Source organism: Cyclopterus lumpus, chromosome 21 (assembly GCF_009769545.1).
Source record: "Cyclopterus lumpus isolate fCycLum1 chromosome 21, fCycLum1.pri, whole genome shotgun sequence".
NCBI classification, from domain to species: Eukaryota; Metazoa; Chordata; class Actinopteri; order Perciformes; family Cyclopteridae; genus Cyclopterus; species Cyclopterus lumpus.
In genome coordinates this window covers 9,484,055-9,593,109 of record NC_046986.1, presented here as the reverse complement: position 1 = coordinate 9,593,109, position 109,055 = coordinate 9,484,055, and the positions used below count along the sequence as shown (strand labels likewise).

The 109,055-nt window shown below is 40.5% G+C and overlaps 6 protein-coding genes and 1 pseudogene across 8 annotated transcripts; 3 read left to right on the top strand and 4 right to left on the bottom strand.

Moving 5' to 3' along the window:
- Window positions 1-8,299: 8,299 nt before the first annotated feature.
- si:ch211-199f5.1 (protocadherin-8) lies at window positions 8,300-12,155 on the top strand. The gene is made up of 3 exons (XM_034562280.1): window positions 8,300-10,921; window positions 11,026-11,224; window positions 11,478-12,155. Exons 1-3 carry the CDS (start codon window positions 8,456-8,458, stop codon window positions 11,789-11,791), a joined length of 2,979 nt encoding a protein of 992 aa, XP_034418171.1. The 5' UTR covers window positions 8,300-8,455; the 3' UTR covers window positions 11,792-12,155.
- Window positions 12,156-13,191: 1,036 nt separating this feature from the next.
- cnmd (chondromodulin) lies at window positions 13,192-16,155 on the top strand. The gene is made up of 7 exons (XM_034562188.1): window positions 13,192-13,263; window positions 13,432-13,569; window positions 14,017-14,157; window positions 14,276-14,389; window positions 14,614-14,767; window positions 15,213-15,400; window positions 15,928-16,155. The coding sequence occupies exons 1-7, from the start codon at window positions 13,192-13,194 to the stop codon at window positions 16,153-16,155; spliced, it is 1,035 nt and encodes a 344-aa protein (XP_034418079.1).
- Window positions 16,156-22,946: 6,791 nt separating this feature from the next.
- Window positions 22,947-25,844, bottom strand: ednrbb (endothelin receptor type Bb). Its single transcript, XM_034561833.1, has 7 exons — window positions 25,431-25,844; window positions 25,143-25,255; window positions 24,751-24,955; window positions 24,337-24,477; window positions 24,098-24,231; window positions 23,886-23,994; window positions 22,947-23,087 (listed from the first exon to the last, which is right to left on the bottom strand). The coding sequence occupies exons 1-7, from the start codon at window positions 25,842-25,844 to the stop codon at window positions 22,947-22,949; spliced, it is 1,257 nt and encodes a 418-aa protein (XP_034417724.1).
- Window positions 25,845-26,699: 855 nt separating this feature from the next.
- Window positions 26,700-38,012, top strand: LOC117750567 (annotated as a pseudogene).
- Window positions 38,013-38,111: 99 nt separating this feature from the next.
- cog3 (component of oligomeric golgi complex 3) lies at window positions 38,112-48,590 on the bottom strand. Its single transcript, XM_034561978.1, has 23 exons — window positions 48,401-48,590; window positions 48,042-48,188; window positions 47,902-47,963; window positions 47,132-47,297; window positions 46,596-46,670; window positions 46,076-46,168; window positions 45,737-45,862; window positions 45,531-45,611; window positions 45,393-45,436; window positions 45,166-45,292; window positions 44,422-44,513; window positions 43,931-44,070; window positions 43,375-43,535; window positions 42,580-42,688; window positions 42,335-42,453; window positions 42,118-42,207; window positions 41,372-41,492; window positions 40,996-41,084; window positions 40,730-40,864; window positions 40,174-40,249; window positions 39,927-40,054; window positions 39,220-39,318; window positions 38,112-39,076 (listed from the first exon to the last, which is right to left on the bottom strand). The coding sequence occupies exons 1-23, from the start codon at window positions 48,566-48,568 to the stop codon at window positions 39,047-39,049; spliced, it is 2,478 nt and encodes an 825-aa protein (XP_034417869.1). The 5' UTR covers window positions 48,569-48,590; the 3' UTR covers window positions 38,112-39,046.
- A 1,985-nt stretch (window positions 48,591-50,575) lies between these two features.
- On the bottom strand, window positions 50,576-74,704 carry mid1 (midline 1). Of its 3 annotated transcripts, none has more exons than XM_034562534.1 (11): window positions 74,656-74,704; window positions 60,611-61,332; window positions 58,938-59,000; window positions 55,951-56,046; window positions 55,304-55,411; window positions 53,951-54,099; window positions 53,748-53,875; window positions 53,121-53,264; window positions 52,387-52,548; window positions 52,096-52,303; window positions 50,594-51,645 (listed from the first exon to the last, which is right to left on the bottom strand). In XM_034562534.1, the coding sequence occupies exons 2-11, from the start codon at window positions 61,274-61,276 to the stop codon at window positions 51,297-51,299; spliced, it is 2,073 nt and encodes a 690-aa protein (XP_034418425.1). In that variant the 5' UTR covers window positions 61,277-61,332; window positions 74,656-74,704; the 3' UTR covers window positions 50,594-51,296. The 3 variants fall into 3 exon arrangements, with proteins under 3 accessions (XP_034418426.1, XP_034418425.1, XP_034418424.1); XM_034562533.1 differs by lacking the exon at window positions 74,656-74,704 and adding an exon at window positions 66,758-66,910; XM_034562535.1 differs by lacking the exons at window positions 58,938-59,000; window positions 74,656-74,704 and adding an exon at window positions 66,758-66,987 and having other exon boundaries at window positions 50,576-51,645.
- Window positions 74,705-80,373: 5,669 nt separating this feature from the next.
- LOC117750011 (rho GTPase-activating protein 6-like) lies at window positions 80,374-99,221 on the bottom strand. Its single transcript, XM_034560841.1, has 13 exons — window positions 98,973-99,221; window positions 87,864-88,023; window positions 87,238-87,309; window positions 86,192-86,445; window positions 85,850-86,045; window positions 85,624-85,679; window positions 85,355-85,505; window positions 85,060-85,208; window positions 83,935-84,114; window positions 83,086-83,183; window positions 82,675-82,937; window positions 82,205-82,279; window positions 80,374-82,120 (listed from the first exon to the last, which is right to left on the bottom strand). Exons 1-13 carry the CDS (start codon window positions 99,117-99,119, stop codon window positions 81,582-81,584), a joined length of 2,340 nt encoding a protein of 779 aa, XP_034416732.1. The 5' UTR covers window positions 99,120-99,221; the 3' UTR covers window positions 80,374-81,581.
- Between the last annotated feature and the right edge of the window lie 9,834 nt (window positions 99,222-109,055).

Sequence of the window (109,055 nt, the reverse complement as noted above, 5' to 3'; positions counted from 1 at the left end):
CTCACTCATGGGTCACAGAATTAAACAGGATGTTCTGAGGCTGTCTAACAGGAAGTCAAGATGACCATTTCCACCTGAGTCAGTATATCCATGTCAAGATAGCCTCCTTTGACTTGCTTCTGTGGAATATGAATAGAAGACGTGAGTTTATATTCAACCTTCACATAGTAAAATGAGAGAAGAGAACAGAAATGACCTTAATATCTTATCTAAAATAAAGTAATTTAAGAGTTTATGAATTCACTTTGTTAGAGCTGCTATTGAATTAAGTTTTGGCATCCAAATTGTTTGTATTCCAGCTCAGACTAACGTCAGCCAGTGTGAAAAAAAATGTAGCTCACTCCAGCTGAGAAAAAAGAAAAAAACTCGACATTTCGGTCTCCTTTAAAAACCCTGCAGTTAATTTTTCATGGCCGTACCTTTTAAGAGACTTGTCAGTTTGATTTAATGTTGGGCTGACAGTTATTGGTTTTTGGTGTTTACCTCTTATCACTTCAGAAAACTGGGGAGGCCAATTTATACTCTGGATGCGCATAAAGCAGCATCAAAAATTAAGATCTTGACGCCCTGGAAACATCATAAAAGCTTTATATAATGCTGCTCTGTGTGTAATTGTGCTATCCTTTGTGTGTGAGTCTCTCTCTCTGTGTGTCTGTGTGTTAAGAGGATGGCAGATGTTTGAAATTGTATCAGTATTTTCTCTCCCCTGTGTTTAGACTGACATACTGTAGAAGCATCTCCAACGCTCCTCTTCTTCTTCCTTCCATTTGCAGCTTCACTCACTCACACACTGGGCCGAATACAAGAGCAGACTGGAAATGTTTTGTTTTTTTCACTCCCATTACCAAAGTCAGATTTTTACAAAATATAACAACTAATCTGCAATAAGTGTCCATTGTATCATCTGCAGGCACATTTGATCGAGAACATCTTTAAAAGGGAGAAGAAATGGTCTCAAGTGGTTCAAAGGATTTGAAGTGGAAGAAGAGCGGATTGATGTTTGCGCTGCAAGCCCCTGAGTAGAACTGGCCCACGGTCTAATCAGAGACCAACAAGGCGCCCCTCCCCTGGCCCCCCTCCCTCCACACAGCCATAGGATTTTCTCTCACTATTCAGGGTCTGATAGATGAGCCTCCCTTTGTATTTCTGCCATGCACTTTCTTAAATCTGAAAAGCCAATTCATCTTTGGCAAACGCAATAGAAGGAGGGAGTAAACGAGAAACTTCAAAAGTCATTTTTTTTTCACTCCTTGCCAGCACTCGAGTGTCATTCACGAGCTCTCTAAGCACTTTGACTCTCCTTCATTAATTGTCCCCCGCGCTTCACCCACGTCACGTGCCTTGACTACGACCAAGACTGAGGAGATGGTTACTCGGCCTCTATCTCTGTTCTCCGTGTTGACAAGTTCACTGTAAATAAGGAACAGTGTGCACAGACTGTTTCATTGAGGGAAAGACATCGCAGAAAAAAGGGGGGGACATGTGTTTATGTGTCCTGATGGACTGGATTAATCTTTGCTTTTCAGGTACAGTGCTTTTCAGACTTTCAGGCAAAATAGTTTATCTACTACGCTTGCTGTCAAATTGAATTCTAGCATTTAGTCGGCCAGTCAAATAACCAGTGTAATAAATCACCCTATTGTGTAGTAGGGCATCGGAGAGGCTGCTGTGCAGACAGGCTGTTTGAAGTTTAGGCAATTTCATTACACACATGTCAACAACATGAGCAAAGTTTAATGGTACCGTAGTGAACTTTGAGGCAATTTTTTGTATACATCCAGTGGCAAAATGAAAGCCTATTTTTCAGAAAGAAGATTATTTTTCAGCCAATGAACACAATATACACCACAGTATTTGTTTTTAATCCCGCAGTGTTTTACTGAGCCCATGTGCAGAGAGAGAAACGGTGTCATGTTTAATTAGCAAATTCTCACAGTGAATGTGGACACCTTGTTGACACATCCATTCCACATGAGCTATTGCTGATTCCTTTGAATGCAATTTACATAATTATACCTCTTCCAGTCCTGTAGAGCACATGCCTCAAACACCATGTTGCTCGCAGCAAAACAGCATGAGGAGAAACAGCCATATTAACGCTTGTGGGAAGAAAACACTAAATGTTGAAGCCGCCTCCTCCATCTGCATTGTATGAGACATGATGGCCTAGCTGCATTACAGATATGACCCCCTACCCCCCATATGTGTGCACACACACACATAACACCGCCTCCTCTTAAAACATACACACAAAGAGAGAAAATCTCACTGCCTGAGAAAGATGACCTACATTTCTTCAATGCGTTGCACTTACTGTACATATTTAAGTTGATCTGCTTCCAATATGCAAAACCCATAGTGTACTGCCTCATTTTCCAAAACATCAATTCTAATTTACGTGCACAATGTTGCAAAAACGAGACTCACCACCGATGAGTCTATGAGCTCTATGGTAACATTCAAAGTCAAACAACACCCATCTTCCCCAAAGAACCATAAAGCATGACAGTCGGAATTGCCAACGCATACTGTCAGAGGGCCCCTCCAAAGCTCCCAGCATTGAATTTTCCTCTGAATCTCATCTTGCTCATCTAATAACTTTGTTTATGTCTGCTATGGTACATGTCTGGAGAGACACCTTGAACACTGGGATACAGCTCTCAGTCCAAACATAAAGAGAGAAATGAAATATTCACCCGCCTGATTGTCTCCAAACTCCAGGATAAGAATCAATAAAACATAGCATTGGCTTCTCTCTGAGTTTAAGACTTCCGATGGGGTTTGAAACCCCCATGTGACGTCGGAGGCTTTACTCTGGTATGTGAAAACACCAGAGTTTTATTTTGATGTTTGAATTAATCATCGGAGAGCATCTTCTGAACAAAAACATCTGATGTTGCCTGTGGGATCTGTGGCTATCTGAGATTTCAGCCTGTATTTAAAAGCATGTTTTGAAGAATGCATTTTAACAGCCCCATAATGAGCTAAGACGATCCATATGGCCTCTCGCCTACAAAACTCAGCCAATCTTTTTTTTCCCCACGTAGGATTTCGACAGATTTCGAATGTCCTGATCTATTGCCTTGGTGAGTAAAACTGACTTCAAAGACGTGTTGAAATGAGTGTTGACTCACTGCATTGAATGCTTAAAGACAACTTTAATGTGAAGGTTAAACCCTTGTGAAATGTGTCACTTGTGGCAATACAATGGGGCAATTATGCAGACACGGTCAACATATGTATTAATGTAACACAAAGGACACGGCTAAATAGGAGGAGACTGTGACTCCATTATCTCATTATCCTTTGAGCCCCAACTCTAAAAATATCAGTTAAACAAAGACAAAAGATAACAATAGTGGTATTGAAATACTGTCTCCTACGAAATTACTGTATTCTCATTTTTGATTTTTTTTGTGTTTAATAATGTGAATCAAAAAATACTTGTTATGTGTTTAAGTTATTGGAGCATCATATTTTATCTTAAAATACGTATGTTTGTTTTGGTTTTTAAGTCACGGAGGTTAATTAAAATATATCAGCATTTACTTTTTGTTTGCACTTGGGACAAAAAACAGAAGTCTCCTGGATAATAGCACATTGTTTGTCAGAAATCGTTTGTAATACGTCATCAACCAATTTAATCTCGGGGAAAGTATGCTTCTTGTAATTGACGATGCAGTTTTGTCCTGTGGGAACATGATTTTTTATTGTGTTAGATGAAAAGATCAATACCCCTCTCATACCTGCATTGTTAATATGAAGCTACAGTCCTCAGCCAGTTAGCTTAGCGTAGCATCAAGGCTGGACCAAAGGGGGAAACAGCTAGCCTGCCTCTGTCCAGCCCCACTACTGATCACTAATTCTTTAATCTGTACACAAATTAAAGCCAAGCTAGCAGTTCCCTGTTTCTTTGTGCTACGCTTAGCTAACCAGCTGCTGGTGCTAACTTCATATTTAGCTTTAGTATAAAAGAGTCTAACAATCATTACATTACATTACAATCCTCTCATAACTTGACAAGAAAGATGAACACATTTCCCAAAATGTCCAACTATTCCTTTAATATTACTTTTTAAGCAGGTAGTACACGTGACATCACAATTAAGTAGCCTGAACGTTTTGCTTCTAAATATATATGGTAATTTTGCTGATGTGTCAGAGGCGCACTTAAACTAAAATGTAACTTAAATGTCAAGTTGAACAAGAAACACAAAGAGCTTGATGGAGAGAGAGAGACAGCCATGTCGTGAGTTCTTTAAGGCAATCGCTCTCCCACTAGAGCAATATTCAGTTGAGCAGAACTCCACCAAAGTATAATTTGCCTCTGATTTCTAATCTTTGTAAAAGAATGTGGGGCTAAGTGCCTTCTACAAATGCAGACTATCATGGCATTTCTTCAGGCACATTATGGACCAGAGTGATTAGAGAACTTAAAATGCAAAGGCATCCGTTGAAACTGAATGCATTTACAATCCCATTAAATATGGAATTGTGTCTTTGGGCCAACAGTAAATTTGAAATATCTTTGCCTGCAACAGTTTTTGATTTTTTTTCTCATACACTTTCCGTCTGCCACTTGCTTCCTTTGCTCTTTTGGTGAATATGTTTGAGGCTGTGAATAAGCTGCACTTGACACAATTATATTGCATTTATCATAAATATTTTATCATGATTTTCTATCAGCATCATGGATATATTTTTTTATTGACTCGTGATTTTTATAGTTGGTTGCTTTAACCCTGAGTAAAAAACAGTTGAAATTATTTTAACAATGAACAAATATTAATAAAAAATGTAGGTTGAATTAAGAGCATGCAATGACGTATTATATCATCCTATGGAAGTGACCTTGAGCTCATATATTAGAATAAAGTATTTTTTTTAAGTATCAAATTGTGCTCTCTGTGTTATTGTCATTTTCAACCCTAGATCACTGCTTGTATGAAAGTCAGACATCCATGCAGTTTGAATCTCTGAAAGGTCACAGAAAATCTATCGCTGCAAACAATATTTAATGTATTTAATTGTTTGATTACCTGACAACAACACAATGAAAACAACCATCTGCTAAATAACCTTCGCAACTATAAACAAACATCATACATTCACATAAACTCCTTGGCATCCCAGTTTAAACTAATGCTGTATAGGAGTATAATAATCCATCTATTACCACAGCCATTTGACCTGGTTTAATGTAATCCAAAGGAAACCGCCCACACGGAATCTATGATCACCTCCGTTCTCATTAGAGTAAAAATCAGCCAACGTAACATGTGCCTCTAAATTGAGATGAAAGAAAAAACACATGTTTATCAAACTGTTAATTAATGAACAGCTCCAGCATTGAATCTGACACCATCAGTTGTACGAATAGTATCACAGGCATGCAGATATTTCTTCTTTATTCATTATGTTGATGAGTATGATATTAAACTAGCTTTTGAATGCAATATAAACTCCACCAGTCAATAGGAGAGTTGAGTTTGTATTTCATTTATTTTGATATGTTGGGCTATGCTTTGGTAACAAGTTGTCTAATTATACATCCAGCAGACATAGAACATTAGCCTTTACTTGGAGTCATGTTTTTCTCCACTTTATGAACATAAGTTTAATATTCACTCTGCTCTGAGCGCTGTCTGGTTTTCACCAACTCTCTATAAAAAACACCTGTCTCTTTTGCTGCTAAATACTCCACTATGTTCACCAGTTACGGTGACTGTCTGCTCTTGTTGTTGTTGTTGTTGTTTGCTTACTCTAAATAGCTTCCTGCAACTGCTGATATGACACTGATGCTAAATGCTAAAATACACAACAGGGTGAGTTGAAAATTATCTGTCTGCTATCTCACTGCTTGCAACATTGCACATATTCATTTTTAACCATTGTTGCAATGAAAATATGCTTAGTTTAGCTTTTATTGTGACCAGTATATTCACAAAATCGCCCTCAGTGTGCTGTTAACTCCACCATTTGTATCAATGTCACCCTCAGTCAAGCACCTCCAAGTTTAACCTCTTAATAACAGCACATAGAAAATGCTCCCCACTTGATCGTGTTTTCTGATATGTTTTCAATACATTTTAAAATCAGAAAACGTGTTTAGGTCCATTTGTATATTTCCCTTGAGTGGTTTCAACAAACAACACGTTAACATTGTGCTTCATGAAATGTTGGCAGACTGGGATTCCACAGATGAGTAGAAATATCAATTATTGTTTGTAGTTAGAGCAATTGTATTACTGGATATTTACCTTATTGTTAAACATAATGTGTTCTTCAAATGTGATAGCCTTTGATCAAAGAAACAAACACAATCTGTCACAGTTGTTTTTTTTCCATTAGCTGGAAGGCTTATTTATACTGTGAAATTGCCCACCTACCTTTGTTGTTAACTTTTCCCTTTCAATGTCTCTTGGGCTTTTCACAATGTTTCAGATCATTATTGCTATAGTGTTAGCGTTGTGTTTCAGATTATTGTTAATGCTTCAACCGTAGCAGACGGTGCACTATATGGCTGAGTAACAAAGTGTTCTGTGAAAAATACACACAAACTGTAAACAACTATCCTTTAAGATATTGGGTAGATGGAGAAGTTGGAAGTAAATAGTCAGAGACAAACTGTGAGCAGAGGCCCCGAACATGTGACTTGCATCCAGATGCTGGGTAGGAGAACAAGTATTCTCTGGTTTTTCATCCTATGTGATTTCCACAGCAGAGGAAAAGTGCAAAAAAACACATAATTATGCTGGAGAAAGAAAACACTCTATCAAATCTAATAAGCTTCGCTAGAGGTTGGACAGAGCAGCTAAACAGAAGAGATGGGCATGAACACAAGTCTGGTGAAAAATAAAACACATCCTTACTGAAGATTTACAGGTTTGTTTTCGATGTGATCACATTTCAAACAATTGGGAAATTAGCTTAACTAGGGTTTACATAAACTGTGCCAAATATAACAAAAATGTGTTGCAATCTAATACAGTAGTCTAATATGCAAGCAAAGATTACGTGGTTGGATTTTGAGGCTATATACAGGATGGTATATGTGTATATGTGTGTTCCACCTTAGCATTTGAGAAGATGTATAGAACAAAGAAATATGATAAAGCATGTTGATATATTGAATTTCTATCAAATCTGGGAATTTTTGCATCTTTTCAGCCATTACATGTCATACAAGAACTTTAGTGAGTTTGGTGTTGAGCGATAAGACCCGCAGACGTCGCCCAATTACACCTGCAAACCCATCAAGTTATTCTCCTTAAACCATTTTTGTACAGACGTGTTGAAACAGGAAACAGGAAACAGGAAACAGGAAATCCCTGCCAGAAAGTTGAAGCACACTTTTGTCCCAAACATCATTGTGCACAGTGCTGTCCACATACTTTTTGGCAATATAATGTAGTTGAATGAACAATGTAAAGGTGCAATAGTAAATGGTTCATCCCTATCATGGTGTTCCAAATGTGAATCTAATGTTATGATGCAGAACAGATATTATGTTTTCAGAGTTGTAGTCAGGAGATAAACATGTGTTTGTAGCTTACAAATATCCCCATTAACCAGGTGAGATGCAGGATTTAAGGTCTAATGTATGATCGGAAAGATAAACAACCTCTTGATCGCATATGAGAACATTTTCTCTTTGAGACTCTTGCAAGTGTTCCTTTATTCATTTGATGTTTTATATGGTTACGTGAGATGATGATCATCATTAAATAAAAGGTAAAAGAAAGAAAAAAACGTGTAAAGGTATTGCAATACTAAGTGATCGATCAATCATCACTCCTCCCTCAAAGGTTCCGTGGATGCTTTTAATAATGTTTTTTTTTTCTTCTTCTTTTTTTCTTCTAATCAGTTTGCTCAGCGCTCGTCTTGCGCGCGCATATTCGTGCACATCAGCGCACACACATGCACACATCTGCTCGCGCTCAGGCACGCTCAATAGACAATAAACTAAACATTAAAAGAAGGAGAAATAGGCTCTCTTTTTTTCTCTAAATAAAAGCATCACTCGGTGTTGGCTGTAAAACGACGATAACCAGTGCAGCGACTATCTTCAAGCAATGGCATATCTTTGTGCCCTTTTTTTTCTTCTATTCAACTTCCTCCAGCGTACATTCTCAAAAAAAAACCACAAAAAAAACAGGCTTAGAGCTTCTTCTTTCTTTTTTTTTTCTCTTTCTTTTTTCACGCGGGGGTATTTTTTTAATTCTGGAGCGAGGGATTGGTCACACTTGGTCTCATTAGCATGAGGAGCTCTATAAACCCCGCCACTGCAGAGTTGTGTGAGCTGTGTTGAAGGCGAGGCAACAAGCGCATCTCACTGGCTGCGCGCGGAGGAGCGAGCAACTTTCACTTCCAGCACTGTTCAGTTCATAAAAGTGTGAGCCTGCATGGAGAGCTCACTCCGGACGTGAACCGGGTCTCATCTGTTCAGTACACAATGAGGCTGCTTACCGAGGGGAGGATTACGACGAAGATGATAAAGGGCAAATGTATAACTTATTGGCACCGGTGGATTTTTATTTTCTCAATCCATCAATTCTTATTTGCCTCCCTGGCTCAGTCCGAGGGAAATACTATTCGATACCAGACCAACGAGGAGGACGCGTCAGGTACAGTCATCGGAAACCTTGCCAAGGACATGTCCTTGACTCTGTCTCATTCCTCCAAGACCAATTTCAGGATGATGAAACAATTCAACGATTCGTTCATCCGGGTGAGAGAAAGCAACGGGGAACTCACTGTCGGGGAACGAATAGACAGAGAAAGAATCTGCAGACACACTCCACAGTGTCTGATCACTTTTGACGTGGTGAATTTCTCCAAAGAGCGCTACAGATTGATTCACGTCGAGGTGGAGATAAAGGACATCAATGACAACTCTCCGGAGTTTCCAAACAAAGAATCTATTGTGGAGATCTCCGAGAACGCAGCCGTGGGGTCTCGCATCCCTTTAGACCCGGCTGCGGACGCAGATGTCGGGTCCAACTACATCCAAAGCTATCAAATTTCTGTCAACAGTCATTTCACCATTGATGTGCTCCTGAGAGCGGATGGGGTTAAATATGCGGAATTGGTGCTAATGAAAGAGCTAGACAGGGAGACTCAGTCATCATGCACCGTGGACCTGGTCGCCACAGACGGAGGAAACCCGTACAGATCGGGGTCAACAAAGATAACTATCAAAGTGACTGACTTTAATGACAATAGTCCCGTTTTTGACCAGAACAGTTTCTCAGTCAGTCTGCCGGAGGACGCACCGGCGGGCGCAGTTATACTGGACTTAAACGCAGTTGATGCTGATGAGGGCTTGAACGGAGAGGTCGTCTACGGGTTCGGAAAACAGGTTTCTCACGAGATCCGAGAACTTTTCCAAGTGGATAATAAATCAGGTCGACTGACTCTCAGGAGCACTGTGGATTTTGAGGACAAAAACACCTATGAGCTAGACGTCCAGGCGACCGATCTGGGACCCAACCCGACCCCTTCCGTGTGCAAAATCATAATTCACGTCACAGACGTGAACGACAATGTCCCAGAAATCAGCATCACCCCGATGACCTCCACCACGACAGGCATCGCATACATCAGCGAGGGGGCAGACAAGGACAGCCTGGTGGCGCTGATCAGCACCTTGGACAGAGACTCGGGTGTGAACAGCCAGGTCCACTGCACCGTGTACGGCCACGACCATTTCAAACTCCGGCAGGCTTACGAGGACAGCTACATGATAGTCACAGCGGCGGTGCTAGACAGGGAGAGGATTAGTGAATACAACTTGACTGTCATGGCTGAGGATTTTGGGTCACCTCCGCTGAGAAAGATCACTCAGTACACCATCAGACTTAGCGACGAGAACGACAACGCCCCTCACTTCACCAAAGCTGTGTATGAAGTTTCAGTGGCGGAAAACAACGCCCCCGGAGCTTATATCACTACTGTGGAGGCCAGTGACGCGGATCTGGGCAATAACGGCAAACTTGCATACAGACTGGTGGACAGTGTCATCATGGGCTCCCCAGTAAACACCTTTGTGTCTCTTAATTCGGTGTCTGGCTCTATATATGCACTGAGAAGTTTTAATTACGAAGTGATGAAACTGCTAGACATACACATCCAAGCAAGTGATGGGGGGTCACCGAGGTTGCAGGGCACAGCTGTCATCAGACTAAAAATAGTGGATCAGAATGACAACCAACCATCTATTATAGAGCCACCCCTGTACAAAGGATCTGCTGAGGTTTTCCTGCCCAAAGATACACCTGCAGGTTATGTGGTAACCCAGATAAAGGCCACAGATGCTGATGAAGGCATAAATGCACAGCTGTCCTATAAAATCACCGAGGGGGGACACCTGGGTTTCTCTATCAACAAAGACACCGGGAAGGTGCATGTGAGCCGACAGCTGACATATGATCTCGCAGACAATGTCAAAGTCACAGTCTCGGTCAGTGACAATGGATCCCCGGCACTTACCTCCACAGCTATTATACACTTCAGCTTCATAGAAGGAACTCTACCCAGTCTGCCTTCCTTGGCTCAAAATGGCAGCGAGGAGCTCTTTGAATGGGACATATCCATAGCCATAATCATTGTCCTGGCAGGGAGCTGCTCTCTTCTCCTGCTGGCTATTATTCTCATCACAACCATTTGCAGCCGCCGGAAAAAAGAGACAGTGGAGGGGGTCTACGATGATAAAGAAGAAACACAGAATGTGGAGAAAGTGGAAAGTGGCCATGTTGATTCATTGATTGCGAACCACAAAGGCAAAGTGTTTGATGCCCATCCATTCCCAGAGAACCCTCCATTGGCCAGCAGCAACACAACAGAGATGGGCTGTGAGGATGGCAGGCAGACGGCAGGCGTCTTTGACTCAAACAGCAGGGTGATGGATGTCAAATTAAAGGTAAGACATTATTTTTCTGAGATATTTTGTATTTATTTCGCGCCGATTGTCATTTTCTGAATCGTGACTCAAAATCTGTGCCGAATGTGTTCGTCTCTTCGCAGGGTTACTCAACGCTACCGGGATATGGGAAAGAAACAGTCAGACCAATAACAATATGGAAGGGTAATTCATTCACAACAATCTCAGCAAGAGATCCACACATCAGTGGCAAGGACAGTGGAAAAGGGGACAGTGACTTCAATGATAGTGATTCTGACATAAGTGGAGATGTGCACAAAAAAGAGTCGCCGCCAACAAACAGTGAGTGTCAAAAAAAACATTATGAGAAATAATAATTAAATGGAAATTCAGAGAAATAAGCGGTTGAGTTGTTTTGTATTCATCATACAGATTGTAGCCCTGTTACAATAATGTGTTTTCTAAAAACTGGACACATTATGATTGATCTTACACCTGGGCTCACTGGGGGGGTTTTCACCACCAAAACAACTTCAACCAGGTGTTTCAGCAAATGTATTGGTCTCCATCCTGACAGCCCTCCTGTTTCCCACAGGTCTCTGGGCATGTACTAGCGAGTGCAAAGTGTTGGGACACTCGGACCGATGCTGGAGCCCTTCGGCTACAAGGCCCAACACCGGCATGGCCTGCGGACCACATCTGTCAACCTTCAACAAGACTGCCTCACTTCCCCGGAACACCGGAAGGGAAAACTACTATCCGGCTCTCATACCCAAAACCAACGGTCTGCAAAGTGTGTACGAAAAAGTTCAACACCAGGAATTTGATTATATTCTCGTCGGTCCACCGACGCCGGCTAGAATACAGGAAGCGGATGAGATGTCTATTCCAGAGTACACAAACTCTTAAAGATCAAACTTCGATCAGAAGGGATCCGGTCTTTATACTGTACAGTACCTTTGTCCTAATTTAATCTATGTTGGATTGTTGAAGTGTTTTGTAGTTTGTCATGTGTCTTTTGGCTCATATATGACTGTTTATTGTATCAAGTGTAATATGCAAGATTTTGTACATTAATAATATATTTTTCATAATGATTCAATGTATAGAATAATTTTATTATGAACTTTTGAGAGCATGTTTTACTATTTAAGGGGCATGCCCTATGTACATTTAGGCTGAACAGGGGCCTCTCTGCTGTGGAAAACAATCAATATGAAAGTTTACCATGTTTGTGGTAGATTTTGTCACATTGTTGCACAAATAAACAGTTAAAAAACAATTTAAAGCGTGAGCTATCTGGGCTTACAGCTCTTAAATGTAATCTCATAGTTAAGAACAACCTATTTTCCTGAGGAAATATTCACAACAGCACACAGACTAACCTCAATTATCCAACTGAATGCATTTTTATTTGCCTTCAGAGCTTATAAGTCACAATAAATAAAATGTGGTACTCCAACAATCACAGTTTAATTGACAGAAAGCATACGCCAATATCATATTCTTTTTACAACAATGTAGTTACGAGACTGCCTTACTCTGCATACAAATACAACATTTCAAATCAAATGCTCTTACAATTATATATATTTTTTGAAGGTCAAAGAATCCTCTCACCTTTTCTGATTGCCTCCCAGCTAACCAATTATCCAAATACGTGGTTCAATCTGTTTCCAAGCAACAGCAGCCCTGCACATTTGGATCTCTTTTCTTACTATGTTTCTTCTTTCTAAGTTATGATAAGGACAGAGTCACCTTGGCCACCTTACTCCCATTGTCAAATTAGAAAGTTAACAATTAACAAAGGTTATTTCTGTGTGTGCAGCATTGTAAGTCAGTGTTGTTTTTCAGCATTTGATAGGAATATAAAGACCAAAGAGGACTCGCTTCTGCATACCGGTTTGACTACATGGAGTGCAATCTGCTCATTCCACAACTGTAACCAGAGAAAAATGGGGAAAAAAATCGGCAATATTTACATAAATGAATATAATAATTGACAACTATAAGAGGTGGGTGAATAAATGAAAGGCATAACTTACAAAAAATATTTTCCACCTGACACTGACTGAAAGATCAGTTGACAACCTTTTTTTACCAACCATTACATCACTGCCTGTTTGGAAGCACAGGATGGCCACCTTGCTTTAGGACCTACAGGTAACATTCACATGAAGAATTTAGCTCAAAGAATTTATATCAACCGTGCGTCATTCACACTCAAATGTCAAAAAAAGCTTCCCGGTGGATAACCTGAATCTCAAAAGAGCAGCCACAGCATTAGTGGAAGAATTATAGAGGACATCATGAGAGAGACTATGGACAAAATCCCAAATACCACTCATGGATCTGGCTGTTTTGAACACTGCACGCCTCTGGTAAGATACAGGCTTAAAAAGTATTTGATGAGTAATACAATTGACGTCCGTGACTCAAAAATAAACCTGCATATTTTTTGCAAAGTCTTAAGGATTTCAAGAATCGCATCAGTTGTTCTTGGCGAGTGTTTATAATGTCTTACTCCATATCTTCTGGACATTGTGAAGGAACAAAGCAGCACTTCGACCTCTGCTGCGGTCAGTCGCCTCGTGAGATTTGGAGCCGTAGCCCTCATTGTCGGTGCAGTGTTGATGTTGTGTGCGTCGATGGCTGCTCTCTACTTGTGGAAAGTCAGCAATGAAAATGTAAGTGTCCACTGAGGATTATGCCAAAGGTATTACACATGCCCCTAATAGATTTATGTAAGGTACATGAAAAGGGTGCTTTGGGATGCTCTATTAATAATCATATTCATCACAATTCAGACTGTGAAATTGCATCTTTAATTCTTTTATGGCATAAATTGTTCCGGTTACTCTGCTCCATCCTATATAAGATAGCGTAATGTGTTTGTGTCCTGTTGAGCTCACCTGTAGGGCAACCATTCCCCCCAAGGTCCTGTGGTGCTTTGCTCAATTCTTAGTGTGATTAAAAAAATTCACAGGATTTCTGTGAGCAACACCAATAATCACTGTGCAGAGGGATTGCATGAGCAGTATGGAAGCTTGTTTTTCTGGATCACATTTCTATTGTGTTGCATAACTTGACTAATCCGTCATTTTTTTTTAACATTCCACCTTGAATGCTGCCAGGTTTATAATGTCCGTTACAGTATGAACATCAATGGGGAGGTGAGGCAGGGCTCCGTGGAAATTGATTCAGACAACAACCTGGAGAGATTTAAAACTGGGAGTGGAGCTGAGGAAGCTGTGGAGATTCATGACTTTCAAATTGTGAGTGAGTTTGTCCTTGTTTTCCCTTCCTGAGGTAGTTCAGCTGGGACTTTGTGTGTGCTTAGCGAAGTGAGCAAAGCTGTAACTGTAAACATGGCATCTCTGTGATTTGGTGCAGGGAATCACCGGAATCCGCTTCTTTGGAGGAGAAAAGTGCTATATAAAATCCCAAATCAAAGCCGATCTTCCACACATGGGAGCTCACAACAAAGAGTCGCTGATGTTTGACCTGGTATTTGCACACTACAGACACTACTTTGAAAAGTGGGAGAAAAAAAGAAATGGCAGGGTTGATAGCAAGCACATCTTCATTTCTTTATCTCTCTTTCTTTAGGACATTAATATAATTGTGTACTTTTTTTAAATGTTGATGCTATGGCACACGTTATTTTGTGAAACTTGAATGCAAGTAGAACCACATTGAATTGAATTGAATCTTTTTTTCCTTCTTTCCAGACTGATGAAGTCATTCCAGTGAGTTTTGATGAGGAGTTCCTCATGTGGGTTTCTGCAGAACAGCCACTGAAGGACACCAGCTTTCTGAGCAACACAATTCTGGGTCTTTGCGGGGACCTTCCCATTTACTGGCTCCGACCTATTTATTCTAAAGGTTGCCATGGTCTCTTCGTTCTTGATATAATGTATTGCTTCATCCCACAGGGTCTATAAAACTGGCCTGCTTCACAGAGCACGGTCCATTAATTTTCAACTATTATTGTACATTCTTTCATAGTTTATTTAAAGCGTGCTTGTGATTGCCCTGCTTATCTGCTGACACACTTGTAAAAAAATGTGCAGCCTTGTCTGAGAAGTTGGTGAAACACTTGAACATCTTGAACATACTCTACATTTAGAGTACACCAAAAAAGGCTCTAGTACTGGATTAAAAAAGAATGATCTTGAAATATGCACGACTGCTTGAAATCACTGCTGCTAATTCAATTATTCAGGACGTCTGAGACAGCCCCGGCTGTGTAGGATTGAGCTCTGAGGACATGTACAGCGTCTTGTGGATGTTGACCCAAAACTCTTCCCTCTCGTGGCTGCCGTAACAGATGGGGAGAGAAGAAAGAGAGACACACAGCGAGCCAAACGGCAGTTTAACACAGAGGAGATGGAGACATCTGCCGAGGAGAGGAGCCCGGTGAGTCACACGGAAGATGACACCTCCAAAGTCGTGGAAGAAGAGGAGGGGGCACACTCTGCTGCGGGGTCAGCGTACAATCCCGAAAACCCTTATCATGTGAGTTCTAACTTCATCAACAACACTGTTTATGATAAACAACGCTCCAGAGCGGGTGCATTTTTGATTAACTATCAAGAGGCAGATACTGTGCCCTGAAGCAACCCTTAAAGTAACATTAGGAACTGAAGTTTCTCTGTTTTGTCAACACTTTCTCAGATGACTTCACAACAACTTGCGTAAAATGCCCGCATTGGTAAAAAATATATTTTTACAGAAATAGAAGTAAGAAATGTACTAACCTCTGCCAGCTGTTGAGTAGGTGTCATATCATTCATTGGCTATGATTGGAGGTCATTGGGGGAACAGCTGCAATTGTTGATGCAGTTGAAGTTTTGAACTGAAGTGAAAATTCCCATTGGTCATAAAAAATGAATGTGCCTAAAAGAACTGTAGTCACCCGTCTCGGAGGATAAGAAGTTTTTGAAAAGATTTGAATTGCAAATGAGTACAGATACCAAAAAAAAGAAAAAGAAAAAAGAAAAAAGATTGCTCTTCAAAGTTAACATTGCTTTTCCAAACTGCAGCGCAGCGGAGGGTCCGGAGAGGAAGATGCCATGACCTTTGACACCATGTTAGACCACCAGGGGATCTGCTGCGCAGAGTGCCAACGCAGCTACACTCACTGTCAGAGGATATGCGAGCCTCTGCGTGGACACTGGCCCTGGCCTTACCACTACAGAGGATGCCGGGTAGCTTGCCGAGTCATTATGCCCTGTCGCTGGTGGGTGGCACGCATTTTAGGTCTTGTGTAAGAAAACACGCCACCACACTTGTGAGGGAACATATCTTTTCTTTTCTTTTTTTTTTTTTTACTGAAGACCCTCAAGGTCTCTAAACTTTCAGCTTCTAGGCATGCATGAAGTTATTTATGTTCTGTGTTTTACTCTAAATATATCGCCATAAAGCTATGCTTGTTAGCATGACATACAGATCATGATTGATAAGTATGATTATCTAGTTATAATGCCTATGCAATGTCACAGACAAAATGTTTTTCATACAAACAGGTGCTTTTTATTTGTCGGCTGCTTCTTGCCATACAGTAAAACTGGAACACACAAATGCCGTATTCCTGTTAGCGGCAACAAATTCACGAATGAGCGCATCCATTTTTGCATCATGTAATTCCAAAGCTTAATGCGCTGTACTATGTTTAATGGAAGGTATGGGACTGCATCCAAAGGCTCAGCAGATCATGTACCTTTTCTGACTGAGTAGGCTTCAATAAATTCTAATTACAGTATATGCTGGCTTTGATGTAGACGTTTTGTATGCCACATCTTGTTTCCATGGTTCCACTGGCTGCTTTTCTGATAAAACTGAAGTGACAGCAACGGTTGCCATAACTTCAATTCACAGCTCAGAAATCAGTTTGAGGGCAATGCAATTTGTGCACACTGACATCTGCATTGATGTGAACTAATGTGAAATGAGTGTCACGGCAATGATGGGAAAATATTTTCAGAAAAGTGACATTTTTATTAAATAAATAAATCCAGCATTTTATTTATTTATTTTCTATGAAAAGAGGAGTGTGTGGATCCTAAGCTACCAAATAACGTGATCACAGAGTCAGGCCTTTTTGGGTGCTCGTGGTATAAGCTATTCTGAATACCTCAAAATCAAAAGAAATCTGATTACGATCTTTCAAGCCATATGCCAACTTTCTAAATAATTGAAAGGAGCCATGTTGCGATCAAGACGATTTCACAGAGGGTGATCCAGGCACATCAAATTACAACAGATGTGAAATTGCATCATATCTGCCACTAAAGCCCCATTGAAACTCTGAAGCTGTGTCAGGAAACAACACAAAGAGATGCTTGTCTCTTTGCTTGGAGATCGCTCCTGGTTTTATGGGGGTAGAGGTGCTTATCACATCTGCAGTGCTGATAAGATGGCCTCTGTGCTTCCGTAGGCTATATAATATTAATCCCTCTCCCACGTCTGCAGATGCACTTAAAGGAAGGTGACAAGCATGACATATCCAGGACCTCCTGATGGCTCGTGCTCTGGAGTGCAGCCGCTAAAAGAGCCCCAAGTACCCTCAAGTGATGTAAATTTGCAGGGGGAGTCCAATTTCCATCACAGCACTGTCACTGCCATGGTCATTAAACTAAATCATCCCGCTGTGTGTCACACAGCTCTCATTTTAAAGTCCCCTCAATAATGGAGTTATACTTGGACTGAAGATTGCAGCACAACAGTGAATGTCTGACCTGACAGCAGCTGGAAGAGTCCCCTGCACATTATTTCATCTTTAGAAATCAAAGGCAGACAATGTGTATGGACGTAGGAGATACCTTGAGATACCTCATTTTAATTGAGAGACATTTTTATATCTTACCTAAACCAGCTGTGGTTCAACAGGACTATATATAATGTCCATAGTTAGTGAGTGCAGCTGAAATTCAAATATGATGTGTTATATGTGCCTGTTGCTGTCGGCGGTTTCCTTGGGTTTCACTCATAATATGTTGATACAGCAGCACAAGACAAAGAGCTCTGAGTCTAAGCTAGACAAAAGGAGATGAAAAACACAAAGCAAAAAGAAGAAAAAACGTATCACCACAAGCAACAACTCAAAATGGCATTTAAACTAAGAAAAAAAAAAGATAGCTCAGAACAACAGCAGTTTTGCTATCCCGAGGCCCTGTTTCTAAAAAAAAAAAAAAAAAAAGCGTGTTTCCTTTTGCCATTGCTCTCCAAAGAAGAGCAATGTGCCCCATTGAGTAGAAAAGACGAATGTGTTGGAGAGCAGCTTCAGTGTTTGAGACAGTGGTGCCTTTTTGTTTGTCTCCCCTCTGGAGCCAAGATTACCCTGGGAGCCCTGCAGCCAGGGAACAAACAGAGCTTTGTGAGCACTGACCCACTGTGCCTAGCAGCCAGACTGCAAGCTTCCACTCCTGTGCTAATAAGAAACCACAGAAGAGGAGTATGCAGCAGCAGAGGGAGGGGAGATTTCTCACATCCACCTGTGCTTTCATCATTGCCCATCAAAAAAAGCCACAGTCAGGCAGGGGTCTGTGGTCCTCTGGTGGCCACTGAATCAAACGTGTTTTCACCAACATCCTCTTGGCACTAACACTCAGCACAATACATTTGGGATACCTTAGCTGGTGATTTATTTTGTGGCATAGATTTGTGCTAATCAAGTCCATGCACTCACGAGAGCTGCCTATAAATATGTCAATAGCCTGTCAAAAATGTGCCTGTGGTTGCCCGAGAGGCATTAGAAGTGTGAATAGAAGTGTGAAGTGAACCACTCTAGTAAACGTGTCCTACATTTGATTGCATGTTTTCCATTACATCCGAACATGAATGAAATAAACAGTAGTGACAGTCCATTTTGCACCTAAACCAGAACACAGAAACCCTTTTAGACTCGGCTCATTATGGTTTTTCTGCAAGAAAGCCCTGCGATACACTTATAGATGCTGGCGTCGTGAAGAACCTGTAACCCACGGTTTTGCACCAGCAATAACAACCCAGGCACTGAACATTAGTTTTTTTTTTTTTTCTCTCCTGGATGACCAGAAATAAAATGGCTGGATGAAAGAACGAGATGGGGGGGGGGTGCTGGTACAAGGCTTAAATGCTTTTTAATCCCATGGTTGAGTGACCACCTGCCGCTCTGCCCAGTAGTCTGACTCTGCCTGCAGGTTTCTCTGAAGTTGCATTGCCATTGGCTGGAGTGTTTCTCTCTCTCTCTCTCTCTCTCTCACTCGCTCTCTCTCTCACTTTCCCTTACCCTGCTATTTTGTACGCACGCCCCTAATTAAATGCCTGCTGCTATATTGTAAGGAAGTTAAAACTCTAAATACTGTCTAAAGCTACCTGCATTCAGTAAACAATACGTTCGATGTCATCAAACATTAACAGCAATTCTCCCAGGGGACTCATTTGCTCTGCACACACTGTAGGGATTGTTTTGGTGTATTGCACTCGGTTGCATGGTGTCCTTGTTACACTCAAACAGAAAACCTGTAGTGTGGTGTGAGTCTAAATTGGACACAGTGCTAAATTTGCACCATTGTTTTCCAAGGAACACGCTGTATATGAGACAGCTAGTGTGGTGGAGGCATCCAACCTGCAGCGGGTGTAAAGAGTTCCTCACATGAGCTGGACAGTCCTCTTCACAACACAGCAGGCATAGGAATGTTTTATAACCAACAATGTAAATTATACTTCCTCACCCGTATCATTTTCTTTTACCCTGATAGTAAAATCGTATTTGAAAAACCATGCCACGCCTGATGGGATCGTTATTAAAAATGTTCTCTATCAAAATATGGCATTCGTCAAAGTCACCGTAGGATGTACCCAGGAACGTACACGTCCTCTGGTGGGGTGCTTAAAAAGAGCTATACATAGCTCAAAGCAGAATCAAATCAAGACTTCAGATCTACAAACTGTGAAGAAGAAGAAGAAGAAAAAAAAGAAGCAGCTCCTGCACAAAGCAATGTCAAGAGGCTTGCCACATGAAAGCAGAAGTTGTCCAAAGAGTTGTGGGAAGTACTGACAAAGTTTATGAGAATAAAGTAAATGTGTTTTTAATCTTCAGCAGCACATGCAACAATGAGGGAGCCTGAGCCCCACGATGTGCCACCCCGGGGGCAGGCTCTATACTTAAGGCTTACAACAGCCTCATTATCTCCCTCAACTCACATCAGATCCTAGCAGCAGTTTGTCACAGGCAGGCTCCTCTCTGCCAGTAGGCATCAGACCAATCCTCCTGCAACACTACTGTACATAATTGCCATATGGACAGCATTTTGAGCCAGACTGAAGACTAAAAAGCCCTCCAGGCAGATTCCCCAGATAACTAAATGAATATTTTATCTCATTTCCATCTAATTTGCACCACATTATTATACAGAACTGAATTTTTTTTTAATTAATTGATAGAACAGATCAAACACAGGTTTACACTTTGATTTTCGGGAGCTGTTATTTTGATAATTTGCATGACTTTTTTTTCCCATGCCAAGCTTTTTAATCTCCGAGAATTTCCGCATTCTCTATATAGAAACAATATAATAAAACATAGAGTGAATTAATAACTGTCAGGGCACATGAAATGCTTGTCTTGGTTGTGTGAGCAGTTCCAGTGAGAAGTCCTTTTACCTGCCACCCCACTGATTAATTAATTTCACACTGTTTAATTAAATCCACAGTCTGGGGAGTCTGGGCAGCACCGTGGGGAGCCCTATCGGAGCCTCGTGTGTACAGAGATTACTAAAGAAGGTCTCAGACACCCGCTCTCTCGCTGATGTTGACACTGACGTCACCCTTCTCTGGATACCGGAGCTTGATGTCAGTGTCATCTTGGCATTTGTGATCTTTTACTGCTGGGGACATGGTAACACTGCACCATTTGTTAATTATCTGCTGGCATTTACATTAACTGAGGAGCATTGAGCATTTGACAGCATTTGACACAAATTAGTATCTGACGGAAGCTTCGGATGAAGTGTGCTGCTTGAACATAAACCTTGGATTTCCATCAAGTGAGTTAGTTAGTGGTACAAATAAAAAAAAAGCAAAGCCATCTGAAACGCCATGCAAATTGAATATGAAAAAAGAAAGAAAGAAATGAGGCTAATAAACACAGAAAAAAGGAAATAGGAAAACCAAACAGGACAAATTCCAAAAATGTGTATGTACATATATGTACATAAATACATAAAATACACGGACTAGGTTGTTATAGATCAAAAGCAGTGCAAATTGGCTTCCGTACAAATGAGCATATTGAACGCTCATATCCTGTCCAACACACTGTTGTATCCAACAGTCAAAGCCTAAGAGACACAGAGACACTCTCTTATGACAGAACAGAGAGTGTAGCGCAGCAGGTAATATGTCTGTGTGGGCTGGAACGCATGCATGTCACTCTCTCTGTTCTCTTGAAACATATTTTTGGCATCTCTAACCACAAACACATTTTGAGTCAGATGGCTCAAATGTGTCTTTACAACTTGAAAATACTCAGATTGACGGCTAAATATACAATGGTGAGGACTGTGGTATATACAGTATGTAAATTTGAAAGGATTACATTGATTCTTGCTAATCTCTCATAATAACAAATATAAACCTGATTGTCACTGCCGTATGCTGAATCTTGTGTTTGTATGTGGGGGGGGGGAGCAAAGATAATCGATTGAGTACATAAAGATGGCCGCCTGCTGGTTTGAAGTGATGCGATGTGGAACCAGTTCCTCGTGCTCCATATTTAATGTGCCAAAAGAGCAACAAACACAATGTACAAAGTCACAAAATAGAACAAAGTTGCCATTTTTATATACATGGTTTCATTTCATATCTACTTTAATAATAAAGTATACGTTTTATTACCGCGCGATCATGCTGCATGTGCTTAAAAACAATGAAAAGTACCATGGGCTGAAAGTTTAATTTGGGCCACATACAGTACTTTACTGGAAAGTATGCTTTAGAAAATATCACAAGGCTTTGTCCTTATTACGCATCTCTTCTACATGAACATCACAAACATCACACGTATTCAAACACTTTTATTCCAACAAACAACTGAAACAGTTGAGTGTTGCGCTCTTTACTTAGACGAGATAAACTTTTAATAGGCATTGCTGCGCACGGCATCAAGACAGTTTTGCCGACTGATACGGCATTAGTTGAAGAACAGCGCTCTATTTGTGCTTGCCTTGTCCTGTGACAGGAAGACCTATCAGGTGCTCATCTCTACCCCTCACCCCTCCCATCCCTCTCTCCTCCTGACCTCATTCTGTCATCTTCGTTTTCCTTCTTCCCCTCTCTCAGGTCTTTTATAAAGTGTCTCCATGCATTACACATTTAACAATGCATTAAAAATAGGCCACCATCAATCAGTCATTCAGTGGCGGAGACAGAATCTACTTGTGGCACCAATTTGAAATGTTTTTTTACGGGGTTCAAGAACAAAAAAAGGAACGCTATAAACTCTTTGTGTACGCGGGGGAAACTTAACAGAGATGAAGACGCACATTTATGTGCTATAATAATACCACAGCGCCCCATGAAACCCACCGTAATAATTTTGGATTCTCATTTGCTTGATTTCGTACGGTACAATGTCTTTAAGAGAATCCAGAAACAGAATGAAGAAAAAAATATATACATATGCAGGCGGTAAGCCGTGACAGGATTTGTGTTGATGGGTGCCAGGTTAGCGTCATGCCCAAAATAGTGATTTAAGAACCGTGATGCATGATACAGGATAGGTAGTAGGTAAAATCTGATGTAATGGTTGGGCGTGAGTTAAGCCCCAGGGGCAAATAGTCTGACTCCATGTTGCTCATACCAAAGCAGATGTTCAACTGACGACGGCAGAACAAAAGACAGTGCTGCATGTTATTCATAAGGTATGTTACATTATCTGGATGGCATGTCATGGTTTCTGAGCTACAGATAGAGCTGTTTTGGTAGGCATATATATATATATATATATATATATATATATATATATATATATATATATATATATATAAATACTGTGTCTTGTTAACACAGTAAGGTGTTCTCAGGTAGAGGGTGTGGAAGTCGGCTCGTGAGCTTTGATGTTGCAGCTCTGCTCTGAGGCTTGATCCTGCATTCTGGACTTCAAAACAGACTCCTCATGGGAAACCGCTTGGAGAGGTACACACCAACTGCACAGACACGCCTGAAGGACCACACACACACAAACATTTGGTCAGCGAACAACACATATTTACCAGCAGCGTTACGTGGAGATAATGGCACAGTACAAAGTGCATCTGTGTGTGTGTGTGTGTGTCTGTGTGTGTAGTATTCACGGGATAATCTGAGTAGAATGCAGTTGTGCCTATTTGTATGTTTTTTAATGACAGAGAAAGAAGCCTTTGTTACTTTGGTACAGAGAAGGCATGATAGAAAGCAGGGGGGTTGTTTTTGCATGTAAAAGCAATCTCAAGTTGAATTTTCTTTTAATGAAAGAAAATGGGATGTATTAAAAGGACAAGCCAGAAATAAAAAATAGTGATATAAAAACTATTATTGCAGAGGAAGAGTAGCTTTTGCGCCACAGTGTGCACAAACCCAAAGACAAAAACAAATCAAAGTATGTTGTAGGCATGTGCTTCTAAGCTAGAAATACAATACCTTTTAAAAAGTCTTTTAAAGAAGTGTTTTTTTGAAGATTGCCTTGAAGCCATGTTTTCCTCTTCCTCATAACACATCACTCTGATTCAGTGACAAACTGTCTGGTAGATTGCCACGTGTCTGTTTTTCTTCTGACAAGGTTTTTCCAGAGCATTTTCACTTATTACACCCTTGGGTGATTGCTTGCTCCAGTCTGGGCCTTTTGTAGACATGACTCCATATGTCCCTGATGACACATCTGATAGCACATCCAATGTGGATCACAATGCTTTCATCCCCACCAGACAAGTGAATAGTACCCTACATAGGAACCAAATGGCCATGACAGCATATATCTTACCTTGAAACATCTTTTAAATCTCTTGCTGACTGTGTACAATGCAATAGGGTTGATGCACGAGTTGAGTGACGCCATATTAATGCCAAAATAGTCCATCACAAGAAAGACACTGAAAAAAGGAGGGTGAACAATAGGTACTAATCAGACAAAAGAGCATGTACCAGGTAAAGAAGAATGGAAAAAGGTACCGAATTCAGGTACATAATGCTCACCTTAGTAGCTGACACCGTTTAGGATCTTTCTCATCATACATGGTTGATTTCAAGATTCTGCTGAGGTATAGAGGTAACCAACAAAGTGCAAAGACAAGCACCAGGCAGAAGACGGTTTTTGCGACTTCTCGTCTCTTAAAAAGGAAAGAATATTATCAATATCAAGGTGGATGTTATGCAAAAATATGAGCAATTTGCAATAGGAAAAAAAGTGGCAAAATGTGCTCAAAAGTAATAACCTGCTTGGTGTGGTCGCTCAATGTGTTATCAGTGTTCCTCAGCATTTTCCTGGTCATGAGTGTGTAGAAGACGGCAGTCCAAGCCAGTGGCATGCAAAAATAGAAGCCAAACAGCCACCAGTCCTTTACTGATTTATAAAACTGTTGATTAAACATGACAGAAGCCCACAGTCAGTCAGTGTTACAGATGACATGATGCTCCGCTGTTGCTATGTCACAGTATGTATAAAACAATGTCAGACAGGTTTACAGGGATATCTACAAGAAGATGTGGGCATATATTGGATAAAGTTACGAGAAGTCATATTAGAGCCATTGTTCGTGTTGCTGTATGCTGAAAAGGAAAACACAAATCAAACACATGTTGATTTGTTTATTTTGTCCTGTTGCTTTGGCTGGAGATTATTACATTACCTGCATGAACGGAGTGGTTTGTATGGGATGAAGCAGACATATCCTCAGATGCTTGTCTTTATAGTCCATTGTTATCATGTCAAAGCCGACAACTTCAGGCAGAGCCAGCAGGATAGAAATAACCCATATCAGAGATATTTCTATTGCTGTCCACACTGGAACCCTGATGCCTTTGATTCGATTCCAGGATACTACAGCTCGGTATCTGCGAAATCAATGGGAAAATGTTATGACTTGGGGGATTTTTTTGTCTGGAACAATAATAGATTTTTCAGTTAAAGTAGATTTCAAAGACTAATGCTAAACAAATCTGTCTGCTTGATGAAATACAGATAATAGCCAGCCAACACTACTTTATTGTAGGGCACAGGACAGTGCAGCTTACTCCGTACCTGTCAACACTCAAAGCACATAAGCTCAACACAGTAATTCCAACAGAGGTTTTCTGTATGAAAGGGACAAGTTTGCACAGCAACAAACCAAATGGCCAATCTTCTGCCATGAGCTGTAGAAAAAAAGAGAAACAAGACCATTTTCAGTGGAAAAAAAAACAGCCTCACAATCAATTCGAGGTGAGATTGAAGTTTTGAAATAGATAAAGAGAGCAGAGGACAGGATAAGGTGCAACATTGTGTTCTCGTTGTAATTGTGACACAGCGCAAGGTTAACAGTTAACTCACCCTGTATGCGTTGATTGGAATGTCGATCACAATGTGGATCAGATCCCCCAAAGCAAGACTCGCAATGAGAATGTTTGGTCCACTTCTCATGCATTTGTTCACATATATGATCTTCAGTAAGGCTGCGTTTCCCATTATTCCGACAACAAAAACGACAACAGAGACCACAGTATGGACATATTTGAAGACGTCTCTGATTCCAGCGGACTCCAAGCACATGGGATGGTTAGGTGTTTGTTGCCCTACTTGAGGTGGATGAATTGAGCTGTTGGGTTTCTGTTTTTCCGGTATTAAGAGACCCGGGGAGGCAGTTTCAGTGAGTTCAAATACAGAGAAAGGTTCTGAATGCTGATCACTGGCCTCTCCTCCTATGGGAATATTTGCCAAACAAAAAATGAGAGCAACGGTCCACATTGTTGATGATTTCCTCAAAAGGCCCTGGAGTGAAAATGAGAGTGAAAATAATTAGCACAGCATCTCAGCCTTGATATTTGCATCAAAGTATTCAGGTGAGGTAAAGGACTAATTTAATTTATCGATCAAAAAACTGTAAATAGACAGCACAGACATAATAAGGTACATTGAATTATGCCAGCTTACCTTTAGATGCAAACATACAAACTCTGTATGAAATTAGTCTCTGTAATACCCAGAAAGTAGGCTGTACGTCCAACACAAAGGACTGATATACTGCTACTTTGTTGTAAATGTTAACACCGAGCAGAGGGAAATCAGGGTTTTATAGACTACGGTATTGTTGTCAGCATTAGTCATCAATCTGTCAGCGGTGACTGTAATTATATACTTTGCAGCATCATCCTGAATGAAAGGATGGCTGTGATGTATTGTCTGTAATCACAGAGTGAGATCATGTTATAGGATTTCGTAGGTACATTATGTTACAGTTGTTCCCACTCTTATCAATAACAAGTTAGCTGCAGCTAGTTTAACGAAAAACCTCCAAATCTAATTCTAAATCTAAATGTAGCTCAAACCAAATTTATATTTTAGTGAAGAGATGATTTTTTTATTTTGCTTGAAGCCACACAGTCTCTATCACTAATCTTAGAAGTCATCATTAGTGAATGCAATGGGAACATGAAAAAAGTATTCTGCAACTATATGACGTTTTGGATGTACATGAGTTTGATGCAAAACTACTTCCAGTCAACTGCACTTGAACAATAACAAAAATGATACAAATGGAGCTGCGCAATATTCAGAGGGTGTCCTCTAGAGATTCAGATGACATATCACGTTTTTTAAAACATGAGTCAGTCTCCATCCTTCCAGAGAGATACTGCCTCTGCATCTCCTGAGAGTCCTAAAGAAGGTGACTTCTCCCCTTGACAGCTTTATGACAACCTGAGGAGCCTGGAGGAGCAGGAGACATGTGACGACCAGAAAGGTCTCCTTGTTAACATCATAACCGACAACTACTCCAGCTCTCTTTTGAACATTCAAATCTGCATGCCGCTAGCGGCAAATGACCTTGGAAAACTTTGTGCTGTCATGCTTCCACAAGAACAACTTGAGTTGGTTGACTAGGATGTTAAATGGTATGACAACTGTTCACAGCCCGGCTGTCTATTTACTCTACATTATTACACCTTGTATGCCCATAGAGGCCATTGGAGCGAACCAAGATTGCAATTCATAATTGCATGATTGAACATTTGTTTAACATAACAATAATAACATCTCACTGTCTTCTTCAGTGACCATATCATTGATGTGAAATATTACACTTTAATCTTCTATTATATTTTGTTTTGATCTGCAGTAACATTGATCAGAAACCAATCTGCGATGCTTTAACCTTGGTCTACGGTGTTCTTTGATGGTCATATAATCATATTTTGCCGGTCCGGTTGGTCAAACTGGTAAAAAAAAAAAAGCTTTTCAATCTGCAGGAGAGAAAAAAAGAAGAACAGATATATATGCTGCCAGTGTGCGATCGGATTCATGGGTAGTGCTCCCTAAAGCCACCATTACTGCAGGGCCATCGTTGAAGCGAATGCAGTTTCTCTTGAATATGGATGGTTGAGTCTCCCTCTGATGGATAACGGTGGTCTAAAACGTGAATATCACAGAGTCTTGAAATGCATGACATCAGCTTAAGTGGAACAAAAATAATTTTTCTCCATAATTTTAGCTCAGCAGGCAACTGTTTTCTACAAAAACCCTGTAGCTCTACCTAGCTAACACCAAAACAGCAGACTTTAAGTTAGTGACGGACTACTGTACCTGGAAAAGAAAGTAAACTGATAATACAAGAAGACATGTCCTTAAGAGTTGAACATGAACAATTTTAGAGCTGAAAGGAGAGTTTGTATTGGACTTACATTCCTCATGTGACCAGACACATCACCTCGCATGACTCGAGTTGTCGCTAATGTTGCTCCATGTCTGCTGAATTCTTAAAGAAGGGACTGCCAAGACCACTTCACGAGATGGCAGCTGTGTCTCTGCAGCTTGTTTAGGGGTTGATTTGCCCCCACGACGAGGACACAACTCCATTACTGTAGCTTAAAGATGAGTGTAGAGTATTCCTAGTAAAGCATCGCTCTTGTCTCTGTTCTTTTGTGTAGACCCGTCTCACCAAAGTTCATGGAGGTACTTGCACTGGATGGTAGGTTCATTACTTTGGTTAGCGCTCAGACCCAGACAGATTGGGAGCGGGTGGAGCAGAGAATCTCTTTCAGCTGTCGAGGTAAGCCATGCCATCAGTTTGGGTGCGAAGGGGGTCACCTGTTCGTGCCCCCTCTTGCCTCTCATGACTGAGACATATGTCAAGTTCCCAATTATTTCTCTCTTGTGCAGTTCAAAAGGAAATTGAAGAGCCCCAGTTGTTGTAGGCAGAGGTGGTGAGAATAGCCACTATGATTCTTCTGAGGAAACCTACTCATGCATATGTCAAATGATGGTAATTTTGTTAATACAAATGTGGAGGTAGAAAGTAATTTACTGTACTGGTAAACTACTCTACTTTTTTAGATTCTTGTACTTTATGTGAGTACTAATTCAATATTCTGTTACTTTATACTACGATACATTTTACGGACAAATATTGAACGCTTTACTCGACTACATTTATCTCATAATTTTAGTACCATCATGGCATTATTTGTCACAAACACCACACTGAAGATAGAAGTCACTGCCGGAGGATCCACCACAAACATTACAGCATTTAGCATGTTAGCTAGACGCAGAATGCTAGTGAAGCAACATCCTATGTTTATTTGATATGGGTCACTTAGTGTGGTGGACGTGTGGTGCATACAATCTGAGATTAATTATGATAAATGCACGTTTTTATTAAAATATGTCAAGGTACAAAACTGCCATACTATAATCCATAATGACAATACTTTTACAGATGTTTAAACATTGGCCTCCACGGAAAAACAACTTTGTTTGAGTAACAATAGTAAATATAATGTGTTACTTCCACCCCTTCTTTTAAAATCAGATTACCTCTGTCACCACCGCCAAATCTTAAAATTTGTCTCGACAAAGGCATTATTACAATATGAGCAACGTATAGATTTTAAAGCCCTCTAAAAAAAATTAGCAAGGATCCTTTTATGCATACAGGTTATATATAGCAAATCTTGGTTTCCTGTATTCACATCAGGATCCAGAAGATGAAATGATGCCAAAGGTGGGGCATTAATACCTTGTCCACCTCGTCTTATTGCATACAAGCCAGAACCAAAACAAACGCCTCATGTTGCAAAGGTACTGTCGACTTAGTCCTGTATTGATATTGCCCAAAGTGCTTGGGAATGACAGTGATAGCTGTTTTCATTGTTATAGCGAGTGGAGGCTATAAAATCAGCAGTGATTGTGTGTATTTTCTTTTTTGCAGCCCTGTAGGTTCCAGAAGTTGAATTGAAACAGGATGTGCTCCGAGGTCACTTTGACTATTGCTAGCAGCCCCTTCATCCAAGATAAACTGTTGGGAAATGAAACAGACTTTGAGGGGGTGAACGTAGATTGTTTACCTCCAAAAAAGAAATTGAAAACAAAATCATTAGAAATAATTACTGTTTAGCTAACATTGACAACATTATTTCCATTTGTGGTGGGAAAAGGTTCATAGGGGAGGAGCAGTGCAAGTGAAATAAACGTTTATTTTTGTAAATGTTCTTTTATTCAGCTCTTTTGTTGTGTGCAAGCTCAACAAATGATGGAGCTTATAATGAGAGAGAGAGAGAAAGAAATTGGCACAGAAGGAGTCAGAGAGGAAGATTGATGTGATCCCGCAGGCCCCGTCATGAGTGAGGAGGAAAGGGAAGCTTCTAATGCGCAGGCAAAGGTGAAGTGAGCAACATGCATACCTGGATCCCTTCCGCACTAATTTTATGAGTTTGTAAGATTGAGTGGAAGACTGCCAAGGACATACAATTGTACTGTATGTTTGTATTGATTGTACTAGATTGTATGTCATTAAAGAGCGGCATCTCTTTGTGTTCCAGTAGCATGCAATATGAGGTGGTATCTGAATTTTGATTGTTATGCCCTTCAGGGTTTGGCATTGTATTGTACATTGCTCCTACTTCTGCAGAACAACATTTAAATGTAGGTTGAGACTTTTGTAACTCAAGAGGCTTTGAGTAAGCAACCTGGGGCCCTTGTCAAATGAAGAAATAAAATCTGCAGTATTTCATGCTTGTCACTGATAAAATATGTATTCTCCTTTTATTGCTAAGGTCATAATGACCTCAGACATAAAATGATCTACAACCTGTCAAAAGAGATTCCCAGTATTAATGATGGTATAAAAAAATATCACTGACTTGTTTACACAGATGGTGAGGTAATGGGTAACGTTTTGTATCCTTTTAAGAAGTGCACAAAGTGGAAGATCAAGGACTTGGTCAACGTATTTAAAGAGAGGGTACACATTTGTTCCTTTTGATAAAAGATTTGCACAGAGTTAATGAGCCTTAATAGACAAAGTCATCCTTCTGGGAAAGCAGCCATTATAATATCCTCTGCCGAAGCTTCTAACTTCACTTACATCATCTTGGAGGACAAGGACATTGCTCCCAGCAACAAAGGCATTTTCACAAATAAAGGCCACGCCACATGCTATCATCCCAGTGGAACGATGTGGTAATTAGTACTCCATAATAACTGCTATTATGATAATTTAAACAAAGTTCATACTGAAATAAGGCATTAAATGAATGGCTCCACATTTTGGGAAATGTGCGTAATTGCTTTTAGGCATGGAGTTTGATGAGAAGAGTTATACAACTCTCTTTCCTGCATAGTAGCTACAGCCAGCAGATGTTTAGCTTAGCTTAGCATACAGACTAGACTCTAGTCTGTATGCTAAGCTAAGCTAAGACACAAGGGTCCGCTACTAGCCAAGCTGTGTCTGAACGTAGCAAAAGTTGCCGACTTCAATAGTTATATCTTGTTTGTGTGGTCAATACAATACACTAAGTGTAGAAATGCCACTTTGCAAAGGCTTTTGTGTCAGACTATTTCTTGCAGCAGTTGTCATGTTAGCTTACAAGTAGATACTCCTAGAAGTTAATGGTCTCAAATTGCCATTTTACGGGTTTTTTGTTGTGTGGATTTATCAAATAAGGTATTGTTATAAATAGGTGCTTTAGAGCTAGTTTCCCCTGTTTTCAGTATTTACGTTAGCTTGCTGGCTGCATAGTTTAACAGACAAAATGAAGGCTGGTCTGTGTTATAAACAAATTGCTCGCACATTGCAGGGATCCATTGTCCACTTATTTATTACAACTTTGGAGTACAGCTGGTCTTAATAAGGCTAAGTGTGTGTGCTAATTATTTGTTTATTAAATGATCTGCTCACGTTCGGCTGGCTCAGCACACTCTAGATGTACGTGCTTCCTAACGGTGGTGTCAATGTTCTCATCCAACTCTCCACCAGAAAGTGAATATGCATATTTCCCAAAATGACAAACTAGTCCTTTAATTCAATCAGTTAATTATGAATCAAATGTAAGTGTCAACACCAAGTCTAAACTGTATCGTTTGTATCTTAGAAACCAAATATCTAAGACCTTTTAGTTTTCTTAAATTACTTTTTGACCAAAGATATTAACAAGAGGGAATAACCTAACCTCATGCTACAGTTATGTTGCTACTCTCAGTGTGTCTGAAGGTTGAATCTGACCCCTGTTGGAGGTCTCCGCTTCAGTGAGACAGGAACTGTGTGCATCGATACAACGGAATTGGTTGTATCGATGTGACCCGCATGTGCGTAACCTTCCCTTCAAGGCTCTAACCTTTGCCCTGGGCCCAAACATGAGCATGTGCGCATACTCTCACTTACGGTAGGCATTGATAAATGCACTTTAAATGCCTTTGCAGTGATTTAATGTACGTGTTTTTCTTTTTCTTACACATGAACAATAGGAGCCTTCATGCCAAACCCTATGCAGCAATGAACAGCAGTCATTAATGACTGCAATAAGTGTAGAGATGTATTTATTTTTTGACAGGGGGACCTCTTGTGATTTTTCTTTTAATTCAGCTCATTTATCCAGAGAGGCATGACAAGCCGGAGCAAGATGTTCTGAAGAGATATATCCAAATACAGAGCTCAGAGGTTCCCTCTCTGCTTGGCCAGATGCAGACCTGCATGTCCCACCTCTTCAAGCCTGAGTAACATTAAGCCACATTACTGTTTCATTGCCCAGACAAATGGAAAAGGAGAAGTCATCCGAAAAGATAAAGGCCCATGTAAATTAAGAGAGAAATACAGAATTGGCAAAAGCTGATATCATTTTTGGCTTTATTACATTTTATAGCTTTATATTATTTAAAACCTATTGAGTATCTGGTGGTGCTTCAAATCATTCATGGTTAAATTCAGACTGTAAAGCTCGAGTTTTATAGAAAAATGATGTATGGAAGATTTGGTCAATTGGTTTGGAGAAATCTCCCAGGGAAGAAGCCCAGGTTGTATACCGTAAACATTATATCTAAAAGATCACCCGTAAAAAATTAATTTATCCAGATATAATGACCTAGATCTGCTGAGATGGATTCAATGCTAAATGGATGATTTTTAATGAAACATAAACGCTACACTGTTATTGCAGACAGTTTTTGTCCTTGCTTTTAGAAAGACTCAAGTTGAACACGTGTTTTTACTTTTGAGGAGCACAAAAACATCAAGCAGCACCAGACACTTAACCATAAACACACATATTTTAACGTTTATCCCCTGATCCCTCTCTCCATCAATAACTAATACCACATCTTCCAAAATCATCAACATGCTCATTTTCCCAGTTGACACACCATGTTGCCCATTAAAGCTAACTAGCGGTTTCTTGGCATTTATATGAAATCCAGCTACTGACAAACACCAAACAGTAGTATAAATAACTGATCATCTGCCCATGCATGTTATGTGAATGTATTGTAACATAAATAACCCTTCAGTCAGACATGTCTCCAATACCAAACCTAATGTGATCCTGGTATTGCATTACTAAGGCTTTTTCTAACGAAAGCCTTCTGTTGGGTCATATGAATAAAATGTATTAACAAGTAAAAAGATAGTGTCTTGATTACATTCTGTATTTAATAATGTATTTGCAAATGCATTAGAGAACAATGCGTTGTTGTGTAAAGTTTACCATATTATCAGGGGGTATTATTCCCATCTATTGCAACTTCTTATCATGTTGCAGGAGTAAGTTTTATTCAATGTCATACTGTTTCATTTAATTCCCTACAAAGGTTTGTGGGTTTTATGTCGTTATTTATATTTCAAGGATATAAGCAAAGGCTGTGAGCGACTACGAGGGACAACTCAAGGATTCTCGTGATAAATAAACATTAATGGCAGCCCTCATTAAAACAGAATACATCGTGTATACTTCACAAAGCTTTTCAATCAGTGTCTAAAGGCACCAACAGTGTGTGTACATTGAGAATAAATACATCTCCGTTTCAATGCATTTTTACTTTACTTATAGCTCATGGTAACTTTATTTTACTAGTCTATTAATTGCAGACTACTGTAATGATGTATATCCATTATCTAGTTACTATATATGGCCCACTGGAGGGCTGTTCATTTGCGTTATTCCCAGACTTCTAAATTATTGAGCTCATACAGCGATTTGATGTGGGTGTACGGCTGATTAACACTTACACTTAAGATTTTTACAGCAATTGCAGATGGTGATAACACCGTACAGAGATATTTATAATGTTCTCTGTCCCTCCTTTTCTCTCAAAGTCAACATTTACATTTGCTTTATTGGCATGAGCATAATTATGTACAGTACGCTTTGCGGTAATTCAGATTTAAAAATAAAAATAGAAACATTACTACGAAAGAAGAAAACGTAAGTATTGATAACATAATAACCTAATTATTTGCAATTTGTCAAATTGCAAATAATCATATTTTTATTTAAAATACTTCTAATTATTTATTTTTTACTTTTCAATATTAAACTTGCATTTATTTATCTCCCTGTGTTGCTGCAACACCTGGATTTCCCCTCTGAGGGCCAATAAAAGGCTTGTCTTGGACAACTGAATGCAATGGCAGTGCAGAGAGCTATAAAAGAAAATAAATCAAATGAAGAGGCGTATTTTGGACAGTTTCTGCCATAGACACAGTTGCTTATTGTGCAATTTTTGTTGTGGTACACTCAGAGCAAGACATTCTTTATCTCATTACAACACATTTTAATTCATTAATCTGTGGTTTCTCTGCTAACCCTCCGTTCCGCAAAGAGTAAAAGATGCCAAGGAGATGAAGATGTAAACACTTGACTCAACTGAGATGGATTCCACAACAAATCCTGGACTTGGAAACAAATGCCACACATTGAATATGGTGACAGCACCACAAACAATAGAAACTAAACGATGCAACCAATGAAGCAATGACAGTGAACCGATGACACAAAACACAAATCGTTGTTCATCAATCTTTTAAAAGGTTGAATATGTATCCATTATAGGCCTTCTTTAAACATGAAGTTGAATCAGTGTCTGATACAATGAAAAGTGATACATGCCAATACATGCTTCCAATTCAGTAGGCAGTACTTATTAAAGGGTATATAGTTGTATTGGGTTGTATATATACAATATATATATTGTGCAGGTAGTTTCTTCACATTTATGCTAATTATTTATCTTTGTTAGTACATGGGAATGTCTTGGATAATAATAATTATATATATACACATATATATATATGTGTATATATACAAGTTCTTAACACCCCCCCTCCCCGCACACACACACACACACACACACACACACACACACATACACACACATCTGTCAACTGTAGTGATGATGTCCTTGACAAAGTAAAAGTGTTGCGAGGACACTCAAGAGTAGGAGAGGCTTCTCTGAACTTGACTGAGTATCTTTATGTCGTTAAACTAACATCTGAAACGCACTTTGTAGAGAGACCTTAGACACATTGTGAATAGATGCAATTAGCCTATATGAGGCCTTTTTGTGTGTTTTAGAGATCGTTTTACTATTGCAAAAGAAATACTGAAGTTTTTCTTTCCTTGCCTCTGATATTAGACAATATGTAGATGATATGACATGGTATCCAGAGACATGGTTTGATTTATTCATGAAGCACAAGTTAAAGACCTCAAAGAAGTTAATAAATTATGAAGCGTCTTTGTTTTTTCTCCTCAGAGCGTTCCTAAAAACATGAAGTCTGAGTTGGAGATATCCCCAGATAATTAAGTGTTGGATTCGCTCAGCAAGGAAACTCCCAAAACTCCTGCAGCCTGCCAAGGAGAAACTGAGAAGTTTTTAATCTGGACAAGGTATGGAGGAATATGCCCCTTTTTAAACTGCTTCTTTTTCCTCTCCTCAATAAATGTGAATTTACAGTTATGGAACATGCAATTAGTCTGCGTTTGTCTTGTATCAAAACTTGCCTGTCACTGCGGCTTATTTCAAACCATGCCAGACTGTAAAATGCTTTTTGAATACCTCATTAACGGGAATATTCTGATACTGTGTATTTGTGACGGTGTCTTTTTGAGATTTTCTTATTTAACAGAATAAGTGTCTACTCCAACAACATTTTCAGATCCATCTCAAGTGGATGAGTCATCAGACTGTATGGAAGGTTTGCATCAAGCAGCTGAAGAAACCACCAGTGACCAACAACAGTGTTGACCTTAAAAAGGAGAGAGAGAGAGAGAGAGAGAGAGAGAGAGACTACTGTTGACATGGTGACATGTTCATGTTTTTTTTAAAAACCTGACGGACTGAAGAAGAGTGTGGCTGAGCTGAATTAAGGTGCATTCGGTGTCAATGTGTGCAGCTGGGACTTGAGATAATTATGTAAATAATAGCCACGCTCATTTCAATCTCATAATCAACCTGTGACATTTATCCACTTCTGAATTATGAGCCTGGAAATTTGTATTCAATAACATTAGAGCATTAAATTTAACAACAAAGTCCATCTGAGATTCGGTGGTTAGTAATTTTCCAGTATACCCTAGTAGCATATGTAGCTACGCTGGCCGGACAACCAGATTGAAATGACTCAAAAACTACTGGACGGCTGCTGGCCAATGAGGTGCAGACGTGTGTGGACCCGAGTATGAAGGATCCTCGGACTTTCTTCTTAGTGTCATCATAAGGTTGACATTTGAGTATCTGGACGACTATTGGATGGACAGTTGTTAAATGTACCCATGGTGCAAATGATCTCCTGAATGTCCCCACATCATAGTTTACATTTGTCTAAATATTATGGTTTATGACATTCACATCGGCCTCAGCTACATGGAACTGTTATATTTCAAGCATCTGAGCTGCCTCAAATACAAGAGGAAAAACGAGCCAGGGTGGCCCAGTTATTATCTTGTATTTTTGTTGTCTGAACTTCACTAATCCAATTTGGGCAGCCTGATTATTTGATTAGATCAGAATTTGACTCATTGAGCAAATTGAATATTTATTTTTGGACTGAATTTGTGAACTATTCGTTCAGTCAAGTTTACTTTTCCAAGAATCAATTGAAATGACCTACTTTATGTTAAGAATTTAGTATGGTTGGATTTTACAATACGCCTAGTATGTTCATCCATAAGAGAAGAGTAATAATAATAAATATGTTTTTAGAATATTGCAGCATTTCGACATTTCTTTTTTCCTCTTTCTCTCTCTTCCTCTCGTTGTCAGTTATTCTGCTGTGAGAAGACTCGGAGGTTATCAGAGAATCCGCTGCAGGGTGCAGCGGTTATTTCTAAGGAAACTGTGACTGACAGGGACTCAGCGATGCAGAAAGATCAAAGGTGAGGATTGCTCTGTTCCATTATTGGCTTTCACCATTAAATGGTTTTTAAATTAAATGTCTGTGCCATTGAATTTCTGATGCTACATTTTACATGATACACCGCAGGTTGAAAGGTTTGGAATTTAAAAGCAGCTCAGATCGTCAGTCCCCTAAAGCAGGTTACACACACCATCTATCACAGACAGATTGCTCACGCAGATTCATGTGACTTATCTTTCCCTCTTGTTCATGCATGCTGTTACACATTTAACTACATTTCAAGACACAGACAACAAGAATCTGCCACCCTACACAATTGATTATCAGATGCTTGAACTGCCGTAGAAATCATGGATTCTGAGAACACTTTCTCTTTCAATGGTACTTACAAATGTAGAAATCAGTGTAGCACGGCCGACTACAGCCGAGAGTAACGATGCCTACATTAATTCATATTTATATTTGGTTCAACAGAGGATAACACCACTTGTCAAACATTTATTGCGATTTTTCCAGCTAGAACTGGGCAAGTGTGCTATCCTTTAAAAGGTGAATCTGACATATCATTAATACTTAGCGTTAAATTAATTTGGCCTAATCATATTTAAAAGCTATCCATCAGAATAGGCTTGCCATTCTTCTCTCTGCTGCACGAGTGGTGCCGTGTGGCGGCCCTGAAGGGCAATCTGTCTGAGAAAGAATTAAACCCCTGAAGGTCTTATTGCTCACAAGCGGCTTCTCTTTATTAGGGTGAACCAGACTCCATGGGGAGGAACCTACTGAAGTGACACAGGAGATGTGAAGACACAGCGGGGCTGGCTGGACCAGCAGCATCACGTTCATGCCCCACCCTACCGTCCCCTCCGCCTGACACTGAGCCCTAACCTCAACATCGGCATCGTTTCCACCTCTGGTGAATGCAGTGTACGGCTTAATGAAGGGGCAACATTTTAAGTAATATATTGTGGCCTGTGGTATCAACATTCATTCTAGCAGAAATACAAAAGATGACATAAGGAGAGCCAATTTTAAGCCAAATCGTTTATTCTGCTTTTCTTTATATGTCCTTAATGTCGCAGTCGAATGAAGGCATTAGGTCTGACACGCTTCAGAAGTATCTGCAGCAGAAGAGTGCAGAGATCAATGTCCTGCTCCAGAACATCCAGTCCCTCATCACCTATCAAAAGACTGTCAGTCCACAGAAGGTCAAACCCCAGCAAAGCCCCATCTCACAGATGGAAAGATGGCAGCTGCCAATGAAACGGCAACAGACTGCCAAGAAGACCCCCTAAAACCGAGGATGTCCTTGAATGGCAGTTCCTCATTGTTGTGACGTGACTCTTACTTTATTGTTGAGAGAATTTGAATTCAATGACAAAGTGCTTTCTAGCAATAAATTCAAAGAAGATCCTTAACCTTTTGGTTTTTTTTTTTTTTAATCAGTGTGTTCATAAATAGTACACCTGTACACATAATTGGACATGGGGCAAACAAAAGCAAATGTCACATTGCCAGTGTCCTGGTTGTTTGATTTTTTTTTTTTTTTTACTCTGAGAAAAACCATGAGGAAACATAGCCATAAATCACACAGTGCAAAACTGCCAATGGAGTAAAAGCATATTAGTTGCAATCAACCTATATATATATAAAAGGATAAAGTATAAATCGCGTCATCGTATTTTGTACATATTTGCAACAGAATAACAAAAACATTCAAAAGAAGAATCTTTAAGAACACATAGGACAAGTAAAGAACAACTGAGTGGATGTTGCTATGATCAGAAGGGAACACCTGTCAGACCTGAGAGTCCTGCAGCACAGCAGGCCACCATAGTGCTACTGAATGGAACAAATTGCTCTTACATTTTTTTTAATGGAGGAATTAACTATTTTGCAGCATATTTTTTCTTATCCTTCCAAACAATAGGCCAATAGCCACCGGGCTGATAAAAGACCCTTCAGTGCCTCTATTTGCACACCCAGAGGGTCCTTGTCTTCGCACTATTAATCCTTCCCCCGATCCCCGCCCATAGTGTGCAACTGTGATCAGAAATCCACCACAACAAACCCACCTTCAGTCTAACAAAGTCATCATCGTTATGGACTTCCAGATGAATACCTGAACCCTCAACACACTTGCAGCTACTTGAGCCTCTGAGAATCTTTGGTCTTGCGCCGTTAATTCAGCACTCCCGGTCAGCTCAGGTGGAGCTTCTCTGGCCATCTTGCATACTCAGCCTCACAGCTCCTGGTCACGGTCGGCGTTGCAATATCCCATTGCTATCCAAAGGGTGTTTCACCAGCATTGCCACACCAAACTTGGACATTACTTATTCACAGACAGCAGTAGGTTAATCTGAAAGAGAGCCGTAAAAAAAATGATGAGTGGCTTAGCTGGCATACGTTATCAAACGGTTCTCCACTTAAAATGCTCTCAGCAGTTTGGGATGTTATCATTACAACTATGTCAGGTGCCCTTGGGCTGTGACAGTACTGTACCTGCTCCATCGATGGACATGCAATGATTTGAAGGTCTTCTCCGCTGTATTCCTCCTGAAGCGAGGAATGCAGTCTTTGGAATACCTGCTGGATGTTATTCTGTGGGGGAAGACATCCTATTACTGCGTGCTGGAGAGAAATTAATACTACATTTTCATCTGGCCTATGTCCCCTCACTATCTTGTTTCCATGTCAACTGCAGAATTTTGTTTCCCCTCTCATTCGGCTTCACCTGGCACCGTGATGAACAGTACACAGGCGGCACAAGGATTTCTCTATTAGCGCTCAATCACATAGATCATTTAGAGCTAAAGGAACACAAAAGGGTCCGCCCATGACTGTATGTCTTTCCAAATTGATTGACAGGTCTTTAACTGCGGTGACCAAGCCTCGCTAATGATGAATACGAGTTATGGAAGACTTCGGATGCTGCGAGAGGTTTGTTTACACGGTTACGTCTGCATACACTGCTGCTCAAAAGACCTACACTTTTAAATATCTACGAGGGAAGAAAAAGACAATTGCACTTCTCAGTGATACATGTGAATAACCTCTAATTTACATTTCAGAAAATCACAGATTTGACCGTTGAGTGCAAACAAATTGGATTGCTGCTTTTTAAATACTGTATGATACAATTAATTGAGCTTTAACAAGGACGTGCAAAGAAACTGAACAAGCTACAACCGAGCGTTTCCACCACTCACCCGGACAGGCTTGAAAAGGATGAACTCTGTGTCTCTATTGGCCAGGTACAAGGACATGCTCTGCAAAGTGCCTGGCAGCTTGCTCTTCATCACACGGTAGGTAGTCATCACTATATCGTTGATCTTTGCTGAAAAGAGAAAAAAAGACAAGCTGAAAAAACCCATTGACATGCCCTCTAGCATGCACTATACAGCTTTTGATGAATTACCGTATGATTCCGGTGGTGTTTGCTGAGACGAATCTTACCTGGCTGTGCCCAAGGTTGCTGAGACAGACTGTACGTGGGACCCCCTTGGATAGCCATCGTTTTAAGAGCTGCGACCTGAGCGCAGACAGACAAAACAAAACATTACAATCTGAAAAGACTTAATTGGTGCTGGTGTTACTATTAGCCATGCAAAAAAAAAAAAAAAATGTGACTGTGATGCCAATTTGTTCAATTTAACGCAGCCTTGAACCCGACAAAGAGTAATATTTACTTATTGAATAAATAACTGAGTGAGGTGGGCCGGCAAAAAATTAGTGCAGCAGAATTGCTGCATTGCAAGATTTCAGAACAATGAAAAATATCAAAATGCACAAACACACACACACACACACACAAACAAACAAGCAATATAATTAGATAAGTTAAATGAAAAACAGCCATTTTATCTTCAGCTGTCATTAACGTACCAAAACCTTCAGTTATCAGTGAATGAGCAAATCAATTTTCATCAAGTTATTAAAAAAGTAAAGGCTGAAAAATAAAATGGAGGTCAGCAAGCCATCAATGCCTGAGGCAAAGTCTGCCTTCAGTCACCTTGGTGAGAAACTCCTCAAGGTTCCCCACAAAGATCCGAGTCTGTTGCTGAATGAACTGCTCACAACTGAACTTCAGGTGCCGGTCCACGTCTTTCTTAGAGTCAATGTAGTGCTCCTTTATCTCCGGTGTTCCCTGGGGGCCACATAGATGAAAGCTTTAGTCCTATCAAGTGCTGTTTGTCTGAGACAGGGTGCTATCAAAGCACATAAAGCGTATGGTAGGTTTCATGAAATAGGCACAAAAAACAAAAAAAAACACACTACCTCCAACAGGAATTCAAGGATGGCGTTGTGACTGTTAAGACGGAAGAATTTGGGAACAGCCTTAGGGTTGAGGATTTTGAAGGCAGCATCTTCACACAAAGCAGAGATTACATCTTGGCTGGTGTAGAATTAGAGTGCCCTCTAGTGCTACAAATTTAATATGACCTTGACTGCGATGAGGGTGATAGGAGGAGCCAATCTGCCCTGTGAGCCACCGGTTAATGTACATTATGGTGTTAGATTACACTGTAATTTCCACATTAATTGTTGCCACTGGTGCATGTGATAGGCAGAAGTTGTTTAATGAGCATGAGAATGTAATGACTGGCTTTATGGAGCCGAACACCAATGTTCCCTCCACCTTTAATTATCTCACCTCGCATTTTCTTCAGATCCAGTGAGATTTCCTTGATGGCAAAATCGGTGTGAAATGGGGCAATCTGTTCCCGCACTATCAGCAGGTGCTTGATCAGGAAAAGTTGCCCATCTATTTGCGTCTACAGAAAGTGATAGCACACTGTTAAATCCACACTGCAGGCTGCCAACACAAATAGGCATCTGCTGACTATCCAAGCTACAGAGAACATAAAAAGCATAAGCTTAGAGACGGAATATGCCTAATTGATAACCGCTGATTAGCCATAGCTGGAAAAGGGATATGACTGTGACCAAAAAAAAGCCAGTTGAAACTATGTATTGCTCAGCTAGCGACTAAAACATTGGAAAAAGACATCATCAACATGGGGTGGGAACATGTCCTCTGAGATTGATGTTGCTGCTTTAATTTGAAGTGTTAGGTTGAAACGGGCCAGTTAGCACAGACAGACAGCAACTTTGAAGGTGAGAGAAGCCCATAAATAAAGGATGGTCTGCTGAACACTCTGTAGAGCATAATAAAGCATCCATTAAAATAAACTTTAAATGACATCCCTGCTGCTTTAGTTAGGGATCCGGTAGCAGAAAGAAATTTGAATAACAGAGCCCATTTTATTGAAGAGGGAACTGATCTTATTACGTTTCAAAAGAAAAAGGCTCATTTCCAGCTATTCTGAAAATTATACAATTCTGAGACGGTCAGTAAAAATATAAAACCATACTCTAGTCTTAACCATGTGTGCCAACCTTGTTTTTAAGGATGATATCTGAAGCTTTAAGCAAGGACTGGATGCAGGCAGATAAGGCTTCTTGAGATAAACCCTGGAAGACTGCTCTCTGGAAAAAGACCAAGTCACAGTCAGAAACACAGGAATAAGAAATGCAATGAGGAAAAAACTATGTCACACATCTTACCATATTTAAAGATGAGAGACTGTAAACTAAATAAAAATGGGGCACTCACATCTATACATCTGTAGAGCTTGGACAGACAAACCAGCGTTCGTCTGACAGTCGGGTACCACATGCCGTGCAGATCAGCAGGAGAGATAGATGGCTGAAGGCGGGATGCTTCTACACTGCCTGTATTTATTGTAATAAAAAAAAAAGAGGAAGAGAGCCATCGGGCAACAATTACACCAAAGGTTGTGTGTGTGTGAGCGTGTATATATATAAATAAATGAAAGCGTCACAACTGGAAAAACAGACCAGCAACACTGTTTCTTCTCCCATCAGGATCCTCAAGCTGAACATCAGAAAACATGGACTCTTGGGACATCTGCTTCATCTGCTCCTCCTTCAAGCTCTGAGCAATTCTCTATTTGCAAGAGGTAGAAGATAGAACGTGTTAGCTTGTTCTTCTTCTATTTGCTTCAGCAAAAGAGTGAATAAATAACATTTGAAAATACAACTCAAAAAGGTATTTAATAACAGATGTTCACAAGCTCGAAGACCAAGGCTAACAATTTGCATAATGAATTATGTTTTTCAAGGACCTGTATTTAGAAAGTGTTAGATGTCGGAAAGTCACTTGTTGTTACTTTGCTTCATTAGGACATCGACAGGGTTTTTAAAAAAGCTTTTCAGAAAATTAAATTTAACTTGCCATAACCAACAAAAACATTGATATTTAACATTGAGACCATAGGGTACATGAAACACATTTAAGAGCTTTGAAATGTTGGCCAAGACGCAAAGTTATATTTATCTAAGTGTTCAGACATTCAATAGTAAGACCTCAGAAGGCTTAAATTGACTGGAATTCAACTCAAAACATTCAAATAAATGTGCTTGGTAAGTCAGACATAACAAGCATTTTAACCATGAGCCGAAACAAAGCCAAAACAATTAATCTAAAAATTATACATGAACAGGTAATGTGAATTAGTTGCAGCAGTAGTTACATTTTATAGTAGAAACTAAACAGATTACAATTTGTGCAGGTTCTTTTTCTGAAAATGTTACAAAGAGAAAACGACATCCCGTTCAGCTCACAAGACTCACCTCCATCATCTCTAGTTTCTCAGGGTAGGCCAGATCCCCTGGAGCTGGGTTGTAGCCTGTGATATCAGTCTGTATGTAAATGTGAGTCCTGTAGACCAGCCTCTCCTGGACATCCTCGAGCATCTGCTTCACTACGGCATCAAAGGCCCCCAACTGAGTAGCTAAATAAAAGAGGAAGGAACAACATCAGTCTACCGGCATCTCTAAAGCTCACTAATTAAAATGTTGTTCCTTGTTTAATGTTTAACATCTACATTCCTGTTTTCCTGGAGGTTATGCATCAGACTATTTCTTGGGGAGTAGTAACCTCCAGGACTCTCTACTAGCTGCAACCAAGACATAGTCTGGTACATAACCCTTGTAAAATAGCAATTTGGAGTTAGTACACTTTGGTTTTTGGACATTTTTTAAAAGAGTTAAAAAGTTGAGGGGTCTGCAAACTCTGTGGTACTATATCGCTCCTCAAACTCCAGCACAGCTGTATCTTAGGAACTCAACAGTTGAAACTCCATGTGACGAGTGAGACAATTTGAGGGGAACAAAAGCGCTAACCTACCATTGTTATGAACATGGTCTTCCAGCATCTCATTCTTGAGGATACTGCAGAGCTCAGACAGGGTTTCCAGGTGGACGATGTGGATGATTAGAGGCCGGAGGACATCATAGAGGGACAAACATAACTTCTCTAGCAGCTCACTGTCAAAGATTAAACACCATTTAATTGCTTTGTACATCTGAGAGCAGTCTAAAATTATACTTTCCGCTCAATTAAAACTTTGACTTTCCTTCAAGTTAAGGAATAAAGTAATGACTAAAAATAATTGTGCAAACTGTTAAATATAGTTTTGCTTATAAAATGGCAATACGAATTGTCTGCACATGCTGTGTAAATTGGTATTTCAAGCACTTAACATATCAAGCCAAACTTGACGCGGCTGTCATGCATTTTGATGCGTCACGCCTTAAATAAACACATCCGGCCTGCATGAGACCATGACGCTCAGTGTGTTTAGTGATCATGATTGTACGGAGGCGGGTGCTACTCACTCTAGTTTAGGTGTGGGCTTTGAGAAGAACTCATAGTACAGTTGGTGTTCATCCTGGCAGACGTGAACCATGAAAGCACAGCCACTGCGAACCTGTACAAATACACATAATGATCACCTGCATTGCCTACTAATACTTTACTTTGGCTCCACTTCAAACAAGCAAATGCATCCTCCCACGTAAATGATGCAGGCTCCCATTATAGCAATCATTAACAAGATGCATAACCTTTCAAGTTTCATTAAAAGCAACATCTCGGACAGGTGGTGCCGCTGTTATGACGTTTGTTGTATGAAAGTCTGACCTTTAACTGTAGCATCCCCATCAAGCCAATTAGTGAAGTGTTTTTAAATGCCACAACAGCATCAAAATACATACTCTGTCTGGGTGCCATAATTATTTCTGAAGTATCAAATTGGAATAAAGATATTTTACCACGAATTATTGGGCCAACCTTCAGGTCAGCTACATATTCAAACAGTAGAGGAATACAGCACAATAGTCACTGCTTCATAGATGAGCTTTGACGGAGTATACAAACAACACTGCACAGTAATTCACTTGTGAACTAAACAAGAGTAAGCTGTGGATGCATGCTGTGCACAATCTCATTTATCATGTGCACAGCTTTGAGTCTGCACCAACACTCCAGAAAATAACCCAGAGGGACCATACTGTGCACTCTCTGTGAGCTCAAATGTCAACTTATTTCTAAAGGGCAGCTTTAAACAAGGCGTGCCTTACCAGAGCACAGTGGTCTTTGATGTTCTGGTTGGTCAGGTCAGTAATGGTGGATGTAATGCTGGGACTGAGGAGCAGCTCTCTCTGGTCAAGGTAGCACTGATGGACTTCATCTAGCAGCTGATGGTATCTGCTCACATTAATATGAGGAGGAATGAGTTAATTTAGTACCAGGAAGAAATATAACAGGAATGCTGGGACTTTACTCTGGAGAATTAATTAACACTCACTCAGGAATCTTCTCTGCTCGCTGTTCTATCTGTTCAATCAGTGACTGAAAGAAGAGGAGAAATGTCGATGAAAATGTCTTATTACACAAAATGTTCCATGTATAATTTTTGTGGGGGAATAAAAAACAGTTTACTCACTCTGACTTTCGGTGCAGCTGCTCTATACTTCACATAGTACAGTGTAAAGGCATTGTCTGCATTAGTCAAGCCCATTGGATCCTGGAGGAGACAAAACAATTAAATCAATTATTGATTTTGAAGCAGGCACAAATACTGTTCAATATGCTTGCCTCCTTCCTTCATTGTTCCACTTCATAAGAGGAGGAAATGTGGCGTTTCCTTACCCTTTTTGTTAACTGGCTGGTGAGATGCTGCAATGTGTTCACAATGTGGATCTTCATGAAGTGCCTGGCTTTAGAAAGACATTGTTTGAACTTGGCCAAATAAACTGGATAGTCCTTGAAATTGGGCTGCAATTAATAGAGATTAGGAAGTGTTAGGACAGCTTTAATAGTGATCACATATTGCAATGCATAAATCATACAGCTTTATCAATTTAACATTATACTGGCATGGTCTTCCCACTGGCATTAATAACACAGAAGGCATTTAATCATCTAGTGTTTAATTATTCTATCGCTGGTAATAAAATGACATTTTAATTGAGAGTGCGAGCTACTTACATGTGAAGAAACATATTCAATGCAGTCATCCAATTTGGACAGCATTGGAATAAAGCTGTCACTATTTACAGACAGGGTTGGCGAGTTCAGTTTCTGCAAAGACAAATAAAAAGTTAGGTTCGAAGTAATTCCAAACAAACAATTATAGTGTTTCAGATTTATAATTTAAAACATTGTTATTTTCATTTCGGAGTTGCAACTGCCAGTAATGTCTTATTTCTATTTGAAACAAAGCCTTATAAAATCTATTAAAAAAACAGTCATATAGATTTTACTTTGATGTTTGAAAGGTTTAGTAGATTAAAAAAAATGTGATGAGTGCATTTGATCAAACTTTTTTTGAAATAATTATATAAGAAATGTAGCTCCAAATTCTTCAAAATAATGTTTTTAAGCTGAGAGATAACTGATGATCTTAAGATGTATAGGTTCAGGTTAAAATATAATTAACAATAAACATGCGCATCACATACAAAGCATAGATTTAGAAAGATGTAGAGAACCGAGAAATAAAACCTACCGTGTTTATGTTTTCTAACTCATTAAAATATGACAGTTTCTGCTGTATGCTCTCTGCCAGGTCAACAAGCTCCGACTGCAGAGAGAGAGAGAGAGAAAACAAAACAGAGCCGACGTAATACAACATGACACTTTTATTTCATTTTTAGTTCAATTCAGCTCAAGTTCCTCAAATTATCCAATATATTATGAACATAAGCAGCAGCTTTCTGCATGAAAAAAAATGAATAAAACTACAGTGCCAATAAGATATGAAATATGTCACAGCAAGAATGAGCAGCACATATTTTATTTGTTTGCCTTTTTATGTCACAGTGTTCTGAACTAGATTCAGACAATACAGGCAGCTAATTCTGTAGTTTGTGGGTTTTGTAGTGATGTTCATGTTTGCCAATATTCATTACTTAGCCTGTCCTGGACTATAAGAAAATATATCCAGTAAGATTTCAATTTAAACATATTCTATTGACCAAGTCGCATCGATTTGATTCTGATGTGGCTTGGGTTATTAGCTGGACAGAACAGAGTGCAGCTTACCTGCTCTTTTAGGAGCTGCTCGCAGGCCTCGTGTAAGGTGCCAGTCTTATTGGAGACAAACAGATACTGTTTCTGGAGGGAGTCCAAGTGCTCCAGAGCGGCGCAAACATCTTTCAAGATAGCGTCACATTGTTCCTGGTAGCAGTTTAGATCATCTCTGGTTTTTCTGATGGGGAAAGCAGAAATATCATCCGTGTGCTTTCCAAGATGATGCAGTGAAGCGACCTCCAGGTTTGCAGAGCAATTTGACAATGTTTTAACACTGATCAGAAAGCTTGACACACTGTTCTTCTTGTACTTATTGGGGAGTGACCAGAAGTACAGCAGAGACGTTTATCTCAGCTAGAGCAGCATAGCAGCAGATTTCTGGCTTTAGATTTAGTCATACACTGTAAAATACAGAGCCTGAGGATTAATCTTCTTCGTTGACCTTTGATTAGTTACGTGGTTTATGTTTGTGCACGTTTGTGTCCCAGGTTAAGGACTTGCCAGCCCGGGAAATCTGACTGAATTCTGAGTTATTTCCTTCTATTCAACCTCGGAAACAAATCTGAGATGTGGGCAGCGATTCAGGGGTCTGAAAACAAGCTAGTTTACGATGGCTTTAGGGTGTGTGATGACAAACAAGCCTTTTAATGTAAAGCACGTTAGGTCTACTTGTCGTGATATATTAATATCACTGTAATAACACCGATTTACCTTGTCAAAGTAGGTTGTTTCTCATGAACTCCTTCAAAAAGATTACTCCAAGCACTAAAACATGCACACACCTGTATTTTGAGTTATCGTCCTGGTCCATGTTTGCCTGCAACTTGGCAAACCAGGCGAAAAACTGCAACACAAGTGGGCACAGTATTAACACGACGTACCCTTATTGTGATAAGAGTGCGTGCAAACTGTTTCCTGTCACCTGTTGTGCAGTTTCTATCCGGTCATTCCCCATATCGAGCATCTGGAAACCCTTGAGCAGGACGTCCTCTGTTGACGCGGGCACAGTCGCCAAGAAGGGAGACTGCAAGGTCCGCGACGAAAGGCTGCACAGGTCCTCAATGGGCAACTGCAAAAACAAAGCGCAGCTCTTTATTCCTGATCATACTTGACGTCGCAGTGCAAGCTCGCTGGTTAAGCCTCCAAGCTGACATCCCGCGATATGTAGCGTTACACTTCAATTCTCGGTTTAAAGAGGCACGTTCAGGTTAGCTAGCGACACAAGTAATGTAGCAACCCCTGTTAGCACGCTAGCTGGCTCCGGGGGTAGTCACAGCTCACCTCTGACGGGACCGAGAGCGTCTCCGCTGCGGCTCGGATCTCCAGGACAGCGTCCATTTGTTTCTCGGTGAGGGGAGCCATGGCGTCGGTGCGGCGGTCCCAAAATGACAGTTTCTCCCGGGTTTCTTTATCTGTCAGGTCCAGGAGGGACTGGTCTGTTGACGCCATCGTCACTTCGTACAGCGCCAACGTCAGCAGCGAAAAACGCGCAGGTACTTCCTGTTCCGGGAGTGTGGGCGGGGCTTGGAGAAGTGGCCGTCTGATGCGGTTAGTGAAGTTACAAATTTAATTAAGAGTATATTTTATTTTAGTACTTTTATACTGATCTTGGCCTGCTCCGGATCATGCGAACAATATAAACTATATGTGTATGTTAAGTGTTTATCATAATAATAATAATAATAATAATAATAATAATAATAATAATAATAATAATAATAATAATAATAATTTGACATAACATGGTTGGTATTCATGCTATTTATGCTTTTTTGTTTTTATTGATTGGATTTATATGTTTGGTTGTGTCTGTTCTTTTTGTTTCTTTTCTGCAATTAGTATTACTCATACTAATACGTTTTTCCATTTAAATTATAGTAATAGATGCATAAATAAACAAGTACATTATTAAATAAAGCAGCTTTTTGGAAAAATGTGTTCTAATGTTTTGTATCATAAGATATAAGTATCTTCATAAGTTATTCACTTTACATTAGTCTAACTTTGATTGTTCCTGAGTTTTATTTATTTATTATTTATGTATTTACATTGAGTCAAATTTGCATCAGTTCTCACCTGGATGACACTGATTGTTGCATCATTCCTTGCTTTGGTTTTGCACCAAGGACCAGGAAAACACAATCATGTTCCTCTATGAGCTGCAATGATGGATAATAATACAGTCTCGGTTATTGCTTATCTTCTCTTCTCTTTTATTCTCTTAACTTCTCTTATCTTATCTGATCCTATCTTATCAATCTGAGGCCCACTATGTCAATATTACAAACTACATTACTAACACCACATGACAAATAAACCAACATGATAGATGCAATTTCTTGGTGTGACAGATATGGCATCTAGCAGCACAATTGTTTATCACAGAAAATACAAATCCAGCAGGTGGAGCCTTGAGGCACATTTTTTATATTTCAAAATGAGATTTCCAATCTTGTTCATCATGTCTGAAAATTGCTTTTTTTTCTCTAAATGCACATTCAGAGCAAAGCACCCAATGACCCTTTGCCTATTGCGAGTGTTGTAGTCGCACAAAAACAATTTATCTTATCTAAAACAAACTGTAATGCCTAAAAACGCCTGTTTTTAAATAGTTGTTGATATGTTCTAGGTATTTTTTATACTTAATAATGTAATGCAGACACCCTCAAATAACAGCCATTTGCCTTGAGACATTTTTAAAAAATATATAATAAAAAGTGATGTTGTGATCTTATGGCTTTTTTAATAAACACAATTATTTATCAACGTTGTATTACTTGATGATGAAATGTTTTAGTTGTAATCTTTTTTACAAAATCTTTTCTTTATGTCTCTGTCAAACTGTATGCTTGTTGTTTAAATTATTTAATTAAAATAAATTCACTTAAAGCTTATCTTAGAACTAAAATTGTAGTCAAAACCAGACCTGTGAATAGTGATCTATTATTATTGATTACATAAACAACTTCCAGTATTTCCTTCACAAACAGAAGTACAAACAAACATGTATCTCAGAATCCTGGTGGCGTGTCATGGAGGAGGTAGCGCTCACGTATCACAGCTCTGTCTGCGGGGTGTCTCAGAAGGAGGTCACACAGAGTTCAGAATTTTTCTTTTTTGCTCCTGTCTACTTTAGTTGAAAGGAGATGCGGCAGAATTCAAGCCATGCTACTCCAGAACAAAAAGAGATGTCAGAGCACATCTTGTCAAAAGTTATATTTTGGCTCAGTGTGGGTCGGAAGGAGCCCCCGTAAAGTAAGACTGACACATTTCTCAATGGTGGTGCTGTTATTTTCTCTTCATTGTGTGGTGTTGTGAGAGCCTGTTCAAGCTGTAATGAGAGATCAAGTATAAATGAGTGTAAACAACAAATGGACAGCATATTAAATTATGATCTTACTGAGACATGTTTTGCCTGCAATACATCTTAAAACCAGGAAAAACCACACAGCTAATCAAATTAAGTCACTTTTATTACCGCTTGTCAGAGAGAAACTTAAATGTGAAAGTTGTGATGAATGATTTCATAATGCTGAACTGCACACATTTACAGATAATAAATATTTGAAAATGACTTAATTGATTTCACATTAGTCTAAAACTGTTTTTTAAAATAGTTGTTAACTGATCTATTTAGTGCTTTTTCCTTACAAGACAATGACAAGGAAACAGTTGCATTTCGGTACAAGTGGCTAAGAAATACATTTTATAGTGACAACTTCTCAAAGTGCTATGATGTAAAGAATCTTTCAAAAAACGTGACATTTAAAATAGCCAATAATACAAACCCCCCAGAAACATTAACACCAGAGTCTGTTTCTCACTTGCACCTATAGGTTTATAATTATAATCAAACAGCATGAAATAAACTTAAGAAATAAAAAATAATCTGGAGCCTATTTGAAAATGAATTTCAAACTGTAAGCAAACCCTTAATTCCATCCAGCAGTGTAATGTACATACATGTGCAAAGCAAAGAAATACATCTACAGATGCTTGTAAATCATTTCCTTTCAATTTCAACATTGGCTTGATTCGGACCGTACACCTAGGCTATTGATTGCATCTCATTCAGTTACTGTTGTTTTTTTGTTCGTCAAAATGTATGTGGGCATAACAGTCAATGAGGTCTGGTTTCTTTTTGGGTACACAAAGAAAATCCAGCACGACAGGTCAGTCAGTTGTTGTAGTCTATCCCCTCCAAGTGATCTGGGATGGGCAGTCCGGTGAGGACTGTTAAACACCTGTTCCACACATTGAACACTGGGCAGACTGGTTGAACGAAGGCGATATCGAATGTATGCAAGTGCTGAGCGCCGACAGCGTCATAGAAAGACAGCAATCCAGCGTCATAGTCCAACAGCACTCCGAGACGACGCAGGTGGGGTGAGGGCTCGATGGGCATCTCCTTACTGTTGTGACGCACCACCCACGAGTTGTTGCATCGAGACAGTACCCAGGAAGCAGAGTTTTTGCCGACCCACTCATGTTTTGGTGCTGACTTGTATGCAATACCCACTGCAAACCTGCATGCCCAATAGAAAAAAACAGTCATAAATATCCTGTACATGTCTGGCATTGTAAGGTACGCACAGCAGTGCTTTGAGCTAAATGCATGTTAACAGGCTCACAATGCCAATATTAGCATACTGCTATGTAGCAGGTATAATACGTACCATCTTCACCATCTTAGTTTAGCGTGTTAGCATGGTAACATTTGCTAATTAGCAATAAACACAAAGAAAATCTGAGGTATTTGGTCATAAATCAAAAACCCATTCGACACATTTCAGATTTTGACCTGAAATTAAGGGATGACCTAAGTTATTACAATTCCTTCTGTAGGGAACTTGAATGTCTGAACCAAATGGAAGCACATTAGATAGACTACGAGACATTAGGATGTCATTAGGATTCATCTTCTGGGCGCCATGAATGTTTGTACAAAGTGGCTGTGAACGGATGAATGATTTTACCATGAGCTTCCTCCAATCAGAGCTTCCCAGTAATGGCGGCCGCTGTCGATGTAGACATTCCCTGTGATACCGTAGCTGCTTTGGCTGGAGAAGCGGTCCTGACTGTGGCTCTTCTTGGACGACGTCTCGTCCCTCTCCACCGTCAGGTTGTCATGGGACACCCTCAGCTTCCGGTGAGCTGACTTTGGGTCTAACTTGAATGGTTGACCTTGAAGAAAGGAGGAACAATGCTAGTTTGTATGCATTACAATTCTCATGGGAAATTAATCATGGAATACCCTCTTGACATACTGTTGGTCTTGAGTTTCCCATGTTCACTGCTGCGGTTTCCAGCCTGGTTTATGGCCTTCACTATGAAAATATACTTGGTGCCACACTGGAGCCCGTGGACGGTGTAGTGATTTTGCTTGATGTTTGGTACAATCATCCAACTGTCAGCAGAGTTGCACAAACCTGCAGCACAAACAGACAGAGAGTGACTGACAAAGAACAATACAATGTGAAAGTCTCCGAACCGTTGAGTTGGAGCCTCATTTAATGAGTGTAATTGTAGGAAGTCTTGTAATCCATAGCTGCTGTTTTTGACTGATCACATATCGTCGCATTACAACTCATCCAAGTGTGCTTGAGCACTGAGGCAGATTAGAATAGATTGCGTGATCGAGCATGTGTGACCTTGTTAGAGCAATCGTTTCAAACAGTCTGCTGCTCATTCCAACCCCTCGGTAATATTGAGCTTTGGATGGGCATCTTGATGTAAATCCAGTCTGACTTATTTTTCCCCATATGCCGTTCTAGACACTGCAAGAATTGCAGTGTATTTGGATAACAGCTCATTACCATTAGAGCCAGGACAGAGCTCTCCTCTCCTACTGCTACAGTACAATAGTATGTTTGGATATTGTAATATATAGCCCCCAATTAATTCAAGGTCCTCGAATGAAATCCCTTTCAAATCCGTGTTCATTGTTTCCCACCACAAACGATACACTGCACCCCCACCAGAGAGCTGCATGCAGACTTACTGACAACATTGGATTGGCTGGTGTAGATGGCGTACTGAAGTTCATATGATACAACAGAGAATTCATCATCTGTTGTCCAGTGAACTGTGATCGTGTCGTATGAAGCTGTACTTAATTCCTCACGGATTGTTGGCGGATTTGGAGCTGCAATCAGAAAACAAAAGACAAATGGTTTTTTTTCTGAGAACGGAATAAATGCTGAGGGGATTCTGTTCTGTAAACAACAACATATGTAATTGTTGTGTGTAATTAAGCTAGGTGGCTATTACAGCTAACAGCCCCCGTGAAGAGGTAAATTCACGCTGCATAATTAATCAAACCCATTTCACTCAGGAGAAAATAGTAGGCTTACATTTATGAGCTTTTTTAGTTTTTTTTTTGCTAAGAGTCACATAGTTGTAATGTAAAGTCTTATATCCCTGCCGAAGGCTTTTAATTGTATAAGGCCGAGAAGCAAAAAGCTGAAAAAGTCGGATCGGTGCATCCTTAATTGAAGGATGAAATTAGGATAATTTGAATTGCATTATTTGGATAAAACATAGCCAACAAATCATCTAGTTTCAAGAATTACAAAGTGAAAAGCTGAACAGAGACTAAACTCATCTGGCCGTAACAGACCACACTCACCTGTGAGGTAATCCAAGCTTTCGAGCATTTTTTTCTCCCGTGTGAAGTCCAAAGCAAAAGTATCAAAGGTGTCACTCAGGTTCATTTCTGGTAACAGGATTTGAGAGGAGGCCGTTGCCATGGAAACTCTGTAATTAAGAAGTATATTAATAGATGGAGATGGTTTTATACACCATAGCTATTGGCTATCTTTGTTACCTCACCTGTCACAGGTGCTTTTAGCCGTTTGGAGGAAGCGAGCCTGGTCCGTCTCCTTGAGAGTGTGGTCGGCCTGAGTGATGAGGGAGGAAGACCTCTCAATGCACTGCTTGCAGCTGGCTATCTGCTGGGCTAGTTTCCTCAGCCGCATAGACTAGACAGGAAGAAAAACAAGGAAATGTTGATGATGAAAAGCTTAGTAAATAACCAACCGATGTCCTATTTACTGCACGCGGCCCCAACCTGCCAGATGCTAGATTGGATTTTACCTAATTAGAACATCCTACTGGGGAAAAATCTGATTTACACCTTTGATTTTTCAGTTGTGTAATACCCACAAGACGGTGAGCTTCAACCTGTTCTACAAGCTACACTGGCACAAGAGGTGGATTTATAAAAACTGCCATAGTAACCAGACCCTCCTATCTTGCATCTGTGCCATATTGGCTTAGTGGTTGAAAGCATAAGCAGGACCTGACACGAGGCACGGGGTGAGGAAGGAAAGAGTCCCCCTTTAGAGGGCGATCACAGGAAGCAGGGCTGATGGTACTTTGAGACTGAGCATGGCACAGCATGCAACTGCCTCTCTAATGGCATCTAACATGGGAAAGGAAGGGAAATCATTCATGAAATAAACGTGGCACTCAGGGCTGTATATTTCAGTGTACGTAGCTTGAGACAAGTGTACACAACCACATACAGGTCTGTGGACATGTTGCCATCTGCCCGCTGTCTGAGCTTTAGGTTAGAAAATTATTGCATTTTATGTTTTTCTTACCACCAACAAAAAAGCAGAAATACATGTAAATGTAAATTAATCTGGGACATAGTGTGGCACAAATCAAGAAAAAGATATAAAGTTAGCAAAATGACTTCATTACAAACGAAAGTGCCTGCATAAGCTTCTGTTCATGTGAGACCAAGGGAGCTGTAGCAGCAAAAACCTTTAACATACTCAATTGAGTAAATAGCATTGCATTATTTATGGCATTAACATTAACAACATATACATTTTGGGTCATTGATTCTTAAAAACCTTAAAAAGTAAAATTTTCTGATGATTTTCTGCTGCTATATTCCAATAAAGAACAACACAAACATAACATCACATGTGCTGCATCTGATGAAAGCAGATAGTTTTTTTTGTTTTTTTTAATATTTTGCAAACATTTACACAGCTCACAGACATTTTAGCATTACAAAAATAAGAGTCTGCTTAGACAGAGAACAGGAAGCAGACTCTCTTCCCTTATGAACTTTCTCTGGTGGTATGCTGGGTTGTCATGTGGGAAGGCAAGGTTATCAACAGGCATAGGGTGATAAACAAACAAACAAACAAAAAGTGTTGTAAACAGTACCTTCCCCTCCTTTATCTTGGTTGCTATGATTAGTCTTCGTTGCTGTATGATAGTAATTAGCAGGTCAGACTCCTCCAGCAGCTTGTTTTCTTGTCGCGATGCATTTACCTAAACAGGAAAGAAGCATATAGATAAGAGACAGTTGTGGAAGCATTTTTGTAATTTCTTTTGCTTTGACAAAATGTTTCGCTGCACTACTGCAGGTTCATTTGATTTCTTTTTTTTTTTTAAATATACGTTCTACAGGACAATTAATTTTATGCAGATTCCATGTGATAGGAAAACCACATTAGAGAATAAGTATGGCTTTTATTGTTGTGCAAGCAGAGCAACAATCAGTCCACCTTGTGCACAGTTCATATTGTTATCCCAATCACAGCCATTGCAATGAACATACACAATATGCTCTTTGAGGATTCACATAATAACTACTTTAAATGTTTTCAAGTTCAACATTGCATGCAGTTAGCAGAGAATTGTCTGCATGTTACAGAAATGATTGATCTCTAGACTAAAGAGCACTTAATCTTGTTGACGTGGTGAAAAGCCACTCTCAGATACAGTAATTATTCACCGTGTTAATAATTCAATGAATTGTTGCCCATGAAGTGCCACAGAAGCAAAGCGAACCGATAAACAACCCTCACCTCCACATGTTGGCAGGTTTGGATGAGTTTCCCCATAAGACTTTCCAACTCACTGGTCCTCTTGATTAGACTGCTGAGGTTGCAATCCAAAGCTTGCTGCAAAACAAAAATTGAAAATGAGCATTTCATTACACACATTACACACACATCATCAAACCGTAAATAGCTGAATGCAACTTGGAGGAGAGTTCGGTGAATGGGAACACGGGGAGTGTATCCGGCTGGAGTAATGGGCACAGGAGAGGACACACGAGGCTGCCACTGGATACGACTGGCCACATTTGGGCTCCGATCGCGTGGAGGCCCCAGTCCTCCCCGTGTGCCAAAGATCCCATCGTACTGCCCGCTGAGGCCACGGAGCTTAGCCGAGCATCTGCCAGTGATTTGGACAACTAAACCCGGCTGTGTTAATCACTGACTCAGATCAAAGGCTTATGTTTCACACTTAATCTCTTACTGTAATTGGGTATCATGATGACTGCGTACTGTGGTAGATGAAGACCCATTCTTCTTCTAAAATAGAAGATCAATGTATAATTGCATTGTGCCATCAATGAATACAATAAAACAAGAGTGTAGTCCCACCAAAAGCAGCAGAGGTGTGGAACATTCTGTCGCTCAAGGTGTTTTTTTTAATAAACTCTAAATTATTATTCACAGTAAGAAGCCCACACTTTCAATTGATAAAGTTAGAAGCAGAAAATACTTGTCTTAATGTAATCTTGAGAAAACAGCAAAAGTAAGATTGATTTCAAAAGATGTCGAACCGAAAAAACCCAGCCCGGCTTTTCCAATGAGACGAGTGAGCATCAAGAAACATTTCACAAAGGACAAAAATATAATTGTGCGCATCGGGCCTGATTTCCCTTGATTAAAAACGAAAATACTGAAAATAGTCAAAAGAAGAGAACAAAGTTTGTGGAACGTGGGTAGAACTCTTTCAGCATCGACGTCTCACATTGTGATTTCACAAGGTCGCTGCGTCACTGTGTACTAAAATAGCAGATGCTTTATTTTATCGCTCTCACAAATATGATTTATTTATATGGAAGAGAAGGTGATGAAAGCCTTTACAGACACTGACGGTACAGGTGAGGGGAGTTCAAAACTTTTAAAATGGTAGCATGAAACATAACATATTAATCAACCCCGATGTTGAATATATAGCCGGATGTACACGGTTAAAACTCTCCCCCCAACAATGGTGTTGTTTGAATATGACAAGTATCACATGAAGCCAAAGAGAGGCAGAGCGAATGGAAGAGGCAGAAAGCGCGAGAGACATTTTGGTGTGCTGTATTTCTCACTGCGCCTAAAATACGCTTCTCTTGCAACATTAATGCCCATATTCGTGTGTTTAGACAGCTCTAATGGAGGTCTCCTTCCTAGAGCCATTTAGAGCTGATGAGAGGAAAGAATAGCAGCTTCCTTTCATATGTGAATGCTTCTGGTCCCACACCTTTTGCTTTGGCCAGTCTCTCTTCCTTCCTCTCATAGTGCTGTCAGGTCACTGACAGGACTATGAGTTTTATCCTGTGTCAACATTAGAAATTCTATCCATTGTCAGAGTTTGTCACTTCATCCTGTGAACACCACGAGCCCCGTTACACATCTATGGTTTTTACTTTGTTGGAAGGCTCAATCAGAAACGCATATGATGGTGTAATATGATAGTGTGTAAATACACACCACTATCAAGTATACGTTAACTCAACACCAAATGCACTTCAATAAAAGGCCCAGTTTGTATTTTGTCATGCAGGTTGTATATCATTTGTAATAAGGTTATGTTTTAGAAACATTACTAATCCAAACAAACCAAAATATATTTGTTTATATTCTCGAGGACATTTTGACTATTGTAAATAATAAAATGAACGATGGCTAAATTCCATGTCAGGCTCCTATTGTATCAAATGTCATGCCTTACTGGGGAACTTAAATAGAGAGGAGCCATCTTTAATATTATTAGTAACACCTCTCTTTGCTGGGAAAAAGGCCTGTTATTAAAGGACTTGTCAAACCTTTTTAGATGGTGGTTCCCCCCCCTTTTGAAAAGTTCAGCATGTTAAAATAGTGTGTGATTCTTTTTCAGTACCTCTTCATAAAGTGGGATATACATTACGCTGTAACATTTATATTTTTATTTATTTTACAAAGTCAGCCTTTTAACAGAAAACAACATTTCTTTAAGGTTTCTCTTTTTTTTTCATAAACGGAAAAAAAGTTATTCTCCACTTCCCACCATTGCATGCTGAGATATACCCGAGCCCCTCATCTGACCCTCAATATGAATATACACATTGAACGTTGACAATGTATGATTGATGCATACATAATAACAGATAATAGTGTAAAACTAGGATCATGTCACATGGTGCCAAAAGCATTATTGATGCTTGCACACACGAAACACGCTCGCCAATATCACAACATCCCATTGTGTGTGATTTCTGAAAAGTCTGCGTCGCTGTGGCTGTAAACATGTGTTAGAAGAATCAGCAACTATAAACAAGCTCAGCTGCGCTCCACCTGGATCCTGTCCTGCGTGACACCAGAGAAAAATAATTTCTCTCTTTGATGGGAATTGCTATTTCCTCTTCTATTACTGTAACAATGCAGCTTGTAATACGAGGTCAACAAGATGAAAAGGCGAGCAAAAAGAATAGAATTGGTAGAATATGTCTTATTGCTAAAATGACATCAAGCAACTGAGGGTATTATAGAAGATCAGAACGTAGGTCTTTAAGAAGATAAAAGATGAAGGACTCTTCCCTCCAACATCGAATAATAAAAACACAAAAGCAGTATACTACAATTGTCACATTATTAACCGCCAAGGCTACTGTGGCTGACCAGTTGCAATTCTGTTGGTTTTCAAAGAATTAAGCCCTTGAAAAGCAACATTGTTTTTGTTTTTGTTTGTTTTTCTCTCCGTGAAATAAATCTGTCCCTGAATGTAGAATTAAAGAAATGATGCTGGTCACCTGGTCGGCCTCCTGGTGTGAATGACCACGCCCCACCACACAGAGAAAACGGCCGGACGGTTTCTGCACAACGACAGCACGATCAAACAAAGGAGACAGGTTAAGACTGGTCCTCTGACCTATCTGTCTATGACTGTTGATTATTAGATTAAAAAGATGTGCTTGCATCTCAGTTACACTGTGGCTAAGCATTGTGAAAGAGAGGAACAACAGGCACACTGAAGGGTTTCAAGTGTTACCTGTTTTACACTAACCCCCCCCCCCCCCCCCCCTCTTCCCCCCTCCCCCCTCCCATTGTGTCATGCATGGACACTGGGAAAACAAAGCAGACCCTTATTTATATTTCATGCAGTAGATGCCATGCAATGTTCAGGATGCACTTATGGTTGAACTTTGACAGAACTGGAAAGCTCAAGACCATTGAGCAAAAGACATTTTTGATGATATATATTTTGATGATTTGAGATTTTACCTTGCTTAAATTAATCCGGTCGGTCAAAGTTGTTATAGTTGTAAAGTCAAATGCTTCACGATAAAGCTCTGCTGCGTGTTTGCCTGGTTGCGGACTATAAAATGACCCCCTGAGGTTACCGGAGACATGATAGAGGCCAACATTGTGTCGACAAAGCACTGACCCGCGAAGCCGAATTCTTCTCGGTCTTATGATAAAAGCTGATTCACGTATAATGGAAGGAATGCAGAGCCACCTTTTCATATGCTCCAGCTAACAGCATCCTCTCATGCCTTATTGATATGGGCCCATCTGCTGAAAGTGGGCACTTCCACTTAACCTAAAAACTGTGAAAGCATTCTCTTGCAGCCATTATATTCAAGAGTGGTCGAGGGAGAGACCACCTCGAACTCACTACATTACTACTTTTTCTTTAGGGCTTAAAAAAGAAGACTGGCAATATAAAGGACAAGGCTGGGAATATTCTATATTTTTATACCGTAAACAAATCCTGTGAACAGACTAAAATCAAGCCCCAAGCCCATATTAAATATGTAAACCTTTAAAAACAAGATCCTCTCCTTAACTAACCGTAGATGTTAAAGGAAGGTTTCTCAAACAGATTAAATAATGACAAAGGACGATTTGTGTGGGATTAATAAATTAAAAAAACTCAGGGTCCTGTTCATTGTTTTGAGTGAACATGGCACCCATAACAATGATGTGGCTCACGTATGTGTTTTTGGACAACAATGGAGGTCGAAGGATCCGAATAATAAGTTATATCAGGCACAGGCTTGTTAGAAGAACCAATTAATTCCCCATTATGTTGTTGACAATAAGAACAATATTGAATATCACCAGACGCACACATTATTGTAATATACGTATGATTAAATGAGGTCATGTTGTAGCATTAGTTATTTCATATAGTTTATCATATGAAGCTAACAGTATATGACATTCATATTTGCTAAAAATACAAAGATCCAACATGGAACGAGCAGTTGAAACTGTACAATTAAAAAAATAATGGTTCAGCTCAGCTGCAGAGAAAACAACTAATGACCAATGTTACAATGTCAGACTTTACTTTACTTACTTTACGAGATAAAACTCAAATCAGCTTTTATTTCTGTGGGACTACAATGAGTAGAACATGAGTTTTCTTCGGTGCATCATCATTCTGCAAGCATTCCTCAAACTACAGATCATTTCTCACCTTGAGTTTGTCAAATCGGTCCCCGAGGGCTGCAACGTGGTGGTCCCGGTGTCGGCCCACCAGCTTACACAATGCACAGATCAACTGTTCATCTGTCACACAGTACATGTTGACCTTCTCATCCTCATGCTCAAGACACATAAGCCCTCGCGGATGGGAGTCGAGCAAGGGCTCGATGAGCCGGTGGCCCGTGAACGGCTTCTTGTTGGGGTGGGTGGCCTTGAGGCACTCGTCACAGTATGACACCTCACAGGTGACGCAGGTCTTCACAGCGTCCTGAGGAGGGTCCTGCTCACAGAACTGACACTGCACCCGGTCACCGGGACAAGTCATGGCTTTGCTGTCGGGGACGGCTCGCTCGCGCCGAGTCTCGTTCGGGGAATTAGGTCCGCTGAGAGAAGCTTTCTGGTAGCGATCGATGATGTTCTGTAATGTAACGTTGCGTTTGAGTCCCTCTAGGCCCCTCTGGTTGAGGGTGATGACATAGCGACAGGTCGGGCACTGAAAGGCGCTGATGGATTGTATTGGCTCGCTGGGCGTGCAGTGTGAGACCAGAATACGATGGGCACAGTTGAAACAAAGGCTGTGAGCACAGGGCAAGAGCAGCGGGTCCTCGAAGAGCTCCAGACAGATTGGGCAGGTCAGTTCCGACTCCAGCGTTTCCATCTTCAGGCAAAACAAAATGAAGTCGTCAGCGAAATCCAGGGAAGCTGATCAGCTGTCTGTAAAGATGACACAGAAATGTATTAGACAATGGGGAATAGTGATGATAAGAGACACTCCTTGAATAGGAGTTAAATGACCACAGTTTTATTCCAAGCTAAAATATCAAACATTCCTTAGTTAATAATGGGGATTTCCAGCTTTAGTTTAGCTTATGTGATAGTAAATTCAAAATCTTAGGATTTTAGACTGCTGGTCAGACACAACAAGGTATCTTAAGACACCACTTTTGGCTTTCGGAAATTGTAACCAGCCTTTTTCGCTATTTTCTAAGAATATATGCACCGATTAAACAGGAAAATAATCCTTGCCTAGGTTGAGAGAGCAGTTTAAGAAAAAAATTAATACAAAAAAGGATCCAGAAAGACCCTGCATATTCTGTCACTATTTATTATCACAAGTACTTATGATAATATAACCAAAATCATTCATCCCTAGCTTGAGTTTAATTTGATTTCCATTGCAAACATGAATATAAATATGACTTTATGTAAATATTTGAAAGAGATATCTGACTATGTAAATGAAGCCAATTTGGGAAAAATAAAACAAGCAAACAGGAGGAATCTCAGACCAAAAAAAAACATTTGCCTGCATTTTCTACATGTATCAAACTTGTGTAATGTCTATCTGGCTGAGCTTAGGACTTTCCGAATGCATTCCAGGCTCATTTCAATTTGGCACAGGAAGAGTTTAGCCGATCCCCAGGTGTCCCTCTCTGAACTGCAGTCTGTAGGCCAGCAGGCCAGTGAGGACTGACAGCTCAGCCAAGCAGAAGTGTATTGGCCTGCTTGCTGATGGCTGAGCCTCCACACTATCACAGACACTAAGCCTTTGTTCCGGCCAGTCAGACACCCCAGCTGCGAGTGGACACACTGTGCTCACAGCGTCGAGCTACCTTCACTCATTATGTGTGAAGAAGGCAAAAAAAACTCATTATCAGAACAGCCGGGCACAAGTAGCCTTTTGAAGTTGTGAGGATACTCCAAGCTACAGACCTGGGTTTGTTCTTTCCATTCTATTCAAATGTTCACAGACACGCAGCCATCCCGCTGCACTGTACAATACGAGTCTTGTCTCACTTGTCTCTAGTGACTGTGATGCATCTGCGGGGCTTTTGTTCCTTTTGCTTTTTTTTCGTTCTTTAAAGACAAAGTGGCGAACGTATGTATCGAGAAGTTATTACAGAGGATCAAACACAACCTCCTCACGATATGCAAAACCCTTCAGTCTTTCACAACACATGCTAAATATCAAGCATTTTGGCACTGCCATTGTTTAAAAGTTGCTATTTTATTATTCGTTAACATGATTCTCTTTGAAATGTAAAATGTTTAAGTAGCCTCAAACCAAACCAGTCCCTACAGAGTAACCACACTGTGGTAAATGAAACTACTAAACTACATATTCAACTTTTTAGCCATTTGTTTGACATGTTTTTACTTTAACACACAAGACAACATTATATTGTCAACTACAAAATAGCAGTTATTGGACTCGCCAAACCGGTTTAGTTGTTCCCTCAACCAGGCTGTCCTGAATACAAAATGTATTACAAACACAATGCAAAGATGCTAATTCTCTGATGTCATCGCCTGTGGTATTAAATACCGTAAGTTACAAAGAGCTTGTAAAACAACACTATGGCAAAGTGCCACTTCAAACTGCATAACAGAGCCAAGTACAGTACGCCCTCCTGAAAGCTCTCCCATTCATACACAGTTTTTCTTTACCCACCGGTGGATTTCGCCCCGCTTTGCAATGCCGAGACATTTCTGCTGAAGGAAAACTTCTGTCCTAAATCATGAAAACATATTTATGACAACACGTGGACCAGCCATAAACCTCCAGCATGCTGTGTTCGGACGGGCATCCAGAAGTCTCCACTGCCCCAGTAATCCTGCAGCAGAGCTGTCATAAAGCCAGAGCTTGAGCAAGAGGTAGAAAACACAACAGGAAAAGTTGCCCGACAATTCCAGGAAAGCCAGCTCCACCTACAGCTGGAACACTGGCCAGTACTGGAAGGAGAGAGAAGGAGAGAGAGAGAGAGAGAAAGCAATGAGAGAGAGTGTGAGAGAGAGCAGACAACAGTGAGAGTGAGTGAGTGAGTAAGAGTGAGAGAGAGAGAGAGAGAGGCAACATCAGCCAAGAGGCATTGTGCAGAGCCCCAGCCGATGCCCTCACAGGCAGCTTAGTGTCCTCTCCGCCCTCGCTGCCCATTCAGAAATTCAAAGCGTCGGGATCAGTTTCAGGTTTCCTCGTGTGACCGTCCCTCTACCTTCCAGCAGCACAATGCTGTAGATTGGAACTTTTCGCAAAGCTGAAGACACAAACACAGGTGAGAGGAGGCCTTGGACTCATCTGGAGACGTGGAACAGAGGTCCGTGACTCCGTCTGTGTCTTCAGAGGCTTGTGTGTGTAATACACACGAGTGCCACAATTAAGAAAACAAAACACACACACATCGCTCAAAATAACTGTAATTACGTCTGTTTTATAAAACCTCCATTCGACTTCCGGACAGCAACAGTTGAATGTTACTACGCCCCCATAGCTGACAGCTGCAAATGAAGACAAACACCACGGAACATCATCTGCTACGAACAACTCGGTCCCAGTTGGCCCTCATGTGGGAATCACCGGTGTACCATCTGCTTACCATGCGCCTCTATTTCCAGGCACATCCCCGCTGTGCGTCATTTGAATTCTCTTGTCATTCAGAAAGGATTCCCCTGAGTGGCTCTCCTCTCTGAGAGACAGACACACACTGTAAATACTATAGACACCCGAAGACAAAGCAATGGGGGGTGGGGGCACATTGCTTGGGAGATGCACATGGGAATGTGACAGACATTCCCAGAGAATCATAAAGACATATCATGGTAAATACCCAGAATCACGTATTGAATAGTCTCAAAAGAAATGATCACCTAAACCAACATTATATCTTCATATACTTTAACAGCTTGCTGTGGGCAAATAGTTGGAGCTATAATCTGTGTAAATGTCCTCCTTTCGGAGAACAAATTGCTTCTTCATTTAATGGTATGGACTTTCTCTTTTTTCACAGCAGAATGATGCTTCAAGATGCTAAATACTCCGTACTCCGATATGACAGGTGTGAGACGTATGCTCTTAACTGCCGTGGCTCTTTGTAAAGATGATGAAATAGACCACCGACTTAACATTCGGAGTTGTATTTGATTAGGAAGTAATGGCTCATTTAGAGATGAAACAATGACATCGTCTCAGATAGGAAGACAATTTCCTGCTCAAGCACTTTCTAATCCTTTTGGTTATGGTCTTTTATCACCTTTAATGATGGCTCTGAACCATGTACTCAGCGACTGAGAGAGTGTGATTGCTCTTTGTCTTCTTTCCTGGGGCAGACACCTAACATATTTATCTGTAATCCTGCCTTCACAGCGTGGCCGTGACCAATGTGTGGCCTGTTGCTGCTCCCTAAAGCAGCCAGCTCAGCGTACGGCCCACTCGGGCCTAATTTGATTTTCAGCTGTGGCAGCACAAGCCAGCTGATTAGGCTAACACATCTACCTGATCTGCGGCTGCACACATTACTGACATTATGGAGCCCGGCCCTGGCCGACATCCATTTATTACTGGTATTTAAAGGATCGTGGAAGCCAAGCTAATTAACGTCATCCGTCAAACAGGATTAGGAGAAGTGTGGCTGTCATATGTGCACTCATCTGAAGTTAGCAGAAATGACTAAGTTGTTTTTGCAAAAAAAGAAAAGAAAAGATGACTCAAATCAACTTTCCATTAAGAGGCTCCAATTTCCTGCAGGGAGTGAACAGGATGTTTTATAATGAAGCTCCAGATGAGGAAATGGCACACAGAACTCTAATTGAATAGAGGTCTAAAGGTCGTCTGAACAGGTTATTTTGTTCCCTTTCTTTCATTTATCTGTGCCCTATGCTGTCTGGGCTGAAGAGGTCATCCTGGTGAGCGTCGCAGGTTGCATCAAGCTCTCATTTCCTCTGCGCGGCTTGGCGGGAACACGCCGCATCCTTTCCGCGACCACAGGAACTTCACACAATGTGACTTTCCAGGCATGCATGCAGCTGCAGCCTGCTGCTCGTTAGTGCGCGGAGAAGAAGGAATGCGTTCCCGGGCCCGAAAAGTATCCCGAGGTAGAAGTTCGTGAGCTATTCAGTGGCACAAATCAGGTGTTAGCACGTGCATCCGTCTCACCTTCGCGGTTTGTAAGCGGCACACAGCAGTAATGGGTGTTTTAATGCCGGGTTAGACATTCAAAGAGTGACACCTTGTGGGGGATTTATATAATACAGCAGACACATTTATCTATCTTATCTTTTTTTTTTTACATAAAACTATTAAATTATACAGTGACATTATTCACAATAATAATGAACAAAACAAATCTAAATTCAGTTCTCTCCATTTATAGCTTCGTGTTTTTATTTTTTTTTAGGTTAATCCAAATTCTACAAGCAAACTAATTGGAACAACAACACACATTTTAACAATTAATATTCACAGAGCCACCCTCCGATCATTATCACTGCAAAACCAACGCAACTGTTATTAATAAGGACCACCACACGTGTTGCCATGGTGACAGCTTGATATATATTTGTCACACACAGCGATCAAAGGCAGCCCACTCTGGTGGGAAGATGTCTAACATTCCTCCTCACAGGAACGAGATAAGTTACTAATTAATAAGGGAAACAGCAGCAACCCAGTCGTACTCTTCATTAGCTTTGTGTAAAATGACTCCAATGCAAGTCGGCCTGTCGGAAAACTGTGTGCAGATGTATTGCCAGAGTATATGTGGATGTAACAGAGGAGAAAAGACAGTATATTCTATCTTATAAATGGGGTAAATGGTATTCTGTAGGTCATGATGAGGCTACCAGATTATGGATGACTGACAGGGTTTATCTCCCTCAGTGCTGCAGAGGATCTCTCTGTTAGTAAAGGTAATAATAAAAAAAAACTTTTATGACGACTCAGAAAAGGAAAAGCCAGAAACAAAATTGGAAGCTACACTCGAGTGATTGCTCTTACAAATGGTATCATATCCTTTTAGATAAAGATAGATAAAGCCTGTGCAATTGCATATATTTTAAGAAATTCTACAAAGCTTCCACCGAATAGCTGCTTTGACACTGGAAACCTAATTCAGCTCTACACCCACTCTCGTTGACGCGTTTTAATCACAAAATTCCCCTCGGCCTTCTCACTTAGTCATCTTATCCCACAAGTATTATTCACAGTTCAAACATGAAGGAATCTGTGAACACAACAAGGCCAAACAGCCTCAGCAGAGCTGTGCCCCCGAGGCTTGGGAACATATGATGACTCAATGTGTTGGTAGCAAAACATAGAGGAGCAGTAACATATAATACAGACTTTGAGAAAGGCCCTCTGACTTACCCGCCACATGATTACATCCAGGGGAGAAAAGAGCCCTTTTAAAGTCAGTCTGTGTTGATATTTGGGCTCTGCCAAAGCGGATCCGGTGCAGTGCTCTGAACTTTGAGTGTGACTCGTATCTCCTGCTATCTGTGAGTTTCTGACCCTCTAGCCCTTTTCTCTAAGCTCACAGTAAACCAGCAGGAGGATCAAAACTTTCCACCCTCTTCTCTCTTCTCACTGAGTTCTGTACCTATCCCATCTCCACGCAGTGGGATGCAAAGTGTTGCATTGGCCAATCACATGAAAGGGGCAGGACTTCTACTGGTTTGGTCTATCACTGGAGGCGATCAGAGCATGGATTGTTGCCATAACTCTCCACAAAGCCTTTTTTTTTTATCAGCCTCAACTAAACAACATCTACATAGCTGAAGCCGCACGCCACAAAACCAACAGCATTCAATGCATTGATAACACATTCTCTCTCGATTTATGCTTCAGGCGAGATTCCATGAAGCCAAAGGAAGTAGTGCATAAGTAAACACAGGAATCAATGATGACTACACTCTCCACAAAGGACAGTGGCACTTTGTGTCCGAGTCGATGTCCCAGTGCACACGCTAACATGGATGAACAAAGACATATTCACTTTGCCACACAGCAACCGTGCTCTGCTGGCATGCAGTTGGCATGCTCATTAGCACAGATGGTGGTCATGCATAGCACATTTAGTTGGGAATCTGCATCCAGCAACCGTGTTTCTCAGAGCGATTACACCCCTTTTGTTTTTCCCTGTGAATACAGTCACTGGAAGGGAAACAGGAATGTTTTGCGGTTGACTTAGATAGTGTTGAAAGTTGTCTCAGATTTGTGGCATCTGTTCACCACTCTTTTGGCTGTGTGGAAAATGTTCCCAACACAAACGCGCGCTGGCTGACACGACTGGAATTCAAGCAGCATTGCTGATCACATAAAGTTTGATCAGATTCTCAGCTCTGGATTTGATCCCACGTTTACTGTTTATAGATGAGGTTTGAGGTATTTAGTTTGAGGCCTGTTACCTCAAACGACCTTGTCAGCGTCATCGAGGCTGTTTTTCATGCAATATCTTTGTGTAAAGCTATTTTATTTTCTATTGTTGTAACACCACAGCACTTAAGGCATGTACAGGTTTGGATCAGATGTAACCCAAAAGCCTCTGTCGGGACGCCTTGTGTTTCAGGTTCGCCTGCAGGGTTCAATATATGAAAAGAAATGTGAGAGCAATGAAAACAACTTAGATTTGAAGGTATGTTTAGTCAGATAAAAACTTTATTATCTTGGTAATTGCATGAAACCCACTGCAAACGCAAAGGTCACGCCAGTGTGTACATAATGTGAAATGAAGCCTTGAATATAATTTAATTCAGTTGAGGAGGATATTAATTAGAAAAAGGAGCATAGCTGCAACGTCACCAGTGATATATTGTTTTCACATTTTAATTAGCAAAAATGTCAAACATATAGAACAAATGCATGCATAATACTGAGAAGCATAATTACTTTTGGCACACCGAAACTTTCTCAAAGCCTAACTTTAAAGTCTTAAAGAGACCAAGAGGGGACTTGTAAAGTCACCCATTGGAAATCCAAATGGTCTCTTACCTCACAGTCCGTTAGTCAGTCAACCAGAGAGTCCATAGTCTGGGTGACAGATGAATGCAGAAATAAAGCCTTGGAGGAGATTTTTCTAAAAACACCGTCTTACCTCAGAAGCCTCCCTTTAGCTCCTACTTTCTGTTTGGGCTCTGCTGCTTCGTCTGTCTCACCGCTATCTCTGAAATTCTCCACACACAACCTCTTCTTCTCTAATCCTCTCTAAAAGAAGCCGAAGCTGCTCCAAACGGTTCAACCAGGCACCGACTTCTCAAGCTTTTTCCCTCTTTGTATTATTTTGTTGGCTGGGATCATTAACTTAGTCCCATGAGAACACAAGGAGGTAAATAACCACCCCCCTCTGTCCTGTGGGAGGCTGTCAATCACAACTGGTGATGAGATGGTGAAGGGGGGGGGGCATTTAGCAGCCAAGGAGGCACTCCTGATTGGTCACCGGGGAACAGAGGTGCCCTGCATGACAAGTGAGAGCACTGGGATTGATAGGCCTTGTAGAGATGCTGAGCTGAGGTTACGTGCCCATTTATAATAGACTTTCATGCTCTCTCATTTACATGTCATTCAAAAGAGAAAAAAAAATGTAAATGAGTGAGTAATCAAAGCTGACATAGCAAAACGTCTATTTAAAACAGCTCAATTGTGTCCACAGCTAAATGCTAGGGTCGAGATGAGGAATCCCAAGATCTTTAAATGACTCTCTGGTACAATCTGGATACTCGGTGGGGGCGCTGGGAGGAAAGCATACAGCTCCAGTTGCTATGGCGGTGCGACAAGAGCAACGATGCATCTTGGCGCTCGAGCCAAATGCCACTCTAATCTTTTCACTGGCAAACCTTTCTCAGTCAAGCCTACTGCTGTCTGTCATTCTCCAGTTCCCTCCAGCATCCCATGCCAGTCTGAAGTCCGCTGCATTTAGTGAGGAAAAGAAATGTGTAAAGACGCTGTTAGCGGGGGAACAATACCTGAGACGGGCCACTCTGCTCCCAATGACCACAACTAAACTCTTGAGGCCGACAAGTAAGGAGAGACTATAGACGAATTAAGTACGACTTCCACTCATTCTACACACATTACCCACACACTAATGGATTTGTAAACAGCACAGCACACATCCATTTCCTAAGTGAACACACACTATTCTCACATCAGTCCTCAGTTGAATGCCACCTCTCCAGTAATTTACAACAACAAGAAAATCTACAAGAGAGCGTTATTGCTACTGCCCAAGGCTACACATTAAATTGACTTTGTAATAATGACTTTCCCTTTTCCCTCTCTCGCATTAAGATTAATTCCGGTGCAATAAAATGCAATAAAAACCCGTGAAATTTACATGGACTGCGGAGTCCCGACATTCGGTGCGTTTTAAAGGTGGAAACTGTTTTACCTTTTCCAGGGTCAATTCAAAGTCATGCCCCCTTTTCTGAACTAGAAGAAACATAAAGTGGAAAAATGTCTGTTTCTGTTTTACCCATTCCAAAGAAGAAAACTTGTCTGGTCGGCGGTTTAACTGTTGCCACTTCAACCGCTGGAAACCCAATCTGATCCTTGATCAAGGCTAACACACACAGTTTATGTGGCTTCCAGTCCGGAAAATGGGAGAAAAACATTTATTTTTGCTTATTCGTGTCCCTCATTGGCAGTTTCAACAAATCAAAACAAATCTGATATTGCTTAACTCTAAATATGTGACATATACTATGTCATAGCATATCAACTTTGCCAAAAGAGAAACTGTCTGTTTCTTTTCTGAACTATTTTTCCTCATAGCCATAGTATCAATTATCATTAAAAGCCACAATTCAAATCCAGTCCAGAGGTTATGAAACTGACAATAACAATTGTTTACGTATTTGTATACGTAACAAGCAGAATGTTGAAGTTCCTGGTGTAATCCTAGTAAAATTACTTCCAGAAAATATGCTGAATTATACTGTACATAATATTATCTCATCAATAACCAACAGCATTGTTAAAAATAATGATTCAAAATAAATGAATATTCATCCCCACTAAATAAGGCCATTTGCTGCCTGAGGCAGTTCTCTTGATGGCGGTTGGCACACCAAGATGTATTAATTGGACAAAGACCTGAAAAGGGCCAGAAAACCCTTAAGGAGCAGATAAGAAGTAAAAAAAAAACGATACATAAACGATGGGTAAAAAAGGAAAAGGATCTCTCTCAGGGAGGAGTCGAGCAAACCTTTGTAAACTATTATTTATACATATATACACAGCATGATGTGAAAAGGTTGGGCTTCACCTTGGTGCTCAGCCACTAGCAAGTGCAAACTCATTTTGCATTAAACAAAGGAATCCTGAATTATGTATGTGATCTTAAAATGTCCAAATCTGCCTTAAACAGATAAACAAAAACGCGAGTAAACAGTTTTATACTGGATGAGAGTCATATGTCATCAGCTGGAGGATGTGGTCAAAACAACATCACCAGAATTGCTCAGTAAAGCAAATCATCACAACTTTTCCATCCAATTCAGCAGCCACACGAGAAGGCGGTTAGCCCTACTTACGCGCTGGAGTCGAGTGTGGTCCTCTAAAACACAGCAAGAAGATGCAGCTCCCAGTGACAGCTCAGCACTCTAGTTCAGTAGCACATGGGTGGAAGACTAAACCAAACATACAGTAGCATCCTGGCTAGTCTCTTTCCACACGCCCTCCCTCATTGCTTGAGATCCCCACCCAGCCCCAGCCCCAGCCGTGTGCTCATGCGAGCGTAACACTTGCCCAGGATGCGTCACTTCCACTGGGTCATTTCATGGATATCGTCTCCATTAATGCATGGGGTCCATCAAGCCCCACCCCTGTCCTCTCCAGGGTTGAGCTCTCACCCCCTGGCTCCCCCCTCTCAGCAAAAAGACAAAGATGGAGCAAATGGAGAGACAAAGGGTGGGGGGTGTGGGGGGGGGTGTGGGGGGGGGTGTGGGGGGAGGGGGGGGGGGGGTGCGTGAACCTTTGGGGAGACCATTTTGATGAGTTTCTGACTGCACAACCAGGCCCCCGAACAGATGGGATCAGTCTCCAGGGCTCTGCTGCATGGTTGCATTTAATACGCAGCTTCATCCATCCTCACAATAAGCGATGCACTCTGCTGCTCACTAAACGGCGCTCATCAGATCATAGACCACATACAAACACAAAACAGAATATCTTTATCATGTTATGGTTGCCGTGAAGCCCTCAGAAACTATTAAAAGCACGTGCCTGGTTGAGTTAGCTTTGGCATACAGATTGTCTTTTTGAACGCTTATCTAAGCATCAATAATTGTTTTACTTGGACAGTCCAAAGCAGCCACGCCTCCTTTTGCCAGTAAACAATACGATGAAACCGTAGTCTGTCCTCGCCATGGCAAAGGTTCAACATCTTAATTGCTTTCATCACCGAGGCATGCTGCCAATAACTAAGCAACACACAATCAATCCAAACATTAAGCAAATAATGAACACGTTGCCACAAAGCCAATTACGACAAACTGCAATTTAGCATTCGCTTTCAACAGAAGTGTTGTTTGGTGCAATTTAGGAGAAAAGTATCCCCTTTTAATTAATAAAGCTATTTATCACACGGCTGTGCTGAAGTGTATAACATATCTGCTGTGCACATCACTTCAGTCGACGTCTCCATGCATTGTATGCGCTTTATGATCATAGAACATATAAGGCTGTTGTGAGCATTGACCTGGAATTAATTATTTTCCTCTGAGTGTGCTGCAGTTTTATTGGTGCTGTGTTCATGATTTTGCCAACAACCGAATCAAATGTCCATTTAGTTCCCCTCTCTAATACGGTGACAACAAAAAGATGTGAAATTAACTGTTGGGATTGAATTATTTTACTATTTTTTTATTGAAAATGTACAATTTTATAGTTCAGATTACATTAGCTAAGAGAGCTTTATCAATACCCAATGGGATATGTCTCCTTGAGGAGCAAAGACATTGGTATACCATTATAGCCTGCTGTGCATCTGAAGTTGGAGGAATGTTTAACATCAGCTGTTTTGTCAAGATTTTGACCAAAAAAAAGACAAAAAGAAACATCATCCGCCACAAAAAACAAACATGTATACGTTGAGGCTGAAAGCAACACAATGAAACACTCCTCCTGTCTGGTGTTTTCGCTCTGAAATGAAACAATTAGGGAGTTTTTGGGAAAGTATGGTCACGTGTTATGTTGAGACCACACCGCAGCCTTGTTGCCGGAAAGTCTTGGCTTCTAAATCCTTCTAAAAGGGTGCGGCGAATGCCTGCTGCATTCTGCAATTGCTTCCAGGTTCTGAGGGATCTACAGGAGAAAGCTAGCGTCACGTCTTTATCAAGGATCTCCCTTCAACAACACTAAACCTATCTTATCAGATATGGCATAAGTAAAGCACTCAATCACTCTCCCAATTGCTAACTCCACCTAAAACCCAGCTTCCAAATAAATAGCTTTTTCCAAGTAGCACTAGCGTTTTAAAGACGTATGTATAGGACGTATAAAGCTTTACTTCTATACACCTGTGCTGTTCTTCCACCCAGCAGTAAGAGACAACACCTCCACCAAGAAATGCTGGTGGAGGACTGAACATCTGCTTTGGTGTGCTGTGTGCATGTGTCCGAGGAGACTGTCAGAGCCAAAGGTAGAAGCCCAGCTGTTAGAATCTGGGTCTGCTGCATCCAGACCAGGGGATGTTTTCAAAAACAACAGTTGCCAGGGTTGCAGTTAGCTCCAAACCACTGATAACCGCCAGTGTTTAGTGCACCCAGATACAAGAGGCCTGTCTCTGCTATGTGTCCGATGCTCCAGAGGTGAAGAGGCAGTCAAACTGATCAGTTTTCTGTGTTTGCTGTGAGCCAATTGGCTCAGGGTGGCCCGACTATTCTCACTTCACATTCCTCCAAGACAGCCCAGGACACATTCCTCAATCTTGGCCTGTGTGACGCACATTCTCTGGAGTTTGAAATGGATTAAACATTTACTTTTCCCACAAGGGTATCGGCTGATAAAAGAATATTCTTCAGACGTACAGCGTCCACACACACACACACACACACACACACACACACACACACACACACACACACAGAACTCATTTTCATCCACACCCTTTGGCCCCTGACAATGAGACTGAACCAGCCCCTCACACTGTCACAACAAGCGGGTCCAGAGAACTCACAGCTGCATGGCCGAGCTGGCAATGCTGATGGAGACAGTTCTGTTAACATTTAGCCTGAACATTGAAGAATCAGAGAGCTTTGTAACGAGAGCAAGAGTAAGATAGATCTCCACACGTCGAAAGCACTCGAGGAAGTAATAAAACATTTAAAATGTGACTTCCCCCGTCTGGTTTAGAATATGATAAAAAAGGACTGTTGTACGATAATAATTCAATCCCGAGGCACATAAGCTTGATATCAAGAAAGAATGCTCTACTTTGAGTGTCTTGAAACAGAGGGAAGGAGGGCGGTTACGAGCAATAGCAGAACCAGATGCTTGTACGGGGGGGGGAGAAAGTACTGAAAACCAAAACGAATTTACCAGAGTTCCCTATCCACAGTTATTTGGCACGATGACACATTCTGTTCTCTCTCAGAACAACAGGGCATTGCTTTAGCTCTCGCCCCAAAACAAAAGTTAGGGGAATAACAGAAGAAAAAAAAACTTGAAAACAATACTTTTCTTGTTTGTTTTTTTCTGTGCTCAGGACATATGACACGTGTTGCCAGTTCAATCCTTTGCCAGGAGTTGTTTAATGAGGGGAAGCTGAAATGTGTATGTCCATCTGTCACCAGATGTGATGCATGTGCACACAAGACGAGGGAGAACTTGTTATGACAACATTTCCGCCTCACCTCTAAATTTCACGGACAAGCACGTAACTTCTCTTCTCCGACAGAACCCGGTCGTTCACTCTTGTGCGTCCATGCAACGTGTGTCTCCGTTGTGGTCCTCACTGTGTGGCCCCCCGCAGTGTGTTGGTTCACATGTTGTAGAAATCAGCATCCACGTATTGTAGATAACGTGTAGGGATTCATGTGCAACACAATCTATTTGAAGAGGAAATTCAGCAGCCTTTTCGCATAAAGAGGCAGACCATCACAGACCATCACAGACCATCACAGTCACCTTTTCCTGACTCGACACAAAAGTGATAGGAGTTCCCTCAAGTGTCCCAAATGCTCACTCTGAGACCGTTAGCATTGATAACCATATCTACGACGTAGAACTCCCTTAACCCTGAAAAGTGTTTCTTTGTCAGACCTTACCTGCTTCCCCATGGCTGCGGTGGTATGTCTCTCTCCTTGTGAATACAATCTATGCTAATGGCGAGTATGTCTTTTAGGCTGCTGGTATTTCCCTTGAGGTAAAACAGACAGGAGACAGGAGGTTGAAGGTGTTCTGTCTGCACTTACACTCCCCTTCATTGGGGTGTGTACACACACATACCTCACTGACATACACTCTGCTTCTCATCTGCTCTACAGGTTCACACAGGAGCATGGAAAGCTCCAGAGTACTTAACCCTTACCCTGGCTGGAATAATGGAATGATAAAGGAAGACATTCATATATCCACGCATTACCATACAAATCATATAAAAAGTGTTAGTTTTTGCACCAATACCACCAGGACTGGTAATGGTGCAGTTCATGAGTAGCTTTCTACATTCTGTGCAGGTAAGAGAAAGACAAATGTCTGGACCGGGACCTGATATACTGCAAGTCAGCATCATATAATAGGGATGGCAGGCAGCTCCATTAAAGGTAGGATCAAGCTTCAGGATCCACAGCAGCCAGCAGGCAGAGAACGACAAAAACCCTCGCTATTAAGCAAGAGAGAATTGGTTTCCTCCACCTTAATGTGAATTCATCCTGCGAGATAGATGAGTCAGTGTGAAAACACAATTCCATACTTGCAATAATGAGATCATTTTTGAGAAATTGGGTGGTCATCCCTCAAGTGAAAAAAAGTCACGGTTACCAATAATTTCAGTGAGGAATTCCCCCTTTTTCAACTCCTAATAAAATACTGTCTGGATATGAAGAAGTAGTGTGTCTACGTGTCAGAGAATGTGCTGTAAGGCTGTACTATAGCCACTATGTCGGAAAAAAAATTGCACGGATAAAATAATTTCTGGGGCAAAGCTTTTGAGCTCCGCGTCCGGCCCAGCATTAGTCAGGACACACACTAAAAGTTTGACTGAAGCTGGAAAATGGATTAAAGAGATAAAGAAATTGATGTCACTTTATAGAAAAAAAGAGAGAAATTGAACAGGGGAATGAGGTGCACAATGACCATGTGCATCAAATGCAAAAAGCTCCTGGGAAAAAACTCTCTAGGACGGATGTTACACCAGTTCAGACAGCCTACGACCTCCTCGTCTTTTGTTCATAGAGAGTTTGGCACGGCTCTCCAGACGCCGGGCTCTGCCTGTATATCATGACATAAATAAAGGTGGGGATTAGAGGGACTTTTTTTACACACCTGTTATGGTGCGATGATTACACCTTTCCAGCATGATTCACTCATATGCAGTTTGATGACTTCAGCATATTTCTAGCTAACCGCCAGCATCATCCTCAGCAGATGTCTGATGGGTTGGACTGAAATGTTTTTGGGCGTGCAGAGTTTTTGCCACGTTAACTGCAAATCTGCAGCAGGAAAATCATGTGCCATCGAGGGCCAATCGTCTTAGAGGATTAGTGTGACTATTATTTCCCCGTGAAAACAATATCAGATATTGTGATACCGATGCGAATGCTTTACCAAACAAAAGGGTGCTGATATTGATGAAACAACGGAATGTTCGTCGGCCATTTGCTTTGAACGTCACAACACATGGGCCGCCGACTGCAGAGAAGATTGTTGGCCCTCCGAGAAACTAAAAGAGAGAGAGAGAGAACAGCTTCAGAAGGATCCCAGAAGGTCACAGCAGCATTCACAAATCACTTCTGAAGCAATGCACTTAATGAGTAATTTCATGCTTTTAGTGCCAGAAAAGCAATGAGGTTATCACATGTGCCCTCGTGTTTGACATCTGTACACTGAAGCATCTCCTTTCGTATTGGGAAGTTGCCGTCGTACTTTCGACTGGAAAGTCGACCCTCATTAACACGGCTCGCACTCGATAAAGAAAAGGCAGCTTTTGAACCCGGTGCTCCTTTAAAGCTCAACTTCTAAATATTTTAATGAAAAAAGTGGAATAGTGGATTATTCCACGGGAATGTTTTCAACACTTTTTTGACTGTCTTTGTTTTTCCCTTCCAATAGTTGAGCTACTGTAACTACTAGTTTAATTGCTCCGATTGCTTTTTTTAGTTATAAATAACTGACAATACCTTTCACTATTGTATGTGTGTTGTTGCATGTTTTTGGTGTTTTCAGTGTGTTATCTGAGAGGGAGTGAGCTAGCGCTAGACGGGTTCCAGTGTGGGCGTCTGAGTGGTTGCTTTGCCCATCATTCATTGGTTGTTGCCCTGTAATATACAACAGACCAAATGAACATTTCACCTCAACTGTGGGATGAGCAGCAACCTACGAGAAGAGAGATCGACAAGTATGCGGCACATTATGGGAATCTGCTCAATTAGCATGTTTCTGAAAACATATCTGTTCTATAAATAAGGGAATGGAGGCAAAACCAAGATAGCCAGAGGGAAATGTTCAGAGAGAACTTCCACTGTCTTCCTCGGGACAATGGTGTGACATTTTCTGATTAAAGCCTTTATTCTCTCAACACAGCCATATTGCCAATGTGTTTGTATGTTTGCATTTTTACTCTTAGAATTTTTGAAGTCACTCTGTGATAATTACCTAGGTCGATCTTCTGCTTAAGTATTAACTGCTGGCACTTTCTTTGAAGCTCAAAACAAATATGATTATATGTTTCATGCTTGATTTAATGCTACATGTCTTCTCTTGCAATCAGCGTACGTCTGGGAATTTTTAACAAATTTAGCCTGCAGCACGCCGAGTTTCTCTCAAAGAAATCAACAACGTCAAATATTTTCTGGTGGATCGCTTGTATTTTGGGGAAAAAAACATATATAAACAGAACGGAGAGCTGCCAAGGCATCTTTGGAACACGTTTCACACGATAATGCAGCCTCTTTCTTATCGGTTGTAAAAAAGACTTTTTCAAACTTGACACCCTTATCAGAACGCAGGAAACACATTCACAGACAACACATGCAAGTGTATGCTAAATAAATAAAGATAGCATCGGTATGTGTTCATAGCTGTCATATAAAAATACACTTGATTAACAACCATCTTTTGAGTCACTGCTTCACCTACGCAATGTGTTTGTTGCGCAAGTTTGTAGGCTGAACCAAACCGCCTGTTGCTAACACAATCTACCCCCCCCCCCCCCCCCACACACACACACACACACACACACACACACACACACACACATACACACAGCATGCATCCCAACTGAATCGCTTAATCATGTGGACTCAAGGAGAGAAGGGGAAAACATTGCTATGAGTATACAAGCCATGATGTAATCAGCACAATGAGCGCACACTAACATATACTGTTTCATAGCTTTCAAAACATCAAAATGAACAAATTCAACACGTTTGCAATCATCTTTTAATACAATATGAGCCTTGTTTCAAAAGAAGAAATATTGATTACCTTTATCCTGATTGGAGGATGCTGGCAGAGCAGATTTGGGGGCTGCACAGCTCTGGTGTTGACTTCACTGAGATAGAAAACAACAAGGGAGGGAAGATAAGGTTTCTCCATTTCCTGGCCGTATAATCTGCAAACAAGTTATACATAAATCGATTTGGAAAGCCTTGAAATTAAGTAAAACATCTAGGAAATTTAGCAATTAAGCGCTACTTTAACCACCCCCGCCCAAAGAAAAAAGTGGAAGTGTTGCTCAGAATTGCACCAACTTACTGAAACTGGTCTTATCAGTGAAACACTTGGTTTGTAAAAACTTCCCATTTTGTTCATAAAGTGTTGAACTTTAGCTGAGAGACTTAATGCAATAACTGTTAATCCTTTAATCTTAAACATTTCTTTTTCTTGAAATAAATGTCATTACCCATGAACGTGACTCCTATAAACCAGTTATTGACATGTGGGTCCTGTGTCACTCTCGCATTCATGCATAGTCTGCTGAGCATTGTTTTGCACATTTTCCCATTAGTGAAATAATGCGCATTGTGTTCACTCATTATTAACATACACTGTCCCTCACTACTAAAGGCTTTGGATGCACATTTCCAGACACAATGGAGGAAAAGTATAATCATAACTCAGCTCAAAATAGCTTATTGTTTCAACTTTTGGAAATGTAAATGCAACGCATTACCTCAACATTGATGCAACAGTGATTGATGGCAATGATTGTATTTGACTTGTTAAAGCTACATTCCCTTATATTTGTATGTAGTTGAATATGAATTACGGCCGTGGAGTAAATCCATCAGCACTGAAGATGTCAGTATACATCCGCATATTAAGTGGCTCAGAGTTGGAATCCAAAATGACAGAAATAGACTGAGGCTTTGTAACATTGGATTTCAAAGTGTTTTGTGCCATAAGCAACAGCTTAATGAGCCCTCACTCAGCTCTATTTCTCCTTTGTAGAGATTTGTGTATCTATCTCGACCTTGAAACACCAGGGGCAGCGCTCCCTGGTTTCTGGTCATTCAGCCTCATTTCGGGTTTTGACCTTCCTCTGTCCTTCCTGCAGCTGCTCCTGATGCCAGCGAGCAGACTCAGACAGGATGGACCCCCTGCTGGGAACAGTTGTGGCTCTCTGCCAAAGGATCGACTTACACCCACCAATGCTGCAAAGATAAGATGTGAAATGAAATGCTTGATCTTGATTGTTTGCTTTGGGGAGGCCGGTCACCGTCCCCGTCCCCCCAATGCTTGGCCTGTTAGTGTTTTCCAACATTCAATGGGATAGTGAAGGCAAACTGCTACATTTTCAGTGCAGATGCAGAAGAGTAGACACACGGCAGTGATTCTGTAAAACACAACCAGACATCCTGTTCTGTCTCTTCGTGTGAGAATGGGATCGTATGGTGGCCAAATACAGCTTGGCTCACACAGATGTGGAGACAGATACGGCCTGGAAAGTTGAAGCACACGTCTTGGCGTTGAGGAAATCTCCAAGCTTTGCTTAACAAGGGAAGAGTTTATTATCAGGGAGAGGACGCCTATGGTCAAAACATAGTGAGATTACTTACTTTAAAACACAAAGTAGACAATTGGAGTAATCTCAATCATTTCCATCACTTTAAGGCGAGTGAACATACTGTTGTATCCTCAAAACTGCATTCCCAGATTGTTATAGTGTCTGTAATCTGTGCCAGATTGCAATGGTAGCCATTGTCTGCATAATTGCATACTTATTGTGGGTACGTCTTGCAATTCTAGTACTATAAAGTTTACTTAGTGGTACATGTTACTGTTATTGACTCAGATCTCTCTTTTCTTAGTCACATAAAGGGAGATTACTGTTGTAATCTCCCTTTATGTACATGAGCCATTGAAAATGTACTTTTGAATGGTAGCAATAGAAGACAAGAGTGAAAGATGCCATCATCCATAACACATGAAATTCCCACCATCCCTAGCATAGTGGGAAAAAGTGTGTAATAAGAATTAAACTGAACTGATAACGGTTTAGTGTGTCATTAAAAAAACACTGTATCCCCACGATGCACAAGGATTACAGTTCGGGGAAGAAAAGGAAACTGAAAACCATTTCCTGGTCTTATACTTCCCTCTGGTGGCCATTTCAGGTAATTGTTGCATTGTTTTTTGCACACCATAATTTAGTAACCGTTTGATTGAACTTTATGCCGATTCCTTAATTAACTCCCAAGTGAAAGGGTCAAATTAGACTGTTAACATGCACCAGAAAACAGAAAGCTCCTCATAGGAATTTAATATGCACCCTGCTGACGTTTACATTCTGTTCCTACATTGGTGATTATGTTTAGCTGTTGACACTTTTCAATAAATCTATTGTCACGACTGAACTAGGGACCTGAACCCAAAGTTCGAGGCAAAGTTCCAACAACAAATCACAGTTTATTAAACTGGAAAAAACAAACAAAACTTTGCAAAATAACAGAAAACTAATATGAACAAAGTAGCAAAATAACAAAACCTGACAAAATGGCAAAAGGCATGGGTTACACTAGTTCTCTGGCACAAAGGACAAGACGAACTGGCCCCGGACAAAGGGAGACACAATATATACACAGGGTGAGGGCACAGGTGGAAACAATCAGGGGTGAGGCAGCAATCAGACCAGTGGGGAAACACACAGGGGGAGGAGCAAGTTGCCTGTAACAAGAGGAAAGTTAACTTTCAAAATAAAACAGGAAATCACAAGACAACATGGACACAAGACAAATCTGATTAAATTAATCTAACAGCGTTTGATATAGGTAATTAATTACATTGGGAAACAATGACAAGTGCTGGCAACTAACCATGAAGGAAGAGAGGGTCTTACTGTATTCCAAAGTATATTAAACAAAGTATAACTTAAACATGAATGTATGTGCTCACCCACACCACTTTACAATCACTTATTCCATTCATGTTACATTTAGATTGTCTCATACCATACCACAGAAATTATTCAAATTCATTTCATGCAGCCATTTTCCTTCATTTATATACAAATTCTTAAATTCTCATTCTGCAGTGTTTCCACAAGTAGTTTATAATTGTAGCTGGTAAATGGTAAAATGTTAAAGTAGCTAAAGTACATAATAATAAACATCTGAATTTGGCAACATAAACAGAATTTATATCGTTACATTCAGCTTAAAAACATTCATTGTGTCAAATTCAAATTAATACCATTCAAGTCTATTTATGACATTCAGATAAATACAAGTTTTTGATGGTTGTATTTCAAATAATCTCTGTTAGTGACAACAGCTCATTAACATATTCACAAAAAATATAATTTACATCATGTTATCACACACAACAATATGAATATATAAACAGTTAAACGCCTCTGCAAAATAACAGCACTATCATCACCATGTTAAATGGTGGTTGATATATCAATAAGCAACATTGACTAATACTGCATATACGGACACACAGGAGCATTGCAACGACTGATGATGTGAGAGGAGAACGGCCCCTTATATTTGAAGTTATCTTCCGTATAACATAGTCACAGTTTGCATCACACCAATGTCTCCGGCAGGGCGTCTGCATTTTCTTTTGACAGTATATGCCATATGTGCCACCTCTGCTTCTGCCAGATTGGTGTAGCAGGACCCTTTTCTGGTCCGGGCCCAGAGGCAACTGCAGTCTGGGGGGCGGGGCTTTGCTGGCACTGCTGTGGGGTTTGGGTGTCAGGCTGATACGTAAAGAGGGAGGGCGTGGAGTAAGACATATGGGTCTCCCTCAGCTGTCCGGTGTAGTCCGTCCTGACCTTAAGTGATCGACACGCTGGCTGTCCTGTCCTTTCTGCTAAGGTGTCAGAGCTGAGGGCTGCTGATTGGCTGCTCAATCCCTGATGTAATGATGGTTGAGGTTTTCCTTGTCCTCTCTGGTCATGAGGACCACTGCAGCTGCGAGTCACCGGGGGGTGTGGCCTGATTTCCAGCACGCCCAATGAGGTTTGTGACTGTCTGACGGGCAGCTTGTTGTTACCTTGGTGACCGCTCAGCCCTTCTGAAGATCCATACGACTCACATTCCGACATGTCTCCGAGGGAGTCTGGGAGAAACCATTCATTAACATCCAGCATTCATTACATATCTCTAGAGCATCTGCAGCAACATGTACAAGATATTTTGTTACCATTAATATGATGGCCAGTAAACTCCTTGCTGAATGGTCCATGCCAGGTGTCCCAGAAATGATCAGTTGAGCCATCTAAAAGGAAAAAAAGTTCACCGCAGCTGTTCCAACACTGTGGTGACATTAACTAAACGTATAATTTAATCATTTCATTCATCTTTGTCAGGGCCAAACGTAAATAATACATTTGGTGTACTCTTTTTGTCTTTGTTAAAATATTTATCATTGAAGAAAAACAAATGTATAAAGGTGAGCAGTTTGCTCTGCGGTTTTCATTTTATTTTTTGTTTTTATTTTATACATTTCACACATCCACCACATTTACACTTATATGTACACTTCTACTAATGTAACAATATTCTCATCTAAATGTCAGCAAGAAAGTCAATAAGTATTTCCAAAATGTCAAAATATTCTTTTAAATGATCCTTTATAATACTAAAGTGTATTTTGCAATACATTTAGTTCACCTTTATCCGTAGAAAGTGTAGGAGAGGTGCAGCCAGATCCATCTTTAGAAAGGCCGCTGATTTGGTACTGCCCAGAAAGTCTGGGGCTCCCGTCTGAGAGGGGACCGCTATCCTCTGGGTATTTACACAGCAGTCGATCTGACAGGACAGGAGAGTTGTTATCATAGGGAGACACCTCTCCACTAGAGGCTTTGATGGACTCATTGGATATGTATCTCTCAGTCAGAGAGAAGGAATCCCCTCCTCTAAGAAGAGCTGGCTCACTGCAGAAACAGAGAACATGCAATAAAGATTATAGATCATCATCATAGGGGGGTAAATAATGTATTACTCATATTGAGGATTTGGAGGTTTGGGCAGAGGGACAGCCCCCCCACACACACACACACACACACACACACACAAACTCACGAGTACTGAGAGACTTTTTTCCGGAGTAAGTAATCCACAACATCAGGATCAGTTTCTTGGACACTCATCAGCACCTCATTCTGAAGGTCAGCAGGAACCTGTGAGAGTCAACACCCACTTTCACTGAAGCTCATAACAAAGGGGTAACAGTCGTAAAACTGTTATTATTTATCACATTCATTTCACTGTGCCTAATAATTAACCACACTTTAATTGAACCCAAAATAGATTATCCACTTGTACCATGGAGAAAGTATATGCAATGCATCTGTACTACAGACAAATTGCAGCATTATTGTATCACCAGAGCAGATTAGATTGTTAAAAGCTGCAGAGACATCAAGATTAACATCCGTTTAGAAAGGTTGAACTAATGACACAGAGCAAATGTGTGATGGGCTTTTTTGCCCTCTGGCTTCCTTAAAAGATCATTGTCAGGAATCTCGATTTAAGTGCATCCGCACTTAAGTTTCTGGTGAAAAGCAGAAAACATAATGCAGATGAGGATCTCGCCCTCGCTCCCAATCTTTGTCTATAAAAAAAACAAGGACTGGAATATCAGTTATTGACCTAACCAGAGAGGCTCATGTACTAAAAAGAGTGTTCACTAAACCTCACTTCATAAGGTTCACTGTTTTACTGTGACACAACCTTGTTTTATAGGGGACTATAAGAGCGTAGCCCTGTTCAGAGCCTATAAAGCTAATGTTTACATTTCATTTGGTGGCTCCGCTCTGGTAAGCTCAAGAATCACTCCCAGACCGGACTAATCCTTGTGATTGTTTGATTAAGCCCAGGGCTGTGTTGAACTGTTCAGATGCCTTCTGGTTTGCAGTAAGGATGGCTTACCATGAAAAGCGTATCATATGTATTGATCATCTTTTGGACCACGCTGATGATGGCTGTGCTCTCCTCTGCACGGGCAAAACTCTGGACAGCAAACTCTTTGTCTGAGTTTTTTTGCTTGTGCAAGAGGTTGGGTCCAAAGATGGTCGCTAGGTTGAGTGATGTCATCTTGTTTCCTGTGATCTAAACAAAAACCGAGGACAGGATAGATTTATTCAATTTTATAAACAGAATCTTCAGGTTAAAGCAAACTAATCTAATGCAGCAGCCTTGCTAGTAAACCTCTCACTTCACAGCCAAGCTTGTGATTATTTTATAAATGCAATTTCAAGAAATGTTTTCAAGCGATAAATAATTTATATGTTTACAATGGAGCTAAATTACCCTTGATTTTCTTCCAATCTGCCCATGTGTTTACACACAGGAATGACAACTTGTACACACATAGAGTCCTGCAATTATGGTTTCAAAAGTCTTTTGTTGTAGACGGTTCCCCTCCTTGTCATTCTTGAAATGTTGGGAATGTGCACATAAAACAGCCCTGCCACCATCAATAAGGCCGGCTCTGCCTTCTTTTGTTCAAACAGACCAAGCACACCTCTAGTTCACTGTTGCAGAACCGTGGGAAACAAGTCATCTCCACTGTGACGATTAGTATTTAAATAAATCAAATGAATATGAAAAGACGATTTGGGCCGAGTCTGGCTTCACGGAGGAAATACAGTACGTAGCTTTTGAAATCAACTGTTTCCCTCTGTGCTGCCAATTACTTCCAGTTTAAAACGCATAAACTGGGGAGATAAGTTATGAACAAACAGTATGATGTATGTAGAAGAACAGCGCCCAGTGTTGTGTCGTTAGTGTTAGTTGTGCATCCCACAATAAATCATCATGCAAAATGCGCGGCGCTTTGGCACATCATTTTCTTCAAACTAAAAAGATCCAGGTATCCGTTTTACTGAATTCAGATGCATGCTGGGATTCATCTCAATCACATGAACTTGGAAATTATTCACTTGCGAATCAACAAGTGTCAAAATGTGTGACATATTGCCATAGTTTGTTCCCGATGCCATGGCAAAATATGGCGACCACGACCATAAAACTGGGCGTGTACAGTTTCTTTACCTCTTGTCCGTCACTGTCCAAGCGGTCTTCAGCATGTGCAGCCACTGTGGACAACAAGCAGAGGAGGCGCTGCAGCGTGTCGCTGTTACAGGGAGGAAGCAGAAATATCAGGAGCTGGATGGCGCTCTCTTGGTCTGAATTATCCAGCACTGCAGAAAAGAAAAAAAAGCCCCCACATTGATGTCAATAAAAAACAAAATGCAACACAACTTTAAATTCCATCTAACTCCCACATGCATGGTAACTCTTTGGTGACTTTTTAGCGTGTGTATGTGTGTGTGTGTGTGTTCCTCACACATTGTGTTTATGAAGGCTGTGTAGAGTTCTCTTGTTAGCAGTGGGTCCGGCATGTCTCGGAGGAACTCTTTCAGCAATGCAGCAACATCATGGACATTGTGCGCCTCGTCCAAATGCACCTCCCATCCGTGGTCAAAGTCCTTGCGAAGCTGGATGAAACATTGTGATAATTATTACAGCAAAATGTCGCTCAGAGTTGACACATTTTATGTCCAGATTAAGAATTATGTCGAGATGTGCGTTACGGTTAACCAGCTGAAATTGTACCTGTCGTACTCTCTTCTTGGAACTTCCAACACGGAAAATTCCAACCGTCGTCAGGCCTTAAAGTAGAGATGACGATAATACATTTAGCCTCAAAGAGATTCCAATTGTATGATGATTGTAAATTAAGAACACACTAATACTAAATCATAACCCTCCACAGAGATACGTTAGGTACTTTCTATATCATATACTAAACACTATAGTGTTACTGTTCAACTTTGTGTACCGTATTTTTCCAGGTGCTGGCAGCAGAGGTCCACGACTCTGGGCACCTGCCTGTAAATAGGGTTAAGGCTGAGTTTCTTGTCATGGCGCGTCTTCCTGTTGCCAGCTGGCTCCGCTGGCAGAGAGAGCTGAAGGGCCTCCAAGAGCCGAGACTGGTTATCGTCAAGATCGGTGATACAATCCACCGATACTCCACCCTGTCAAGCACGTTTGTGATAACATGCAGTGCAGTCGTTTAATGGCAACCCGCTGAATGAGTATCCCCCCCAAATAAATTTAAAAAAAGGTCACAAATTCCCTGAGAAATCTAACGCGCAAGTGTAATCTGACAGGAGAAGCCTACCCTCCTGCGTGTCCGCGGGGCCGCGTCTGGTGCGCTGAGCACAGGTGATTCATTCGGGGTCTCCGAAGTGGAGCTAAGGGACGAGTTGCTGCTGGAGAGCTCCTTGTTGCCCCTTTTGAAGCTGGAGTTGAAGTGAAGGAAGGACAGCATAAATTCACTGTGCTCCTCCCGCGGGGGATCGTGCCGCTGCTTGTGTGTGCGGTCGTTGGATATGACCTGCGACAGTGGTATGCCAAACGCCTGGGGCATCGTCTCTGTGTGAGGAGAAAAGGGCAAGACAGGGAGATTTAAAGTTCATCTTGTTGTATCCAAGTCAACTGGGAGATGTTGAATTAGATTAAAGACGTGTCAGTCACGTCAGCACATTATATATGTTAACCTTTGGAGCTTTTGATTTTCTGTTCAGAGCACCACTAACTTGTCTTTGCGTTTCATTCTTTATATTCAAAGCTGACCTTTTTAAATACATGCTGCCATTTATTATGTTTGTTTGAATGTCAGCATGTAAAAGGGGAAAAAGAGAGCGCATACTTTCTCGAGTGCTTTTGTAAACACAAGGGGAAAAGAGGAAAGAGGGGGCTGGCCCGTGCTGGAGGACAGGCTGTAATGAATATTGTTTTTGTTATTTCCTTCGACTCCCTGGCTGACAGAGAACATCCCTTTGCTGCCGGCGGGCGGGGCAGTTGAACGGTGGTTGAAGATCACAGCTCCCTCTGAGACTACTTTACCGTGCTGTAGATTCAGATCACCCAGCAGCTGAGAATGTCTGCTTCAGTGAGTCTATACGGCTTCAGCCAAAAGGATAAAAGAGTATGCTTTCATGCGTCTGGCTCGGCATACGAGATTAGGAACTGGAGGGGAATAAACTGACAGGACTCAGTGGCTCGCCCACAGACCTAAAACGAACTGTTTATCTTCACTGGTTTGGACAGACTAACAGTAATATAACTGAGTGTGTTAGGCATTTTTATCTCAATACAATTCCCAGTGGAGAGCAGTAACATTCCCCTTACAGTATGGAGTGTTTCCAGTATATCCCACAATACCTTTGTCTTTACTCTTCTCTTTAGATAATGAATCCAACTTCCGCCTGAGTAACTTCTTGTGCTTGTGGCCATCTGAAAAGAAGCAGAGGTGTCACAGTTTAAAAAAAACATAACTCAGGTAATTATGCCCCTGCTCTTGCTCGCTCCACTTGACATTTCCTAAATGGCGGAGAGGTGGAGTTTGAACCTTCATACGTCACCCATTTTACAGGTATAGAACAGCTTTAGTACAGACAATAATATCATACATTTCAAAACATTCTCTTTTTTTGTCAATGTCATTTGTGTTAGATGTGAACAAAATATAGAATCTAATAAAAGACTACAAAACTAACAACAAAGAGACTATCTACTAAATAAATAATCTTGTTTATAAAAAAAACAGTATAGCCTAAGATTGCATAGGTCGTTACAGTATTGTAATCTATTAAGGTGTAAGAATGTATTGCAATCAATAGGGAGCGCGACACACTTATACAAAACGTGAATCATTCTTTTCATGTTAAATAAACTATTTCTGTCATTTCACTAGTCTGCATGTGTGTCAGAAGAGATTTCGCTTGGGACAGAGGCGCCACTTGATGACTAAGGGAGAGGGCTATTAGTGTGAGTGGGTGTTTCAATACATTTAGGGATGGTGATGTGGCAGCCCGGGTCGCGATTCCGAAGCAATCGTCTGAAGGCCACGTCTTGGAGACGAACCCTCTCCAACTCTGAGAGGCTTTGCAAAGGGACGGGCTTCAGGCCAACGTTACGTCCTGACACGCTGTTCCAGGTAAAGTCACCCTGAAAACACACACACACACACACACACACACACACACACACACACGCACACACACACACACACACACACCACAGACACATCTATCATTGCTGTCACCTTCTACATTCATGACCAGTCCCATCCTGTACAAACCCTCAGTATGAACTGATGAATTCCTTCACTTGCCAGCTGAAGGTTATGACAACATTGATCAGTTTCCAATGACAAAAACTGACAGTTAACACTTTAAAAAGATTTTAGATATGTTTAAATGATATTAATTATTGATGTTAGAATACAGCATGTCTACTGTACTTTTTAAATAATAAAATCTAACACGAACATGTTTTTTTTCTTCAGTAACATCAGTAACACTGTCTGGCAGAACTTCTGTGTCCCAGAATTAGGCCAGCAGTCATATCCGAGAAAGGAGCAAGACAACTGATTATGTGGATTATCTTATATTACAAGTGGCAAAAACATTAATAATGCAAACGCTATATCATCAGTGTTAAATACCTCATCTTAATTATATCCCTCCTCCACTCAATAAAGTGCGTGACGCTGCATATAATAGCCACTGATTTAGGGATAATTTATCATCAATCTATAACAACATTGTTTTAAATAAAAAACAGACTTTATTAGTAAATATTGCTGCAAGTAAGTCATTCTGAAGATTTAGGACGAGGGCAAATAATTGACCTTAAATCCTCAACCTTTGAGCATCTCCATGCTGGAGATTACCGTTCTTTGATCCAGTACGGTCAAGCCAATCATATGAGCCATGTCCCAAAGAGGCTTAGTAACTCGTTATCAGGATAAGGCTTACACTGAAGTGGCTCACACACATTAAATGAGAATTAGGGCCGTGCTACAGTAGCATACTATGTTCTAGTACACATACATTCATGACGGAGAACGTGTTTTTCTTCGGCTTTATGCTTTCTGTACAAAGACGGCGGTCACTGGCCTGTACTCTGTCTGCATTTATGGGAACCAAGGGGCGAATAATCAGCATTAGATCAGCAACTGGTGTGTTCGATCAGGACTGTTAAAAACAGAGTCGTGCCTTAACTGCACAGAGACATGATTTAGAGACAGCCACAATACAGCTCGGGAGTTGTTGTTTGTATAAAAGATATGTATCATGATATCACTCCTTTACTCAAGATCTTTACATTTTCCTGCACATAGAATATATATTAGGGTTACCTTTCAGTTTGATTACTCATTCGGCGTAAAAAAATAAAGTACCGTATTTCCTTAATACTTAATTCGCAGTCACATACTGTAACAAAAAAAAGCAGGAAATCCTCACAATTAGGAAGCTCGAACTAAGAAACATTTTTAACTCACAAGTGACTTTTACAATTAAAGAATAATGACAATATCCTCTCAGCTGAAGACCTGAGGCCTGTACCACAAAGTGAGATTAGTGGGTCACTCAGCGATCTTTAACTGGCGGTTTCCTGTATGATGAGTATGGCTCACGGGGTAGATCACCATGGTAACCTATGCTGGATGGATAACCCGCTCAGGAGCAGGTTCACTTTGGAGGATTAGACTAAAAAAACACTTTGGTTTGTTTATCATCAGTCAAAAAAACTAAAAATGTACTCTATACTAAAGATGTGTATAATAATCCCTGCACTAATGCATAGCCTTACTTAAAATATTAGGAAATTATTTCTGTTGCTACGGCTTCGTATTAAGGCTTTTAATAAACTGAAACAGTGACAAGCCTGGCAGATTGGCCACTGGATGGTGGGGCACACACACACACACACAGGAAGAATGAACTGTATTATGTTATTCCTTTCTGTCGGCCTATATTCTTTTCTTTTGTTTTGCCTCATCATTTAAGCATGACAGCAGATGATCAGGATACAAAAGCACAAGTCGACACCTTCTACAGCCAAGAATATTTATAAGTGTTCACTCTGTGTCACAATTCTGTAAAATGCCATATTGTGCCACATAGTCATGTTTGCAGTTATCTTCCCATTTTGTTCAGACATTCCTCTTGTGTGACTATATGGGAGTGGAAACGTTGCCCCTATCTGATGATGTGTGAGCAATGTTCCCACAGTTTCTCTCTGTCAGTGAAGGGACGTTCTCAAATGAAAAGCTACTTTGCTTTTTGTGTGATATTCCAAGAATAAGTTATTCCCAGAGACTGCGTCGCAAACCACCGGTGGCTCGCAGGAGATTTCATTCGGGTCACCAAATCATTCAGCAGAATTTCTTCCATTGACTTTTATATCTGCAGTACACCTCTGAGCCTCAGAAGGGAGTCTGAATGTTTGTATTGTTCTCATAATTGTAATATGTTTGTTTTCAATATCACATGCATGAAACCAAGACGCAATTTTTCAAGTGTATATCTCTTTGAAACTTTTATGAATTCAATATTGTGATGTGGAAATGGCAGTAAAAATGGTCAGGGACATTCATTTGCACACAAATGTGCTCTTCTCATAATTTATGGATGCGGACGATTGTGAACTGGGTCATGATGGTTCATCCTTTTATTAAAGTGGGTGCCCAGAATAAAAGTTTGGGAAACACTGGTGTGGCCTACTGCAGTTTGATGCTATACCTCTTTAGTTATTCAACAATCATTTAAGTTTAAGTTAAGGTTTAAGTTCATCACACCGGTACAACATTTAAACTCATTTATCCACCATTGTATCTTGTTATAATTGTCCGAAGATGGATAAGTGAAAGTAGCACTTTTAAATAATAATCCTAAATATATATATTTACTTGTGGGTTGCTTTTTACACAACCTTTGATATGTTTTCTATATTTGTCACAGTGGAAGAAAGGCGGACCCAAACAGCTGCTCCAAGTTATTACAGAATCAGTCATTGTCAAAGCTGGATGAAGTTATTGTTTCTTATCGCACTGAGCTCACGAATACAACGGTCAATGATGAAGCCAGTGCTTTATGACCTAAAATGATTTGTATTCATCATTCAGCTAGACTGTAACAACAAAGTCCAATAAAGTAAACATACTTATTGAAATATATCAAGTTGCAATTTTAAGTTATTTAAGTTATTTAAAATTATAAGTGAATACACAGTGAGCACACTTATGTGGCTGTGCAGTATCCTAACTTTAATTCAAGACACACTGCTTTTGTTCGTGCTCACTGGAATACAATGAGAGGAAACGTGCAAGGTAGTTCATACAATATGGCAAGATTGAGAACTCAGATTACCCTCAACCACACTCCAGTGAGGCGATGAAAAACTCCTCAGCACTCAGGAAGCCATTCAATGGAGGCACAGTGGGAAGAACTCAAGAGCCCCTAAACTCTTGAGTTCGACTGGAAATTATGTATCACTATAACTGTACTTCGATGGCTGACAATTGAGCCATACTCCTCTCAACAGCATTGACAACTCCAACATTACATTGGGGTGTCGTTGGAAGCTTGGAAACGACCAGCACAAAGACAAAAAAAACATTAAATTACTCACATCGTGCTATTCTTAAAAAAGGTAAAATTCATACATGTACTCTAATGTACAGAGTAATCCACAGTACATTTGAGCCCTTTTCCCCCCTTTGCTTTCAAGGCAATGTCGACAACAATCAGCAAATAATTACCACCAGCAAAGCATTAACAAAAGGTCCTTGTAGGACCGAGCTAACAATAAAACACCTATAAATATGACACATACTGTACATGAGGAGTGGGGGATGGAAGAGATGGAGAGCATAGTGCAGTAACACTATACAGCTCAGTCAATGTGAGGAGCCTACTATCCTAATGACGTAAACCTTTGATTCCTGCCCTGTCTACTATCGTTGTAACTGTTTCCTTTCACTTTTCTGAACTCGTGCACACACTGACACAAACCCACGACAGCGTCTACTCACGAGACAGCTGCTGTGTCGCTGGAGGGTCGGGTGGTCCCCCATCGCAGGGAGTCGAGGTGTCGTCCCCCCCCCACACACACACACACACTCCCTCAACCGTGCCGACCACCACCACCGGACGCCAAATCCACCACCACCGACGCCATTTGACCTCGCGAGAGTCCGCATGAGTTTAAAAAGTGCAGCAAGTCCAGCGACTTACTGACGTCACGGGCACCGGCGCAGTCCCGATGAATAACGTGACCTCTGCTTAATGGGATGGGAGGGGCTGCACGAGCGGGTCACTTTCCGGGCACAAGTTAACAAAAGAAAACCCCCTTCTGGAGATAAGCAGCAGCATTGCCTGTAAGTATGATGAAGTTAAACATGGTTCACGGGCACGCTAATATCAAATGTATTGACTTGCAGCACAGTAATGTATATGGGACTTAAAAGAGTATTTAAGGAGCTGCTGTGACATATTTAATCATCGCTCAACGCAGTCTCTGAGCACCACAATACCCATGAGCTCAATTAACGTTAAGTCAAAGGCGAGAATTACAGCGAGTATGACAAACTGGACTAATAGGATTACACTGTACTCTATAACTGTCTTACTTTATTGTAACACACTTGTGGAAGTAATTCATAATAAAGCAAGAAAGTAGAAAAAGTGAGAAAACTCATTCCTGGAATTTGGGGAAACTGTCCTGCTTCTAACTGCTGGTGGTGTCAAACCTCTTGACCACATACATTTGACTAGCGTTAAATAACTAATTGATATCAAGAAAAGACAACTAAAATTATCTTATCAGGGTCCGAGCGACTCAGAAAGTCCCTATTTATTTGTTTTATTTGTTTTACCTGTATTTTAGCTATTCTTATTTATTTATTTTTAGCTTTTAGGATGTTTTAATTATGTGAAGTGTCTTTGAGTATTATGAAAAGCGCTATATCAATTAAATGCATTATTATTATTATTAAAATGACTCGGATAACTGTGTATAGATTTCCTATGTGTCTTGGCCTGTTCTGTAGGGATTATTCTGGGTTTTAATATTTGTAACGTCACACAGAAGCACAGTGTGAGAAAATAAGAGCTATGCCGGGTTGCTAAATCCACCAGACTTTGGTAATAGTTTAGCTTATTGCAGATAACTGTATCTATGTCTGCATATATGTAACGTTAGGCACATAACGTAAGTAGTCAGTAAAGAACTGTCAAAGATATGAGCTCTGTAGTTTCAGAGAGCATGGAGAAGGTTATTTATTCAACTGTAAAATACCCTGCTCAGTACAAAAAAATCTTGTTCATGTTAAAGAACGATTATCGAACGCTGTACGGTTATCAGTTGTTGCTTTTTTAACACTAAAATATTGATAACACTGTTAACAAATCCAACCATTTTCTAGCTCTACATAAATGATAGGCCCTGCACAGTGGTTCAGTTGGATTAGACCTCTCTCGTCAAGTTGAAGATCACAGCAATCATTATGACTTCATGGTTAACACACAGGCGTTACTCACATTAACAATGTGAATTTAAGTGTTTTCGTAAATCAGTGTGACAGTGAGCCAGCATGCAGCTGAATGGATTTCTACTGTGACATGTCAAAATGTCTTCTGCGTAAAAAAAGAAGAAAGAAAAAAGCCAATTACCAAAAAGTACCCATATGGTTTTGTCATGGGAGACATTTTGACACGTCACATTTGGATGTCACAGGTGTAAAAAAAGGAAATCAATGATGGCTGAATTACATTCCGGTGCCTCAGTTGGTGCGGCGAGACGGTGACGGAGATGCCGATTCGGCCCAGTCTACCACCCGGCCCGTCCGGAGAGGAGGCTTAATCAGGCGCCATAAGTGAAAACACCTGTGCAAGTGGACTATTTGTTATAGTCAGATGGCAGCAGATGAATTAACAGCGGTCATCCCTTTGAGATTGAGTTTCCTCCTTCTGGTTGATGTTTTAGAACAAATCTGATTGGACAGTTCTCTTCTATTGGGCTCTGGGGAACCGTTGAGTGTCTTTTACAGCGCTGGAGTGCTGGAATGAGGTTGTTAATACTCTGCATGGTGATGATAAACAGGAAGCAGCATGTCCAACAGACACAAACCTTTTTGAAGGCCATTTTGGGTGGAGAAATCCACATTCAATGTAAAAACTCTTTAGGTTTCCCAAAACAAAAAAGCTCAATAATAACGTCTCAATAACAGATACAAAGAATGCCACCTATAACCTAATATCAGTCTACTAATATCTTAATGTTTGAGACATTTAGATACAAATATCTTATGACCTCTGTGTCGCCCTTTGAGAGAAGTCCAATTCACATATTCTAAATGCCAAATGCACATGGTTTTGATACAGGATACAGGATCCAAATAAACTCAACAGATATTCTTAATCATTCATGTAGTTACATTAGTTTGAATACATATCTAGAGCACATGAGAACCCTCTTGCACAGCAGCTGGGTCAGGGGCTGCCTTGGTGCTAATATTATCGTATCATATATTGCAAGCAGACCAGCAGCTGCATATAGCCTGCAGATGGGATTAAATACACATGCTGTATACTAAAAATAGCTTCTCAATTAGGAGAGAAAACATAAATAAAATTCTATAGGTCCACATTTTTGAAAATCACATTTTCCTTTGAAATAATTCCTTTGAAGCATTGATGAGCTCACTAGCATAGATTTTCAATTGAAAAGTTCAGTGTTAGTGTTTCCAGTGATTCTCTGTGGTACTGAAAGTATACGCTTGAGAACATGCTGTCATAATAGATTTTGCGGGCCACTTCAGTCAAAGATATTTGTTAGTGTCTGCGTTTATACACTTTAATTGCGGTCCTATTTTCAGCACCGTCTCCAAATCTAACATTTTCTGAAGATAAGTTGGATTTAAAATGAAATATGTTTGCTCTTGCATTTAACTAAATTAATTTCCTTTCAGATGGACGTGGCTTTGTAACAGAGAGACGTTTTCTCTTTCTTCTGCAGGCCCCTCTCTCATGCATCGTGCTCAGAGCACAACGTTTCTTCCTCTTCATCAGTAGCAACAGTGCAAAATGAATTGACATTTTATACAAATTACAATTGTCAGTTAGAATTATGCTTGATACAAGATGAGTGCACACATAATTAGATAACACCTGCTGTTAAACTGTATTAATTGTCATTCCTTTATTTGGTCACTACATTACTGCAACAGGATAATGAATGTCTCCCTCTAAAGGCTTTAAACATTCCTGCAATTTACTGGCTTCCTAAGACATACCTGAGCAAATGGAAACATATTGTTTGTTGCATTTCTGTTCTGGCTATTTAGAGTGACTTACAAAGTAATTTCTCTGAAGGGTTGTGCTTATATCCAATGAATGAAGATTATATTTCATATTGCCCAGGGTCCTTTCAAAATCACTTTTTTCCACAGAGAAGATTTCATGTGGAAAGAAAAAGGACATTGAATGATAGTTAATAAGTTAGGTTTTTACAAAAGGGATTTAACCAAAAGGCAATATTTTACAATATCTCACAAGGTCTCATATCCAGTCTAATAAAAGCCCCAAATGAAATGCTAAATCAGCATAAATGAATCCTAAACATGACTGTAACCAATGATAGGCATTTATGTGGATCAGAGAAGGGCTCCTCCAGTCATATTAAACTGTAATTAACTTGCAGTGGGGCAGTCAGGCATTCTGTCATGATAACGAAAGGCATCCAAAACAATTCAAGATCAGTTATATAGTGCATGATGATCTAATCTCATAAAACTGCTTGTGTCTCCTCTCCCACAATACAACATGTCCATTTAATTTAAATCAATCTTGACATCTTATTTGATGACCAATTGCATTGTTGAATGTGATACACAGAGGGGAACTAGGGAAGAGTAAAGACAGACTCGTTGTCTAATAACTTAACTCAAGACTGTTCATACCCCTATCTTCTATCAGCTTAAATGGCACCTTGAATACCCAAACTAAGTGTTTTATGCACTGTATGCCAACACTTTCTGGCTGAAGTGGAGACACATGGATCCTCATGTGAACTGAATTCTATTATTCAGTGCAGGTATCTTGCTACTGAGGCTGGGAATACCCCAAAGCTGACAAGAAGCGGATCCTAAAGGCCTGTGACCATTTGATTTAATTTAATTGAGGTGAAGCAATGACTTACCATCTATGTTTACATCTAACTCACTGTTTATTTGCCCTCTTATCAGACACAAGGTAGATTCTATGGGGCTTCTGTGTAAAGCCAGCAGGTTTGGTTCCATGCCATGCAAACGGACAGTCTCCTGTGGGAAGAAATATGTGCCTGAGGGACCATAGCCAAGGATCAGGTCATGCTGCTCTACTGTGAGAAATAAGAGTTGAAGCTTTCTTCATGTAAACCAGATGTCTCTGCTTTCCATCTCAGCTCAGACTACCGGGACCCCAAGTGAGTACACTTCTAATATAGCACAGTGATGTTCAACCTATGGCAAATACAAAGTCCTTGCACCATAGATCAACAATACTCATCTGACACTGCTTTTTAAACAGGGAATAGGAGGTATTTTTATGCCAAGATCATGCTACAAAAGGATATCGCTTGGTGATCATTTTAATCATATGCATCCCAGACATATAAAAGAGCATAGACCTTGATCAGGAAACACTATGACCCAACACATTGCTATAATGTATTTCCATTGATCATAGACTCATCTTTAGCAGGCTGTGGCACCAGGTATGTCTTGTACATAACCACTGGTTTTACTCTTTGCCAAGCAAAAATACATATACAATGGATGGCATTCAAGAAACTAATACTGTAACATTTTCTTTTTACAAGATGCCTGGACAGTCTGAGTTATACGAGATATATAATAGTACAACTCATAAAAGGAGAATTGTGCAGAGCTGAGCTGTTATTGGGCAGAGATGCAGCAGAGCTTTGTGCAAAGGGAGAAACATTGTCAGGCTGACTTCACTAATGCTGTTGTGACGGTATCTTAGATACTATTGTCCCTGAGTGAACTGCTGGCTGGATATTTGCACACCCAGAAAATGTGACTTTCATTACGGACTTGGAGTGAGGTTTGCGTACAGCGCAAGGCACTTACTCACTGTCGGTTTAAGCTGACAGCTTGGTCATGTGAGTCAGGAAGGGTCTCACACCTCAGACCTCAGCTCAACTGGAGTTCTTCCAACTGGCATGTTGGAGCTCTAGAAATACAGTAATAGGACTCTACTGTCTACAAACACCTTGTACGATATTAGTGGGAAAACATATCCACTATGTGTCTGGGGGTGTTATCCACAGTGGAGGTAACATTTACCACTTGAACAATGCTTGGCAAAAAACAGGCTGTAGTGCAGGTCTCTGAGCATAATGGTGCACACAAGCACTCCCCAAAGTCATCAATCACATTAAATATCCTCTCTGACACAGAGCTGTCTCCAATATTAATCATCTTCATACAGATTTACTGTGATTACATTTTTAAGGGCTCTGGCTGTAGGATTTGGGTTCTTGTTGATGGCTGTAAGAGCCACCAGATACCTGGTATTCATTACAAGCCTATTATAATGTCAAGTCTGTCATACATTTCCATTATACTAAACACACAGTGTTACCATGAGGACCAATTTAAGCACAGCAGAACAGATCGGCTTGAATCATGAACACGGGAGACTAGGGAGAAGTACTATAAATCTAAAAATATTCATCCTTAACAATAAAAAAGATGCAAATGGCCACTGTAATATATTTTAAATATATGTTAAAACAGTTCCCCTCTCTTTGCTGATAATTAAATAGTAAGGCACATCCTAATGCAGATGAACATCATGGACAGTATTCTTATTATATCTCCAAGCATCATGATTAATTAACAATTAGAGGATTTGTTTTCTTTGGTAATAAAGAAAGGCTACGATAAAATAAACTTTGCATTTACAGCACTGGTGTTGGTTGTGGTCATACGTTCATCTCTGAGGCGACTAATAAATAAATATCAATACATTTAGAAAGTTATTTTTTTTGCATTTTTGAACAACAAAAGGCCAGTAAAGGCACTACTTGAAATGGAAACAGGAAACTGTTTTGCCAAGGTGAAATTACCATGAGTGTTTTCAGGCTCATTAGGAATTATATAATGGTCCAGAAGTGTATTCACAATGCACAGATATAGCTCTGTCGTATAGCTGTTTGCAATGTTTGTACAATTGTCAGGCTTGAAGCTTCACTGCACAGGCAATTAATAAATCGACAGAGCCTCTGCCAGACTTTTTTCCAGAACCCCACCTTTAAAGTTTGAATTATGGTGTGAGAAAATCAGCTTAATTTGAATTGCGTCTTGCCCAATGTGAAAAAGTCTTTCCAGGCACCTCTTTCAACATCAGTAAGTTGGCACAAGCTAAAAGGCTTCGGTTGACATCATTTCATTAAAAGAAATAAGTTGAGTCATTTGTTATGTCAACAGTCCACACATAAAGACTGTTTGTTTGTCATAGACTGGTCATGGACTTAGTTATGTTGCAATAGTGTGGAAAAAAACATGCTCCTTTTTATTTATTTTCCTTTTGAGAAAATGAAATAATCATGTACTATATATACAGTAAAACAAAGTTTAAAAATGTGTTCATTTTAGATCAAAGGGACTTAACGACAATCCTGTAAACTTCTGTAAATGGCAACATCATCCTTAGGGAATTCCAGCCACTTCCGGAATCTGGTTGCAGACCACGCTGAGCTCAAGTTGTCGTTGCTCTTCAGCTCGAAGTTTTGCACTTCTTATATACTATTAGGAAATAAAATAGCTTTTCAAAAGTGATGGAAGTAAGAAATCTAAATCACATCCCGAGACAAACTTTAGGACACTTGCGACCCCCCTCATCATTATTAATGGCATGCATCATCAAAATCATTGAACTCCAATAACGTGTATAACCCTCGACATCACTGCCGGAGACCCGATGTCATATCTGCGCTCCAAACATTCGGAAGAAGGTCGTAAAGTCCAAATGTTGCCTCTATGTTCACATGTGTGGACGCTGTCTGACATTTTAAAAACACCGTGAAGCGGTCGGGCCACTGACCTGAACCGACGTCTCCTCGCCGTCGGTACCGTCATGGCTCATCGACGCCGGGTCCAAACTCCGTGTCTGTCTTAGTCTCCGTTTGGACAGAGTTTTGGGGCTCAGCGAGCATGAGAACACACTGCTTAACAAGCCCTGAGCCGACATGTCTCCTCCAGCTGGTCAGCTTGTGATTAAAGAACTGTAAAAGAGATGCATGTCTGAGCTGCGATCAGCGGCGTCTCACGGCAGCGTCAAGTCACCAGCGCGTCACCATGCTGGAGATTATGAAACGCTCCCCGGCAGTGGCGTCCCTGGACACCCCCTGCACCTCCCACATAGTCTGACTCAGTACTTCCTCCTTTCATGATTTTAATAACGACAAACGGTATGCTAATCTCCCTAAAAAAGACCAAAACAAACAATGAGGCATACACTCAGACCCTTTAACCTGTTTATGCGCGGGTGTGGCACAGTTTGAGCGTGTTTATGTCAGTCCTCCTGCTGTGATATAGACTTTTCATGCACACCAGTTAATGTGAACAGAAATGAAATTGATGAAAACGTTTTCAAATATGTAAATACATTTAAAAAAGGACCCACAATACACATATTCTATATTCTATGCTTTACAGCAGTTATATTAATGGAAATATATATACAATCATACACTAATTAAACACTTTTGACAAGACATTGCAAACTGTATTTTAAATCTAAATATATAATTTTCCAAATTTAGAATACATGTTCCATTCAGTGTTCTTAATTGATTCATTACACACAGTTTCAAAGTCACGCAAACTTCAGAGTTAATATTAACAAAGATGCATATTGTTCAAGGACAGTATATAATGGTGCTGCTTTTGGTTATCTTGTTATTTGACGTTATCAGTTTACTGGGGCTGTTTTTTTTTTTTTAAGTGATAAAAAAGCAAATGTAATAATGCTAGTTTCTGATTTGCATGGATTGACAACATCCATAGTTTTGGTGGGGCACTTCCTGAACCAGAATACATCCAACAAACTTCAAATCAAACCTTTTGATTAATCTAATTTGGCTCTCACTTGCGTAGCTTAATGAGACCCTTAAAACGAATAGAGACATTGAACAGACCTCGCCCACAGTCGCCTCTTGACCACGCCACATGTTTCCTCACCGTATGCCGTTGAGATTCTTGGCATGTCGTGCCCTGGGAACAGACTCTTCCTGTGGGAGCTCTTAGGAAGGGACCTGTGAGATAGCATGACATGTGAACCAGCACTGTATGGACACGATAAGGGTTCATCAGATGCCGGGTCCACCAAACAGACAGGGGAAGTGGTGATAAGAGGGCGGCTGTGTGTTTGATCCACTTATTTGGTGGTGGCGAGGTTTGGAGTAGACGCCAAACAGATTATCATCACACTTCCCATTATGTCATTTCTCAGGGGCATAAGTTTGGCTTTGGGAGCTCACATCCACAACCAATTAAAGGATGTCAGAAAAAATGTTAATGTGCGCTTTTTGTTTATAGCTCGCAAAATAGTATTCTTGTACTGCATGCATACTTCCAAGGGGAAATAAAAAAGTTGATATAATGAGCTTTTGTTAAATGTAGCTCATATTTTTCAACACAAATGACGATTGCCTTCTTGATCAGCTGAACAACTTTCCAAGAAGCCCTCTAGTGTACAGTGCACATTTTGACAGCAGGAACATAATGAGCTGTACGATGTGCAGCCTGCTGACAGGGATAATGTTATTGCTGTTGCATTGGAACCATATCTGTTTCAGTGTATGTATGTGGGTGGTCAATTTCGCTCGTGATATATCAGGTCTAGTACTATATGATTTTGAGGGGAATAGATGAAAACAAAGCAGCCTCAGTTGGATTGTTTTGTAGACTTCTCTGTGAGAGGCTAAGATGATCACAGTGTTGGTCATCAGGTGAAACAGTAGAAAAACAATATATAAGAGACATTGTGTCAATGATGACATACTGTAAATGTGTTCTGAATGTTTAATACACTGCCTACTGGCCACATCAGGCATGGTATGGATGGGAAGTTGTACTTTGGGACTTATTGGTTATTTGTGAAGGACATTAAAAGGTTGTAGTTGACAGGCTGTGAATGATTGTTTGAGTCAGTATGGCATAAGATGAGAGACAGTATCCTCCTTTGGTGATAAACCCGGGCCACTAGATGGTGGTAGCACACATACATTGCTTTCTAAGCATCAACTGAGTCAGATGTGTCATACATATGACTGATTTGGAGAATTGTTCTGGGTTGCTGCCGTGGCCAGATTAAGCTGCTTGGGGTCCCTTGAGCAAACATGAGTTGCTGGGCAACTATTAACTCCCCGCTCAACCCCTTCCTTGTGCACTGTAACAGTATTTCAATGCAAGCATACTACAGCCTCGGGTTTGCTGTGTGGTAATTTGATTGAACACAAATGTAATTTGTAATATGCGTCACGTAAGTACAGGTATCATCGTCAAATGTAAGTCTTTGACATGCAAGTGATTATTGTAGTTTAGTGGTGTGTATGATACTCTCATATTCCCAGACAAAATTACAATAAATCATATTGCCACAAACCAATTGCAACACACTGAACCTGTGTGTGTTTTACTATAGACGTCAGATTTTATTAGATTTTACTGTAGGTAGTAACCCTATAAGGTAAAAATGAATGTTCAAATATGCTAAAATACCATCAAAACAAATATCTTTCTTTGTTTTGGTAAGTTAGTGGCCATTTTAAATCTCTTGAGGTCAAACTCATGTGTTGCTACTGTACTACAACATGTTGGCAAGTTCTGCTTATGATGACATCTCGCATAATATACTGAAACTATGCAAACAATGTAATATGAAGGAACATTGCATTATTAGATTAACTTAGTTTAGCCGTGGTCAAATGCAGTGCCTCCTTTCTTTCACTTGTCTGTGCTGGTGTACTGTCACACACAGATTTAGTGCAAGCAGCCCAGGGCATCATAGTGTTATGAACCTTTAATGGTACAGCTTAAAGACCTAGTGGGCTACCAAAAGAGTGCGAAACGTGGCCTTTGGAAATGTTGCATTTTCTGTTTATGACACCTATTTCTCCATTAGGTTGCAGATATTGAGAAACAGCATTAACAAGGAAAAAAAGCTGGGTTCTGACTTAAATTATAGATATATAGGAGGCTTTTTAAAAATGTCTGTTATGTAGGCGGGAGATCCATTGCATCATTGGGCTGTATGTCTTTTTTTCTTTATTTAAGCTTTCACCAAAATGGTAAGCTTCACTTTAACACAGCAGAGATGCAACATGTTTACCCGGTGAGTCATCACAGACATCCCATCATTTTCGGGGGACGGCACAGTCTGAGAATGATACTGAGAATGGCTCATGTGTGTGCCTCCCTGGTGGAGATGCATTCGATGCAGACATGAAAAACACTGCATCTGTCTTTTGAAATCTGAGATGATGAGACAACACACATTTCCAATCCCGTTAGAAGAGTGCAGCTATATCAGATAGGTGACTGCTATTATTAATTTGATTACCATCTTACATTTGATAGCACATCTTCTCTATACTGAAGGGGGGGAAATTGGACTAATGGTGAGAGGAAAATGCAATCTGGATGTCAGACAAGCACAAGCAAGCTGATTCTTCAAACATTACTGGCCACAAGGTATTGATTTTTCATTCCTCTCAATATCCTCTTGCCGTTAATAGCATTTACATCGGACTATCAATGTTTCAAGGAGGCCTCCCCCTCCCCTTACCGTGCTGCCGGGATCTTCAGACCCACAAAGAGGCACACTTTATGCTTGCCCTCCTTTAGTCCAGTAGTGGGTACCTACCTGAGAGAGAAGACATGGACATTGACAATTTAGGCAAACAGGAAATTGGCTTAAGCAGCACTTTGGACAAAAAAACAGAGCAGCAGAGGTGAGCTGTGTCACTTCCTTATTTTCCCAAAATGATTGAAAACAGAAACGTTCAATGATGAGCATTTTCCGATATTTAGGATTGAAACATGTTGGTCCCACACCAATCTGTTTTATATTTCCCAGATATTGGCGTAACAAATGTAATCTAACTGCACCAGCATGGATTGTGGACCTTGAATTCTGCCTTTAGGTTGAAAATGGTTATGTGACATTATAAGAAATGCATTTCCAAAGACATTTGTTTTGTTTAAGACTGAGGTACTGTATAGAAACTAAAACTACACTACAACACTATGTTTAACTTTTTTAAATAATGGGGTATGAAAAAGAAAAACATTAACTAAGTTCTGTGAAATGATTCCTATTTAAAATGACAGTTGTCATCTGTATTAATAGATGACTGAAATCTGAAATAATTTCCCATCCTACCATGATCACATGCGAAAACCAATTATCTTACCATATCGTTAGGCTAATAATTATCGTAATTCATGGCATTACAAATGATGCGTGTTCTCACAGATGCTGGCTGATAGGCTTGGAGCTCAGCCTGCAGCAACGCAGTGCTTCTGATTCAAGTGACAACGTCGGCTTGGTGACCTTAGCAGCTTTCCATGGGCACATTGATTTTTCTCCCACATTACGGATAATTGCTGGATGCTGTGAAATCTATCCTCCCAGGCCAGCAGGGAGGAGCTTCTGCAGTGTGTTGACACAAGAGTAGCTATCTGATTTGAGGAATGTGATATCCTGCGATCTCATTGACTGCGATTGACTTCGGTGTACTTCCTGTCTATGGTATGAGTTTATATGTTGTCATGCCTGTTGGGGATAGGGTTATACATATATATATATATATATATATATATACATATATATATATATATATATATATATATATATATATATATTTAAAAAAAAATGGTATTTGATTCTTTAAGTTTTGCACTTTAATGTTAATGTTTGATTCAAACAGCAAGTCTCACTTTAATGAGAATAATCGCTTTGTCCAACTCTGTTAATGGCTTTCCAACTTGCTTAATTAATTATGATTAATGGCCTAATGACATTTTTTTGTGATTCAACTTTGCAGCCAAATAGTCTAAATCACATTATTGGAATTAATGCAGTCGGCGGCTTTTACAGATACATCTGTAACCTTTAGTGAGGGCCAAGAAGTAGTTATTTTTTTTATTAATATGAGTTTTCCTGTTATGCATGGAGCAAATCTCATCATGTTATGCAAATGACTGCATCTTCTGTTTGTTCTGCTCCATAAAGTAATGATTAAGTCACTTCCTGCCTGTTATTATTTGAGGCACATATTTTCTTTGATGGACTGAAAATGAACTTCTTCTGCATGTGGATAGAGCTGCATCTTTTTCTTTTTTGTTTCAGCCATTGTTTATTATTTATTTCCGAGCTTTGGGATGTTTTTGTTACATTTGCCCTGTTTATGTATTTGACTAATTAATCAGACATTTAAATGGCGCGTCGCTTTTCTTATAAGCTGTCGGTGCAATTTGCAAGGAGGCATGCTGCGTCACATTGTTCTCAGGAAACAAATGAGCCATCACCCACGCACAGTGAACAGCACATTAAATCAGATGAGTCTAAGAACACACACTGCCTATCACCACCATCTTAAGTCATCACTGTTTTGACCCCAATACAACATGCTAAATGTGATTCTCGCTCGTGCCACACAGTGCAGGCTTATTTCACTGAACATCCCTCGTCTCCGCTCTTAGTGGTGCGACCTGTGTGTCACGGAAAAACAGGCCACTGATGCAGCGCGCTGTGAGCCAGGGGCGAGTGTTAGGCCACATGATTGGATGGATTCATGTGCAGTATTTACCCCACAGAAAGGTCTGCTTTTGTCTAACCTCACAGACCACTCTTTTGTGGCCATATGACCATGCACAGCTACTGTATATGCGCGCAGTCTGCACAGTGTACAGAAGGCTGAGACACGTTTATGAATAGCACGTTGCTGTGTATAGCAAGGAATGTTGTGAAGAAAAACACTGTCTTTGTTGTTACACGACGCTGAACTTTCAGTTGTCATAGGCATGGGATGTGTTATGCAAGCAGTTCTCCTTGCTTGCAGAGGCAAAGACACGTGCCTCGCTTCATAACTAATGGAAGACTGTGTATGCCATTCATGCATCAGAGAGTCTGCATGGTATAATCCAGCGTGAACTGTCGTGATGTTAAAATGCCATGGCTTTATGGGAGAATGCCCTTAAAAAAAAAGAAAAGAAACAAAAACTTGATACAAATATGAAATATACTGTATTTATTAAATTATAAATGCAGAACAACAAGCCACATTATATGACAATAGATGTGTGCAATTATGAATAATAAAAAGAATACCTAATGCTAGTTGATAACATTTAGGTTAAGGTCTAATTCTGTGGTTTATATAGGATTTAGGGTTGGCTCTTTTAAGGGTGACAGTTGGCAGGCAGATAGTGATAGAGTTTGGATTACGATTGAAGCTTAATTTTTAAGCTCTTCATGGATGATAAAAACACATGGCATTTCCAAATGCATCGTACAGGGATCAGATTAATATTTCAGATACTGCAATTTGGTTGTGTACAGAAATGTTGTAAATAATACAATCAAAATATGTTTTAACTCCCCTGCTGTGATCGCGAAATATGAAAAGTAAAAAAACACCACAGGTGAATTCCACCCAAACAGAACGCTGTTTCCTGAATGTTTTCCACGAGAGCCTTGCTCATTGAGGTAGCCTTAACCAGCACGGCAATCCATTGGAATCCAGCTGTTCGCCATTGATCCCTCTGTGTTTTCTGATGCACTGGCCCGGAATGTGATGTTATTTCATTACTGAGGCAGAGGCGACAAGCTCGGTCTCCTCCCCCAGGGCATCGGCCACTCACTTGGACAGGGCCACTGTATGTAATCATAACTGAATGACTTAGTCAGACAAGCTCAGTTGCCTATGGAAAGTCCAAATCAAGCAGGGAGAAACTTCCGAGTCAGGAGGGAGGACGGGAACACACATCAATGAAAGAGGCTTGAAAGGCCCGGACAGGAAAAAACGAAACAAGTATACTGCATTAAAGACCTGTCATCAGCAATGGACCCAGACGACAGTGAACTCGGCATCTTCACTGTCATTCAGTGAGTAGTGTGCTGCGGATTGATGTTCTGTGCTTACTTTAGAATTCAGTCAGAGATAATTATTAGTATTATTAGTGTTTCTCTAAGGATGAGTGTACTGATGGTACTGTTATTGCACAACATTTGTTAAATTGTTATGAGCGTCTATGTATTAGAGCGTGACAAAGACAGTGAAGTTTTTCACTTTGAAGAATTGATAATTGACTCAATGAAGGCTTTTGAAAACCCAAGACTTGGTTTTGTGTTTGTTGTTGTGACAAACTGTCGTGACCCAGAAGAAGGAGATGTTCTAGAGCTGCAACGATTACTCAGATTAATTAATCGACAGGTTTTCAAAAAACTCTTGTGCAATTTGTATTTTCAAGCAAAAATAGCAACATTAGCTGTTTTCAGCCTCTCGAATATGAAACAAATCTTGTTTTTCTCTGTTTTATGTAATTGTGAATTGAATATTGGACTGTTCGGGGCGACTGGAGCTCAGTGGTAGAGCAGGGTCATCCTTCAATCAGAGGGATCGGCGGTTCGATCCCCGGTTCGTCTGCTAGTCCATGTCGATGTGTCCTTGGGCAAGACACTGAACCCCGTAGCTGTGCCTCCGGTGTGAGAATGTTAGTTAGTCCTGATGGGCAGGTGGCACCTTGCATGGTAGCCCCTGCCATCAGTAATGGGTGTGAATTACAACAAGTAGTGTTAAAGTGCTTTGAGCGGTCGGAAGACTATAAAAGTACAGTCCATTCATCATTTGACTAAGTCTATGCATTGTTCAGAATGCATTTATTGATTAATTGACTGATTAATTCATAATGAAAGTAATTGTTTGTTGCAGCCCAATAACCACAAATGTGAAACGTTTATAGTGCTATGATGAACTGGATAATGTCCACGCTGTACCCGGCCTTCTGCCCAGTGCATGCTGGGAGAGTCTTGAGGCCGGCGCAACCCTGAACAGGATAAGCGGATGTATAAGATAAATGCAGAATGTACAGTACAAGACGTGACCTGCCAATGACTCCCATAACATTGTTCGATAACCTTGACATGTGCACCAGGCATACGGCACCCATAGATGTCGAATATCATGGCAGTATCCCCATTATGTTGTTTTACTCACTGTCGGAATAGACAGAATAAGCTTCTGCCTCCCAGTATTTATTTTAACTTTATCAGCAGGTGTAGTGAAACTGGCAAATCAAATCCAAAATCTTTTCTAGGCATAGCAGAACTCCAGCCAGGTAACACTTCGCTTCTTCCCCCAATTAGTCACACCACTGAATATTTATGTGGGGAAAATAAAACACATTCAGATCTTTAAACTTCCCACTAAAGGCTGTTTAATTCACAGAATAAATCAACCGCGGCAGAGGTATAATTAGCGTCGCACTAACAGATCGGGAAAGTTCAGGTACTGAGGAAGCTCATCACGTTGACAAACACACACAAACAAGTAAAATGCGGATGGCACAGTTAGTGTGGTTTCTGAGGGCAGTTTGCTGTTGTGGCCGCTGACACAACTCTGACAGAGGTCCAGGGGCCACTAATGCTGGTTTGGGATCAGAGAGCAGTGAAAGCTACAAAGACACATAATCTCTTACTGCACTGAAGTCTATAATGCTGCCCAATGTTGCAGTGTAACACTTTGCATGTAAAGATGATCTCACAGTCCTGTTTCTGTTCACTGTTTTCATGGTTTAGTTTACAGCACTGACTGCATTTATGCCCTTGCTATCCAGCATGGTTAGCAATGTATGCAAAGTGGTTATGCTCTGCTTATTTTAGCTTTAAAAGGCAAGCAACGTGATCCAAAGGCAGGACTTGGACAATTTGAGCACTGCTCGGCTTTAAGTGGCCAAGTGTGCCAGAATGACTGAAATCAGCTGTTTTAGAGAGAGAGAGAGCAGAGTTAGGGATCAGCAGGGCAGCTGGGTTTTATCGGTCAAAGCTTCAGCCATAGTCTCCTTAGATCACGCTCCTTTCTGACCCTAATATCCCCTGCCAGTCATGTTGGCCTCTGGGCCACAAGCCCAAATGGACAAACACAACTGTCCAGAATACGCTGAGTCTCTCTATCCTCCGCCACAGGACACCACCATTGCGTTTCAAGCAAATTGTCAGACATGTTCCTCGCTCATCAGCGCATCATTGATGTCTTGTGTGTAAAGATAGCTTGTTCCCTTCAAGAGATGTATCATCAGCTATACTGTCTCAGAATGTGATTAGCATAATGATTCACCCCCTTTCCCTTTTTTTAAAAAAAACAATTGAACAACCCTCTCTTTGCAGGTTCAGAGATTTTAAGTAAAAACTATAAACCTGTCAGAAACAATCGTGAGCTCCACCTTTTTACCCATCTAGTGGCATCTTTTCTAAGGCAGAAAACAAATCTGAGCCTGAGTGGAAGTGACAACATTCTTTATTGCATGTATCACTCTCAGCAAAGGCACATTGACTCACCCTGCAGAGCCTTACAAGTTGTGGCGTTTTAATATGGGGTAGTTGCTATTCGACTGTGGAAGCAGTAACAAATCATAGCTTAAAATCACACAACTAGTATTTGTATTCGACATATTTGTATTTATCCATTACTGCCTGACATTTCTATTGATTAGGGTGTTTATTATTCTGTCAAGGCTCCAGCAGAGATTCACATTGAATATAAATAGGTGGGGGATGTCACCTTTTACACATTTTAAGTGGTATTATTTTGACTCTACCGTTTTGTGAATGAACAAGTAGAGTACTGTGTGTTTCCACAGTGTATTGGCATGTTGAGCTATATTTATTGATGACTGTATATAGCTGTATTCAACCAGCTTTGTTTGTCTAGCTGTGTGTTTCATGTAGGCACATCACAGAGCCGGATAACAAGGTAAATTGTCTGTATGAAGTTCCTTTTTATCTGAGCTGTCTGATCCACCTGAAGAAGTAGCAAGCCTCCTTGGATCAGAGACCAGGCTAATTGGCTCTCACATGTGGTGTTTGATTTATGAAGGGTGATTCTTCCTCTTTGAGATA

Bases quoted from the DNA above. Each gene is read 5' to 3' on its own strand.
- si:ch211-199f5.1 (XM_034562280.1), top strand. From the start codon at position 8,456: ATGAGGCTGCTTACCGAGGGGAGGATTACGACGAAGATGATAAAGGGC. The intron at 10,922-11,025 runs GTAAGACATTAT...GTCTCTTCGCAG, and splicing joins TGATGGATGTCAAATTAAAG to GGTTACTCAACGCTACCGGG. The intron at 11,225-11,477 runs GTGAGTGTCAAA...TGTTTCCCACAG, and splicing joins AGAGTCGCCGCCAACAAACA to GTCTCTGGGCATGTACTAGC.
- cnmd (XM_034562188.1), top strand. From the start codon at position 13,192: ATGAGAGAGACTATGGACAAAATCCCAAATACCACTCATGGATCTGGC. The intron at 13,570-14,016 runs GTAAGTGTCCAC...GAATGCTGCCAG, and splicing joins GGAAAGTCAGCAATGAAAAT to GTTTATAATGTCCGTTACAG. The intron at 15,401-15,927 runs GTGAGTTCTAAC...TCCAAACTGCAG, and splicing joins ATCCCGAAAACCCTTATCAT to CGCAGCGGAGGGTCCGGAGA.
- ednrbb (XM_034561833.1), bottom strand. From the start codon at position 25,844: ATGTGGACCGTTGCTCTCATTTTTTGTTTGGCAAATATTCCCATAGGA. The intron at 24,956-25,142 runs GTACGGAGTAAG...TTGATTTCGCAG, and splicing joins TGTGCTTTGAGTGTTGACAG to ATACCGAGCTGTAGTATCCT. The intron at 24,232-24,336 runs GTTATTACTTTT...TTCCTTTTTAAG, and splicing joins TGAGCGACCACACCAAGCAG to AGACGAGAAGTCGCAAAAAC.
- cog3 (XM_034561978.1), bottom strand. From the start codon at position 48,568: ATGGCGTCAACAGACCAGTCCCTCCTGGACCTGACAGATAAAGAAACC. The intron at 44,071-44,421 runs GTGAGTAGCACC...AATCTTTGACAG, and splicing joins AAGCCCACACCTAAACTAGA to TGAGCTGCTAGAGAAGTTAT. The intron at 41,493-42,117 runs GTTGGCACACAT...CACTTTCTGTAG, and splicing joins ATATCATCCTTAAAAACAAG to ACGCAAATAGATGGGCAACT.
- mid1 (XM_034562534.1), bottom strand. From the start codon at position 61,276: ATGGAAACGCTGGAGTCGGAACTGACCTGCCCAATCTGTCTGGAGCTC. The intron at 53,876-53,950 runs GTGAGGTAACAA...TCTTAATTACAG, and splicing joins GCTAAAAGCACCTGTGACAG to AGTTTCCATGGCAACGGCCT. The intron at 53,265-53,747 runs GTGAGTGTGGTC...TTCTGATTGCAG, and splicing joins AAGCTTGGATTACCTCACAG to CTCCAAATCCGCCAACAATC.
- LOC117750011 (XM_034560841.1), bottom strand. From the start codon at position 99,119: ATGTCGGCTCAGGGCTTGTTAAGCAGTGTGTTCTCATGCTCGCTGAGC. The intron at 86,446-87,237 runs GTATTGTGGGAT...CTCCTCACACAG, and splicing joins AGAGAAGAGTAAAGACAAAG to AGACGATGCCCCAGGCGTTT. The intron at 85,680-85,849 runs GTACACAAAGTT...CTCTACTTTAAG, and splicing joins CCAGCACCTGGAAAAATACG to GCCTGACGACGGTTGGAATT.